Below are 143,727 nucleotides of genomic sequence, written 5' to 3'. Positions count from 1 at the left end.
GTATATTCATGTTTTTGGGTCCGGTTTGTTCACAGTATTGTTTCTCTCTGGGTGCCATCATCTGTGTGGATTTGTTTAATCCAGCATGAGCTCGGCTCTAAAGATGATACTGTCAGTCTGTCTGTCCAGCTCTTTGGTCTGGATGAATCAACAACTATCAGATAGATTGTGTTGAAATGTGTTTCAGCCCTTCATGTTCTCCACAGGATGAACTGTAATAACTTCTGACATCAACACTTTGTTTATGACCAAATACACACACACTGTCAACCGCTTATCCTGCGCATAGGCTGGAGCCAATCCCAGCTGACATCGGGTGAAAGGCGAGGTACACCCTGGACAGGTCGCCAATATAGAGAGGTCATGTCTCTAGTAAACAGGAAGTAGCAGGAGGATAACGGGGGAGATAACGGGAAGGCAGGGTCCTGTAATAATCTTTGTTCAGACAATAAAGCAAGCAGACATTGCATGTGGTGATTAAATTCAGGATGCAAGTCTAATTCAGTACAGGTACACAACGATTCCCCAGCTTCAGCTGTACGATGATGTTTACTGCTAATTAGCTAATGTTAGTATGCTAACAAGCTAAACTAAGATAGTGAACGAGCTAAACATCATCATGTTAGCATTGTTATTGTGGGTGTACTGACGTTAGCATTTACAACCCCAATTTCAATGAAGTTGGGACGTTGTGTAAAATGTAAATAAAACCAGAATACATTCATTTGCAAATCCTTTTCAACCTATATTCAATTTAATACACTACAAAGAAAATATATTTAACAACAATAACAATGTTCCTCAAAGTACAATTGCAAGGAATTTAGGGATTTCATCATGTACAGTCCATAATATCATTAAAAGATTCAGAGAATCTGGAGAAATCCTCCAGCTGAACTCAGAGTAAACAGTGATCCCTGTCATTGAGCACACGGAAAAGCAAATTCTGCCACAGTTTCAATGAATCTTGGCATTTGGTTGTGCAATCGTGTTTTTATCGTCATAAAAATACATCTATCTTAACTTTTAAGGACACTGACACCATGTTACACACCGTCATCTCATCACGCCTGCATTACTGCAACAGTTTTACCTGCTTGACCCAAAAATCTATTGATCAACTCCAGACTGTCCAGAGCCAGAACCAAGAAATGTGTTCACATCGCTCCTGTTTTAGCTTCATTAAACTAGCTCCCACAATGTAGAGGTCTGTTGTCGGTTTAAGAGACTGAAAACTAAAGGGGGGCCAGTGTTTGCAGTCAGGGCCCCGAGGCTCAGGAACAACCCGAGGAAATCAGGTCGGCTGAGCCAGTGAACTCTTATAATTTCCTTCTTAAAACATACTTCTATCCTTTTACTGATTTTACATGATTTTATTTTTATTTTCTTTACACTGCATTTTAATTATTTTCTCATTTTAATTCCTCAAAATAACTTCTTATACATCTTCTTAAACATATTTAAACCTGATGTTTTTTCACGACCTGTGTGTTTTATTTTCTGATCTTGTGAAAGTTAATTTGGACATGGATTTTGAAAAGTGCTCAATAAATATAGATTAAAATAAGAAGAAGCTTGTTAACATGTTAGCATGCTGCTGGAAGCACAGCAGGAGCTGATGTAAAATTCAAAGTTACTAGGACTCATCCTGAGGGGAACATGAACGTCTGAACCACACTTCACAATTTAACCAACTTCTGTGGAGAGACAGTATTCGACTCTCAGGGAGCTTCAAAAGTGCAACTAAAAGCTGCTTTTCAGACCTGGACTGGATTAATGATGAGGGTTTAAAGTCTGTTTTTAACTCAAGGAAACAGAAATCCAATGAACAGAATGAAAGAAAGAATGAGGATAGAACTCACCAGCTGACTGCGCATTGCTTCCTGTAGGCGAGACACAAATAACAGTACATTTAGTCACAGGAAACTTTATTTGATTGTGCTGTGATTATAATCTTCAGATTATCTTTAAATGTGTTTATTTTAATTGTCCCTCCTATTTAAAACTGCATCTGATTCCATGTAGATCTTCATATCCACTCAGACACATGCAATACCCATTTTTTCTGTGTACCCAGAACTTATAAAGAAGTTGGACGTAGATCGTTTTAATATAAAGGGCCATGGGACTGGAATAATCTTCCTCTTGCCTTGAGATCTATAACTTCTTGTCAGGGGTTGTGTGGTGAGGCAGGTTGGAGGACCCAAATGCAGGACACACGGCTGTCAGGGATAGTTCAAAGATTTATTAAACCAAACGCGAGCGCACTTACAAGCAGTGGCCGAGTCCAAAGGAGAATCCACAAGGGCAAGGGGAAAAACACAAATCCAAAATACAGGCAGACAAAGTTTCAGGCAGAAATCCAAAAACAGACAGAGCTTCTTCACGCAACAAAACACTGCAATGACCAGACAAAGAATAAACAGAAACACCAGGTATATACACACACACACTCACACACACAGGGACTAACAAGCAGGGCGGGAACAACACAGGTGACAGGGATCAAGGCAAACGAGGCAGGCAGAGAGACAGCAGGGAGAAACGTCTCGGGTTATGAACGAGACACTGCGTCGGTGACGACACTATGGGAACGCCTCTGGGCGTGGCAGGGCTGAAATCATGAATGAAAATACTCCAATCCTATTGGCGTTGCTTTGAACGGTAGTGTGTGACGGCGTAACTGGAGGCGTATATAAGCCCTTACGGCCATAGGTGAAGGTAAACCACGCACCTGATAGGCCAGGGAAATAGTCTGAACAATCCAGTTGCTGATCGTGTGTTTAGAAGCGGGGAGCCCAGCCTTGGGGGACCTGAAACACACCAGCAACTGGTCTGCTTTCCTCCACCGGGAGGACCTCAGAGTGTAAATACTCAGTGCTCTGACCGGGCAGAGCAGATGAAGTCTCCCGTCCTCCGCCGTCACATGAGGTGGGGGATGAAACGCCTGCAGCACCGTAGACCCTGCCAACCTGGACAGAACCTTAGGGACATAGCCCGGACAGGAGTGCAGGTTGGCTCTGACCCTCCCCGGGGCAAACTCCAGGCAGAGAAACTGAAAGTGCCTGGAGATCCCCCACCCTCCTCAGAGAGGTGATAGCGAGGAGAAAAGCCCTCGGGGCTGGTGGCCGGTGTTATGCGTAGGTCTCTGGCGGAACCCTGAAGCGGAGGTCCACCACGGAAAACCTGCCAAAAACCCGTGGCGTTTGAGCCCGAGCGCCTCCGGACTGCGGCCCCTCGGGGCGGGCAGAACAGCGCATGCTAGCTGGAGGCTAGCGCGACCCAAACGTTGATACAGCGGGATAACAGCGCCTGTTGCCACGAGGGAGGGGACCTCGGTCGCCTTCTCTCGGGGAGGGGCTCGGCAAGAGTGAAGAAAAGTCCTCAGATCCGTTGTCTCGGGGGGCTGTGGGCGAGAGCGCCGCCTCGAGTCCCGGGTGCGCTGAGGGGGACCTCGAGCAGCGACACTCTGCCTCTGGCTCTGGCGGTAGGAGCTGGACAACGGCTGGGACCGTCTCTCTGCAGCCGCCGCCATCTTGGACCCAGACCGGCGCAGGAGATACTGCTGGAAAGCCTCACCTTGCGTCCTGGCATGCTGGAACCTGCTGACTACGGCGTCCACCGCCTCGCCAAACAGGCCAGAGGTCGCGACCGGTGCATCGAGCAGGAAGGTCTTCTCCCTCTCCTGGTTGCCCGATAGATTGAGCCACAGTTGCCGCTAAACAAAACCGCCATTGTATGCAGGCTTGCACCAGCCCGGCCCGCCGCTGTGTACGCCTTGCCCACCAGAGCAGATGTCGCGCGATGAGTGCTTCCTACAGCGCGTGGCGCTGTAGGAAGCGCTCATCCAGCTTACTGGCAGCCTGTGTGTCTGGCATGGGCTGCGGCCAATCAAGCTAGAGCTTGCCCACTGCTCGTGTCACCACCTCCAAGAGCTCGTCATAGCTCGGCTATCCGGTACCCGGAAGTCTTCCTCCTCCAAAATGCTGATCACATCCAGCTCCTCAGAGCCGGACAGCTGCAGCCTCTCCGGGCTCACACCCCGAGCGGGAGAAGCCGAAAAACGGGCTCCCGAACGGGGAAGAGGGGAGTCGGAGCCAGCAGACGAGGAACGGGAAAAAGCCTCAGCAGTCCCGATGCCGTCGGTAATGTCGCGCTGGGAGCCCCATGAACGAAGCCGCCGCACCGCCTCAGCGACCGCCGGGCCCGAGCCACGGGGAGAGCGCATCCGGCCGTCTCCGGAGAAAAAAGCCACACAGGACCTCAGCACCCTCAGGGGCAGGGCCTCGCAATGGTCGCAAGCAGCCCCCTCGAGAGCTGCCTGGGCATGCAGCATCCCCAGACAGGAAACACACAGGACATGAGTGTCCCCAGCCATGATGTAGCACGGGCATGGAAAAACACACTGCCTGAATTGCTCACCAGCCATCTCTTCTGCTTCTCCTTCCAGGTAATCTTTCCGTACTGTGGTAGCTTTCTTCTGCATAGTCTCAAACATGCCAGAGTGCCTGCTGAATAGAAAAAAGCTAATGTGTCCGGTGTGCCGGCGTGCTTATATACGCCTCCAGTTACGCCGTCACACGCTACCGTTCTAGCAACGCCAATAAGATTGGAGTAGGTTCATTCATGATTTCAGCCCTGCCACACCCAGAGGCGTTCCCATAGTGTCGTCACCGACGCAGTTCGAGTTATCTCGAAGGGGAACAGAGAGACTAGCAGGCAGGCAGATTACTGAGGGGGGAAAAGACAAAACACAAGTTACTCAACACTAAACACCAGAGTAGTATAAATAAACTAATACAAGCAGACAGATCACAAATAAACCAACAAGGAACACAGACAGAAGCTGAGATTAAAGAGAACACGCAGCAGGCAAGGGCAACATCACGCAGAGGTACACAGACCAAAAGCAAACACAAAGACATGAACTGACACACAGAAGCAGGAGCTAAGATGCAAAGCAACCAAGAACACGAGACCAGGAACCGAACCTCAAAACAGGAAACATGACAACTGACTAACAGAATGGAGTAGGGAACAGAGACAGAACCGACTGGGAACAGGATAACAATAACCATGGAACAGAACAGAACAGCAAGTAAGGGAAATAGCCAAACACAACAGACTATATAACAGATACTGGACAAAGGACAACAGATAGAACTGAACCCAAAACTCAACAACTCGAAGACAGATACTGAACAGATCAAAATAACAAACACTGAAGTACACGGACCAGGAGTAAATACTAAGACATTAACACCGGACTGGGAACTAAGCCATAGAACCAAAACACAGACTACATAACAGATACCTAAGATGTCTATGAAGATTCTCAGTCATCCAGGTCATAGTTATCCAACAAAGGTTAAAATCAAGGGCAACTGGACTTGGTTGAAGATACTGGAAGACGTTTCATCCCTCATCCAAAGGACTTCTTCAGTTCTGACTGACTGGCAGGGAAACTCAGCTATTTAACCTCAGTGGGGTCGTTGGCCCGGGTCATCGATACCGCTGGTTCGTTAGTGTTCCTTGTTGCTGTGACGACAGTCGTTACCGTCGTACTGTACAACGGTGGATTCTACAGACAGAAGCATGGCTGTGCCATGGGCTCACCGGTATCACCGATTCGTTGCAAACATCTACATGGAAGAAGTGGAGAATAAAGCCCTCAACTCCTTCAGAGGAATAGAACCGAGCCACTGGTACAGATATATGGAACCTGGGCCAAAATTAAAAGCCAGGGCAAGCCTTCACAGAACACATCAACTCTGTGGACAGTAACATCAAGTTCACACGAGAAGATGTTCACAACAACAGTTTGGCCTTCCTGGACTGCGCTGTACACATTGAAGAGGACAGAAGCCTGCAGATTGGTGTTTACAGAAAACCCCCACACACAGAGCAATACCTACTCTTCGATTCACACCACCCACTGGAGCACAAGCTAGGGGTCATGAGAACACTGCACCACAGAGCGGAAAACATACCAACAAGCGCCCAAGCCAGAGAGAAGGAACAGAACCACCTGAAGGGGGCACTTACAGCCTGTGGATACCCTAAATGGACCTTTCTGAAAACCGCCACAAGATCCAAGAAGAACAAAACTACAGGGGAGGAGGAAAAGAAGGTCAAACGCAACAACATTGTGATTCCATACCTGTCTGGAGTATCAGAGAAACTCAGGAGGATTTTCAACAAACATAACATCCCTGTGTTTTTTAAACCCAAGAACACACTAAGACAGATGCTGGTCCGCCCCAAAGACCGCACACCCAAACACAAGAAAAGCAATCTAGTGTATGCGGTCCAATGCAGTGAGGAATGCACAGACCTGTATATTGGGGAGACTAAACAACCACTACACAAACGCATGGCTCAACACAGAAGGGCCAACTCCTCAGGTCAAGACTCTGCAGTCTACTTACATCTGAAGGACAGAGGACACTCGTTTGAGGACCACCAGGTGCACATTTTAGACAGAGAAGATGGATGGTTTGAAAGAGGTGTCAAGGAAGCATCTACACCAGGGTCGAGAAGCCGTCATTGAACAGGGGAGGGGGTCTACGCCACCACTTATCCCCCACTTACAATGCTGTCCTTTCATCACTTCCCAGGAAACTCAACAAACGTAACCTATTGGCCTCAGGTGAAGATACCAACGATGGTCGTTCAGTCTTGGCCACAGGTAGTCTGCACGACGGTAACGACTGTCGTCACAGCAACCAGAAACACTAACGAACCAGCGGTATCGATGACCCTGGCCAACGACTCTGGCCAACGACCCCACTGAGGTTAAATAGCTGAGTTTCCCTGCCAGTCAGTCAGAACTGAAGAAGTCCTTTGGATGAGGGACGAAACGTCTTCCAGTATCTTCACCCAAGTCCAGTTGCCCTTGATTTTAACTTTCGTTGGATAACAGATACCTAACTGATAAATGAATAAACTCTGAACTAAGCGGAACAGATGACAGGACTAACATGCATATACAAAACCAAACCCTCAGAATCAAAACCCCAAAAACACAGCACACAGGACAGGACCGTGACACTTCTTTTCACTTTTTCACATCATCCCTTTTTCTATACCTTAAAACAACTTGTTTATGCTTTTAACTTTTAAGGTAACTTCAATCCTCTGTTCATTTGTTTATCTGTTAAAATGTCATACTTTGTCATTTATTTATTTACTATTTTCTCTGTAATCTATTTAAATTGATAAATTTACTAGTGATATTATTATTACAACTTGTATTATTCAACTTTGAATAAAAAACGTAGGTTAGTGGGAGGGGTAGGTGTGAGTTGGTGAGCGAGTTTGTATGAATGAGTTTTGTAAGTGTATCTGTAATGTATGTTATGTAATGTTTCTGCTTATGATTTGTCTTTTGTATTCTGTATTTGTGTTTATAAAATTCAAATTCATCTAACAATCTAAGATGGTTTTCTTCTTTGCATTTTGCAAGTGTCTGAACTGGCTGTGAGTAGATAATTACACAGAAATATACTTTGATGCGACACCAGCGTGTGTGTACACTCTGCCACTGAGCCACTGTATTGCTGCACACAAGCAGACTGCTGCGTTTCACACGGGCGCTGAAGGCTTTGTGTGAAATACTGACGCTTTGTCACCAGCTGTGGTAGAAAGTTTTACTTTCGGTTCCGGTTACCTCCTTGTCTCATCCTAACATACAGTCCCAAATAGATCTGTCAGTCGTTCTGAAGGGGGTGCTACCATCTCAGCAGAGCAAAAATGTAATGCACAGCAAAGAATAGGGCAGGTAGACTTATATAACTAACATATTATGAATTCTCATACAGTCTCGTAATATTATGAGATTTTTGTTCTTGACACGTCAGAGAACACAGATCTGTGGGAGATATAGCTTTTTAGCATTATGAATGTGCAGAAAGTTTTTAACATGAGCAGAAAACCTACTGAAACACAGGAGCTATTAAAGTCCAGGAATTTATAAAGTAATTGCTGTGAATAGTTCCACATGCACATTTAAAGAGGTTACTTCCCCAAACAGAAGACACAAGACAATAGGAGGGAAGACTATTGTGAAGCCTTATTCTACTGCATTATATTCTGTTAATTTTTTTATTTGTCACCTGCTGCCTGAATTTTGGGTGGCCCTTTACGTAGCCTAAATAAAACCATTTCCACCATAAATTGGTGCAGAAAATTTCTCCAGAATGCAGGAAATGAAAGGTTTAATGCTCTTCTAGCTGTCACAAGAGACGCTAGCCTTAGCATCAGCTAACTAGCAAAATGACTAACAGACGCCTCAGAAATCATACTGAACAAACTTGGTTGGCTAATATGATAGTTCGGTGTTTAGTTCTCGCTAACGTTCGTCCGCCATCTTGACCAGTTTTTGAAAGCTACCACGGCCGCAGTCGCGCTGGCTTATGGGTAATAGGCAGCAGTTACGGGGGCAGTAATCAATGTTACATTTTTCAGAGAGCCATCAAGTAAAGCGTCTCAAAGCGTACTTGCTCATGATAAACAGCATTATTAGTGTTTGTTTGATTAAAGTGAAAGACGTTTTCTTAGTCAGCTAGCAATAAAGATAAGTAAGTTGAAAGCAGTGAAGAAATGAGTAGCAGTCAGTCAGATGATTTAAGTGTAGAGCAGCACAAGGGATTAGTCAATGTTTTTTGATTAAATACTTATTGCCATTCCAATCAGAAATAGTTAGTAATTCATCCCTAGATATCACAACAAGAAACTCCAGTTGTTTACTGATAATATTTCCTTCATGTTTGCTTTGGCACATTCAAAGTAAAGAGACAGAGGGAGAGTGAGGGATGCCGGCAGGGCAGTTAGAGCAGGTGACATACAGGTGAGGGAGAATGGGAGCAAACATTGAATGGTTAATATCAAATACTGACATCACAACAGTAATGTACAGAATCCTGTTGGCCTTCATATGTGTTTCAACATTCTTTGTAGTAAGTAGTTTACTGATAATATACTACTATACGTAGTAGATAATTACAGAGAAACGTAGATTTCTTTTCATTATTAGCACAAAATAGATCAGGTGATCAGCACTGACTCTCTTCTTAGAAAGTATTTAACAGCACTCACCTGCAACAGCTAAGATCATGAGCATGATGTCACAGCATAACAGTTTGACCTCCATGGTGCGATTCTTCTCTCTGTCTCTTGTAATCAACGGAGAAGTTAAACTGCCTGGAACAGAGAGGTGTGACTCTATTTGGTCTGGCTGGAAAATTGGTCAATTTCTAAAGCAAATCATTTCAGCAAGTTCATACAGATAACAAAGCCAGTGACCTGGACTCCAGGTATTCAAGACCAAAGAGTACGACATCGTTAAATGTGTAACACACCCAGATTTTATCCTGCTGGTCTGGGGATTGAACCGGCGACTTCCCGGTGTAGCAACAAGTGGCCCTCCGCCCGCAAGAAACCCCGCTCTCACGGGTCACCAACTTAGTGCATTATGAATTCAGATACCACTTAGGCAACCTCTGATAACAAGCTAGTTTTAAATACTTGGTACTGGCCTAACCGTCAGCATTGAATGTCTAACTCCAGATTCACCAAGTTTCCCAGTCAACCCTTTAATTCCTCTCTCACTTTAGATTCCAGAGGGTAGGGCACTGAACACTAGGGGAGTGCATCTTCACTGGTCTCACAATTCAATTAGGATTATCAGGTCAGATTCGATGCGATATCTCGATGCATCACGGTGCATCACCTCAAGGGTGGGAATTTCTAGGCACCTCATTGGTGCTACGATGTGATTGTAAAATGAACAGGATAAAGATGAATTTTTCTCACTGTGTGACTTCTTGGTATTTTTAAAGCACCAAGAAGTATTTTTAACATTGCATAGCATTATTACATTAATACAGTATTTTTACTGACCTCTGCTGCTGTTATTTTAATTTCTGATGCTTCTGTTATTAGTATAGAGTCAGATGTGTTGAACTACGCACTTTACAATGCTCCAGCCAAACCATGTTCACTATACCCTAATATATCTGTTCCTGTTTTTGTCTCGTCTAGTGTTGTTACATGTTTGTTTTATTCCCAAAAATATATTTATTATTATTTTTGTAACTGTATTGTGATCTTGTATTGAGCACCGTGAGCCTTGAGAAACGGCATTTGGTTCATTTGTGTACTCGATATGTCTTGGCCAAAAAAGCAGTCTGAAGAGCAGATGTTAGTGCGCGCTAACTGCCTTCACTTTTCCAGTAGTTGGAAAACAGACAGACTTTAATAAACTGACACGCTGTAACCTACACTGTAAATTTACTGCCAGACTGAAACATAGCGCTCATGTTTTCCTCTGCTCCGCTCGCTTTTCCTCTGCTCAACTACTGCCGCCTGTCACGTAGCTGTCCTTTGAAGAATGAGGAGAGGACGCTACCGTGCTGCACAGTATGTGGGTGAAAATCATCAACGTTAGTATTGATTTTATTGATCATGTGAAAGTTTAGAAGCAGCAGTCATTCAATCAGCAGCTGTCTGTCTGTGCTGAACAGGGAGAACCACACGTCTCCGTTGTGTTCACACCACAGACAGTCTGTAGCTGCATTTCCACCTTTTACGTTCCGTCAACATAAAGTTATAAATTAACCTCTAGATAATCGATTATTCATAATCGTCTAAGTCCGCATCGTGATGCATCTAAAAATCTATTATTTTCCACACCCCTACTGAACACATTAACCTGGAATGAGCTCCTTAAAGGACCAGTGTGCCATGTTTATCTGTAATGAGGTGTGTTAATGTAGGCAGTGTGGATGTTAAAGTATGTAAACAACTTACCAGTCCAGAAGAGGGGAAGAAAAACAAAGACAAGTTGGAAAAGCCTTCTAGTTTCCCTTGGGGCGTTCACCCAAAGAGAAAGAGAGAAACGTAGTTATTTTCAAGAAAAAATGCTACAAAGTTCTTCACTAAATTCCCTTTAATATCCTAAGCTCTACCTGGATCGTCCTCTTCTGCCTCACCTGTGAGCGTCTAAACTAAGTATTCAAAAAGGAAAATTAATTAACAGGATAGCAATCTCTTATTTCTAACCAACATCAACTCACATCAACAACTACTACTACTTCTCCCTCTCAGCAACAGAAAGAAAGAAATCACAGGGTGGACCCCACCCTTTTCTCAAACAATCATTGGCTATCAAAATTTGAACATCACATTGATTTGCTTTAACATTACTTTTCCTTTTTGGGTAGATTGTCCTTCTGTCTGGTAGTTGCAACACCCCTTTGCTTCAGTTCACAGTTTCTCCAAATAAGGCAATAGGAAATATCATACAGGTCTCTTAGAGATATCATGCAGATGTGTACAATGCATGTTAGTACAAACTTTCAAATCTCCAACTCATAGAGGCCAAATATAGAAGACCACACTTCTTAAACAAATGAACATTTCTTCTCTTTCATAATCTTAAATGCATGCACAAATGAAAATCCGTTTTAAATGCATCACACCAAATACAAGATACATTAAATTATCATTTCAACAGTCTTACTTTTCTCATTTCCTTCCTGTGGCGGTTGTGGTTGGGAGCCAACACCCGGCAGGCCACATCCGCCCGAAGCAACCTCCATGTGGCCCAGCACATAATTTAATATTGCCTATATGACAACAAAAGTAAACTACAGTGTATGAAAGTAGGTGAGCTATCTCATCTTTGTTGAGTTTCACATGCAGCCTCTCCGCTCCTCTGTGTGTCTACAGAGCGCCTCCACTCCGCACGGTAAACGCAATGTTTTAATCTGCTCAGTCTCTCATCCACCGCAGCTGTGTTTTGGTTTTACACAAGCACAGCGCTAGTTCAGATAATAGATCATTGTTACAAACAAGCTAAACTGAAAGCTGTCTGTCTTCAGTAACTGTTTAACTTAGTTTGCCACGTACATTAAAATATGACACATTATACTCAGCTGGTGGCTGAGACAGACCAGCCCTCCTCTCTACCAGCAGAACGAGGAGAAGGACAGCAGGGACTGAGTTGTTCATTCTCAAATGATGCTACCAAAAAAACCTTAATTCAAATAAAGCGTAAAAACCAGAGGTTTACAGACATTTATCATTAAAGGTTTTACAGAGAAACACCGTTATTTTTCAGATTTTTCCTGAATTATTAAGAAGGAACATCTTCAATAAAAGCACATGCTCAAGAGTTTAAAATCAGCTTTATTTTTGAAGACAAAGTAATTTCAGTTTTTATAGAATTACAGTACAAACCTTAAATAAAGTGCAACATTTAATATTAAACTACTGCAAAAAAAAAAGAGATTCTTTATATTGTCATAAAATATAAACTTTAAGATTAATGTGAAATATCCTCAACTGAAAACCTCCTGACAATAAGTTGATAGATCTATTCTCACTGTTTCAAAAAAAGGGGGGTTGGAAATAAGACAAATACAAATAAAGTACATTGATTCTAAAACAATTGTATTTAATGTATTCAGATGTAAATTTACAATATTAACAGTTTACCTGCCGCAGTTCTTCAGAGTCCCCAGGAGGAACTAAAAGCGTCACTTCTCAGTGTGTCTAGCTTGTCTGTTATGGTTTCTATGATGATGAGGTCATGATTTCACCTTAGAAACAGGTGGAGAAAGCAACGTGCTGTTGAGGGGGTTGTTGTTGTTTGTTTGTCTTTTGTTTTTTAGCTTATATTTTCCACTTCAGTTTTATATTGTTTTCCCCAATATTCTCCTGACTCCTGGGGGCTCTGTACGTAGTTCTGATAATATAACGTTACACTTTCTTAATCCATCTTAATTATACAGTGAAGTGCAGAGAATCTTACTTTCTCGGAGGCCAGTTGCTATTTGTGTTTTCTGGGGTTTATCTTTTGACATCGCCTTCCTTGGGGCCACAGGGGTGCAAACACTTGTCTAGTTCAACGAATCACCTTAAGCATTATTTGATGCTCAAAAGTTTCAGAGAGTTTGGCGTGACTAGCGCTGTTTTCGTTTACCAGTGCCCGCCATATGAGCGACAATACTGCAACGACAAGGTTGAGCCAATGCAGCATCTCAACCCCAATGTGAGTTTCTGAGATTTTGTCTACAGGACCTAATCGCCGACAGGGTAACAGTTGCACCTTGACGCACCGGCTGAATCATCTACCATAAGAGTCGTAACAGTATCTTGCCAGTGGTTTGTCCGGTCACCATCCCCATAAAATAAAACAGTCCCTTCACTCATGGTTTCAATAGTAAACCGATAATACCGATAATTACCGATAAAAAACATTATATTCTAACCAGAAACATTTAAAAAAATGCAAAGTACAAAGCATCTTTTGTATTTACATACAAATAGGAGGTTTTTCCAGTTATTTTTAACAAAACTCCATCGCAAAGCATCACGGGATGTCTGAAGGATGGCCTTTAACGCTGATAGGCTGTACTACATTGCGGGTGTGTGAGCCTCTGTCTCTTACATGCAGTAACATCTAGTTGCGAGATTGTGATGTAGAGGCAGCAGGGTCTACTGAGATTCAGTGTGGATTTACGTATGCTTTCTCTTAACTGTGGCTAAATTGTCTTATAGCGGACAATTAAACATTGATGAGTAACAAATGTTTCAAATGCATGCGTGGTTCTCTTTCCTTCTTGATTTACAGTTTTTATCGATTGTTTACACACATTTTCTGAAAGAATGCCTCATATTCCCAGAACTCTACACACAAATCAAAAAACACCCACACACAATGGGCAAAACCCCTCAATTCTCCTGCAAAATTAAACTTTACATTCAAAACAATGTTATTTCTTCTCAAAATGGTATTTTGTTTTCAAATGACACACAAACCATCATATGAATAGACATTCATAAGAACCAGTTGAACACTTATGTGCTCAATGTAAAACACTATGATGAATGGAAAACACTTCTCCATTCATAATAATGACTTAGGCCTTTTTGTTTAGTGTTACACTTACTACAGACAGTACATACATAAGTGTGTTGTAAAATATTTGAGACTATTGTTTTTATACTCAGAACACACAAATACAAGGTAACAAATATATTTTATTTGTCCCACAAAAACAATGTACACAGTGTACATCACATTCCCAACCAACACAAAGTTGCACATACACTACATACAAAAAAGAATTTACTGTACACAGTTACAGTAAAAACAAAAAAAACCTAAACACAAACTATGCTGCATCCTCTCTCTGTTGCGGTCTAGCCACAGCACCTCATCCACATCACAAGCAATGTTTTCCCTGGCCAAGCAGCGGGGGAAATATCGCCTAGCATGGCGATTCCAGCCATGAAAAGCATCAGCTGCTATATCTCCACATGCATCCTCCATAGCTTGGAGAAGAGGTATACGCGTTTGTGGATTTCGGTCATACACTTTCCATCTCCAGGCAGAAAAAAAAATTCCTCAATAGGATTGAGGAACGGAGAATATGGAGGGAGATAAACAACTAAAAAGTGTGGGTGGGCAGTGAACCAGTTACGAACCAGAGCAGCCCAGTGGAAACTTACGTTGTCCCAAATGACAACGTACCAGAGCTGCTCTGGGCCGTCTACCTGATCTGATCTGATGAGTGTGTTGTGTAGGGTGTCCAGGAATGTGATCAGATGGGCGGTGTTGTAGGGGCCAAGGGTAGCATGGTGATGGATGACGCCGTGGTGGGTAATCGCTGCACACATTGTGATGTTCCCTCCACGCTGGCCAAGGACTTCAACAATGGCGCGCAGGCCGATGACATTCCTTCCCCTCCTTCGTCTTTTTGTGAGGTTGAACCCAACCTCATCAATGAAGATGAACTGGTGCTCCACTGCAGCCACCTCTAGCTCAAGGACTCTCTGAAACACACATGACAATATTGAAAAATGTTTGTAGTCCAGCCCTTCACTTCCTTTACTTGTGACATCACAATGAAAACGCGTCATAAAGCTTGCCAAGCAGCTAGCGGGGTCAGGCACGCCCTCAAACCAAGCTAGTCTGAGCGGTGGCCCTTTACTCGACTGCTTCCAGGTACTTTTTTTCGTATCACCTCACCTCCATCAAGGTTCCAAGCGAGCTGAGGGAAACTAAAATGTAACGTGAAAACATGACAGACAGCTCAGAGAGAATCGTCACTATTCACTGCATCATCATTGCTGCACCAGACAGAGGCCAGCAACAGCAAGTTTTATATTTTACAGTTTTCGTATGCAATTTCATCAGTAAATCCACTTTTTTGGTGAGAAATCAGCTGTGTAGATTTCCAATATTTACAGTTTTACGAGAAGTGATGGCGGCAACCCGCGGGAGGAGCGTGTGAGGCCGGCCAGCCGCCCGCTCACAGAGCCCTCTGCTCCCGCCGTCACACAGACCGCTGCAGCAACAACGGCCGAGGAAAACACAGCTGGAAGGTTTTCATACCGCTTATCTGTCTTTGCATTCTGAGGAAGGTTGAAACGTTTTAACTTAAAAAAGAGAAAGCTGTGTGGATCACTGGTGTGTGCGTCGCATTGAACATTACGTTGCAGCAGTTGTGTGTGGCGTCGCTATGACGACAAGCTACGTACTATCTCTGGGTAATATCTGCAAAAGAAAACGGAGCAGGGCCGAGTAGAGTCGAGTCTAACGATTTGCGCTATGGTCGCATTTTTCGGCAAGGCAGCATAGATCGTCAGAACACCGGCAACAGTTCAACGTTTAGTCCTAAAAGACGACGCAACTCCGACTCTGTTTGGGCCTGTAAATCCACAATCACAACCTGTAAGTATGCTTTATTGGTTGTGAATTATATTTATAATACACATGGCAATGTAACTTCACAGACTGTTGAAGTGCAGAGTTGTTATAAACGTTGGCTAACACAGCTAAAGTTATAGCTATAATGCTAACGTTACACCTGATGTGAAAGCTGCTGAGCAAACATTCAAATTGTTTGGCCAGTTTTTATGTAAAATTGAAATGTTGTGATTTTTGTAGTGGTTTATGGTAAGATGTGGAACAATGATGTTGTGTGGTTGTGGACTTGTGGGTAACTTATACCATCTGCTAGGTTACGGTCTCAGTCTGAAGCGGCTTTGATTTGGATCACACTACCTTGTTTCTTACGACCCGCCCGTCTCTGCTTCTGATTGGCTAGTAGTCCTTACCTGGGAACTGCGCATGTGCAACTCCCAACAAAGATTTTGTACAAGTAAGATGCATCACTCTGTAGCTCAAGAGCAGAGCGTAACACACACAGGGTGAAAAGAGGAGCTGCAGCAATGTGCAGTATGAGAAAACTATGGTGTTTTAAAACCCCTAATTAACCTGATAATGAGCATAATACCACCTCTTTAACAGCTGTTTATGCAGTGTTTTACAGGAAGTCTGTTCAGCATGATAACCATCAGAATATGTAAAATACTAATAGGATTCCTTGTCCTTCCTCTTCCATATGGAAGGTTGTAGACCATGTTAGAATACATAGGATTAACCATTATTATTGACACACACACACACATTACGCAGCAGACATCAATATAGCATCCACGTTAACTTTAGGACTAAAATAAGTGTTTTTTTCTCTCCTCGCTGACAACCCGCATGTTACTTCAATCATTGTTCTTAAGATTTACAGGACCTCAGTCTATAAGAAGAATGAAACAAGGGCGCGAATCCCTGGTCAATAAGAAAATCATTCACACACATGATTGTCACCTCTCTGTGATCGCCATCTGTTTTGTTTTTTCACACATAGCCCGACCAGATTTACTAACTCCGGCGTTTGTTCTTTGTAACATTTAGTTCCTGTTAACATTATTGTATAGAATAGACCAAAGTATAGGAAGGAATAAAACAACATTTTCATCTCAAGTCAACAGCTGTCAGGCTATTGACCTGAGTTTGCCATTAGCCTACTATCTGAGGGATCTGAGTGTAACTCTGGGTCATACCCTTTTTTCCGTATCACTGCCTGATGGGTCCTGTAAGCTATGATGGGGGAAATAAAATAAGCTACTTGAGCACAAGTTTCTCGATGTGAGTGAATTCACAGTTTTACTCTGCGACACTTTTTTTCTACTAGCTGTGTAGGATCCTATATTAGCCTACTTCAATAAAATAAATGCTATTTTTCTCCTCTTTCAATCCGGCAGGTTACAGCAATCGACATCCTTAAGAGTCACACAAGACCGAAAAATAATCACACACGCATTTGAATCAGCTTGCTGCTGAGAAAGTTTAATTGTCATTATTATTTACTGTAAGACAGTTTAATCACAGTTAAGAAAGCATACATAAAGCCACACTGAATCTCGTCACCACACCCTCCTTCATCTATGGGACGGACCAAAGTCCTCTTATCACAACTAGGTGTTACTGCATGTCAGAGACTCAACGCAGTCATTCCAACACAAGAGGAAGCAAGATTCTCTGCATTATATGGTTTAAAATCGCGGGAGCGCTCAACGCTAACCTTTACCTACTACTGACTCCAGATATTAAAGAGCAAAGAGTAAATGAAGAAAAAGAAATGGAGAGTGAAATGTGCTGCCATCCACACAGTTTGATTCTGAGTGTAACATCTTGTGAATTCAAAAGGTTTCCTAGATTAACAGGGTGAGCTGTGGTGGAAGAATCTTGTTGTTAATAGTTTTACATGCTCACTGTGGTCAAACCTTTGTTACCGGCTTTGTTAATAATTACATTAGCTTAGTGTTTCAGGCATCAATTAACAGACATCAGTCATTATCAATAAAAATTTAATATACAACAATGAATCCTAATTAACAATTTAATTTAATATTTTAATGGCTTTTATGCTCACATGGTGCATTAAATATACTTCTGTTTAATAACTTATAAACAGGGGGGGGCTCCATAGAGGCACATTTTACACCCTGCTTCATTTCCTTTTAGTTAAATACAGAGGTGGAGGAAGTTTTCAGATCCTTTACTGAAGTAAAAGTACTAATTCCACACCTCAACAATTCTCTATTGCAAGTAAAATGCTGCATTAAATTATTAATCAGGTAAATGTACTTCCATCCACTGTAGCCTCGAGGAAAAGAAACCCTTGATAAAGATATCCAGGTATTTTCATAGATCGCTGAAGTAACCAGCTGCTTCAGATCAGCCCAACACAAAATGGTTCCTTGATGCTGGCATACTGAAGCTAAAAATTGGAGAGTTTTGAGTGTTTGAGGCTCTGTAATATCGTGCTCACTTCTACAATCATATTCGCCAACCTGAAAAGAAATAGCCTTATATAAAATTAAATATAAAAATATTTAGCCTAATATTGACTTTTTGTTTCACAGGATTACACAAACACAAGTCTCCTGATTCAAAGGTTCTGGCCCTAACTCAGTCTTTTCCGTTAAATAGCCTATATCTACCTTTACCGTCACAAACTGACGCTACAGGGTTGAAAGATGACGCTATAGGGATCCCCAGTGCGTTACCATGGGTCTATGTGACGAGTCAGGGAGTGAGAAAAGGTTGTAGTGATTCAACACCGCTCGGAGATGGGAAAAAAACGCCGCTTCTTTGTTTTCCATTATGGGTTTAAAACAGAAAAAACAAAACACAACTTGGTGTTTGTTTTTTTTCCAATTTGGTTTTGAAACGAAATAATGAACACAATAATAAAGCGTATGCATCAAAACCAAACCAACAGCTGTACAATATGATCCAGTTACACAACCCTGGAATAAATCCTACCTGTCGAACAGCAGCACACTGAACGGTGTTTCTACTATTTGACTGTTCTTGTTAATGTAAATGTATAATTTGAATGTAATTCATTTATTCTCTCCACAGTTGCAGGTGCTGAGTGCAAAAAAAACCTGAAGGCATTAATAAATACAGCAATAACACATTAATAAAAGAAAGAAGATGTTTTTACCGTCGTTTCTGTCACATCCCAAACTCCTGATTTTCACCATCAATGCAAATGTTTAAAATAAATACAGAAAATTCAAACTTACAGAAACAAACTGCAGAAAGACTCATTATTGTTTGTATATTTGATTGGTTTCAGACTAAAATCTGTTCAGTTTATTGACATTAATGGACTTTTAAGGGAGTCTGGAGTAGCTCTAAACGTTTTAGAGTTTAATTATAACCATGTTAATAAATTCAACAAATCTTTACAAAATTAAACTGATTTGTTAGAATTTTATTTAAATGATGAAGTGTATTTTTTTTTTTGCTCTGTTTCATTCTGGTGAATTAATCATTTAATTTAACTTTGTTGTTATATTAACTAATGTGTCAGCTACACGTTTCACAACTTTACAATTTATTTGTTTAATTAAACATGTACATTTAAAGGTGCTCACATATCTTTATGTGAATTATCACAACTTTTAAATGTTAAATAAAGGAAAGAAATGAACTGGGAGATTGAATATTGGCAAATTAGTTTAATTTAAAAGCCTTTTAAAATACATTTTGCAATTTCATTTTCAAATTTACACAGAATAAAGAAAATAGAGTGATTAACTGGTCAATTTAATGATCTTTTAAATGGGTCATTTTATTAACTGATTATTCTACAAAAGAGTTTAAATTATTTCATGTTTCCAGCAAAGTTAAAAGAAGCACAATGATTGGTCATAGATCTGTTTATCAAAAGTATAACCAGACATCTTCTAGTAATAAAAAACAAAACCAATTTAACTCCCTATAAAAGGACAGAGAAGTAGAAGTCAACAAGTAAGATGGACAGCAGCAGAGGAACCGAGAGGGAAACCATTCCAGAGGATGAACCCGTGAAGGTGACAAAGCCCGGGTGGTCGGTAGCGATCTGGCTGTTGATCCAGGATTTATACTGGGACACTCGGGTGTAGACTCCTGGGATTTTGGGATGACCACAAGTTTCCATATTCAAAACTCCAGCCTGGACCCACTTGGAGCCAGTTTTACTCACCAGCGGTCCGCCTGAATCCCCCTGCAGAGGTCAGACATGTCGAGTTACATGACAAGTAAAATTTAAAGGTACTTCACACCTCCATTTTCTGCTACTTTATACTTGACTCACTATGCAGAAGTCCTTTCCTCCCTCGTCCAGACCGGCGCACATCATGTTGCTTGTGATTTGACCAACGTAGAAAACATTACAATACTTGTTGGACACGATGGGAACACTCGCCTCCTGCAGCTTCTGTGGGAGAGGAAGTGGAACTGAAAAAGAAAAGAGAAATTAATGTTGAGTCTGTATTTTTCTTTTTGTCATTGTGTGTCTCACAGCCTGATGTCTCTCTTTTTGTCTTTTAATTCAAATGTACTGCTATATACACAAAAGTGCAATAACATGTGGTTTGCAAACACTTTAAACAAATAAGGTGCTTTTTACCAGCAGTATTCCCTTTACACAGCAGCAATAAAATATTTCCTGTAAATCTCAACTTAATCATTAATGTAATCAAATCAACTATTAAACCAAAGCTATTTGCCACTGCCAGGGAGTTACCTTTTATCTAGCTTGTTAAAACAATTTGCCATCATTTTTTCTAAACAGGTATCAGCAGAAACAAGCGGCAAGCGGCTCACCTGCTGCCGTGATAACGGATCGTGGGTGGAAAAATACGGAACAAAGATGACAGCGCAGTCTGCCGAAGCCTCTGCGGCTTGTTTGGGTGGCTGATTTGCAGGCTGATCAACATCCCGCCCCTCCTGTGACCCAAAGTTTGACTGTATGTGTATTCAGAGCCAGTGATGCAAAATAATAATAGTTTTTAAAAAACTGCGTTAACAGCGTGATAATAACGCATTAATGTGCCCTGCCCTAGTTTTATCTTTTATTTGCATTGATTATGTTGCTTATTTGTATAGCTATGTTTATCTTTATCTATTTTAATTGTTTTATTGTCTTCGTAATAAATTATTTAAAGTTGGCTCAAAGGGGAAAAAAACTGGTCTCTGATCTTTTATGTGGGCTTGCCTGTGCTAGTTGGAATCCCAGGGTTGGTAATAACTGTTATCAAATTAATTTCTGACCTCTTTGGGTGAAAGTCCCAAGGTGGCATCTGGCCATTGTCTCCGAAATAATCAATAATTGACCCAGAAACCAAAATACATTGATCAAATATGCAGGCAGTGGTGGAAAGTAACTATGTACATTTACTCAAGTAAAGGTTTTGAATGCAGTGCTTTTTCCTGTAACAGAGTTTTTTTACACTGTAGTATTACTAGGCTACTTCAACAAAAGCAAAACATCTTAGTACCTCACCCACTACTGGTGGTCCATTTATTTAGGGTTTTATTTGGGCTCATTAAATTACATCATCTTGTTGCCCATCTCCGCTGCAGTAGTTCTGGTTTATATAAATGTGTGGCCTCTTTTGATGTCATCATTTGTAAATCACAACAAACAAATGAATTAATTCATGCAATCATTCACAGCAACAACAACAATACATTTAAATTTGACAGAATAAATTCTCACTGTTTTCTTGGATGTTTCCCCATCCGGTGACCCAGCAGGTCGTCCCGGCGTCAAAGACGCTGCCGTCTGCCGCCAGACACACGGGTCTGATGTAGTCGTTGAAAGTAACAGGTGAGGACAGCTTCAGCAAGGCTATGTCGTTATTTGGGGTGTGTTTATAGTTTGGATGCTTGATGGTGTTGGACACAGTTCGGACCACCTCATTAGGATTCAAGGAAGCTTGCATGTTACGACCGAGGTACACGATGAGATTGTGTCGGGGTCTAAGTAAAAGAAAAGACACCATGATAAATATTTTCTCATTCATTATTCTTATTTGTATTCATTAGTCTTATTGGAGTTAATTGTTATGTGTCATTATAGCATCTTCATTATTCTTCGGTTTGGGCTGTTATTTGTCCCGGAGTAAGTCTTTAATTTCACAATGTCAGTGTAGAGACAGCAGCCCATTGGGTAATTTTCTATACTGACACTGGGCTGGCCCAATCACAGCCTTACTAGCCCCAACTCCCTTCCCCTGTGGCCTCTGTTTCTCAGGGAGGGAGGAGTCATTTACACTGGGGACATGTACCACCAATTTTTGAAATGGCTGATGTTGTCCCCATCAGTTTTTGAAACTATTTGTTAAAAATGTTCCAAAAAAAAGCACCAAAAAATGTTATTAACAAATGAAAATGCTTTGAGAAAGGTTTATATGCACAATAAGAAAACCTGCAATGAAATGGAAATGTAGAAGACACATCTACACTGTCCAAAAAAGAGTAACGTAAGCTACAAAACAAAAAATTTACTGATTACTGCATTATATTCAATTATATTTTTATATTTTGAGTTTCCCTCAATATAAATAAAGACATTTTCACCATAAATTGGTGCAGAAAATGTCTCCAAAATACAGGAAATTAAGTGTTTAATGCTCAAAATCTTCTGGAGGATAAACCCCCAGACCCCCAATCCTGTATTCATCAATAAATATTTTTTGTAAATAGTATTAAATTAGATTCTTATCTCGTTCTCATGACCCCAATCTCGTGCAATGTCACGTCTCATGGGCTAAGTGTTTCGTCACACTCCTAATCTGAGTCCTTAAATGTCCCCACCACTTTTCAACACAAAGTGAAGCCCTTGGTTAGGGCGAGTGCCATGCCATAGTGACAGTGATTAGGTCAATGATAATAACACAATCATAACACCATCATAAAGTGAGACTGTCACCTACTGCTGGTGGTCACTCACTGTCATATAGCGCTGCATAAGCTATTTGACATTGTATTGTAGCTAGCATAGTTTCCTAATGCAGACTTAACTTTGGCTAACTGTCCTAATGGCCGAGGTGAGGTCAGCATCGCGTTGGCTAATCCCACGCTGCTGTGAAAATGACTTGTAAGCTACCTGCACTTGGGTATGAGTTGTGTACTCCATGGCCACCTCTGATCACCATGGAGTCAGTAAATGAGCGAATGAGTACACTGATTCACCTGCACTGGTACACATATCCAGGTATAAATACCACTCAGCTGGTTTGGGGGAATATTACAGTAGGTACACATGTTATATGGAAGGATGGTGTATTGGTGTCTGACCAATTTTGGTGGGCCGTATGTCCCAGTTCAGCCCTCTTTGTTGCTATGCAAGCTCTCCAAAACAATAACAATATAACAGTTATTAATCCAAGTAACGCTGCATTACAGCGTTACTGGAACGCCACTTGTTTTGGCGTCCTTGAAGCGACTGCGACTGTGCGGCAGTTTGACAGCTGTAAGTATTGCTATTATTGTGTCATAGTCTAAGGCGCAAAGAACATTGTAGTCCGTTGTAAACTTTGTGGGACCAGCAAAAAGCTTTCTCACGTGTCAAAACAGCTAGCAGCAGTCAGAATCCACTGGTTGTTGATCAGGGAGCCTCCACAGAAATGAACCTCGTTGCTGTGCAGACTGACCATCCAGGGCCACGACCCTGCAGGAGCACTCTCACCTCCTACAATCCTGGTGTTGAGCGGTGCAGTGCCACAAACTGGAGGGAAACAGGCAGAATTCATGTAACTGCTGCAGCAGGTGTTGTTTTTGTAGCTGTATTGTGTAGTGGTACAGCCAGATTCCCTTTTTCTGTTAATTACAGAGGAGGCACCTTCAGCCATAAACACTGTCTGCTTCATCAAAGTGTTGCAGGCAAACTAATCCTCCTGAGGAGCAAAGTGACTTGCTTTACCATTCAAGACTATTAAAGCGTCAGCTCTAACACTTCCCAGGCACAAACTGATCATCACACGGAGGCCCCAGCCACACTTTTAAAACGAATACGATCTCTTTCCACACCAGCATTTTAGCTGCATATCAGAGTTGATCTCCGTCTACATTAAAACGGCTGAAAACGCACATCTAGTGGCCGTTCACAAAAAGGAAAAAACCTGGAACCTCCTCTTGACACTGCCAAACAAACCACATCAACTCACTTGCGTCACACTCTTTGTTTAAAAACTCTCAAGCAAAGTCTTCTACCCGGACACACACATCTCTGCAACCTTTTAAATTGTCTATTTTTATTAGCCTACTTCCCAAGAACGGGCTGTTCTTTGGAGACTAACTGAAAGGTCCAGTGTGTAATATTTAGGGGGATCTATTGACAGACATGCAACATATAATCCATAACTATGTTTTCAGTAGTAGTATACTTTATTGTCCTCGAAAGGAAATTTGTTTTGGACTACATGGTTGCTGCATGTACATAGAAATATACAATATACAAATATAAAAAGTATAAAAAGAGGAAAGACAATTAATTTACAAATTTAAAATTAATAAGATAGACTGTTATTCAACATACGTGTAGACACAGGAACAAAAGAATTTTTATACCGGTTTAGTTTGCACAGTGGAACTCTACATCTTCTGCCGGAGGGGAGCAATTCATACTGAGAGTGCAGAAAGTGAGTTTGGTCCCCCACAATTTTCTGCACCTGATTTAAAGTGCTATTCTCAAATAACTGTTGGAGATTCAAAGATTCCTCATTTCCAACTGTTTTAAGTGCTGTCAACACCAGATGTGACAATTTGGATTTTAGCTGTATAGATAGGTTCCCAAACCATACTGTAACACCATACTTAACAATACTTTCTAAAACAGCCTTGTAGAACAGCATCATCATTTTCTTATTCACCCCATAAAAACGTAATCTACGTAAAAAATATAGTCTCTGGTGCAGCCGTGTGCAAACCCACTCCGTGTGAGTTTTCCAAGTAAGTGAGCTGTCTATATAAACACCCAAATACTTGTAAGTCTGCGTTTGGGTGATGTTTTGATCATGTATGACCACTTGATGATGGTCCCCAATACCTTTTGGATCGAATATGATCTCCGCTGTTTTCTTTATATTTATTATTAAATCATTTTTATCACACCACTCAACAAACTGACTTATTTCTGGCAGGTATACATCTCTAATATTATCGTCTTCATCGAGAAGACTTAAGATGGCTGTATCGTTTAAAAATATAGTTTTTTGAATGCTTACTTGAACATTCATTTGTAAATAAAGTAAAAAGAATTGGAGAACTGACACAGCCTTGTGGGACACCTGTGCTAGTCTTTCTTTGTTGTGAAAGACAATTGTTTACTTTAACGCACTGAATTCTGTCAGTTAAAAAAGATGAGTACCACTTTATGATAGCTTGGTTTACACTCAACTGCTCCATCTTTGAGATTAACAAGGGTGTTTGAATGGTGTTAAAGGCCGAACTAAAATCGATAAAAAGTAAACGAGCATAGGCTTTGTGATTCTCTAAATGCTTCAGAATTAGGTGAATAATGCTAATAATAGCATCCTCAGTTCCCCTCCCCTGCCTATAGGCAAACTGTAAAGGATCTAGGTTGTTAGCAACCTCTACTTTTAACATTGACACAATACACTTTTCAAAACATTTCATAATCACAGACGTTAACGCGATCGGTCTAAAATCATTGTTTACTACGGGCCTGGCTATCTTCGGGGCCGGTATGATTACAGCCCTTTTCCAGAGGCTAGGAACAGTACCAGTGTCCAGAGATTGTTGAAATATAGGAAGCCATACTTGAGTTAGTTCATCAGCAAAATATTTTAAGATGTAGGCTGAAATTCCATCCGGGCCTGCCGATTTGTTAGGACAAATGTGTTTAAAGTAATGGTTGATCTGATTAGCATCAATCAGCAACCTTTCTCTAAGAACACCAGAAGTCTCTATATCGCTAAGGCTGTTTGCAGGAGTTTGGCTGCACTTCTCAAAACTTAGATAAAAATTATTGAGATCATTGGCTTTCTGTAGATCATCTGAAGTAGATACATATTTCTGTGAAGGCTGCATATTTGTTATGGATTTCATAGAGTCCCAAAGCTGTTTAGGGTTAGACATATTTAGCTTATTCTCCAAAAGTTCTTTTTGTTTATTCCTGGCCTCCCTCAATAGACCATTCAATTCCTTCTGTACTAATCTTACTGCAAGGCGATCTTGGTTATGAAAGGCTAGTTTCTTTTTATTAATACAGCTTTTAATTTTCTTAGTTATGTAGGGCTTATTGTTTGCATAAATGATCACCTCCTTTTTTGGTACTACATTATCCGTACAAAATTTAATATAATCTGTCGTTACCATTGTGGTTTCATCAATATCATCACTGTGGAAAACTTCCCAATCAGTACAAAGGAAACAACCTTTCAAGGATTCAACAGTGTCATTCGACCACACATTAACACTCTTAACCACAGGTTTGTGTCTTTTCAGCAGAGTCTTATATGTTGGGATTAAGTACACAATGTTGTGGTCAGAGTTAGACAGACGAGGAAAAGATCTGGAAGTGTATGCTTCTTTTATGTTCCCGTAGCATTTGTCTAAGATCCTATTAAGTCTTGTATTGTCTTTAACATACTGTTCATACCCAGAGAGGGCAGACTCCATTTTACAATGATTAAAGTCGCCGAGTATGAAGACAGGAGCTCCAGGTGTATGTTGAAGTTGAACCTGAATACAGTCTCTTATAATGCTCACGGCATTTGCTGCTTTGCCCGACGGAGGGACGTACACAACACAAATCAAAATGTTCCCAAACTCTCTGGGTAGGTAAAAGGGTAGCTGTACTGAAAAGGGTCTCAGACTTAAACTTATGTTTAAGTCTGAGACCCTTTTCAGTGGTGTATAAAGACCGTACATGAGGAACCGTTATGTTTTTATTACCATGTCTAAACCAGATATTATGACAATTTAACCAACTTCAGTGGAGAAACAAGAATCATTTCACTCTCTTTAAGATGCTGTAGAATATTCTCTCCTGAGCTGGATTATGTTTAAAGTTAACAGCTGTTTTAAACTCTTTGAATAAACGAAAGTATGAGAACTCACCATCTAACTGTGCGTTGCTTCCTGTGGGAGAGACAAAGAATAAAACATTTTGTTATTTACAGGAAATGTACATTTCAAAGCAAACATTTCTGAGAAATGTAAAATCTTAATCTGTAAAATAACTACTATATATTGCAAACTACAAAATAAAATACATAGAAATACTCAAGTAAGTAGCTCAAATTTGTATTAAAGTGCAGTAGTAGGGTAAACGGTAAGTGTCCCCTTTCAGTTAATTACTGAGAAATAGGCATTGCAAAGATTCAAACGTTTTCCTTTTTGAATTGTATTCATTCATTTTCGATGAGTAGCTATATAATCACTTTGTTCTGTTGTAATTATTTAACAAAACTCAATTAAACATTTATCAAAAATATTTGACCTCAAATCTAATAAACAATGACAAAACTTTAAATTCATATACGATATATACGATGGGGACTCGACTTGAGACTCGTCCTCAAAAGTCTTCAGTCTTGACTCGGACTCGCGGTGCGGGAACAATGTTTAGTCACGTCACATAAGTAATCTACAAAATGTTATTTAACTTAAAACACATCATCTTTAACTTTCTTCCACACGGGACTCAAACCTCAATCTCCTGAGTGAAAGTCTTGAGTTTACTCTCATCCTGGTGACTTCTGTCACCTTATTCCGCCCTGCCCACTTTTAATACTTCGTTCTTTTGCATTTTGTCATCCGACTTCCGCTAAAACTGATACGTCACGTCCGGTAGCTAGTTCACTAGTTAGAATGGTTAGAAGATTTTTTTTATTAAGCACTTTGTAAATTGTTTTTGAAAAGTGCTCTACAAATAAAATTATTATTATTATTATTACTATTATTATTATAGCCAGAAATAACCAAATGTAATCAAAAATGACCAGTAATGCCACAAATATTTTGAAATGGAAGCAGCCAGAAAACTACATAAGAAGATTAGTGTCCCATCCGTTGTCAGTGTAAACGTGGGTAATTAGACGATATGAAGAAGCGGCCAGAGGGAACTGAGAGGAACATATTTTACAAGCCTACTTGTAGGCTAAGGTACTGTACACACAGAGGGGGATTTTCATCAGCCCAGCCAGTACAGCAGCGTTAACCATTCAGCACAGGTACTAACGTTACTAGTTAGCACCCAGGGATCAATGGCAATGCTGGTTCGGGAAGGTCGTGTAGCCACTCAGCCTCAATATTATGAAAGGTAAGACTATCTAGATTATACAAACATTATTATTATCTTGCAACGTTCGTGTTGTTAACAGATGTATGTTATTATTATGTATAAACATATTGAAATATGTTTGTCAAAATGTGTCACTTTACTTAAAGCAAACGATGACGTGTTGTAAGGTATTATAATTAGTTCATATGGTATTATGTCCACCAGATAGATATTTTAACACTTTACTTAAAGCAAACAAAGACATCTCTAACTATCCAAAGATGCTATCCAACGAAGGTTAAAATCAAGGGCAACTGGACTTGGTTGAAGATTCTGGAAGACGTTTCGTCCCTCATCCAAAGGACTTCTTCAGTTCTGACTGACTGGCAGGGAAACTCAGCTATTTAACCTCAGTGGGGTCGTTTGCCAGGATCGTCGATACTTATATCGATACATTCGTCGATACATTGTAAAGGTTTATAAAAAGTATTTACTGACAGGTAACATCTGGTCACGTTGTAAAGCTTTATAAAAAGTATTTACTGACAGGTAACATCTGGTCTCAATGTAAAGGTTTATAAAAAGTATTTACTGACAGGTAACATCTGGTCTCAATGTAAAGGTTTATAAAAAGTATTTACTGACAGGTAACATCTGGTCACGTTGTAAAGCTTTATAAAAAGTATTTACTGACAGGTAACATCTGGTCACGTTGTAAAGCTTTATAAATAATAACTGACAAAGGTGGTTTTTCCTCAGTAGAGTTTTATGTAAAACACAGCCGGCACATTGTGTTCCTTTATCAGATGTTTGTGACTTAAGGTTGAGTGGTGATTTTGAAGTGTAGTTTTGGCCAGAGAGCTGTCCCATATTGTTTCTGCATCACAGTGTGTGTAGGCATGTGGATGTGGTCATCCTCACAGTTCTCCACTGCATCTGTGGAAATAATATATGGCAATCACAATTATATAGAACAGTGTGTGTAAGAGAGGTGTATTAAAACTAGACAGTAACGTTATACACACAATCTCTAATTAATTTGTTAATACTTAGGTCAGTATCAACATCTGAATGAGAGATGTAGCTAACTAAGCTGGCCGGCTAACATCTGCGATATATGTAAACAGGAATAATGTGAGCTATTATTAGACTGTTATGGAGGAGATCATAATATTTTCACACCTTAATGTCAAATATGAAATGGTAATGATGCAAAATTCTTTGTATTTAGTTACTTTAGTTACCTTCTCGTTACTGATCTTCATATGTATTTATAGAACGGACTTAACAAACGTAACTTTATGCAATTGAACACATATAACTGGCTTACCTGAATCTGACAACCTGTTCAGCACCAGACATGGTTTCTTTCCCAGAGCATCTTCGCCGAGGATCAGTCGGCTTTCCGTCTATGAAATGATATGAACTCACGGGCACAGTGTGCTTCAAGTTTAGCGCCTTCAGCCATAAGTTAGCCTCAAGTGCTCCTCATCTTTAGGTGGTAGGTGTTAAGTTGTAAAATGCATGACAACACTCGTAACTTTGTGTGTGCAATTGTTCTCGCCTCTTGAAACTAAACACATAATACTTAACATCTCTTCTTGGTTATCTAGGATGACAAAACAAATACAATGCCGAAAAATACTACTACTACTACTATCTATCTAAACTCAGTCTAACTTTACCTCACCCGTGTCAATAGTCAATCTTTTCTATCTAGGTTTTTTCATTATGAACACAAAACAAATCAGGTGAGCCACTCTGATTCTCTTCTGAGACAATATTTAACAGCACTCATCTGAGTGACTGAGACCACAAGCACGACGCCACAAACTAACAGCTTGACCTCCATGGTGCGAATCTTCCAACTGTGTAAATGGAATGAATGTAATCAGAGACGTGGCTCTGTTTGGTCTGACTCAAAAATTGGTCAATTTATAAGGCCAATAACTTCAGCTAGATCAAACAGGCAATAAAGCCATAAACCTGGACTGTAGGTTAGAAGAAATAGAAAGTGAAAAGGGCTGACATCCACACAGTTTGATCGATGAAAAACATGGTCTTTAAAAGAGATTTTTTTGAGATTTTACATGCTCACTGTGGTCAAACTGCCAAATATATATATATATATATATATATAGACAAAATAAATCAGCATTATTTTTGACATATGATATTTGAAAACTGGTTCCTTTGATGTTGCCTTACTCGTAGTCAAAGATTACCATGTGCTCAGGCAGAGACAGTAAGTGGGACCCAAATGCAGACTCTGGAAACACAAGTGCAGTAATCACGTTCAATCCCAAAACAAAGAGAAATACTGAAGTTTACATGCTGAGTCAGAAGTCCAGACAAAGGCAAGGAATCCCAAGCAAAACGTAAATCCAAACGGGTTAGAATAATCCAGAAAATGGCAAACACGGAGACAAACCAGAGAAACACTGATGATGGCACAACAAAGACTGAACATAACTGAGCAAATTAATTACAGCAGATTAATAACAGCGACAAATGAGCAGAGACGGAGCAAACAGGTGAGACACCAAAAATGGCGTTAAAACCCTGCAACAGCCCGTCGCACATGAGAGATGTAACCGTATTGGTTAGATTATAAACTCTCGGCAAATAAAAAAAAAATATTCGCCGATCAGTGACGCTGCGTTGGTGTTTGGCAGGTGAGCCATGTAGGTGGGCGGATTAAACAGTGACGATCTGAGTCAGACAAACACACTGAGCCAAGAGAGTTTTTGTGCAGCCATGCAGCTACCAGAACTACGGTGTTTCTGCCGTTGCTCTACATCATTAAACCACACTTATGCTGCGCGATCATGTGCAGCCGACGCTGGTGCCAACAGTAGCCCTGTAGTAGTATTTTATTGGTCCAAAACTGGCTTCAGTGCACTCCATTCAAACCTGCGGGGTTGCCTTTGTCCAGTAATATACTGTCTCTGCACCAGACACAAACAATCTTAAAATAAAACAGGAAGTAAAGCACGTGACAACACACAAGGACGAAGGTAACAGAATACAACAGAGAACATGAACGAGTTGATCTCCGTCTACATTAAAACGACTGGAAACGCACATCTATTGGCCGTTCAGGTACACTGGGCTCGCGCGTGCCGGCGTAAACATGAAGCAGATGGTCTCTTGCTGTTTACGAAAGAAAAAAGTAATACAGACGAAGAAGGTTTTTTTGTTGCATGCACCAATAAGGAGCTGGGACTGTTACTGAATGTAACATGGGAGTGTGGCGGCGGAACAGAGTCGTAAATATGGCGACGTGCACTGTACATGTGTAGGCAGATAAGTGTTATTTGCATGGTACATAATATTTTAATTAAAATACCATGTCAAAAAAGAAGCGTCGTGTTTCTGCTTTGCATGACTTCTAAGACCCAATCACAGAGCCGAGTGCGAGCGGCTGCGTTATCGTTTCTAAAGTCCCCCGTTTTGGCCCGTCTTCACTAAAACGCCCTCCGGAGTTTGAAACGCAAAACGGGGTCGGTAGCATTTCCAAACTTCTCCGTTTAAGGTCTTTGTTTTCGCCGTTGTAGTCTGGACGGGAGGTGCAAACGTAGCAAAAGGTCTCCGTTTTAATTTGAAAACGCAGTAGTGTGGACGGGGCCCAAGGCTGAAGAACACAGTAGCCAAAGTAGCCTTTCTTTTTTTTTATCTTATGTTCTTTGATCATTATGGCCTGCAGTTTTTGTTCTATTGCTTCTTCTTTATCTTCTCTTTTTCTAATGGAAGTATTTGAGCAGCAAAAACTGTAAAACCTAGAAACACCAAATTTTGCCGGTGGTTTGCAAAGTTCACCCACTGCTCAGGCACATACTATTAATGATACTCTCAAATCAACCTCAAGGTTTTCACAATTAAATCGAACATCTTGGCTTAGATTAAAAATGATTTCATCATTTTAACCTTTCCAGTCATCTGCATCTGGTCTTCTGCTCTAAAAATGTCAAATTCTGTGATTTTACTCTCAAATTTCTCAAAATCCTTTTTTCACCTCTTGTCAGAAACCACTGTGCCCAAAACTTCAAGATCAACCACAGACTTATAGAAATGTCGACTGTTTGAAATATCATCCGTTTCATTGCTGTGTGACTTGATAACTCTGTTTACAGCTGTAACTCATTTACAGTGAACTTTAACGGCTTTGTAGATATTTGGTTTCACTTTGACGTTAAGGTCTCTTTTTCTGTTAATCAGTGTTTAAAAGAAACAATAAGTTAGTTATCAATAAATGCTGTAAAACAATAAAACAAAACTTCAAAGAGGGTGAAAACTTTCACTTTTAACATTGCACAGTTTGCTCTTACGTGATAAAGAGAGCGCGGAATAGAAAAGGTCTGAGGCGTGATCACATCTGCGTCTTTATTAAGTACCAACAGCACAGAGAAAGGTTTAGCTGACAGATTTTACTTGTTTGGGAGAAATTTACTAATTAAATCAGCATTATTTTGTCTTTTATTTAGTCTGGTTTTACATGATGTATACAGCCCCCCTGACATGAAAACTAGAAGATATATTAATCACTTGTTACAGAACTGGATGAACATTTAAAAGTAGTTTCTTTCTGTCCTTCTCTTATGTTCTTTTATGATTAATCGATTGTTGATTTTGTTCTCATTCTTCTTCTCTGATGAAAGTGTTTGTGCAGCAAAAACAAAGAAACACCAACATTTGCAGTTATATTGCAAATTCCACCCACTACTCAACCTCAAGCTGGCGCTGTTATAATCAACTTGACAATTTAGCAATTATCTTGAAAATGGTTTGTCTTATACCTGAAATTATTTCATCATTTTCACCATTCGAGTCGTCTGCATCTGGTCTTCTGCTTCTATCCAAGACAATATTTACTTTATATTTTAGTGATTTGGGGCTGTCTAATTAAAAGATTTTGTTATTTATTAAAGTGAATGTAACACAAAGACGTTAAAAGGTGAACACAAACAGTTTATTCATTTAGTTTTGATTTAATCAGAAATAAATTAGAAACTGAGACATTTGAAAACAAAAGATTTATAAATAACTATCAGACGTAAATGTGATTTATGTCAGAACTGATTTCTCCAACCCTGATTTCATTAGAAATTATTAGTGACCAGTTTCGACAAACATCTTAGATCGACCAATTCAAGTCTATATCATACATTTAGAGTTTTACATCAATACAATATCACAACACATTTGTTAATTCATTTAAAAGGAAAAAGATTACCTCTACACCGCAACAGATGGGAGCTGTTCCCTAACAAGTCAGTATAAAAGGGTGTAATTAAAAGGTACTCACCTCTCTTTTCTGCTGCAGAAAAAATCTTCTGTCTCCCACCGCAACCACCAAAGTTCAGAAGGGTTTAATGAAAATATTGTTAATAGAAAAAAAGAACCCGCTTGATTCCAACTGAAGCTTTTATTGTTGAGGCGGGAAGCACAACACAGGAAATACAGTCTCTTTAAATTCTCTCAACACATCACGCAGTCTTACATAGTCTCATGTTTTGTAGGTGGAATCAATGGGCCCCTCTGGTAACATATAAAAAGAGGGCTTCATGGAGGTGAAGGGTATGAAAGGAGTCTTATATAACACACAATAAAACAGTATCAAAATCAAACAAATAACACCTGTACAATACGATCCAGTTACACAGCCCTGCAATTCATCCTACCTGTCGCATTGAACAACAACATATTGAAAGGTGTTTTTACTATTTTACTAACCTTGTTGTGTAAATTCATAATTTGAATGTTCTTCATTCATATATCCTCTCCTTAAAAAGTAAATCACAGTTGCAGGTGCTCAGTGCAAAACCTGAAGGCATTAATAATTACAGTACTGAATTAATTACAGATTAAAAAAGAGAAAAATGTCTTCACATCTCAACGTTCAAGTTTATAAACTTCTGATATTCACAGTCAGTTCAAATGTTTAATATTTGAGGTTGTTAATACAGAAAATTCAGACTTACAGAAATAAATCGGGTAAAAACAGAAGAAAGACTTTTACTGTCTTTAATGGACGGTGATGGGAGAATGGAGTACTTGTTGATAAATTCAAAACTTTTTAAAAACAGCTTTATCAAAATGATTTGTTAGAATTTAATTTAAATGAAGTGTAAAAAGATGATCAATAAATAAATCCATTTCATTTTGTTTTAAATAATGAATTACTAATTGAATTTAAAAATAGAATTTTAAAAAGGCTTTTAAATTTAACTTACTGATGTGTCAGCCAAACATATTACAACCTTACAATTAATTTGTTAAATAACATTAATTTTAACATGCTTACAGATATTTCTGTTTATCAATTAATAATAAAAATAGTCCAATCAAAAGTATAACTAGGCATCTTATTAAGGTTCAATGTGTACGTTTTAGTGGCACCTAGTGGTGAGGGCTCCAAATTGCAACCAGTGGCTCAATGTGCATTCACTTGCTCCTCAGACAAAATAAGTACTTAATAATAAATAAATGTATTAATTCTAATGGCAATTGTAAATTTAGCAGCTCTGTACTTTTCCTCCCTGAGGTTGAACATCATTTCAATTTAATTTCTAAATCCAACAACAACAAAAACAGAAAACTGTCAACATATCCTTTAAAATCTTTATACAATGTAGACTAGCACTTGCAAAGTTTTTATTATTTTTCTTAAATATTTGTTAACTGTTCTGGATACTTCTTTATGTCCAATGTACTCTTTATTCCTCCTTTTTGCAATAAAGATTTAAACTGAATAAAAAATCAGATTTTTCCAACACCACATGAATGCACCATCAGTCACCACACCCCGCTCCCTTTTCAAGCGAGCAGGAGAAGCTGCGGTGGCCAAACACTGAGCCTTTAAGTGACATCAACTAGACGTCCTATGAAAGGACAAAGAGGGAGAAGGGAACAGGTAAGATGGACAGCAGCAGAGGAGACGAGAGGGAAACCAGGTGAGCGGATGAAGTTGTTTCAGAGGTTGAACCGTTACCCGTGAAGACGACGAAGCCCGGCAGGTTGGTGGTGATCTGGCTGTTGATCCAGGACTGAAACTGGGACACTCGGGCGTAGACTGTTGGGAAGTTGGCCAGAGCACAGGGTTCTCCAAAATTCACCACTCCACCCTGGACCCAGATAGAGCCGGTTTTACTCACCAACGGGCCGCCTGAATCCCCCTGTAGAGGTCAGACAGGTCGGTTCTATCACCAGCAAATGGACTTGACATGCAGATTTCAATTTAGCCCCAAGGTATCATGGGAATAACGGTGTTCCAGACGGGGATAAAAACAATAGACAGCTTTATTGATTAGTGCAGCTTTTAACATTGATGGAGGAGTGTTTTGCAGACTCACGTAGCAGGAGTCCTTTCCTCCTTGTTTGAAACCGGCACACATCATGTTGCTTGTGATTAAACCGTAGGCCGCATTACAATCACGGTTGGACACGACGGGAACGCTCACCTGCTGCAGATGCCGTGGGTAAGGAAGTGAAACTGAAAAAGAAAAGAGACCTTAATGTTGAGTCTGCCTGGATTTTTCTTTTTGTCAACTGAGCCTTAGAGCTCCTTTGTTGTCCAGAAACTATTAAACCAATCAGTGAGCCTCACTGCTGCACTGGGTCACATGTTCCTTCATCACCATGAACACACACACTGTAGTTTATTCTGACTCAGCCCCACACACACCGTCCTGCTGCCCCAAACACTCGCTACAGCACCACATGTGGATTCATCCGCCGCTGAAAATAGTCCCCAACAAAGTCTGAATGAATGGACTTTACAACGATGAGTCTGTTTCATGGCTTATTCTGATTGGTCGTTTAAACGGAGACGTCAGCTCTCTTTGGGCTCTGAAGCTTAAACTCACCAACATTTAGATTTCACCACAATTCTCTCGCAATTGTTAACTTTGGTCTGGAACATCTGAAAATCACTGTACATCGTAAAGGCAGCGGTGGGATGTATTTTAAGTACTGTAAGACAGTTTTTAGATACTTACGTATTTTCATTTTGTGCTACTTTATACTAATACTAATACATAGGTAGAGTTCTGGCTGTCTGTAATGTTGAGGGATGGATCTAAATACTACAATACCCATAAGCCTCGGCTGCAGAATGGGATGGAGAAGAAGCCAGTCCGAGATATGAGTTAGAATCTGATCAAAACACTGTCCAAACATTTTAGGCAGGTTTGGAAAAATGCTGTAAAGTGAGAATGCTTTCAAAAATAGAAATGTTAATAGATTATTTTTTATCAATCAACAAAATGCAAAGTGAATGAACAGAAGAAGAAAAGCAATCTTACTTTACAGCATTTTTTTCATACCGATTCTAAACTTTTGCACGGCACTGCAAATGTGTGGTGTCCTGAGGTGCAGTTGTTTGTAAAACCCAACAATAAAAACTATTATTCCATACAATCATTCACAAATAACAATAGTCTACATTTAAAAATGACAGAACCAATTCTCACCGTCACTTTGGGTGTTCCCCCATCCGGTGACCCAGCAGGTCGTCCCGTTGTTAAAGACACTGCCGTCCGCCGCCAGACACACGGGTCTGATGTAGTCGGTGAAGGTAACAGGTGAGGACAGCTGCAGCAAGGCTATGTCGTTATTTAATGTTTTGTTATTATAGTTCGGATTTACAATGATCTGGGACACAGTCCGGGACACCTGGTTTAAATTTGGTAAGTCTTGGGAGTCACGGCCGAGGTAAACGACGAGACTGGGTGTGGGCCTGAGGAAACAGAGAAGAAAACAGGTTTACATATTCTACACTACTCTGTTAATAATGGTTAATAAAATAAATCACCATGACGAACAAGGATGGGACCCTACTGACCTCAACTGGGGAGGTAATTGGGCGGTGGAAGGAACACTTTGAGGATCTCCTAAATCCAACTCTCCTCTTTAGTAGAGGCAGAGCTCAAGGCTGATGGGGGATTCTCGTCAATTTCCCTGGTGGAGGTCACTGAGGTAGTCAAACATCTCCACAGTGGCAAAGCCCCAGGGACTGATGAGATCCGCCCAGAAATGCTAAAACCTTTGGGTGTGGAGGGGCTGTCTTGGATGACACGTCTCTTTAACATTGCGTGGAAGTCAGGTACAGTGCCCAAGGAGTGGCAAACTGGGGTGGTGGTTCCCCTGTTCAAAAAGGGGGACCAGAGAGTGTGTGCCAATTACAGGGGTATCACACTTCTCAGCCTCCCTGGTAAAGTCTACTCCAAGGTGCTGGAACGGAGGGTTTGGCCGATTGTCGAACCTCAGATTGTAGAGGAACAATGCGGTTTTTGTCCCGGTCATGGAACAACTGACCAGCTCTTTACTCTCACAAGGATCCTGGAGTGGGCTTGGGTGTATGCCTATCCAGTCTACATGTGCTTTGTAGATCTGGAGAAGGCGTATGACCGGGTCCCCCGGGAGATATGGACAGGATATCGAGGCGTAGTTGTGGCGAGGAGGGGCTGCGGTTCGGGGGGCTTGGGATCTCGTCACTGCTTTTTGCAGATGATGTAGTCCTGATGGCATCATCGGTCCATGACCTTCAGCTCTCACTGGATCGGTTCGCAGCTGAGTGCGAAGCGGTTGGGATGAGGATTAGCACCTCTGAATCTGTGGCCATGGTTCTCAGCAGGAAACCGGTGGAGTGCCAACTCCAGGTAGGGAATGAGTCCTTACCCCAAGTGAAGGAGTTCAAGTACCTCGGGGTCTTGTTCACGAGTGAGGGGAGACTGGAGCAGGAGATTGGCCGGAGAATCGGAGCAGCGGGGGCGGTAATGCACTCGCTTTACCGCACCGTTGTGGCAAAAAGAGAGCTGAACCGTAAGGCAAAGCTCTCGATCTACCGGTCGATTTTCGCTCCTACCCTCACCTATGAAGGCTGGGTCATGACCGAAATAACAAGATCGCGCGTACAAGCGGCCGAAATGGGTTTCCTCAGGCGGGTGGCTGGTGTCTCCCTTAGAGATAGGGTGAGAAGCCCGGCCATCTGCAAGGAGCTCAGAGTAGAGCTGCTGCTCCTTTGCGTTGAAAGGAGCCAGTTGAGGTGGTTTGGGCATCTGGTAAGGATGCCTTCCAGGCACGTCCAGCTGGGAGGAGGCCTCAGGGAAGACCCAGGACTAGGTGGAGAGATTATCTCTCGCCTCGGGATCCCCCAGTCAGAGCTGGTTAACGTGGCTCGGGAAGCGATGAAGATGGATGGATGGATGGATGGACCATGACGAACATTTTCTCTATTTAGATTTTTATTCATCAGTTTTATTAGAGTTCATTGTAATGTACGGAGTACATATAATGTCATTATAACATTTTTTTTTCAAAAGTTTTAAATAAACTTTTGAAAAAGTGCATTTTACTATATAAAGAACCATGTAATGACAAATAATCAGAAAATAATAGTAATGTTTTACTATAAAATGTTATTTTCCAATAAATACACATTATAATATAATAATGTAAGAATGTAATTTGGTGCTAAGTATAGGGGTATAATAGAGGAAAAAACTGCTAAATTCAAACACAAGTAAATATGAGTTCTTTATGAGTAATTTATTAGTGGACAGCCCCTTGAGATGCAGCATCTCGTTTTCAAGAGGGTCCAAAAACATAAATACATAATACAAGCACAAAACAAGACTAGTACACAAGTAATGCACAGAACAAATACACAGAAATATTATAGTTCATACAGCTTGTAGTTAATATAATAATTACATCACATTCAGTGAATTAAACAAGGTCAGTTCACTTTACAACACGGCACAATAAGAACCAATGACAACATAATAAAGTCAATGCCGGGTAGTACCAGATGGGTAGATTATTATTTATTTTTATTACTATTTATCGATAGACAGCACATAGTCAAACAAAGTGGACATACTTTCCAGGATCAGTAACATGGACACAGTGAATTAAGATGGTTAAATAGAGATAATGGATGATGATGGATCTCAAAGAAAGAGGGAGATTGTTTCAATCACAGGGTGCCTTATAATGAGAGTCTTTAGCAGCAGTGAATAATCTGGGTACAGTGAAAACAAGATGTTGCATATCTCTACGAGGATATGAAGAACTACAAGGAACCAAGAGATCTTTAAGATACGGAGGACATTTAAAGTAGGCACATTTAAAAATAAATTCAAACCAGTGAACCCTTTCTTGATTTAAGCTGCAGCCAATAACACAATGATGTGTTAGGATTTGGTTTTGTGCTGTTGTTTTTCCTGTGTTTATTCCGTCTTTCTCTGTTTGTGGTTTTGTGCAGCCTTGTTTATTATTTCAGTTTCGTTAGTTCTCTTAGCATCTGTCTTGTCTTGCATCTTAGTTTTTAGTCCTGTACTTTGGTTTTCTGTCTTAGTTCATAACTTGGTATTTATTCCTTGTTCAATGTTTGTATAATATTGATCTTGTCTGCTCCGCGTTCTGTTTATTATAGTGTTAGTCTGTTTCTGGTTTGATTGTAGTTAAATTGGAAGATTTAGTTTTCTGTCTACCTTGTGCTGATTTGTCTACCGTGTTTGGTGATTTATTATTTGGCCGTGTTTAGTCTTGTGTGCTTGTTTCCTGTCATGTTTAGTTTGTCTTTCAGTGTTCAGTTGTTTCTGCATTTTGGTCTGGTCCTGTCTGTTCCCCTCATTTGGTTTCACCTGCTTGCCTGTGTTTGTGCCTAATTAGCTCCTGATGTGATCCACCTGTTTTATGTTCCCGCCCTGCTTAGTACCTGGTTTTTAAAAGTTTGCTTGTGCTGTTCAGTTTTTGTGACGTCCTTGTCAATGCTGAATGTTCTGCCCTGTACCTGGGTTCCTGGTTTACCTTGCTCTTGTTTGGATCTCAGTCTTGGTTTTTGGTTTTGGCTGGATATTCATGTCCTTTGGATTACTCTTTTATTTGGAATGTTGCTTTGTGCTTTGGAAAGACTGTTGTAGTAAGTTTTGCTGAAAATAAATATTTTTATTGAACTGAATTCTCTGCCTGTGTCTGCGTTTGGGTCCACACCTAAGTCTGCACTCAGCTTCCCATGACATGATGAGTTTAAAAGGACACCTCAAGACAAATCTACACAGAGAATTAAAGACCACATTAAGTGTCGGACGGTAGTGTTCATGTAAATGATAGTAGCGTAGTCAATAATATGCAATATCCAACTGAGAGATTAATCTTTTCCCTTCTTTAAACGTGAAACAATTAACAGGCCGATAGAGTGAGCTTAGACAGCCATATGTCCTTGTTAGGAAGTGAGGTTTAAAGGTAAATTCAGGATCAATCCACGATCCAAGGTATTCAAATGAATCCATGTTCACCGTGGGAGACCCGTCTTCAAAATAAAGATTACAAAGATTACCATTTTACAGTTATTTTAGCTTCAGCTGATCCCATCTGCACTGACTGAGTTAAATACTTTTGATTACGCTAGAAATTTATTGTAATAAATGAATTGGAAACGTTAACACTGGAATGCTGGAAATTATTAGTAAATGAATCTGTAAAAACTAGATGAAAGAATCTTATGAGTTTAGTTTGAATAATGTATTGAATAATTTTACAATTTATGAATCACCTTTGTTTCTTAACATCATCGTTAATTGGTCCCTTCTTTTGCTTCCATATCTCCTATAATACGTAATTATTGTTGAGTTTTTTATTAAAATTATGACCAGGTTCTGTTAAATTCTTATTAAATTTTGCATTATGCACATGACTGTTTTTAAATAAGTGAGGATATTTTAAAGACAAATTTTAATAACCACGTGAAAAGCTAAATTTTGGGATTCATCTCAGAATTTTGATGAATTGTTTTTAAACTCATGTGACTGAATTGAAGATCACCTGTTGAAACAGTGAGCAGCAGTCAGGACCCACTGGTTGGTGATCAGGGAGCCTCCACAGAAAGGACCTCCGCTCCTGTGCAGACTGACCATCCAGGGCCACGACCCTGCAGGAGCATTCGTCCCTCCTACGATCCTGGTGTTGAGCGGCGCAGTGCCACAAACTGGAGGGAAACAGAATTCATGTAATGCTGCAGGCAGGTGCTGTTTTTGTTTTTGTTGCTGTATTGTTTCTTTCTGGGTGCTATTATTTGTCTGGATGCCTGTCGTTTGTGAAATATGTTTCTGATTAAATAAACTAAACGTCCACTGTGTTTGATTTAGTGGCATCCATATGGGGGTAAATCAATGTCAAGATCATTGTAAATGCACAGACTTGGACTCACAAATGTACAATACAATTTGTAAACACAAATAGAAACAAATAGATTTGAAATCCACAAACAAACTCTTCATGATCCACAAATAGAAATCAGTGACTTGTACTTGAAAAACCAAAATGTGAATGAATGGAAAATTATTTGTCTGTGTGTGAGAGTCATATATAATTTGTAGATTGTTTGGCACTTATTTTCAGAATATGTTAGCTGCTCTTGTTAACTCGAGCGGTCTGTGCAAACCAATTTCTTCCGCAGTCTCTCTTGTACTCAGGGGCAAAAAAATGGCCCAGGAATCTTTCCTCGGTCAGCCCACTCTCCGGGCAAAGCATTTGTCGATGACTCTGGGTCTTTAAAGACCTTTATTTCTGCGTTCTTGAGAATTGTATGCATGAAATGAGCCATTAAAATATATTTTTAAAACTAGAAACACCAATGTATGTCTCTGGCTTATTTCTATAAAATGTATTTGAAAAGATATGATCATTTCTATCTGCTCCAAAAACCAACACACAAACTCAAGCTTGTGACTCTATACTTCTTCATCGTGACAGAAACTTGCTCACTTTTTTTAGTGTCCTTAGGTTTTGAGATTCCTTAGAGCCGTCTTGTATGGTAATTTATGGTAGATTTTTGCCAATAGAGGGCACTCTTTACTAATGTAAGGAGCCCTTGACTCCCACAAAGTACACAGCCCACTGGACAAATGTACACTTAGAGCACTAATAGAATTGACGGGGTATCTTTAGGAAGTAGGTTACATTTCCCTTGCAAAATGCACATACACATGAAACACATTACGGTATATTGGGTCAGATGCCAGTGTGTGTTGAATGTGTGGCAGCTGGTGAGCATATGATAAATCTACAATCTTTCCAGACCGCATGGGACAGCGTTAACAGAAAAACATACACAGTGTGTAACAGTGACAGACGGACAGGAAGTAAAAAAGGTGCACTGAAACTTTGACTCACCATCTAGCTGTGACTGAGACTCTGAAAACACAAAACAAACAAAAAAACAACAAGTTTGTATTTACATTTGCTGACATGACTCATTTTATATTAAGTTATATTGTTTAGTACAACAGTAAGTGAACGCATCACAGTTTAAATGCACTTCAGATTTATTAAATTGAACATTGAACCTCGTCTCTGCCTCATCACACTGCAGACGTCCCCTTGACAAGGCACTTAACCCTCAAACTTGCAGGTCAGTCTGTTGTGATGGTGGGCAGAAGTTAAAACTTTCTTTCTTGTGTACGTTTGCAACACTTTATTACTATTTTATGTGAATTACAAAATAATTCTGCATCACATGAAAACAATACATTATATAAAAAGTAAAGAACATATATATGTGCGTGTGCATTCCTTTTTAACATTTCACTTTGATATCAATGGTGTTTTTAATCTTGAATGTGATGTGTGGACGGGCGGGCAGGATCGTACAGCAACATAACTGAATATTTAAATCTCCCGATACGCCGACAGGATCTTTCAGGATCTAATGTTAGTTCATCCAAAAGGTCTTTGAAGTTAGTTAAAGGAGGTATAAAAAGGGGAGAAACACATTTTAAAGGTAAATCATTTGTTTTTAAAGAGGTGGTATTCTGATCATTTTCAGGTTCATAATCTTATTTAGAGGTTGTACCAGAACAGGTTTACATGGTTTCATTTAAAAAAACAACCATATTTTCGTCATACTGCACATTGCTGCAGCTCCTCTTTTCACCCTGTGTTGAAGGCTTCGTTTTAGCTATGGAGTGATACATCTTGTCTCTAAATTATCTTTGTTGGGAGTTGCACATGCTCAGTTCCTAGTTAAGGACTACTAGCCAATCAGAAGCAGAGAAGGGCGGGTCAGCGAGAAGCCGGTATACAGCTGCGGTTCAGCTGCACGTGTTGCCGACCAGCTTAGCAACATGGACTGGAGCGAGAGTTTCAGAGTGGTGAGTTATGAATCTGTAACAAAAGCATCTTTCATCCATAAAGTTTTAACTGAGCTCTGTCTCTACATCACAGGAACAACTTCCCTACTGTGACGTCACAGGGATGAAAGGGAAGCGGCTGGACTACAAACAAGCTGTTTTCAGGCAGTTCAGAGCAGAGTTTTCTGTGGGACATGGGAACTCCCTTTGGGCTTTTTCCCTTTGCAAACCTATTACATGCACAATAAAGGAGAGGGACAAAGGCAAAAAGCACAATACCACCTCTTTAAACAACTGAACTTACTGAAACTTATCAGCTCTGGATCAACTTTAAGCTTGTTCTGCAAGTGGAAGATTACATGCTGGCTTCTCAATCAGAGGAACAAATCATAGGTGGGACCGGTGTATAGATAAAGCTTCAGAAAAGTTATTGTGTGGCGAAACTAAATCAGAATCACAGTCTTGCAATAAATATAGAAACTTTATGAGATTAAATAGGCTGCGATGAAGTTCAGAAGACTAAACAGGTCATGACAATGTTTTTTATGGGCTAATTTACCCCCATTATAGTGTACAGAAGCATTTATTGAGTGACAGATATATTCAGCTGAGGTTGTGCTGATTCTGGGGAAGTTGAAACTTGATTCTGTAAAAAACTTAAACTTTATAAGGCAAAACAAAAAGGTACGCAACAACGGAAAGGTCTCAGAGAGTTCATGCAAACAGCGACTGACAGGAAGGAAGGCATTTATTTCACTCAGCTGCTTCCTGAACTCCTTTACAATCAGCAGTTATTTCACTTTTATGCATCCAGACAAAGTTGTAATTTAGACTAAATGAAGCCAAGTGTTTTGTGCAAAACTATTTTTACTCCACTTCATTTATATGACGACTGTAGTTACTGCTCAATTTGCAGATTTATTTCTTTTTAAACATTCAATGAATAAAGTTGGTTGTTTTGCCATCTATAAAATCCTTTTCCATAAAAATCTGACACAATAACTTTTAGAGAATTTACTCAACCTGGACAAGAATATTCTTACTTTATTTCTCATCCTCTCCTAATTATGATGATTTTCATAAAGTGTATTCATGCATATTTTGATTCAGTGTGACAGGGTCCACCGAGCACTTTGGTTTTGTACATTTTATTGCTGCAATTTAGCAAAAAGTTTAATTTTAATGCAGGATTTCAACTTGCATGTGATATTTTCTTTATACGTACATACAGCGGTCATGAGATCTCAAACACGATCGGTTCAGGTGTGCGCGGTGAGGAGGGTTCTTACCTTGTGTCAGGAGAGTCAGCAGAGTCGCCACACAGATCACTTTGTAGAAAGCCATAACTGAAAGTCCATATCATCAGATCTGCACCTGCATAAATAACCTTCTTCTCGTCTCCCTGACTCTCTCTCCCTTCCTGTCTACTTCCAACACAGACACATCTGTTCAATGACACGCCCAACACCTCACCTATCACCTGTTTCACAGCATGTGACACACGACATGTCATCGTCTCAGAGCTCACACTACACTACCACTTACTACCCCGAGTACTGTTACTTAAGTACAACACTGCGGTACTTTACTGGACGATTTCCATTTCATGCTACCTTTAACTTCTACTCTAAATGTACTATTGAAATGTTTCACCTTTTTAATTTAATTCAACACCTGTAGTAAACATCATATGCAGGGAAACGCTAACATTAACTCATTAGAACTATATGTTAAAAGATTTTTTAACATCTCAGCGGGTAATTAAAACCGCTCTGAAGATCTTTCGGCTCCAGAAAACAGGAACAACACCGGCAGGCATAAAAATACATGACAGTCATGAATCTCACCTGGCAGCATTCCACATCTCTGTACAGTCTGGTTGAATTTGTAACCTGCGTGACCTCCTGTCGGATTAGACATGTGACATTTGTTGTGGCTACATGTGTTGACAAATAAGCACAGGTCTCAATTAGACGCCTGGTCTGTTTTTTATAGAATTTTTTGGATGTATAAAACCTTTTAAAGCCCACCGGGTGACCTGATCGATCTAAGCTGCTCAGATCGCACTTACAAATACAAATGCTTAAACTTTCATCAGTATGGACACGCTGCACCACACAATCATTTAGTTCATTTTAAAGAAACAATAAGCATCAAGTATAATTCATTCAGATACAGCGGCATGATGAAAATTAAAGGCCTGTCCTAAATGTACGCAGGGTGAGTTCAGTGATTTAACCAGGGCCCGTGTTTAAGAGTAAAAAAATCTTGGCTCATAGCTGTGATTAAAAGTCAGTTATCAAGCATCATGGTCCTAATTTGAGTGGAGTGTAGGACTAAATCTTAAGTGTCAGTCTTAGTGCTGATTGGACACTTTTCTGTGCAGCAAACAGGATTTTGGATGACGATGTAGCCAAGGACCAATCACTGAATAGATTTCCTTATTTAAGAATATTCTCAGATAAATTCACATTTAATGGTGAAACTCATAAGAGGAGTTTAAATTCAACAGACATTTGACAATTAAGCATTTTTAAGACAACACATAAAAGATTAAAAAGTCTGTCTTTATATGAGCACCATCAGTTGCATCTACTACTTGTTGGAAGCCAGCCGGCAAGAAGTATTTGTCTGAATTGTGATGTGTTGTTGTTGGGAAGTCGATGAAACGCGTGACAATAAGCGGAGCTCTAAGTGCTATAATTACTTCTATGACAACTCGTCTTATTGATGGTTATGACGGGCCAAAATCCTCTGCTGCCTTTTTTACTGTGGCAAAGAAACAAAGCGTCATCACAACCGTCAATTCAGTTGAAAACGCACTGCTGCGTAAAGTCAGCGGTGAGACGACGTCCCTCACCAACTCGCTGACAAAGATGATGCCTGCGCCGTCCGACCCCGTCTGATAAAGTGCGCGTCGTTAAATAACGCAGAAACATTCTTCCTCTCCTGAAATAATCGGGCATGTCTCTGTCTCCACAGTCCATCACAGCTCCTAACCACTTGAGAGACCTCTGCAGCTCTCTTAAATAACTGGGAGAGTAATTTGATAACTTGCTTTTATTCTTAAGTTTGAAAGTAGGAGTGAATTTCATGAATTCTCAGCACTTGAGACCAAACTGGCACTTTGAGAAGTTTGATAAATACCGGTCCTGAGCAATTAATTGAAGTTTTGTGGCACTTACTTTTACTTGGTAGTTTAGTAGGACTTTGAATAGACTTTGTAATGGAGTATTTTCACACTGTGGAATTCAAATCTCTGAGGCTTCACTGTGCAGGGAAGTGCTAAGGTTAACTATTAGAACTATTTGTTAAAAGATCTTTTCAACATCTCAACAGATCCAGAGAGGATCTCCACTCAACACCCACATCAGAATGCTGTTTGTGGATTTCAGCTCAGGATTCAACACAATCTCCCCATGAAGCTGATCAGCAAACTCAGCACTCTGGGTTTAAATAAAAAACTCTGCAGGCCAAACTCCCGTGCCAAGTTCTTGTCAGCTTTTACAGAGGAGCAACAGAAAGCCAGAAAACAGCGACAACAACGTCAGGCTTGAACAGACATGAATCTCACCTGGCAGCATTCTACATCTCTGTACAGTCTGTTTGAAATTGTAACCCGTCCGACCTCCTGTCACCTCACACGTCTCCTCATCTATCACAACTAACATGTTTTAGAGATAGTAGTCTTTGTTTTAATTTCTATTAAAATATCATGTTTGGTGTTATATTTGTCGGATTCATACAGCAGTGGAAGGAGAACACTTTTTTTTTAATCAATAACTAGTAATGTGTAAAAAATACTCTGTTACACGTAAAAATCCTGCATTCAAATACAGAAGTATTATCAGTTAAATATACTTACAGTTAGATTTAAAGTACTCATTAAGCTGAATCAACTCCTTAGATCTTTATATTATTAAATACATTATATTATTGGGTTATTATTGGTGATGTATTAAGGTGTAAGCAGCAGAAGAACCCTTGCACACGTTTTTAATAACGCCACAGCTGCTTCCATAGATTCGTCATGAAGATGACGGAAGTAAGAAGTAGGAAGGAAACATCCACCACTGTTTTGTGTCGCTAGTGACGCAGAGCAGCTGAATAATGCCGGTTCAGCTTTTGTACCTCGCAGCTGGACACTGAGGATTCCTGCTTCCTGCTCAGGGATGAACTGGTCTGACAGCCTCAGGATTACTGTGAACAAATGAACTTGATTTGGAACAAGATGAACCAGTAAACACTGTCATCATCCGTCACTTTCAGAAGAAGTATTTAGATCCTTTACTTAAAAGTAGAAGTACCATTAAGACAATAATACTCAAGTGAAAGTCTATTCAAAGTCCTACTGAAAAAGTAAATACGGTAAAAATTAATAATTAATATCCCAGGCTTTTATTTGTTTAAATCACTGAACTCACCCTGCTTATATTTGAGACTGCTTCTATTAATCCCTTCACCATGCCGGTAGATCTGAGGGATTTATACTTTAGTGCTCATTGTCTGTAAAATGAACTAAATGATTGCATTGTGTAAAATCTGCACTGGTGTGATTTTCTCTAGTAACACATGCCTTGTTACAAACTGGATCTGCCAGTTAGAGACTATAACCAGGGCTGCAAACCTTTCCATTAAGTTTGGAGTGAGATTCAATATCGGTGAAGTTGGTGCATTTTCTGAGTAGGCCGTCTGTGACATTACCCACCGCATTAACCCCCAAGTACAGATGAAAAGCCAAGTCAATAATCATTATAAACCTCGACCAGGCATGGTGGATACTTGCCAACCTCCAGACCAAAAGCCATCCTCACTCCCAAGTCGTCACATATGGACGGACGCATGGTCAAGACCCGTCGGTGTCGCTTTTTAACGCGCTGGGGAAAGCCCTGTAATGTCGGTTTTCAGCGCTAAGTGAAGGTAGGTGTAGGATATTTAACAGAAAAGTCAGAGTAAGGAAGTGGTTGAGGTGTCGAACACCACAGGAGTTTGAACAGAATATAAAAAGAAGACAGAAAATGGAATAACAAAAATTTAAAAAATAGCTCCTAAATTAGAATACAGCTGAAGCCAAAGGAACCAAAGATACATTCAAACTGATTGATTCAATGTTTAAACATTTCAGAATTTAATACAAATTTTAAAAAACCCAGAATGTATAAAATATCAGCACAAAGCTACTTTAGTCATTTTTACACGTACAACGTTTTATGGCATTAAAAAGAACAAGTTTGGTGTTGTTTTAAGTAAACTCCAGCATGACTTGATCCTACCACGCGCCAAATGTGGATTCATCCGCCGCTGAAAAGACCTCAAGACCAAGTAAACTGCAGCAAATTACTGAACCTTTTTTAAAAATTAAACTACATATTTATGAGCTTCAATAGGAGCCAATTGGAGCAGAGAGCCACAGACAGGAAGTCAGACAGTATTAAGAGATGGACTGACAAAATCCTGTCCTCAAAATGTTTCTCTAGTTTTACGTTATGTTTTAGCGTTTTAATTTAGAAATTAAAAAACACTGATATGTAAACTGAAAACTGGGGTTGTCTGAGGTCGGAGATTTTGCAATTCCATTTATAGTGTTATCTAAGCAACAAGGGTGCAAAACATGTGCACATCTTTCTTGTCCATGCACTCATAAACCAGAAATGCTCCCTTTGAAATATCTGTTTCATTAAAAAAGCACAATGTTTCGGGCCCAAACTGGCTCTTCATCAAGTACAGAGGTTTCAACAATTTAGCGCTTTGTGTAAGTAGTTTAAAGGGAGCGCCTTAATGTCTGACGCTTTAATATCTGCTTAAATATTAGACCATTGAGTGCAGTGTTTATGGTCACACTGAACTTTTACATCAGCCAATATAAGTTTCTAGAAATACCTTGATTTGTCAGGTATTTAAAATTCTATTTGCTAAAAACTTATTTCATCCATTAACTTAATGAATCTTTTCAGAAAACATGTTATTATATATCAGGATAAACAGTAGAGATATTGCGATACACAAACTTGGATAGAGGGTTTTACCCAGTAAACAATTTGAATTTAACGATAGTGAACAAAAAACAGCAGCAAGCTGTGATAAGTCCTTCAACCACGTGAAAGCCGGAGACCCTGTTCTGTTCGGTAAAGTTATAAAATTACGGTGGAGGCGGTGCCATCTGATGGCAGTAACAGAATCATTTTCAGTCTCCTTTGAAGGTTAAAAAGTCAAAAGAAAAAGTCGAAGAGGAGGATTTATATTGATGCTCTGCAAGAGCTCAAAGACCGGGTTCCCTGGAGGCCCTGTTTTACGGTTCTGACCGTGAGCCGCATCATCTCCGGTTCAAGTCTCTTCCCTCTTCTCCTGCTCTCTCTCCACCGTAAACTCCCTGATAAAAAGGCATACATTTTAAAAACTCCGGCATCAGTGCGCCAACATCCTCTTCTTCTACTTGATCCTGATCTCGAAGCAGAGACAGTTGCAGGAGTCACACTCAGGAGGCTGACAGGTGCAGGCACAGTCCCATTTGACACACTGTGGGAAAACCAATCAGACGAGTCAATAAAATTAGTTCAATAGTCTGAATAGAAGAAAATGTAGAGTATCCTGAGAGTTGGTCAGAAGCACTTGAGCCACGTTTGTGAGACACTGACAAGCTTGAACACAGAAATCCTGGTGACACAGTGTTTTCACAGACACACTTTAAACATTGGTTTTCATTTTAAAAGGTACTTTTCTACTCTTTCTACTTTTATAGGAGAGCCTTTACTGATTTTAGTTGATTTAATTGATTTATTTCTTTTAACTGTATTTAAATTTCTTAAGTGTGTTTTGCTTTTATCATGTACCTTGTTATGTATTATATTAGTGTTGCACTTGTGAAAGCACTTTGTAAAATGGTTTTGAAAAGTGCTCTATAAATAAAGATTATTATTTCCTGCAACTCTCTCTGCGGCCCAGAAAATCCCACATTGTTTGTCTTTATAATGCTAATCTTTATAATAATAAACAACTCGTGTGTAGTTTTGCGTCATTTCCCGTGTCCGTTTTGTGACAAAACAGGGTTGGAGGCCGGTCGTGTGGTGTGTGACCCCCCCTGTCGCTGATCAGTCACGCAGCGTGAACGCCACGACGACTTCAAGACTCCCGTCACAAGACCGCAAGTCGCATAGTCTGAACAGCACGCCGATCTGCAGACGTTGAAAGCCGTGTAGTCTGCACGAGCCTTTAGCTGATTTTTATAGCTGACTGAAAAGAAATTAAACCAGTATCTGCCTTAGTAATGGATCTGATGCTGTGGTTTGGAAAATGGTCAGAGATCTAAAGAACATGATCTGATGCGTGGTCAACGCGCTTAAACCTTTCCACGGAGGTGTTTGGAGGTTACTTACAGAAGGAGAAGGGCACGACTCGGCCTGGCACGAGCGCAGCGTTGGCAGGCGATGGTCACACATTTCAGCCAATCTGAAGCACTGCTCACATACAGAAATGTTCGGACAGCAATCTCCACACTCTGAAGAACACCGGTCCTTCAGGAGAGAGATATAAACTTCACATTTAATACATAAAAATACAGAAATATTACATAACATTTACTGTAGAGGTCGAGCGGGTCAGTATCTGTGACTGACGTAAAATTAATTAATGATATTGCTGAAGGCTGGAAATCAATTGACCAAAAATAAGAAATGCAAACTGAGCATATAACGTGAGCCTACAGCTGCAACATTATCCTCACTTTGATCATTTTACCAGACGAGTAACACACAGTGGGTTTAAGACATAGACTACGCATATTACCAAGTTGTGGTATAAGAGAGAAAATGCTTAAAAGCCAATGGTAACTTACATGGTGATCGATGTCCTTTATTTGTCATGGTCCGTGATTTCTTTTGTATTACTTTAGAAAATTCTGTATTGCAGGGATTTTGCTAAATGTGGTTGATGGATTTTATTGTTTCAGTTTGAGAACGAGCGCCGCTTTAAATGTTGCCGCCGCAAGGAATTGTGGGACGGCTTTATCTCCTTTCCTTTCGTAAAATATTGTCCGGTGTACCCTATGCTAAAGGAGATATGAAAGGAAGCATTGAGGCACCTTTACTCAGCTTTTAGAGAATTCGACCAGCTCTTATCATGGCTGCCACTGAAATACATTCAGGTCACTTCACTCAGTGAGGAACCTTCCTGAGCAAAAAAGACTTTTCGACCGCAGCCCATGTATCTAAGCAAAGCATGGTTTGTCTGGTGCTGTCTGCCTCAGTTTCTAACACCAGATGGTGCCAAAAAACAAGACTTTTCATGAGTGTTGATGTTCCTGATTATAAATAAACTGGAGGTCAGCATCTACTTTACACTTTCCTCTACATCTGTGCTTCTAAGTTTAGTAAAAGTTTCAGCAAACGCATTTTTTTTATTCTACATTTGACAAACTTCAGTAAGGGGAAAGGGCTCCTTGCTCTGTAGGTAACAGCGACTGTGCCAGCAGCACCAACCTTGAGGCAGGATCGGATCCACAGCCCAATCCCCAAGACCATCATGTAAAGACTCAGAGTAATCATCAGCACTGCTGGGAGAGGGATGGCGAGCCCCCAAACAGGCGACATCTGCGGAACAAGAGCAAGGAAATATATAACTACAGTACATCAAACAAGAGTAGAGCTGAGTAAACATTTCATGAACTGTGTCTGGATAAAACATAAAAAGTATTCTTGCTTACTTGCATCGTCTCTTTGTGAGAAGACACCGTTAACTGTGACAAAGCTCACATCGTATCTGGGAACAGACAGGGGGAAACTGATTTAGTTAAAAACTGACTATTATTTAGGCTTTTCAAAGGCCTTGTTTTTTTTCCTTCTTCTGTCAATACAATGAGTCCTGTATGTTAAAACGCTGTGTTCAGTATAGCCAATAGTGAAGAGAAACTAAGTGCTCAAGTACAGTACTGAAGGACAATATTAAGGTTCTGTAATAATATGTAATGTAGGTAAAATATGAAAATATCTGGACCAGTAACAACAATGAAATGCTGGTTAACATTAATTAACCTGAACACTCACAATCAGAACAAAAAGTACATTTTGCTGTTAATACTTTAGTAGCAGGCTACTTTTTACCTACATTTTGAATGAATAACTTTTACTTTAAATTGAGTAATGTTACACTCTATTATTGGTAGTTTGGGATTAATAAAATATATCTTCTTCTTCTTAATAACAGGATATATTTCAAATAGTTTATCCACCACGGATTAATTTATAGTGTTAGGTATTTATAAGTACTATATTGGTATCTGGTTGAGTTTAATGTTTTGGGTTTTCAGTGGTGGAAAAGTACTTCAGAAATACCAAAACACAAAAACACAACAAGTTACTGCTTCCAAAACTTAACTAGGTAAATGTACACGAGCTACACAAAAAGGTAGCTATTAGCAGTGGGTATTAAAAGTATCTGTAGTGAGGAATACTGTTAAATGCTCCTGACAAATAAAATATATCTACAATATTTAGTAAAAAGGAACAAAAGGATAACGTTACGGTAACACAGGCAGCTAACACTGCTAGCATCTTACCGGTCTGTGCGGTCCTGTGCGTTCATAAATGCGTCTGTCGTAATAAATTACTTATACATGCTGGTTTAGTTGAAGTAAGGTCACATTTTGTTGTTTTTATAGTAGAAAGATGGTAGAAAAGGAGCAGATTCTGCCGCCGGCAGCTTCAAACCAAACAGGATTAGCTAACGCGGTAGCTGCGTTGCCATGGTGTCAGACGGGTCCTTAGAAGGGACAGAACATACGTAAGTAAATGGCGAAGCGAAAAAAAATAAACGTCCTGCTGTTTAAGGCGACAAACATGAATTGAAAGACAAACCATTGGTGTCATGGGGGGTTTACTCATTTAACAATGTTGTATGGTTAAACTGATTTTGTTTTTATGGTTCACAGATATGATTTATGTTCCCCAAGTTCCAATCAAATACATAAACAAGCACGGTCTACTTGTTTATTTTAATGCCAGTCACTACAAGAAATGGGTTAAAAAATGGTCCTTTGCTGTATCACAATTATTTTATTTAAAATATTTTACCTGGGCATGACCTAAAACATATAAATATATCATATAATGGAAAGAACCATGTCAACAGGGTGCAAAATTATCACCAGCCATATGAGGGTAAAGCATGCTACTGGCTGATCTGTGACACTTAACCCCTAGTTTCTCCACAGGTGTGTGACCTCTGACCTAAATAGCAACTGTAAGTCTTTGGATAAAAGCACCAGCTACATGAAAAAGTACCTCAAGATGCTTTTCTAAATGTACCTAACAGATCTACCATTCACACCCAGCCTTTAAGATTTACTTCAAATCAGTGTTGATGTTCAAAAGGCTACTGCAAGACAAGTACCCAAACGTACAAATAAAAACAGGACATGCTTAACTACAGAATATTTATTGAACCAAATGTGGATATTGCAAAACAGGCTCTTAACTTCATCCACTGGAGCCCATTAGGACCAGGCCATGGCTTGTGTTTTTAAATTATTGCATGTTAGTATTGTAAAATCTGAGTTTCCATAGGCTGCATTACAGACCTCACTTAGCAAAGACAGACCACTGCTGAAGGCCCACTTAATTCAATGGACAGCTTCAAATAACACTTTAGTTTGTCATTAATCAAGAGCAAAAATGTAATTTGCATCCCCACCAGCAGCCTACCTTCTGCAAAATTTACCCACGACAGTTATGAAGTCCGACCTTTCTGTACACACCAGGCTCCGCCCCACCCACCATTTCCCATGACACCACTCCACTCAAACATATGGACACTCATTGTTTTATTGAAACACCTTTAAAGTACAAAACAAAAAAGTTACATGAAATGGTGCCTCCTTGCGGCACAACAACCTAAAAAGGAAAAATTAAAAAGGAAATAAACGAGGGGAGGGGAAAAGGAAGAAGGAAGTGTGTGTGGGAGGGTCATCACCACTCATCCCTGATGTTGCGCGGAGCTGCAGTGGTGGGGCTTTGTGAGTGTGAGCCTGCCCCCTGGTGTTGTAAGGGGGTGCGATGGTGTTACAGAGTCCCATGTTTGTCAGAGGTAATTCACGTGTTAGCTAGTAGGAGCTGGTGGGGCTGCAAGGGGGGAGAGGAAGAGCAACAGCAGCACATAGGAGAATTGGGTTGGGAAGGGACAGGCGGGGGCGTTTTAATGGCCTTCCAGGAGCAAAGGGGGAGAGGGCTGCTAGCAGCTTCTAGAAGCCGTGGACTTTGAGCTGCTCCTCCTTGGCCAGGTCAACCTGCAAAGAAGTGATATCAATTATTAAACACAACCTCTAACAACTACAGTCCACTATGAAGTCAGATAACATATAGACCTACCTCCATGATGAAGTGGCAGATATTCTTACGCTGGTCTCCCTGAAGCTGGATCACTTCACCATACTCTGGGTGCTCAATCACTGTCCCATTGCAGGCAAATTTCTGTTCGGGTGAAAGGTATATAAACATGTCAGTGTATAAAGGGCCAGAAGGACAAGCACAAAGCTGGCAGCATGCCATAAGACAAAATCTCCTTTTGGTTGAAAGCCCTCTTAAAAAGGCAGTACCTTCTTGAAAGCCTTGACTAGCTTCTTCTTATCATAGTCCGCAGCGATGCCCTGAACAGTGGTGAGGGTCTTCCTGCCGTTCCGCTGTTGGATTCTTATGTGAATGTAGTCCTCTGTCCCAGCTGGGAGGCGGTCATCACCCTTAGTTGCATCAGCAAAGGGGTCTGGAAAGAGAAAGCATTGTTAGAAAAACAAAAGCTCACATATCCTAAATTATCTTATAAATATAATTAAACGAATGCCTTATTTTGGCCTCATGGTGCTAAGACAACGCGGTGAGTCCGGCTCTTCATTCTCCTTGTGTTGTCATCTGGCAGATCTCTTTGTAAGGGTCATATTTCAGGCCAACTACGCAGACGCAGGAGCTAAATATACAGCGGCTAATAAACAGCTTAGTTAGCCGCTGCAAGGTGGTAACGTTACCTCTTTGCAGTCGAAAGACTAAAAATAAATAGAAACCAGCTGTCGTGACACGGCAAATTTTGTTTTTACTGCGTGGACTTGAGCTTTAACACAATATATGTAATAAAAATAAGCAATTACTTTTTTGGTGTAACCCCGACGTCTTTCTCAGAGCGAAGACAAGAATAAGCTAACTGGTTAGCATCAGAATATAACGTTAGGCCTAATGGCGGCCGTTTTAACGTTAGGCCCCGCTAGCCCACCAAAATCTGGAGTCCAGACCGTCTCTGTAACGTTTCACAGCAACTTAATCACACGTCGATGTCAGATGGATTAGTCTGAAGAAACGTTGCAAGCATCGTAATAAGTGAAATCCACAACAGCGCAGATAAAACGTCGACGCCAGTTAACGTTAGCAGCTTGACATTAGCTTCGCGAACACTCGCCCTTCCCCCACCGTCTCCGACGGTTAAAATAATAAATAAAATTACTTACCAAAAGTTTGGAGGTTCTGGATACCGGACATACGATAAGATTTGCTTTACTTTCGGATGATAACTTGGTTAGCGAGCGGTTCGTCGGCTGACTGGCTTTGTTTTATGTCGTTTCTAGGTTGTGCCTAGTTTTCACGGGAGGACGACGCTCTGCTTCGGCTGCTCTCACAAAATGGAGACGGTCAAGCTGAAAGGATGGAAAAACAAGGCTTTATAGCTCCGCCCCGACACATACGTCAGCGCGTTGTTGCCGTAAGAAAAGGAAGCCACGCCCCATATTTCTCAACTTTGCTGGAAAGGTTGACGTCACGTCATAATAACGTGGTTCAATTAGTAACAGGATCATTTCTCGTAAAACTCTTAATTTTATATAGAAAATATTACATTCACAAGTACAAATGGCCAAAGAAGAAACCACATTTTAACTTAGAAATCAAACATTATAATGAAACTAAAGAATAATAAAACAGTCACAATATGTAAATAGTTAAATGTTTTTCTGTTCTTTGTTACACGATAACCCTTTATTCTTTTTTATAGTTATCTCCTATTATATTGAGTTATTTTATGTACTTTTGTTTTTGTCTAAAGATGGTGTAAGAGATTAATTCAAGATCCAATAAAATAGGAAACAGGAAAATTTGGTTCCAAAAGAAATATAGGCTACAGCTTCCCCCCCCCAAGCTATTAGACACTCTAATTCATCCTCAGCACTGCTCCAGTGACGATAGTTTATTTCTGTTACCATTTTTCATAACTGAGTGGGGTGTAACCCTCCTTTTGCCCGATGCAAGCTGGGATTGGCTCCAGCCCCACGCGACCCTGTACGCACGATATGCGGTTGAAAATGGATGGATGGCTGTGGCTATGTAGCAGAAGGGAGTTACAAAACTCAATTTCACTCTACAGCTTGTTGTATTGTGACAAAAGAAAACCTACCTACGTACATACCTAAATATCATAGGCTATATATATTTTTAGAACTTTATAACAAAGCACAGTTTTCTTTTTTAGGCAATACAATGTTGTATCTAAAGCTATTCCTTAAGGATTGATCCAGCTTATAAATAAAACAAATTAATAGTAATCGACCATGTTTGTATCAAAATAAATGGTCAAGCTATTGAAATAGTGAAGTCCACTCAATTCCTCTTGGTATATATTGATGAGTTTATAAACTTTAAGGTTCAATTTGATGAACTGTTGGGGGGGAAATGGCCAAATAAGACTTTTTCTTCTATTCAAAGCACTCATAACTTCATACAAGTCTTTATTTGAGCCTCACCCACATTACTGTGATGTCATTTGGTGCAATATATTTCAAAGTTACCAAGTGAAACTACAGATTTTACAGAGGAAAGTTACACGTGTCGTTTTATCTTCCACAGATACAGTCATCTGAAGCTTACTTAATGTTAGTTTCTGTTTGAGCACTTAGGCTCAGTGTATAAATGTGAGTGAATGGTGAATGCAGATGTAGTGTAAAAGCGTTTTGAGTGGTCAAAAAGACTAGAAAGGCGCTATACAAATACGGAATATTTACATTTACTATAAAATCTTTGTCTGTTTCAGCTTTCAAAAAGAGCTGAAGACTAAACTTTAAATTATCCACATTGTGACATATATAATAATATACTTCATGTACATTTACCTGACTGTTGTGTTTTTACTGAACATTTCTATAAGCTGCTCCTTTTACCACCTTTAAATCACATTGTTTATCTAATTTTCTACAAGAATGACCTCATCTTTATTTTATTTTCATGTATTTTGATGTTGTAATTATTTCTTTCAAACACTATTTTGATACTTCAGTCAGGCTGAGGAGAGAGGCTGGGCTCTGTGTACTTTCAGCCCTTCAACTTCTCAGGCAGGGTTTCAGGGAAGTGAACGAGAATCAGTTTCAGACGTAACGACACTCCCTCCTGACCTGCAACAACCCTGTTCCTGCCGTTCCCCATCACCTGACTGCGTAACTCACCTGTTCCTACTTGCCTCATTAGCCATGCAGTATTTGTACATGCCCAAGTTAGTATTTGTTTGTCTATCTGCTTTATCTGAGTCTTTACACAAGGTCTATTTCTGTGTACTGGCTACTTGGATTTCACGGATTATCGACTCCAAAATTGTAGGTTTTAAAATGTATCAGCGAACTCGTGATGCACCGCACTCTGCGTACATGTATCATTGGAAAATTAGGAGATGAGAGACAGAAACTGGAGGGTTTTGTATCTTTTAACTTTTTGCAAGTTAAACTATTATAAAAAGGTATATCTACACAAAGACATTCACATACAGATACATATACTCTGACATACATGAATTTAAGCAAGTAAGTTCATTTATATAGAGAGAAGATGCAAATACAAGTACAAAGATGCATAAAGTGAAAACCGACAAAAAGACAAGATAAATAAAGTTCTACTCATGTGTTCAACCTGTTAAAAGTTTTTATTTGCATTATGCTCCTTTCTCTCTTATTTGTGAGGATACTATATTTATATTGTCATATTATTTGGTATGGTACTAGCCTTTGTTACCTTAAATACCCAATTGTGAGTGTAATGGTCTGGTAATTAAAATGTACATGTTCTGCATCATTTGGATAATTGTGTTCATAAATATCCTTCAATTTATAACAGATTTAGAGTGATTTATTTCAAATACATTATCTGTCTAGCCCAATCGATTCAATCGTCCTCTAAAACTATTAAAACAACAGAATTTTCTCAAAAATTAGACCACCAGGAGGGAGATGTACGGTTGCCTCCAAAACCGCTCCAACATAGCAGCAAAGAAATGTTCTCCATATAGGTGATTATTCTAATGAATGCTAATTATTGTAATTGCCCAGCATCTGCAAGTTAGCATCCAGCAGTATCTAACTGCTGGGGACCCACACGCTACATTTCTAACATAAAACCTTGGGGTATACTGAACAAGTAGACTAATATGGGCATCAAATGCCAGAAATATTGCTAACAATTAAAACAAAGCCAGTCATTGTAATCCAGACGTAACCCACAGTTTACAAATTCACAAGTTAAAAAGTGTAGTTTGGTGAGCTTCTCTACGTATAGATTTGTAGGTGTCTGAGGTGCTGCGTGTTATCAATACAGAGCGAAATGTGACACACGTTGGGTCAGCAGTCCTGCGGGAGCCCAGTACTCATGTTAACCATGCTGACCCGTCATTAGGCCCTGCAGCGGGCGTGCAGTCATAAACGTACTGCGTCACCTGACCTGCCTGTAAGCTGCTGTTTACTCACCAGAGCAAAGAGCAGATGCTCAGCAGCTTAACCTGCTTGGGCTGAGCTACGTTAGCTGGCCTTACTTAGGTGGTATCATATCACCCGCTCAGCAGTCCAGCTGATCTCCACTAGTTATATCAGAAAACCTCTCTGACCTACTTGAGCTTGAATCTTATGCTCACCTCAGCAGAAAGCAGTTCAGCTGGTCTTATCAAAACTGGTTAGCAACCCCTCTGTGGTATGAGGAACCTTTCATAAACCGGTTGACCTGTGTAATTAATAAGTTGTGTGAGTGTAAGACAGCGGAGTAAAAAATAAATGTCCTAAACTGAGAAACACGTTGATTATATACAGAGTGAACACAGCCTGGCCATAGAGAAGGGTCGCCACAGACAGAGCAGAGACTCAGAGGTGCACCTCATGTCCTCTGTGACGGAAAGGCAAGAGGACTTTGAACCCGGGTCTACAGGATACCAAACATGCAACTTGACTGCAATGCCAAAGACTCGTTGGTATGGCAGGCACAGCGTGTACTTAACCATAGTGACGCCGGTCCATCACATCCTCAATACAAAACTTGATGAGAAAAACACATGCACAAATACCAAATAATTGCAACAAAAATTGTGTCTTCAAACTGAGAACAATCAGTGGAAACTCAGACTTATATAAAAAAATTGTTTATAAAACAAATACTGTGATATTATCACATTATTATTGTTTGTTATTTTAATAATTGTTTTTTGTTTAACATATTTTTAATGTAAGATATATTTAGTTTGTTCCTCTTTTTTAAAAATTTTATTTTACTGTTTTTTTATTTGACTTTCTGATTTGGCTTCACCTAAACATAAAAAAAAATAAAAAGCATACATAAAGCATACAGATCTTAACAGCAGAGGAAAGTGGGTCATCACTGTGGAAACATCAATGTTTGATTAAGACTTGTCTGTATTGACCCAGGATACGTTTTAACGTTTGACCTTGCTGAAGAACCCTCTGTAACGACTCCTTTATGTGTCATATTAGATTTTCTCACTTCCATAAACACATTTCTTGAGATACTGTCTCTTTTTCTCAAAACTCTAAACACAAGTGCATAAATTCTCACCCAATTACCTCCAAAACTTTATATTTTCAGGTCAAAATGAAACACTCCACTGAAAACCATTTCATATTTGCCCCCAGACACACAACAGCACAATCTTACACACTGCTGAGATAAATTCAAAACACCACATAAACCGGTTCTGAGGAATGTTGCTTGTGGTTCTCACCTCAAAAACCTTTTCACATGATTTACACAACAAAAGACACAACTAATGTAAACATTTGCACATTTTTATTCCTTCATGTCCTAAACAGCACAACACACCAAACAACAAAAACATTATTGTGCTGCGGCATCACGTCTTTGGTCTGCGACAGGCCAGAGAATCTCCTCCTGTCAGCTGGATCCATTGTTCCAACACAGGGTGAACTGACCGTGGCCCTTCTTATCTACGGTTACTATTGACTCTTCTGATTGGTGTGTGATGACACTTTGTTTTCACCTGGGTAGTTGTTTGCTAATTGAGCTCAAATTTTTCAGAACATTGTTAACCAATTATGCTTTTAAGGAGTGATGGGGACAAAATCAGCCATTAAAAATAAAAATAAAAAGTGGTGTAAACGACACCTGACAGTTATTTTGAAGCGTGTAGTCGCCATGTACAACCTTGTATTGTACTACTGCCCTATTACTGTATTTCATCACCCGTCTGCACAAGAGCCATTCACACACACGTCCCCATCACTTTTTAAAAGCCTAATTTGTTAACACGGTTCTGGGGAAAAAAAATAAAAAAAAGCTTGCTCTAATAAAAGTTCAGTGACAAATAAAAACTGCTTTGATAAAAGGTTTATTTGCACACTAAGAAAACATGCAGTACAATTTAAATATAAAACAAATGTGCATTGTACAAATAAAGTTACAAAAGCTAACCAAAAACAATTACTGCATTATATTTCATTATCTTCTAATATTTTGAAAAGTCACCTGACTTTTGTGTTTCCTTTTACATAAATAGACATTCCACCAGAAATTGGTGCAGAAAATTTCACCAGAATGCAGAAAATAACGTGTTTAATGCTCAACATCTACCGGGGAAGGACCCTCAGACCACCCACTCATACATTTCTGCATTATTTATTCTGAAATGGTATTGAAATATCTGGTCTTGTTCTCGTGACCTGAATATTGAGCATCGTGAGCGAAAAGTGTAATCTGCACACCGCTAATGCGTCCCCACCACCTTTCAACACAAAGTGACGCCCTTGCTGTATGAATGTAAATACACACAAACAAAAAAACTAAACTGAGCAATAAAAAGAAGAGACATTTATAGACAAAACATCAAAATCTTTAATGAAGGGTGGGGGGTGGGGGGCATTGTACAAAGGGTGAGACTGTAGCAAGCGTACCACTGGTAGTCACAGGAGCAATCTGGAGAATACTGGACACATCCAAGCACTCAGCAGAGCAACGCGCCACCTTAACAGCTAACCAGCAATACTCAACTGCTACACAACTGCGCCTAGTGCACAAAAAAATAAAAAAATACAAGCAGGATTAGGATAAAAAATAATATTCATAAGGAACAAAAACACCAGAGTCCTGTAAAATTAAACATTCAAGCAGATGCCTTAAAATCCTCTGACTGTTACATCACGGGTCCATATGCAGGTACACTGAACATGTTTAGACACAGGAGTTAAAATGATCTGCTGTCCCCCGTCCAACAAAAAGACACCCTGAGCTGCGGGAATTATAAAGACTGCAAGGAGGCAGATAACATGACGTCTGAGGGATTACTTCAGTTTAACAAAATGTTCATTATGCGATAACGGTAATATGAGCAAAGTTGGTAAAAAGCTGGTGTGGATGTTTTTTTTTTGTTTTTTTAAATCTCATGCTGAACAAACAAAAAGCCCTGATGTGTCCAACTGTCCTGACTTTGTGTGTTAACGCCACAGGCCTGTATCATGAAGCGAGATTAAATCGGTTAGCCGGCAAACTTTGGCTTCAAATCACCAGGATACAGCGTGACATGGACAATAACACAAATAACCATAAAGCAGTACTGGTATCAACAAGACCTCAGTCAGTCTAATGATTTATTTATTAGCATCACAAGATAATCATCAGTCACTACTTTGATAATTGTTTAAGTCGTGTGCCATCGATTATTCAGGATCAATGTGAGGTTTAGCAAAGCCAAAGAAAGCCAGACCGCGTTCTCTCGCGTCTTGATGCAGGCCTTGTGGAGAAGAACTTAAAAAGGGGAGCAATCTAAACGTGAACATTACTTTATATATGTTTATTATCCCGTGTGATCGTTACAAAAAGCAGGTCAGAACAGATTGACCGGATTATTAAAATCATAAACATCTCATGAAGAACAAATAAAAATCACAGCACATCAGTGAAATGGAACAAAAAAAAAAAAAAAAAAAAGCCCTTCTGTGGCCAAATTAATTAAAACAAAGCAAAGCATGGAAGACACAATAATAACCTTTGACAGCAGGACACTGTTGCTCGCGTGGGATCCAGTCTGGAACATGATGTTCTGAAGTCTTCACCTGGAAACTGTCAAAAGAGGAACAGTTAGGATCTTTTCATTACTTGGTAAACGGGCTTTGCAAATCCCCCCCAGAACACATTATGTCGCCTCGGACTGATACCACTCAGCTGGCTTCAATTAAAACTGATTTTAATGTAACATTTAGATCCAAAGAAATTGATTATTAGAATTAACTCATATCCTAATTTCAACTTCTGGCTGTAATCACACCGGACACCACTTGTTTTTTTAAGCCATGCATTTTATTCGCTTTCAATCGGTATTATTTGTGCATTTTGTGCCTTCATTAGAAGGCAGAAAATTATAGTGGGGGTGCATGTGCAACAAAAGGTCCTCCACTGCAGAGAAGTTTTAACATTTATTCCATAAAACTTAATAGCCGCTAGGGCCGGACGATTTCACCAAAAATCTAAATCACGATTAATTGAACATTTCATCTGGATTACGATTATTGAACGCTACATATTTCACTGACAAGGTTTGTACTGTAAATATGTTAAATTGCGCTTTGCTAGCTTCCTCTCCTCTTTCATCAGGACATCTACGTGACGGGTGCCGTTATCAGAGCAGCGGAGTCAGCAAGCGAATGACAGAGCGAGCGGCAGGAAGTGACGCTGAAAGCGAGCGAGGAGTAAATGTTCAGTGTAGGTCACAGAGTTTCTCAGCTTTTCAAATCTTTTTCAGGTTGTAAAGTAAATAACTGTGATTTGGGGACAAATCAAAGACATCTTGGGCTATGGACACTTGTGATGGGCATTTTCAGTATTTTCTGAGAGACCAAACGATTAAACAAACATAAATCAGCAGATTAAATTGATAAAGATAAGAGTGCAGCCCGACTCACAAGCCCATGTTTCACTACAAGATTTAAATCAGGACACTGAATAACTGAGCCCTGTAGCTGCAATAATCATTGATCAGGAAGCAATTTAGATAATTCAAAAGATGACAAAGGCGGGGAATTTAAAACGACTTGAGCTTTGGTAAATAATTGATGTGTGCCAGACCACAATCAGTAAAACTACTGAATTGCTTCACGAGGCTGGCGCCTTTCCAGGAACTCCTATCGACATGTTACACACCGACTAACAGCATTAATTTACTCTTAAGGCCTATCTGATGACGGCCTTCACTAAATTCTTAAAAAAAAAAAAATGTTTTAATTGGAGACGTATTGAAAATGTGGTACAAAAATAGGAACAAACAAAGTGGGACTGACATGGGAGTAGAGTTGGACAAACCTCAGCGCCCCCCGTCCTGGAGGACAGCTTTATGTCCAGTGGGCGGACAGACAGACGTACCTCAACACCAAACCCCAACTCTGACTGCCTCCACCCTGCCGCACAGAAACCCTCACCAGCAGCAGGCGGCCCGTGGGCAGCTCACCACACACCTTCTAACTGCTCATACTGCCTCAGCTCTGCTCAAACTCCACTTTAGCAAACAGGATGCCGCAGCTTGGGAAGGAGAAAATTCCAGATTGGGTTTACCGTCAGAACTGTTCTCTTAAAAAAACACTTCTTAGTATTCAGTGAAAATTATGAGCTTGTATGACAGAAAATGAAACTATGCAAATCGTTCTCACTCCTGAGTCCTCACACATGGACGCACCGGGAAGCCCCTTAGAGTCATAGTGCATCACTGGTGTAGCGTGGTTTCAGTGATCGTTTCCAGTGTGAAAAAAACTCTATGCTTTTTTATCTTACCCCTAAACCTAACCAAAAACTTTGTGGCGCCTAAACCTAACCAAAAACTTTGTGGCGCCTAAACCTAACCAAAAACTTTGTGGCGCCTAAACCTTTTTCCCCAATGTTAACTAGAAGACCTTTTTAAAAAGTTGCATATTTATTGTTGCTAACTCGACCACGGAGCTCTACACATCCAAAACAACGCTAAAGGGGTACCCATGTTGTCAATAAGTGACGCCAAGGGGTCTTGACCAAGCGTCCACATGTGACGAGATGGGAGTGAGATTGTGTTGCAGTTCAAGTTTGCAGGGAGGGGAAAAGACTCCCACTGTGTATCTTTACAGGGGATAATAAAAAATAGATTTGTTAATGAGTAAACCAAGATTTTAGTTTTAAGAGCCAACTGGTCCAGCTCTAAAATAATCTTCATAATGATGAATACCTTCTGAATTGGCTGCTTAAGGGAGTAAACTTACCAGCTACAGCCAAATTTAAACTAGACCATGTCTCACCGTGGGACTAACAGAAACACAACAGACACTGGAAACAACAAAGTTCTTACTGCCTGTGCAACAGCAACAACTCACCTCCTGCTGACATGCTGAGCTCTACGGGGTTTCGCCTCCATTTTCTGCCGCCGTCTTCGGTGGGCTTTTAGACATCGACCGGGACCCTCTTTTGGAGGAAGGGGTGCGGCTTCTGGATCTGGACTTGGACTTGGATTTGGATTTAGACTTTGACTTGGATTTGGACTGGCCCCTGGATCTAGATCTGGAACGAGATGGGGACTTGGCAGCGGCCTTCTTGTTCCTGGGAGAATGAGACTTTGATCGGGAGTAGGACCGGGACCTGGATCTGCTGTAGCGGGACCGGCTTCGGGAACGAGAGCGGCTCCTGCTGCGGGATCGGCTGCGTCTTCTGTGTCTCGGACTGGGGGAAGAGCTGAATACATTCAGTGCGTTGAGTTATCATTGAAAATATCAAAAGCAGCAGCACTGAACTGAGGAAAATATGACCTGCAATAGCAGCCATGAATGGACTATTTTGAACCAGAAAAATAAATATAAATTATATATATTACACACACACACATTAAATGTGTTTTTGAATTAAAGGATTAAAGATACTATATCCTAAAGAATACCAACTAAAAAAGCTTCTGTTATTGAAAAAGTCTTATAGAAACAAGCAGCCGCGATCCAAAACAGGAAGAGGCTGAAACGTAACAAAATTACTGCAAGAAAAGTTCTCATTTAAAGTTATGGAACCTCGTGTTTTCCCGGTTAGGTCTGGTTAAGAACGGGGGAAATCTGAGATGTTAAAGTTGTGTTAACATACTCACACCACGCCGAAAAGCTTTGTTTGCTGTACTGGATCTGTGCAGGATCGTAAAAGCTACTTGTGTAATGTGTATTGCTCAATAGACCGAGGCCACCTAGAATAGGCAAATTTTTGAATGGAGTCTGGCGAGTGATCACGTCCGTTACGTTACAGCTAAAAAGGGCTATCCAGGTAGCTATAACGAGCTTATCTTACCTTCTGCTTCGGCGTCCATGGCCGCCATGCCTCCTTGTTGGCCCTCCTCGCCGCCCTCCACCACCGCCGCCGCCGCCGCTCCCGTGGTGGGAATCCGGGGGTCTTCCGTACCGGGCCATCTGGACCCGCAGCTCCCGCCCATCGAGGAGCGCGCCGTCCATGGCGTCCATCGCGTCCTCGGCGTCCCTTTTGTCGTGGAAGCGCACAAACGCGAATCCGCGGCTCTCCTTCGTGTAGCGGTCCCGGGGGATGTACACGTCCCCGACCCGGCCGTACTTCTCGAACACGCGTCTCAGGGTCTCGGGCGAGGTTCGGTACGTTAAGTTGTCCACTTTGAGGGAAGTCATGCCGTCGACGTCTGGCGGAGGCCTACCGTAATTCATGGCCATTCTCCCGCGAGGCCTTGCAGCCTTCCTGAAAACAGTTTATATCGCGGCTACGACGGAGCCTACCTGCCTTCACAAGTCCGCACACAAACGCGAGGGGGTAATTCAAACCGAATCGTCTTGCCTGTATGGGGTTTGAAAGGGCTGCACAATCGTAAAAGATGCGTGGCTGCTTCCCGCACAAACCCGCCTCGCCTGAAACGACTGCGACTGCTCCGAAAACCAGCGAGGTAAACTTCTTCCTCTTCTACGGGATTAGACGCTGCCCCGCTTCCTGTTTGCCGCACTGGCGCCGCCTGGTGGATTCACTATTTCTTCCTCCGCCGTTTGTTGTTCACGTTTTCTCTCATTTTTTCTTCTAAGGATGTAATATTACTATGACAACGGTAAGGCCAAGTCTCTAATTTCGTGATTAATGTGATTAATTAATTAATTATTTTCATTCATAAGCAGACATTCTTAGGATCTCATCCCCTCTATTTTTGGCCGAGTTTAAGTCACTTCACAAATCCCCTTTCCCTGAGAAACAATAAGAGAAGCAACAGATTTATAAAATGTATTTGATGAGCTTCTTTGATACCATAACACTATTACTTTATCCTTCATCTATTGTCACTGTAGAATGAATTTACCCCTTTTGTATCCTGAATTTGTTCATTTCTTCACTTTTTCTACAGTTGTAAGCTCTCCGATGAGGATCAGAGAGTTTGTTTATGTTCGTCCTTTTCGTGTATGTATTTATATGGTATGTACTGGCTCTCTGATATTGTGTTGTGTATCCTGTATTTGTCTGGCTGTTGTTGTAATGATGAATAAAGTTTGTAAATCAAAAATGCCAATAACACTTGACTATATCCTTTTAGGTTATCCAGTACTCTGTACGTATTCCATCAGATTATTCATTTTGTTCCAGCTATCCACAGTACACAGTACACAGATTAAAAAACAGTTTCTCCAGTTAATTTTTACTCAGTTTTCCCATAATAAGCTCAAGATAATAAAAGATTTCTTAAAGATAATTTCAGTATGGTTTTCAGGGTTATGAGTTTGATCCTCGCTTAAGACCAATGAATCTCTTAATAACAACTTTTCTGAAGAGGATAGTAAAAAACACACAAAAAAAGAAAAAAAATCCATTGAGAGCAGGATTTAAACACAAACCTTGGATTATGAGTGCAGTGCTCTACAACTAGGCCAGCCAGTGACACCTATCTGAAATTCTCCTAAAGAAATGCTCCTGCCGACCCGTGTATTTAGCTTTGGTTTGATATATCGAGATCACGAGAAAATTATGCCGTTATCACGAAAAAATGGAGTAAAACATTTTTTTTGAATCGATGGCCGCTTAGGGCTTCTGTAGAGATCAACCATGTGGCTGGATGACATATTGATGGACATACATTAAAATTCACAATAGTAATTTCCTCTGCCATAGATTTAAATTCATCTGCAAAGATTGTTTTGACCCTTCTTGCTGTTTCCATGGTGGATTTACTTTAACTGCGTTTTGACAATAAAAACACCAACACGCAAACAAAACAAAACGCTTTTTATTTTATTTACTGTGCGGGGAGGTATTATTTGGCACTGTTTCATTAGTTTGAATGCATGTATTAATAGTTTTTTTGTATTCAGGTGTTGGCTGTGGCCGAAAAGTCTTGTTTTTTGCTCAGGAAGGTTCCTCACTGAGTGAAGTGAACCGGAAGTATTTCAGTGGCAGCCATGATGGGAGCTGGTCGAATTCTCTAAAAGCTTAGTAAAGGTGCCTCAATGCTTCCTTTCATATCTCCTTTAGCATAGGGTAGACCGGACCATCCTTTATGAAAGGAAAGGAGATAAATACGTCCCACAATTCCTTGCGGTGGCAACATTTAAAGCGGTGCACGTTCTCAAACTCAAACAATAAAATCCATCAACCACATTTAGCAAAATCCCTGCAATACAGACGCACATTATGATTCTTGAATAAGACTCTCACAATTTCCTTCTTTCTTTTGGTTTGTCTTCTTTTGGCTTTGCTGTAATCTGATGCTGTTTCAACACCGTTTTAATAAAAATCACAGACAGTTAAGCCTTTTCTCTCCTTTGCCATAACTCTCTAAGATGCATATGTCTTGAACTGTCAACAATAACTGCAACATGCGAGCTGTGTTACTGGTCATGTAAAGTCTGGTCATGTAAAGTGATCAAAGTGAGGATAATGTTGCAGCGTGTAGGTTCGTGTTATGTATCACCAGCCTTCAGCACTATCATTACTTCAGTCACAAATGCTGACGCCCTTGCCTTACTGAAGGCTGGATGACCTCTAGAGTAGCCTAAATCTAATGTATTATTTCTTTGTCTTCCACACATTCATCTATTTGTGGCGACCTGCCCACATTATCAACGCTGACCGCCACGGCGTCCTGTCTTTGGTCTGACAGACCAGAGATTCTTGTTCTCCACACGCCTCCTCCTCCTCCCTCCTCATATTCCTCCTATCCCATCTCCTCCGTCAACTCCTACTGTTCCTCTTCCTTCACCTCTTCCTCCTCTCCACACTGCTCTTCCTCCTCCTCTCTGGTGTCCTACACCTCTTACTTCAGGTTTCTCTGGATCCATTGTTCCAAAACTGGATGAACTGACTCCGGCCCTTTTATCTATCTGTTGAAGCTTCTGATTGGTGTGTTGTCAGTTTTGACTGTTTGTGTTTCCACTTGGGTGTTTCCAACCTTTTTTGTAGTCCATCTTCAGAACATTGTAGTTTCGTCACTGCAGGTCACGTCAGTAACATCCGCCGTCGGATTCTCTGAGCCCCGAGATCCTCTTTTCCTAAGTCCTTCACATCTTTCCTTCACCTCATGATGTTTTCCATTGATGTCAAGGAAAGGTGGTTAGTGAAGGAGATTTTTTTTCTTACTTTTCGACCTCAGCCATTGTCTTATTTTGGACCGGAAGTAGCTTTACTTGTAGTGTTAGCTTAAAAAATATGAAACACTTATGCAATACACTATTTAGAATAAATATAGTGTTATTATCAAACTAACAAACGTATTTTAGAATGTGTTACTGCCTTTAAATGAAGTAAATTACCAAAAAATCTTTTTTTTAAAAGAGCCCGGAAGTAGAATGTAGTTCCCATGAACAGATTTAAACTAAACTGGATGGGTTTAATCAGATTCGCTGTCAGTGAGTTTCCGCTGAGCTGAGCGTTTGTAGATCGATGATTTATTGCTAGCTGGTCACAGTCAGCTGATTCATTCACATGACAACCCTGTCTAGTTTCGGTTAAGTCCTGTTTACCGGTGCTGTGAAAGTTAGTCCGGAGAATCTGTTTTACAAGACGGAAACCATCATGTTAAAGTTAGTTTAGGAACCGCACGGAGAAGATAAATGGCTAAAGAGACCCGACGTCCGTCAGAGAGCTAACTCTGTTACTGTAACACACCGAGACGGCACAAAGAGGGTTAGCTAAACTGCCTCAGCATCGTTGGTAAGTTGTTTTATTTTGCTTTTCAATCCTACAGTTGTTTTCTTAAGCTTGACGTTACACAAAAGGAAAGACACACATGTCTCTTGTCATTGTGTTGATCTTTTCCTCTTTCTTCGGTTTAATCCATCAGTTAAATGCCTCTTTGCTTATAGGAAGACTTCATATTTGCACATGTTTACGTCTTATGGCAATCCAAATCATCTAATTTATAATTCGGCATACAATTCATTAACCAAACAGCACTTATTTTAAGGCAGGCTAACTCTCTAGACCGTCATTTCTAGGCTGTCATCCACCAAAACATGCCTGGACTGGTAGCGGCGTGCGGTGGGAAACAGTTACAAAAAATATAATTTTATCTAAATAAAGTTGCTGTTGTGTAGATCTATTGTATGCCGAAGTGATAATGTATGATGTGAAAGCATAAATCTCGGGAAGGATTTGTGACTTGTCATAGTCTTTTAACTTTGTACGCGTTTGTGTTAAAACAACAAATTATTGAATTAAGTTTGGTTATAAAAAGAGGAAGCATAAGCTATTTTTCAATGAATGTTGCAGTGTGTGCATTAATGATGCTTGAATATCACACACACTTCTGATTTCCACTTCTCTTCTTCTATTCTCAGATGTGCTGTTCACTCCAGTAGATTTTTTTTGTATTAACTTCCTCAAGGAATTTACCAAAATCCTGCAAAATGACTCCAGAAGGGAAAAAGCTGGTTAACATCATTATCCTAGGCTTCGGCTTTATGTTCATGTTCACTGCTTTCCAAACATGCGGTAATATAGAGGTAGGTTGGATTTACTGAGGCACATTCCAGATTGATCGCATGTAACTTCAGATAATATACCGATCAGCCTCTTTCTTCATCTTTACAGCAAACAGTTATCAAGAGCTTCAACAGCACTGAGTTCCACGGTAGCGGGTACACAAGGTAAACTGTTTGTATCCTTTACAGCCTGTTTTCTATCTGATGCCCCAGTACACAATATATAGACTATGCAATTGTTAGCCTGAGCACATAATGCTGTAGATTCATTCATTGATGCGGACCCCGTGGCTCAGTCTGTAATCAAATCTGTTGCACTCCAAAGTCCTTGGAGGATAATTAAATCTTAGGTTAACTATTTTAGGAAAATGCTGTCCACATGTTGGCAAGAGTCTGAACCCAGACAGTGAGCCCCAAATGGCTGCCGATGGTCAGGCCTATTTAATCTTGCAAAGTTCACTCCAGTTTGCACCCGTCAGGGTTTCAGCAGGAAACATATTACAGGATCCTGCAACTCAAGCAAACGAAGTCTTAAAAAGAAACCCTCCCAAAAAATGCACCAGTTGTAGGAAGTTGTCCACGGGCTGGATAGTGTACACCAGTGGTTCTCAAAAGTTTATGCCCCCCAACCCGAGCAAAAGTGGATTTAATTTTTTAGACGATTCAGGTTAGCAAAATAACCTTGTTGGCATCGGAGCGTTTTTGTTTATTTTTCTTTCACCACATGAATCATATTCATCCTTCTTCCACGACCCCCCTGAAGTGGCCCTACGCCCCCGAAGTTTGAGAACCACTAGTGTACACATTGTCCATTACTGCACCCATTAACTGTCCCGCTATCTGTCTCTTGCAGCATGGCCATCATCTATGGCGTTTTCTCTGCATCCAACCTGATCGCCCCGTCAGTAGTAACGGTCATCGGACCGCAGCTGTCAATGTTTTTTAGTGGGCTTTTGTACAGGTAAACCAGCACTCACTAACACACCTCCTGCCCCATCTTTTTAACCCAAATTCAGGCTTCTAATGTCTCCTAATGTTGTCTTGTGCAGCGGCTACATTGCTATGTTCATTTACCCGTACACGTGGAGCTTCTACACTGCGTCTGTGTTGGTTGGAATAGGAGCAGCAGGTAAACAGACATTATCTAGTGGACTGATTTCTACCCAGGGAATACGTCTCCTCCACGTTTCCAATCTTTCCTCTTTGTGTTTTAGTCTTGTGGACTGCTCAGGGGAACGTTCTTGCCATCAACTCCACTGAAAACACAATTGGAAGAAATAGCGGCATATTTTGGGCACTGCTGCAGTTCAGGTGAAGCTTCTGTTTTGGGCCAACTTAATGGAGAACTGTGTTGTTTGGATTGTTTTTAACATCCCTCATCTCTCTGCAGCTTATTCTTTGGAAACATTTACATATACTTTGCCTGGCATGGACACACTCACATAACAGGTAGGAAGGAAGCTGTGCTTAAGAAAATCTCTCCCTCACACGTATGCGTCACAGAGTTCAGTTCCCATGCAGACTTCTCATGTGAAGTTTCATTTTAAGCATGTGACTCATGTTGTGTGTCTCAGACAAGGACCGTCAGACGGTGTTCATCTCCCTCACCGTGATCAGTCTGGTGGGTTGCTTCCTCTTCTTCTTGATCCGGAAGCCGGACCCTGAACCGGCTGCCTCTGAGGCGTCGGAGTCGCTGCTGCAGGCGGAGTCGTCCGAGAGCGGCTCCACAGCCAGGTGAGTGTTATCAGGGCTCCCATGAGTCCTGGAAAACCTGCAGTTAAGCCACTGTATTTCACTTATGAGTCTTGAACAGGTTCTGGAAAAATTCATCAAACAGTCCTGGAGAAAACATTGAGTTTTTAATGCGCAACTAAATTATTTCCATTTAAGGAACATCATACTAACATCAGTAAAGTAACAGATCTACGTGTAACATTATAGAGACTAATACGACCAGCAATACGACTTGTAAGATCTATTGGAGTGAATTGCGTCAATGGGGTAAATACCTAGGGGAAGAAGTAAGAGTTAACAAAATGGCGCCATCAAGACAAGTGAGTTGTAAGGTGATAGAGGAAGCAGAGCACAGGAAGTGCATGTTAGGGGTTAGAGGTGTTTTAAGAGGAAGTGTTCTCCGAAGAGCTTTATGAGAGCTTGTGTTTTGTTACATGAGAATATTAAGTATCATTAAAGGGGAAAGATTATGTTTGCAGCGCGACGTCCTTATGAGGCTCATACAGAGCAAAGCATGTACAAGAACTTCCTTATTTAACATCAATAAGCAGTAATTAGGAGGTTTTTGAAGGAAAACTCTTAGTTATTGGCCTAGTAGTTGTTGTAAGGCATTAATAAGTGCTTTATTATGACTGATGAAGAGGCAATATGCTACTAATATGCACACTAATAATCCAATCGGATCCATTTTTAATTATATAGCATATTTTAAAGTCCAGGTTTACAAAGTGCTGCGCAAGGAATAAAACTCAGATAAAAGCATAAAAAACACACAAACGAATGGTTCAGGAACAATTCAAAGGCAACAACAGAAGACCACACGGCCCTCTAAAAGGACGGTGGGGGCCATTTTGACCTGTGGAAGTAGCTCATTCCATAGTTCAGGGGCCTCGGCTGAAAAAGCCGATCAGTGGACCCTGAGATATAACGTGGACGGATTGTAGCCGCGGTCAGCAGTGGAGCAGTACAGGACAGGAGGCAGGTGACCTTCTGGCTGCAGATGCTGTCTTTTGTTGTCATTTTCCACATTTCTCTTTGAAACCGCTTTGATTCAGTTCAGGGACGAGCTGGAAGGTGAAAGGAAAATGTCCAGGGAGAAATGTGAGCCTGCCAAAAGGTCGAGGGACGGACAGAGTGCTTTTAAAGGTCCAACAATTCTGTACAATTGTACAGAATTTCAATATAAGATCCACAACTATGTTTTCAGTGGCGTATAAAGACGTCACATAATGAACGTTGTGTTTTTGTGAATGTTTTTATTACCTTAGAATGAGACATTTCTGTCTACATAGACCGCGGGTCCTCTTAAGGGGACGTCACCATGTTGCACCACCATGTTTCTACAGTAGCCCAAACGGACAAACTGCCATACAGAGCGCATTTCATCACTACGTTGAATATGTAGTAGTAGTCTGGTTTATTAGAAGTAAAAAAAAGAAGTCCATGTAGAGTGAACTAGATGTCTGCGTGTTGTTTATTTGCTCTGATAATGCGTATGTCGGCGCAAATGTTGATTCCACATTCCGAATTAAGAGCACATGAACACACGCAGAAGTCGGAAGAACGACTTCCCGGGAACTTGGCAAATGGGACCGCCGGAGGAGCACGTGAATGCACCGTGAGCCGCTGGTTGCAGTTAGCAACTCTCACCACCAGATGCCACTAAAACTTACACACATTTAAGATGATGCAGTAATATCAGTATCTTAATGTCTTTATGACTTTCGCCCCCTCTCTCTGCAGCCCACCTCGCCCTGGTCTCTGCTCGCAAGCTCTGGACGCTTTTGGTAAGTTTTTACTAAAACAACCTCCACTTGGAGAAAACAGAACTGGCTCACGTGTTAACACCCAACCTTTTGTTTGTTTTGCAGTTAAAGCCTGTAAAATATTTTTCACCAAAGAGATGCTGCTGCTGAGCGTCTCCATAGGATACACAGGTGGGTGAGGGGAGAATAAGTTAAGGTGTGTTGTTGCAGGTGGAAGTCAAACTAAAATGCACGCATCTGCTCTGTCAGGCTTGGAGCTCACTTTTTACAGCGGGGTTTACGGGACGTGCATCGGCGCCATGACCCGGTTTGGCCAAGATGCGAAGGGTTTAATCGGCATCTCCGGCATTTTCATCGGCATCGGCGAGATCCTGGGTGAGTCCTTTGTTCCTTCTCCTTATATATGATGCAGTCTGTCACGAGGCAGCAGCTCATTTATTTCCTCTCTCTCTCTCTCTGCTCTGTCATTGGCTAGGAGGGGGCGTGTTTGGGATGCTGAACAAGTGCAACCGGTTTGGGAGGAACCCGGTAGTGCTGCTGGGCCTCATCACTCACTTCGTCGCCTTTTACCTGATTTTCCTTAACATTGCCAGCGACGCTCCGATAGCCCCGGAGGCGGGAACAGACCTGCAGGCCTACATCACCCCCAGGTACAAAGACCACAGCCGGGGGGGTTTCACAAAGCAGGATTACCAGTTAGATCAGGATCCCTTGAGAAATTCAAGATTGTGTTACTATTGGAATCACTGAACAAATTGAAGTTTGGAGCACAGAAGTCTAAAACTAGACCAGAGAATCAGTTTTATAAAGAAGGTTTAAATAAGTCTGTTCCTCCAGGCTAGTCTTGTCCTGGTCTTGTCCTGGTCTTGTCCTGGTCTTGTCCTGGTCTTGTCCTGGTCTTGTCCTGGTCTTGTCCTGGTCTTGTCTTGGTCATGTCCTGGTCAGACTGGTCATGTCCTGGTCAGACTGGTCATGTCCTGGTCATGTCCTGGTCATGTCCTGGTCATGTCCTGGTCATGTCCTGGTCATGTCCTGGTCTTGTCCTGGTCTTGTCTTGGTCTTGTCTTGGTCATGTCCTGGTCTTGTCCTGGTCTTGTCCTGGTCATGTCCTGGTCTTGTCTTGGTCATGTCCTGGTCAGACTGGTCATGTCCTGGTCAGACTGGTCATGTCCTGGTCATGTCCTGGTCTTGTCTTGGTCATGTCCTGGTCTTGTCTTGGTCATGTCCTGGTCAGACTGGTCATGTCCTGGTCAGACTGGTCATGTCCTGGTCATGTCCTGGTCTTGTCTTGGTCATGTCCTGGTCAGACTGGTCATGTCCTGGTCAGACTGGTCATGTCCTGGTCTTGTCCTGGTCATGTCCTGGTCTTGTCTTGGTCATGTCCTGGTCAGACTGGTCATGTCCTGGTCAGACTGGTCATGTCCTGGTCTTGTCTTGGTCATGTCCTGGTCATGTCCTGGTCATGTCCTGGTCATGTCCTGGTCAGACTGGTCATGTCCTGGTCTTGTCCTGGTCTTGTCCTGGTCTTGTCCTGGTCAGACTGGTCATGTCCTGGTCTTGTCTTGGTCATGTCCTGGTCATGTCCTGGTCATGTCCTGGTCATGTCCTGGTCAGACTGGTCATGTCCTGGTCTTGTCCTGGTCTTGTCCTGGTCTTGTCCTGGTCTTGTCCTGGTCAGACTGGTCATGTCCTGGTCTTGTCCTGGTCTTGTCATGTGAGCCGTAAAAAGTAAAATTACCTACAGTCCTGTTTTGTAAATTGATTTGATCTTTGCTTGATGTCTCAGGTAAGTTTCAGATTCAGGAACGAGTAGCTCTTGAGCTTGACTTCCTCTGATGTTATGAGCGTCATGAAACTGTTTAATCCTGGTTTAGAGGTTTTCTGATGTCTGGAATCTGTTTGTTCAGACTGAGTCTGGACCCAGCTGACAGGACTTGGTTACGTAATGTGTTTTTACGCTTTGCGCTTTTGTGGCTCAGTGTCGAGGTGGCGATGCTGTGCAGCTTCTTGCTCGGTTTGGGCGACAGCTGCTTCAACACTCAGCTCCTCAGCATCATCGGCTTCACGTTCCACGACAACAGTGCCCCCGCCTTCGCTGCCTTCAAGTTCATACAGGTGAGTCCAAAGACCAATTTATACGTCTGGGTCAGATCTACGCCGCAGCCCGCGCAAAAAAACTACAGGTCACAGTGACGTTTTCTAATGAATTACTCTTTGTATAAAACCCCAAAAGAGTTTGCTGTTGTACCGGACGCCATTCACAAATGTTATGTGATGTACTTATTTTAGGGTAACGCTGAGCCTCTTGTTTCTCCCTGTCTGTTGTCAAATAAAACCATAATAGGGAAAATGTCTTTTACTCAGCCCTTCAAACCGGAACAGAAGGACCAGGTCCCTCTTTCAAAAAGACATCATTACTGTCTAATAAGCAATCCATTACTGGGAAAGATTTGTTTAAAATGTCAAGTATGTCAGAGCGGCATGTCTCAAAATGTTATCACGATAATAAAATTTATATCGGTCGATATTGATAATTATCAGGATAAATGTCAAATCATTATTTCTTTCAAGTTTAAAGTACGGCTGGACAATAAAACATAAACTTTTAATTATCGCAATATGATTTTTTTTCAAAAACAATATAACAAATGTTCAATAAATATTCAATAAATGTTTGATTTTATTCACTTGAATAATACACTAATTAGGACTTATTTTGTTTACTTTTACTCGTGCATATTTGTTGACAAAGATTTTATCATAATTGTTTTGAATGTTCTGCCTCAGATTTGTGAAGTGATCCACTGTTTGGCCTCAAGTATTAACTATAAAGACGAGTTTAAACCACAATTAACCATCTGGTTTCTTCAACTTTCCCTCAGTAGCAAAAATCAGCCTTTAAACTCAAAAGAATTAACGATTTGATACTTATCGTGATGATTATCGAAAGATATGAAACTTTTTATCGTGATAACATTTTTGCCCATATCGTCCTAGTTTAAAGTTTGATTTTTGCTCCTGAGTGAAATTTTAAGTGGATCACTTCACAAATCTGAGGCAGAACATTCAGAACTATTAAGATAAAATCTGTTTCCAACAACTATGCACGAGTAAAATTAAGTAAAATCTTTTTTTTTTTCAATCCCTTTTCCTCAACAAAATAAACATCTAAATAGAAAATTTTGCGCTAATTCGTTCATGATTCCACTGATTTAAATTAAACATTTATTGAACATTTGTTGTTTTGTTATTGAGGAAAATTATATTGTGATAATTATCGTTATTGATTTATTGTCCAGCCCTAATGTCAAGCAGAACAAAGATACTTGATCACAAACAAACTTCTAGATGTCTGTTTCTAACCATCGGTGCTACTTAGTAAAACATTATTTGCGAAGACAAAGAAGTGACTTTGACATTAACTCTTCTCTTTCTGTGGACTAGATCGTGAAACAACAATAAACTTATTTTGGAGCCGTCCCCGTACTGTTACTGTTTGGAAAGACTTTACCGCCAAATAAATCTGCTGTAAGATTTCTGTCCAAAGATGTGCTGTTTGACTTTTATGAAGTCTGCGTTTTACAACAAAAACAATCTTATATCATAAGTCTTTTTTATATAAACACAATTTCCCTTTCACAAAAGTAAATTCTGTAACAGCAAACCTCTATTAAAAGTTTTTATGAATGAAATGCAACAATACATGCAAACTATTCAGCACTCTTCAAACGAAGCCTTAAAGACGTTTTCCTCTAAACCTCTGATATATATATTTATTTATTTTGTCATTGTACTGGATTTGAATTAAAGAATATGAGCGGAAATTTTCCTCCTACACATTTCCGGCTCATCTTTCTTCTGCTACCTCAACCGGTTCAAAGGTCGTACATACCGTCTCCTCTGACGCCTGCTCTTGTTTCTGCATTTTAGTAATTTCACTAAAAGTATCTGCTGTTCGACATGCATCAGCTCCAACTCCCAACACCATCCGCTCAGTTTCAGTCGCTAATATTTGTAGCAGCCTACACCAACAAAGAAGAAGAAGAAACTCAACATGTGACACAAACGCACAAGTATAAATGCTCACGACGTGTAAATGGGCCTTTTATTGTGTAGATATTTGGAGTACAAATGTATTTTTTCGAGGACCAGTTTCCCCCCGATCTGTTGTAACGTGTTGTTGTTTCTCTGCAGTCCATCATGGCCGCTCTGGCCTTCTTCTACAGTAACTACCTGCTGCTGCACTGGCAGCTGCTCATCCTGGTCGTGGTGGGTTTTCTGGGCACCGTGACCTTCTTTGTGGCCGAGGGCCGGGCCGAGTCCAGCAAGCGAGAATCGGACTACGACAGCATCTGACGTGGCGTCTGGTGAGGATGAGGAGGGCGCAGCTGGAGCTGTTTCACCCTCCACAGCTGGGAAAAAACTCTGACACTGACACTGGGGGTATCTGCCGTCTGGGTCTGTACGAAGCCCGGCGGTGGCTGCGGGAACCAAACTTTAATCTCACTCTCAACATCTCTCTGTACTTATTCAAACAGCATGAGGAGGTACTGTGTTACACACAAGATATATCTCATTGTGGTTCATTGTTGACCCCACTTCTATTATTTTAAGCACATACATTTAAAATGTATCTGGAGAAATCATGAAAACGTGCTTCAAACAGACTTCACTGAGGTTGATAGAGGTTGGTTAATCAAATAAAAAGCGGGTCCCACTGATCGTGTCTGTGTGAAGAGATCCTGGACAATAACACTGACTTTATTGTAGGTTTTACCACAAAAACTAGCGAAATTCTGTATTTTTCTTCTCGTGAAAAGTCCCATGAAAAGACCAAAACAGCGGTGAACGATTCAGTTCCTGTGTGTGTCTCACAGCCTGATGTCTCTTCTCCCTCTGAGCCGAAGAGCTCCTTTGTTCTCTAGAAACTATTAAAACCCATCAGAGAGCCTCGCTGCTGCACTGGGTCACACGTTTCTTCACCACCGTGAACACACACTTAGTAGTAGTTTATACCGACTCGGTCCCACGCACACACCGACCTGCCGCCTCAAACACTCACTAGAGCTCCACATGTGGATTCATCCACCGCTGAAAGTAGTCCCCAACAAATGCACTATTTCCTTGTGTTTGTTTGATAGAAACTACAGCGAGCAGCTGCCCTTTTTTTTTTTTTCTTCAGTAGGAACCAATGGGCTTGGAACTAAGAGCCACAGACAGGAAGTCAGGCTGCTTGGTCTTTTCATGGGATTTGGTGACGGCATTAAAATACAATAATTCCAGCCTTGTCCTTTTAAAAGTCCCACTTCCACTCCATCTCTTGCACGAATAATGTTGCTGTTGCTCTTTATCTCACAACCTTAAACTTAACTTGTACAACAACAGATCTCAAGTCCTTTACGAGCCCAGCCCTCCTCGGATCTGCTCATCCGACAGTGACTTACATTTAAAAAAAACATTACACCAAACTGGGAACAAATCAGTTAAAAGGGAAACATTGCCACAAAACTGAACTCTTTTTCATTCGTTCATTCTGTTCTCATTCCTTCACACACTAACGTGCTCTGTCACCAGTCTAGTTGTAATAAGATCCAGATCGAGGGCGACCCGTGACTCTGCTTTCCAGGAAACTTTTCATGATTACAAGTGGGTGACTGCGTTTAGTTCAGATGAAATCACTTTGTGCCCCGAAGAAAAAGTCCTTTTCTCTTCATTACAACTTTTTCTCAGCTCCTAATAAGCGCTGGATGTTTCAAGGGTAAAAGAGGGACAACGAGATGAATGTTTAGTTTTACATTGGTGACAACAGAGAGTTTCAAGCTACTCTAGCAGCACGGCTGTATAGATGAGTGTCAGTCAAGTCGCTCCACCGCTTTGGTTCACATTTAACTATTTTTATTGGATGCACTGCGAGAAATTTGGTGCAGACATTCAATGGACTATAATCACTTTGCCGACCTTGCAAGTGGCTTAAAGTGGCCGAACAGTGATTTAGTTTTGCTAAAGCTGAGTCCCGAGAGTTAAATTAAAAACAAAAAAGGTCCAAAACAAGCATTTGTTTTTACAATTCCCATAATGCATCTTGACAACATCTTATGTTAAAGCCTCCCTGCATGGTTAATGAGTCTGTCTTTCAAACGCCACACAGCCACTTTGTAACATGGGCTTTCTGTTAAAGGTGCCCTGCGGACCTTTTCACCACTAGGAGTGCTGCAGAGCAGTGTTTTTAAGAGCGAGTCGACCATTTTGTTTGTATTAGTTGCTGTATGTGTGCGAGCATGCAGGTGCCAATAAATATGTAGCAATATGCCAACAAAAGCACTGAGGAAGAAGACTGCTAGCTCGTAAACATAGACGTAAACAACAATTAAACTCCACAGGGCACCTTTTTAAGGATTCAAGAGCCAAGCTGGGAAAGCCGTAAAGGACATTATATATCAGGCCTAAAGAAACTAACCATGACAAGTAAATGAATATAGAGAGCTTCGGCCCCATGGGACCTTATTTCGGAAAAATATGTTAGTAAATACGTTAGCTAGCTAGGTAGCCCAGCTATATTCCACACACAGATGTATCCCACTCGATGTGTTTAATCCAACGACTCCTGGTCCTTTAACCTACACAGGGAAGCTCTTTGGCGTTAGCGCAGTCATTAAGGGAAACGGTTACGACGTCACATACGCGACTTTTGGGTTTGTGGTCTTTGTTATTACGTATTTTCACAGTCTTATACTTAGTTTTACAACAAACTGCGGCTTTCTTGACTCAGAATTATATTTCAAACAAACATCATGCGTGTGATTCAGGACACTTCAAACTGGATCAAAACATTTGTTGTCTCTGGCCGTTGACTACCGTACATCATTTATTCCAAAATAAGGTCCAATGTGCGTCCATTATAATCAGTGGAGTGTCCCTTTAACTTGTTTACCTCTCTGCTTGCATATCCTCAAACAGCAAAACACCTTGACTCAGTTACCACAGTCAGTCCAGTTTTCACTGTAAAACAAACGGCGGACCTTAACTTTAACTTTTCTCACACTTTGGTTCCTTTACATCCGGCTGCTAGTGTAGCCGAAGACTCTCAGTCGTGTCCTTTTTCTTTTTAGTTTATCTGTGTTGTTGCACTTTGGTGAAGTTCCCCTCAAATCATTTCAAACGGATCTGATGCCAAACCAACACAGTGCTAAATACAGGCCTTATCAGACATGTTTGTTTACTGTGACAGTGGGAAAGGGTAACAAAGAACTATATCTTAGATGCTGTAGTCGTTTCCTTTTTGTTTAAAGTGTCAATTTATGAGTTGCAGGACATTATTCTGGTTAATTTATTGCTAAATGAAACACGAGAGGTTTGTGTTTGCTCAAGTTTTGTTTCTTGATGCAACTGCAATGGATGCAATCAATTTCAAGGATACTAAGGGAAAAATGCATGGGTGATATGAAGGTGATTTTATACTTGAATGTAGTAATTATGAATGGCACACAAACTTTTGCTTGCTTGTTTTTATTATCAATAAATATTATTTTGAACAGTAGTGTGCTGTGATTTTTAAATTAGATTACACACCTCTTGTGGGTGGTTAACATTGATATTGGTCTATTTTCTGAATATCTTTACCTCAGTATGACACAATTGTGTTTTAAAAGTTTACAACGCTGTAAATTGTACTTTTGATGTGCGAGAACTTCAATTCAATTAAAAGAACTTTATTTATCTGTTAGGAACTTCATTTGTGATGAGCATCAGGCGTGTAAGTTCCAGAAATACAGCACAATATATCACAGACATAAGTCACATATCTGCAATAAACGGTTGTAAGTAAATAAGTTAAACTTGTACAGCACAATAAATGTTTGATAAGTAGGCAATTAACATTAAAAAAGATTGTGTTAAAATAGATGAATAAAAAACGGGAGTGACTTCATATGATAATTTCCTTTAAGAAAATCTTTACAGACAGAGAACCTTTATAAAAATACACAAATATAATGTAAAATAGAGTTGAATAGTATTTAAATCTAATAAATATATAACACTATTTAGGCCACTCAGGTTGTCTGGGACAGGTCTGCTTTCTGTCCCCTGAGTTAAAACTAAACATGTGGAATCAGCCTTCAGTTTTTGTGCTCCATATATCTGGAGCAAACTTCCAGAAAACTGCAGGTCTGCTGCTTAAATCAAATTTAAGGCTTTACATGAATAACTTCACACACTGCACACTAATTTCTACTGTCCTATTTTTAAGTTCTATTCCAGCCGTCTAATAATTGTATTTCATTTTTTTTTCCTATAATGCTTTTATGTTTTATACAATACACTTTGATTTGCTTTGTTGTTGAACTGCTGTCCAAAAAGACTTGCCTTAAATATATTTTTCTGTAATCATTCTTAAAACAACCCGAATTACGATTTGTTTTCTGACTATTTGGCGTTATGAATAAAATAAATTACCAAACTAAATAATAATTTTATTGCCTGTATGATCATAAAAAATAGAAGGGAATTTTTTTGCACATCCGATAATTCTGCTCTTTCCGTAAACGCAGCACGGTCGCCGCTTGTTGCCTAGCGACCGGTAACGCCGCGAGTCTCCAACGTGGGAACGTATCGTGAAGGTAGAGTGAATACTAAACACGACATCCGGTCACTCGCTTAAAAATAAAAGCTGGCGAACACCAATTTGGAACATGTCATCAACAGGCCCGACACTTAACGTGGCACTAATTAGCGTAACTGTGTTAAGTAGTGAACAACTGTACTTTTTTTTATTTAAGTTAAGCACCGCGTTCCTCAGATTGTTTTTTGACAAAAACTTGACTTTGAAGGGTTACTAGCAGCATTTCCGGTAAATCTGTGTAATTGACGCGGCCGGTCCAGCCGAGGTTGCTGTTTTCTGTTGAACATGACATTCTACAACCAACCTCCGAGATTACCAGCGGTGGGATGCTGGACACGGTTATTAATGTTAAACACCCACAAATGTGACCTTTTAATCTATTTGTTTATACTTTTAAATAGTATATTTTATCTGTTAATGAAGACAGGGGTCGTCAAAAGCGGACTAAATAGCTAAACATGAGATTTTAAGTTTGACAACTAGCTACCGTTAGCGTAACTTTGACTAAGTAACGGCTGTTTTCCGCTCACAAACAAACATGTCGGAGGAGAACATCAGCTTGTACGAGCTGTTGAACTTATCCATCGGGACTCAGAGGGGAGCGGTCAACTTCGGCGCCCTACACGCCCTGCTCCACGCCGTCCTGAAGCAGTTGGACATCCGTGAGATGGAGACCCGATGGAGAGACACTCCTCCCGGCGTCGGGCACCCTGATGCTCCGGTGGTGCTGGTAGTGGGTGTCACCGAGCAGCGGCAGCAGCGCGCGGAGGAGGAGGAGCACCGTGTTCAGAGGGACATCTCCCCGGTGGAGAAGGATGTTAGGTCCGGCACCGAGCTGCAGGCGGAGCGGACAGCCTCCTCTTCATCCCCGACCCCGTCCTCCGGCCCCGCAGCGGACAGCCAGTGGAGGCTCCGCTCCCGCATCCAGACCTGCGAGGACGACGTGTCCAAGGTGAGAACAGCGACTCAGTTAATAATAGTTAAAATAAGAACTTAAACAAGGTTGAATATTAAAACATTTTTAACATTAAATTGCGAGTACAATCATAAGAAATAACGCAGATTTGCAGAAAAAGAAACACCCTGGTAAGGGGCCCAGATACTAAGCAAATAGCATCCAAAAGCTGGTAAAATATGCAAAGATCTGGTAGATAGAAAAAAATCCCACTTTGAACATTTGGCAGGTGGATAAAAAAGCACATTTTGCTCCCGGAAATAGTAGACATATATTTAAAGTACTAACATATCTTCTGGATAAATACTACAATTAAATAAAGCACATAACGTTACAATCTACAGTATAATTTCTAACCTACATACAGAAAAACCAAAGTATCTACCCAGTGTTCCCAAGATATTCATCACATCTGTCTGGCATTGGTTGAATAGGTAAAATACAATAAATAGAGACATTTAGCAAATGGAAAAAGTACAATTTAAACAGATTTCAGAAGACACTCATTTAAAAACTGGTTTAGAAGTCCTCTTCCATATATATATATATATATATATATATATATATATATATACATATACATATATATATCCTGTGGACTTCTGCAAACTACAACTGGTACATTCAAGTTTTTTTTTTACCCCTTATAAGATGTTTTTCCTCATGTTATGTATTTAAGGTGGAGTGAATCTGAATAAGGTCACAGAGTCTGTCGTTGAGCATCTGTGCTACATTATACAGGCGCTGTGAAAGATATTACATTCAGTAAGCTTCAGAAGACTGTCGCTGTGGACGATCAGTGGGAGTGTTTATCTTGGACTGTGAAACGACACGTATAACTTTCTTATGTGAAATCCGTAGTTTCACTACTTTGAAAAGTATTGCATTTGCACCCTATGACATTACCCTTTCATGAATGAATGATTTGTTTTTACTTTTAAACAAGCAGAAAACTATGCATATCACTGGAACTCAATGTAGGTCCTAAAATGTTTTTGTTTTAAATAAAACATACATAAAAAAGGCAGAACCCTTTGAAACCCTTTGGCGCATAATGTCCACTGGAGTGGACAGATGTATTTTCAGTACACGAAATATATAATTAAATCTGGCTAAAAGTATTTCTAACATCCTACATTTAGTTGAAAAATATTTTTTAATGGTCTTGTGTTCTGAGAATTAAAGGAATTGACAGTTATTGCTGAGGTGCTTGGTGTATCTCCACTTCTGTCCCCTAATTTGAATTATTGATGCAGTATATCAAAATGATGTCACACATAATAATCAAATGGATTTGTAGACTTTGGGGGTCCACCACGTGGTGTATGGGACACGGTAACTGAAATGGCTCAAAATGGCATCCAAATATCTGTCAGCTGTAGTGGACGTCACACATGAAGGGTCACAGTAATTTAGGTGCAGCTCATGAAAACTTGTGCTTTCAGTGGAAGAAAAAGCCTCAGTTTGAAAAATATGCCAGCATATTTGGACATTTTTTTAAAGTTCATGTATCAATATGAACTTGATTTTAGTTTAAGAACTCATTAATATGTCATATTCCACAAATGTCGCTATTTGTTTTCTTTAACTAAATTAAAAACTGTATTTTATTTAATTTTTTTACATATGTAACTTCTTATCAGATATATTATCAGTATTACACACAGCGGTAGAATGTAACTACAAATTTAGCGGTACTTGTACTTTACTTGAGTATTTTTCATTTTTTGCTGCTTTACTACATTTCGTTATGATTTACTTTACAGATTAAGAGTTTACTACTAAAATACGATGCAGTGTAATAGATTAAACCCCCAAACAGTAAATAACATAGTTAAAATTAGCTCCACCTCAACCAGCTGCAACAGTAAATGCTTTTTTTTAATCTAAAATTACATACATTTTTAAGTACTTCACTTATACTACTTTAAAGTTAAATAGTACATTTTCTGAATACTTCATCCACCACTGATCGTATACTGTATTATTATTATTTAATCAGATAGATGCGCATACCTTGGAAACATATACAGATATACACAATGGGTACCCTATTCTATTTTTGATAGTGTGTATATTTTATATTTGATTAGATTTAGAAGCAGCAGTTCCTTACTTAAAAAAAAAATAAACTGGAACCGTCACACGTTCTTCTTCAAAGATAAGCGATTAATCAATTTATTGTTGCGATTAATCAAAATTTGTCATCATCCTTCACAACACACACGAGAAGCTAGTCATTATTTTGACCAGCTTGTGCTTCACTGTTATCTAGCGTTGAAATGTGCAGCTGTGTTGCACTAGAGGCCACACCCCCGAGCAGTGATGTCACAGCAGGCGCTTTGCTTTTGTCAGACAATGAAAACACCCGCTGTGACATCACCGATCAGGCCGCCACCATCGGCGCAACAAGCTTCAAAATGTTACCCAGAGAGAGCAGGACGGCTGCTTTCTGAGTGTTGATTTGTTTTCCCTCCTCGTCCTGCTCACCTGGCTGTTTGTTTACATATTTTCTTTAAAGGATCAGACTGAAGGATCTCTGAGTCTGAGCCAGCCGTACGAACGCTCTTATTCTTCTCTTCCATCCCTGGCGGGCTGCGGCGAACGTTTCAGAGTGGCATTAAGCCGCTGATGAAAGAGCAGAGGACAAAAGGGGACGGGCGCTACCCTGACATCTCAAATGACCTCTGTTCAGGTTTCTGTCACGCCACTCCCAAACGAGGGGTAGGACGAGGCGAGGATGTTCAGCGTTACGCAGAACTGTCAGCTGTCATCTTAAAACAAGACAAAGAGTGAATTGCAGAGTTTGATCAGAGCGGGATGTGTTGAAGGCGTTTTAATGTGACACTGTCCAGACCTGCCATCACCTTTTCCTATCTCGCCCCTGATCTCATCCCCTTTCTGCCTCCCTCCGTCCCCCTCTCTGCCTGATAGGGGGTAATTAGTCCCCTGCGGAGATGACTCTGGTTGTCAGGGGATGAATAGCGCTCAGGTGAAAAGCAGGACATCAGGCAGGTGCAGGTGATGCTGCGTCTGAATCATTCATGTCCTCTGTGCGGGGATCGTTCGGGTCATCTGCCGTATCCGCTGACCTAACTGTGATGAGGCGGCCCGGCGTGCCCTCGTCCACCAGCGTCTTCCCTCCGAAGGCCCCGGTTGTTTGGCCCCGGCAGAATAACTGCAGTATACGCCGCCACATGTCAGGGGGTTCAGGCCGGTGACTCAGCTTCCAGTTAATGGCTGACCGTTCTACACGAGGCGGCGGCTTAAAGAGTAACCACGAAGAAGCTTAAGGCCACTTCCTTTTCTGTTGCTGCGTTGTCACTCCTGCCCGGGAGGTCATTTTTCTGGTCCTGTTTTGTTTGTTAGTAAGCAGAATATCTTGTGCCACGTCAGGGAGTTTTGTAAAGGATCCCTCGAGTTTTGGATCTTTAAATTTGTATTTTTGCAACAATAGTTTATTGCAGTAATTCCACTCGCCATCACTCAGCATAGTTTAGAGCTGACATGAGCAGCCAATTAGTCCTTTAGTTGTCTATTTCAATCATTTATGTCATTTCTTCTAGTAAAAATAGTAAATCTTCAATAAAATAGTAAGTCTTCAATAATAAATTGGAACTAAAACTTTAACTTGAGCTTTAGGAAACTGTGATGGGTGTTTTTCTACAGTAGTCTGACATTTATTGTTCAAAATATCAATCTGTTAACTGAGAAAATAATCAATAATGAAAATACTACCGCCTATATTCAGGACAGAGCCTTTAATTGCTTTCCCGTGCCGGTAAATCCTTTGGTGCTCATTGTCACTGTAAAATGAACTAAATGATTGAACTGTGGAGAATCTAAGTGATATCTGTGAGTCATGTCCATACTGACAAAAGTTTAAACATTTATATTTAAGATGAAACAGTATGAACATTTCACATCGTGATTATAGTGACCGAAATTATCACGGTTACCAAGTTTTATGTTGAAAACCACAAATAAAATGAACTTTTTGTCCGCGTGAATGTTGAAATAATAACAGCCAGTGTATATGAAAACCATATCAAATGTGGAGAGCTTCAGTTTACAAGCTGTTAGCAAGTCAGACAGACAAACCAAAGCTAAGGTTAACTCATCCTGCTTCACTTTAGTTTCAGCACAGCACATAAAAACCAAAATACTTCCACCGTGTTGTCATGGACCCAAACAAACCCACGTCGATGCTGCGCCTGCTTCTGGGAGACCGTCGCTGACTCTGGTTGATGCTGGACAGTATTTACAGAGAGTTTATCAAAGTGCAGGAAACGAACATGGTTATCATGATAATTAAAATCTGTACAGTAATACTAACCTTTGGGAATTTTACCCTGGTTTATCATTAAACCGGTAAAACCGCTCCATCCCTAATTTGTATTTGCATGCAGCTTAGCTCAAGCGGGCGATCAGGTGGGCTTCTATAAAACCAGACCAGGCCTCTCATTGAGACCTGTGTTTATTTGCAGCCACACCAGGCCAGTAAAAGGGACAGGCGTCTAATTGGGACTTGGCTTTAAATTGAAGTTTTATGGTGATTGCTGGTTGCAGCCCTACTGCTGTTCAGATTTTAAATAATAGCCTCTGTCCACTCAGGGCCCGTTTAGCCCGCGTGGAAAAAGGTAGAGACCGACACCTGAATGGTGTTGAGCGCAAGACTTCAATCAAGCCTCATGTTCTCTCAGTGGTGCAGTTATTAAAACAATCCATAAAGGGACAGTCTAACTAATAATGTGAGTCAGAATATTATCTGGAGGATAACCTGTGTACAGCGCTGTACTTTTGCACTGGAGCGAGTACACGTTACTGTCAGATAAGTGCATCTGACATTTTTATACACTGAATAACAGCACTGGGCCGCTATACATTATCCATAGTGTGTGTGTGACTGCACTTATTAACAAGCTGTTAGTCATTCTGGTGCACACTGTGACGCTCTGTGGGGTCGCTATGCATCATTTCACGCCCGGGCACATTTGACACAAGTTAAACACAACCTCACATGCAGCTCAGGAATTTCCTTTGTTTCTCACACACACACACACACACACACACACTCACGATATGTTACTAATTGTTCCAAATGTAATCGTTTACCCCGCCAACAAACCCTGACAGTCTCGCAGGAAATTTAAATAACCTGGTCAACAGATTACCAGCCTGAGAAAAGCACATGTGAGACGAGTGGAACAGCTTGATTTGTGCCATCTGTAATTGTGCTTCACCCTCAGCTTGTTGATGTCCCGTCTGCTTTCATGAGGGGGGCCAAAGGTCAGAGGGGCCGTCACAGGAGTCAGATTCCTGAGACATTTTCTATGTTGTTGGGGAACATCAAAGTTTCTAAATGACTTCTCAAATCAGTTTCCTCAGATCCCTCTGGGAGATCACAGTCCTTTAGGCCGTTCATTTCTGCAATAAGAAGCTTTTTGTGTTTTTAACTTTGTACATGTCGAAGAAAAAGTAATCGTGAAGAGTCTGTTGTCGTTGTAGGCCATGCAGCTCATACAGGAGCTCCACAACCAGAAAGACAGTCTGAAGGAGGAGATAAAGGAGCTGCGCCACCAGCAGAAGGTGAGACTGGAGACGGGATTACTGACAAAATAATCCTCTCTTTGTTCATGTGTGAAATGGTATAATTCAACTTTGGTGAAAGGAGAGTCATCTGGGGAACTACTTTGAGATTTAAGAATATTTCCATTTGAGGAGATCATCAGTCCCAAACAAACAAAACACAAATCCCAACAAATCCCTGTGAATTCAGCGCAACTTGTAATTTTGGCCCATCATTGCAACTTTTCGGCAAATCTAACCTATCATCGCCGTTTCCCGCAAAACGTTGTCGGCACACGGGAGCAAACTCACTTCTTTGTTTAGAAGACGCAGCAGACATGCGTGATCGCAACGGGCGAACTGTTCTGCTGAACGTGCAGTATTGTGATCGAGTATCCCTCACTGACCAAGTTTATGCCTGCGCTGTCCGACCGTCTAATTAACTGCGCGTCGACAAATAATTCAGAAACTCTTCTTCTCCTGAAATATTTGTGCATGTCTCCACAGCACCATCACAAGCCCCTACTGGCAGCTCCAAACCACTTGAGAGGCCTCTCGAGCCGTCTTAAATAACTGGGAGAGTAAGAGCAATTCTTAGCTTTGAGAAATTCGATAACTTTTTATTCTTAAGTTTAAAAGTAGGAGTAAATTTCATGAATTCTCAGCACTTAAGACTAAAATGGCACTTTGAGAAGCTTGATAAATACCAGCTCCTCTCATCTCTCGTCTGGATTACGGCAGCTGTAACTCTGACACTGTAAAAAGTGAGGGGGGCATGTCCTCCACATTCCCAGTGGAAATTACGCTCTTGCAGTGGGGTATTCCCTCTCTCCTGTGCCCAGATGACTGGTGTTGAAGCAGAGACTGTCACCGCCGTGGAGAAGTGCTGCCTCCGTGTGGACGCCCTGGAGGAAACTGTGGTGAGCAACACGATATCTGACTTCACACTGTAAAAACTGCCGGTTGGTTACAAAATAATAACACTCTTGGTTTTCTTTTCTCTTTTTCAAAAGTTGTTCCAAAAAACACAGATTTAAGTTTCACCTCCTCTGCTCTCGCTGTGACAGAGAACTCTGAGGGCCACATTTCCAAAGGATCCAGGTCCAGATCAGCTGAGTCAGTGTGTGACCTGGGACGTCATGCAGTCAACTCTGCTCAGCGAGAAAGAAGACCTTCAGGAGGTAGGATACGAGAGGGCTTTTAGGGGTGTCATGAAGGATCAGGGATCCAGCCTGCTCCGACTCTGACTCACGTCCACCCGGTGTCGTCCTGCAACAACTCTCCTCTCACCAGATTTCAGAGCGAGAACTGTCTCGAGCGAGACTTTGTGTTATCTTTAAACTATGTCTTTAAAAGTTGATGATAGTGAGAGAAACGGAGAAAGAATCTTTAGTCGTCGATCCAAAACGGTGGTCGTTGATTGAGAAAACCGCAACTGACGGCCGATTCTGAGCTTCAGCATCAGACATTTAGGACCATTGTCCCCATCACTATGCCTGCTGGGAGATACTACACAAGTTACCCCACCAAATAAATATAAAACACACTACTCATTTCTCTAATTGTTGCTAAGAAAGTAATCTTTCAAAACTGGAAATCCAAGAATTCTTGTCACATCACTCACTGGAATAATTTACTTACAGGATATGTTTAGCTGGAAAAACAGCTTACAAAACAAGTAATATATCAGCTTTAAATGTAACCTGGTATACATTCAAATCTACCCCAAGATTAAGGCCACGTGCATATCCACAAACCTCTGCTAGAACATCCGTTTCCTAAACAATACAACTCAATACCCAACACAAATCTTCTCCTCCTTTTCTGTTTCTCTCCCTTCCGTCATTATTTTCCCTCTCTCTTATTTTATACTCATGTTATATAACTATTATCATACTGATATACCACTAAAAGACTCTAGCTAAATATGTTTGTTTTGTTTTTTGTTACAGGGGTGTATATGTTAAACATACAGCTGATGGCAGCCATAACAATAATAATAGCAGCGGGATTAGATGAGCCTGCAGGGGCTAAACTAAAGGACAAAACTAAACAGATAAACAGAAACACAAAGAAAACTGCTTGAATACCCTTTTAAATTATTATGAATAACATTATTATTAATATTATTAATATCATATTATATTTCTATATAGACTAATTGCCCCTGCTGTTATTGTTCTTATTGTTAGTATTAGTATCTGTTGATATTGTCATAGTTTTAGTATATAGTATAATTAACACTATTATCAATTACAATGATACTGGTACTATTTACTAATGTCATTTATCAAGTATCAACTATTTAGTATCTTATATAATAATCATAAAGTATCATGAAAATACCTTTTTGGAGATAATGTTGATGGTGTTAAAGGTTGCAAAGCAATGTAGATATGTTAATATTATTGTTACCAATGTGTTACCAATATTAATATTATTGTAATTATATATAAAACTTTCCCAATGGGGCCACCAGCGTACATCACACAACATACAGTACAAACAGAAGGGACGACCAGTATGTACAAACAAGACAACAAAAAAACAAACAACTTTATGTTATCTTAAATGTATTAATTTATTATAAACTAGTATATCAGTGTTATTGGTGATTCTAACAATATATTTACTAGCATAAATGATCCTGTCATCATTAAGGATACTCTCCCTGATACTACATTACAATTACAATTTTTTTCACCACATACTTTCGTGTCTGTTATTTCACGTGTTGCATCATCTAAAAAAAGGAAAAAAAAGAGGAAATTCAGGACCAATTTCTCACCATGTGCTGCTGACTGGGCAATAACGCCCAAAAATGTTACCACGATAAAAGTTACTTTCATGCGACATCGATAATTATCAGGATAAATGAAAAATCATTATTTCTTTCAGGTTTAAAGGCTGAGTGAAAGTTGAAGAAACCAGATGGTTAATTGTGGTTTTTAAACTATTTTATGTTTTTATAAATTAATATCTTAACAGAAAAATCACACGCTGATTTGTTCGTGAATCAAATGAATTCCATCAAATATTTATTAAACATTCGTTTTATATTGCGATAATTATCATTTTATTGTTTTTTTGCCCGGCCCTAATTACAACCCGCGTTAAACCAACCAATCAGAATACGACATGAAAGGATGCAGTATAAACTTGCCAGAGCGCCATTTCATAAGAGTGGTTTTTAGATGAAATTTATCAAAATGAACACATACATAAAACTATAATGATGGAGGAAAATAAATTCAGCCTGACTGACACAACAGTTTTCTCACAGCAATCAACATTCACAGTAGGATTCTTCTAAAGTTGCTGTTAATCATATTCTGGTAACCCTAAAATCAGTCTTCATGTTTATGTGGACAACAGGACAAACATCCAGACCTCCCCGTAAGTTCAGGGTGGTGAACATTTAAACAAACAGTTACATTAACCTGACAGTTTCCTGAAATAACCCAGGAACCTGCAGATTGTCTCCGCCTCCTGTATCCTGCCTCTTCCTTCTCACAGGAGCTTGTGAATTCAGGGCTTGTTGGTCCAGCCCCAGTGCTCAAACCCACAAACACACCTGTCAACAGCGACCTCCCCGCTGTCCACGCCGCACCTCCTCATACCAGCACGCCCTCCTCCTCCTCCCACCCTGTCGAGGACACTGGCAGGCCAGCAGCTCCTAGTTCTCCTCCTCGTCCTCCAGCGATTCCTGGACACATTTCCCCTCTCCGGGAAGTGACGGACTCCCGGCCGGACACAGAAGCTCCCTCAGTCCCGTCTCCTAAAGCACCGCAGACTCATCCTAAAGCTGCCGCTGTTACGCCGCTGTCTCGCCATGCCAGCGGCTCGGAGCGCTACCCAGAGACGGTGGAGGCCCTGAGGAATATCGGCAAACTGAAGGAGAGGTTCAACAAGCTGGAAGCTCGTGTTGCGGCGCTGGAAGAAGTGAAGCTGGACCAGTCACAGCTGACACACCTGAGAGAGCTCGTCACTAAGGGTAACTTTATATCAGCTGATCTAACCTGACTGTGCTCTTTTAGTTATCTACTTAAAGGCCCTGAACAGTTTCAGCAAAGTCAGACCAGTGTTCTTGTTATTTGTTTTGCCTGTGCCTCTGGTCACTAGTTTGACTGATATCTTCTCTGCAACTGCAAGGAAGCAATTAAGTCCAACTACTGCCTTAATAATTAGCGTTACTATTTATTCCTTTTACGGCTGCTGGAGATTTTAGCAGATTAAGCCTGAATCTGTTGCTTCCCAGACTTGTATTAACTGCTAATGTCATATTGTACATTTAGGATCACGGGAGGCGTCGAATAACCTGCTGGATCAACTGAACCAGCAGAGAGCTTTAATAGACAGCCTGATGAGTGGCCGGGAAAAGGTGGGTGAGAAAAACACATCTCTTTCTAAAAACCCAACACCAGCGCCAAGACCAACTCTTCAGTATCACATATTGTCTTTTCTGGTTCTGATGGTGTGATGTGTCTGTCCAAAGCTGGACAATTTGGAGGACATGTTTATGAACCTAGCGAGCCACGGCAGTGAAACAGAGGCAGCTCCGGGGAGTGCAGATTCAGACAGCTTTGCCTCTCGCGTGCTCAGACAGCAAATATCCTACCTCAGGTAAAGACACGCAGGGAGAGGGACCAGGATCTAGATTATACGCCTGCAGTAACTTTAATGTTGCGCTTTGAGAGATAGTGATCATCAGTTAGACACCGGGTTTCTCCAAACTTGTTTTTTCTGTGAGTCCACAATCACTGTGTGTTGCTTCGGCCCTCTGTGGGTGTGTAGATCAGGTCTGTGCTTTCACGTTCGTACCATCATGTCCAGGAAGTCTGTGCAGAAGCTGGAGGACGACCTGAAGCAGCTGAAGGCTGAACAGGCTTTAACTGTTAAGGAGACAACAACAACAGACCCACACCTACAAGATCAGGTCAGACAGGAAGTCATGTTCCTGAGGGACAGGTAGGGGGAGCAAACTAAGGTCCATCAACCAACGAGGACACACAGTCCTTAATGTGAAGGCCCACCTACTATTATCTCACTGCAGCACTGCCAGGCCTGTAGTTCTGAACCTGCAGGTTTAACTGAAAAATTTAATATTTTTTTTTATTCAATATACAAAATAAAGCATTTGATGTTTCCGAGCCGTAAACTGCATTTCTGTTTGAGCATTTATCATCCATAAATGTTCCACGTTAGTTAATTAAAAGTGGTAGATAGCTCCGTTAAGTTCTAAATGCAAAATGTAAATCACAAAGCAGCAGCTAAAAAACATAAGCTGCTCTAACGGTACCTGTCTGCAGATGGCAGCATCGACCTTCAACCTGCCGGTTTAAACTGCCACTGCTGTGATTTTCCTTTAGACGTGTGGTGGTTTGTGATAAAGACCAAACTGGCCCGCCCCTGTGCAGAATCTGCAGCCTGCTGAATTAGTTTGAGTTACAAGCCACCATATCAGATTTTCTGTTTTCAATTAAAGCCCAGTATCAGCCCTGCATACTGTATATCAGTCTAATCTTTGCCCTGTTACTGCCCTCTGACCCCAGCTGGACGACCTGCGAGGCATGTTGGAGGACATGATGTTGTCCTTGACCTCTCAGCTGTCCAGCAGCCTCCAGGACGAGGCAGGGCAGGACGAGGCAGGGCAGGACGAGGCAGGGCAGGACGAGGCAGGGCAGGACGAGGCAGGGCAGGACGAGGCAGGGCAGGACCAGAGCGATAGCCAGGGCCTTGGTCAGAGAACAGAGAGATCAGCTTTCACCACCAGCACAGTAAACATTGGCAGGAAGCTCAGCTGTCTGTTCCAACACTATGAGCAGCTGCAGGACACAGTGAACATCCTTCTCCAGCAGCACACAGGAGGCAGAGCAGGGGCACTGAAGGACATAGAGGCAAGCTAAATCAGTACAAGGAGACAGTTTAGTTAACCAGAGGGCAGGTGTGTGTTGATTCAGAGCTGATTCGCCCAGTTTAAAGTCAAGAACAGGTCTACTGAGCTCTGGACTGTAGGCAGATACATTTCACCACTATTAGTAAGTAAAAACACTGCTAGCTCCATCCAGCCATGTCCCACACCTGTTGGAGGCTAGAGCCTATCCCAGCATGCACTAGGTCAGGTCACCAGTCTACTGAACTCACATGTTTGAGTCCTGTAACACGGTCAGACTGGCGAGCAGCAGAACCAGAGAAACTGTGTTTTTTTTCCCGTCGTTTTGGAAGATGAAATTGATGTTTGGTATCTTTTAGGTAATTTGAAATATAAGCATATATGTAAAGGTTAAATGCCTGACGGGAACTGGGGACTCCCCCTCAGACGCTAACTGGGAGGGACCAGGTGTTTAAACTCTGTAGGATCAGCCACACCTTGAGAGTCGTTGATGTCCCATCTGAGATCCAGAGGGTGTTCCTGTTTCACTTTGACTAAGCAGATATACAGTATTTATATTAGTGATGCATATCATCGTCCAAAAACATTCCCAATATCGGCCTATTATTTATGAGATCAATAATTATCGTGCATTCCTAATATACAATATCTATATATTAAATGTGAATATCTTTTGATTTCTTTCCTCCTCTATGACATTAAACTGAATTTCTTTGAGTTGTGGACAACTCTAAATAATGAATCGATTAATCAAGAAAAGATTCAACAGATTAATTTGCAGCCCTGACGTTTGAAGGCACTGGTTTTTTTGGGGGTGGGGGGGTGGGGGGGGTTGGTTAAGATGCTGCAGTGTGTGCACATGAGACCTACAGCTTATTATAATAATAATAATAATGAATTTGTCTCTCAACCAAAGCCACGTTTCCACCAAAAGACCTGCAACTTTGAAGTTCCCGGATCTCTTTTCAAGGAACCAGAGCTGCGTTTCCACCAAAGGAACTATAGCCCAGAACTAAGAACCTTTGGAGGAACATGATAATAATAATAATAATAATAATCCTTATTTGTAGAGCACTTTTCAAAAACAAGTTACAAAGTGCTTTAACAAGTGTAAAGACAATAATACAAAAAACAATACAAGATAAAAGCATGAAAAACACTGAAAAGACTAAAATACACGTTTAAGATAAATATAAATTAGTAAAATAGAATAAAATAAAAGGGATAAAATAAAGTCAAATAAGATCGGGAAAGGCTCTCCTATAAAAGTATGTTTTAAGAAGGGACTTAAAAGAGTTCACTGACTCAGCCGACCTGATTTCCTCGGGCAGGCTGTTCCAGAGCCTCGGGGCCCTGACAGCAAACGCTCTGTCCCCTTTAGTTTTCAGTCGAGACTCTGGAACAGACAACAGACCTCTGCCCGAGGATCTCGAGGTACGTGCTGGTGCGTATGGGACTAAAAGGTCAGAAATATAACAAGGCGAGAGGCCATGAAGAGCTTTAAAAGTGATCAATAAATTTTAAAGTCAATTCTAAAACATACTGGGAGCCAGTGTAATGACGCTAAAATAGGAGTAATGTGGTCATATTTCTTTGTTCTGGTTAAAAGCCTGGCAGCTGACATGACAGAAAGTAGTGTTTGTAATGTGTAACTGTGTGTGTGGGAGGATGTGCGTGTAAACATGAAAGATATGTCATTAGCCGATGCAACACTTCATCCAGCTTTCACTAACATATATGTTAACACGGCTGTGTGTGTATGACGGTGCGTGAATCAGGACGTGCAGCTGGTGAACGACGTGCAGAAGGCGATCCTGCAGCTTCAAGCAGAGTGTGGGAAACTGCATGAAACCACCAGGTGTCTGCTGGAGGACAACAGGCAGAAACAGAGCCACATAGAGGTAGACGTCTTTACTTTACTACATGTTACTGCCAGAGGATGTGGCAAAACGTGAAATACGGCCAACTAGTGTAATGATCCCTGTTAAGATAATAAATCAAAATAAAAAGTGCTGATTTTATTCTGATTGTATTTTATCTTGTGTTTTATTACATGCATTCTGTAATTTATGGTTTATTTAAATTTCAGTGCATTTTGTAAAGTGTATAGGGACCATGTCTTTTGGTGATTTTGCACTTCAAATAAAACTTGACTTGACTGAAATCATCACACACTGTTAGTTAGTTTAAACAAGAAAATATGAACAAACTCGACCGGTTAAAATGAAGCAATGTTTGGGTCCTGAAAAGTTAAATTAGCTGGTCATTTAAAAGAAAAAAAGACTAGAGGAAAGCTTCACATTAGTCCCAGGAGCCAAGTGCAAACAGCGACCAGACGAACTATGAACCGTCAAAGACCGAACAGAAATGAGGGCAAAATATATACAGATACAAACTAGCAGTGAGGGAGGAAACCAAGCTGGACACCACTAACCGACACAGAGAACTTCAAAATAAAACAGGAAACAGACAGAGACACCTACCCAACCTTGACAGTAAAGTCTACTGAAATAAGCTTAACTTTGTTTTTCTGTTGCCTGAGATATTACTGTTCCCTCAGGAACTGTACAAGACGACGGAGGAGCTGGAGGAGAAGAAGGCCGACAAGCACATGGTTGAGAATGAAATCGTAAGTGTGTTGATTTTGACAGCTTATATTAATACCCATTCTGCACAAAAATGACTCGCATGCATGAACATAGCTTCTGTGTTGCACTGCCAGACACAATGTTATTGATACACGTCTCCTCCGTCAGGGTCTGTGAAAGTACTTCTGTCGTCGGTACAACGTCTGCCAAGTGGATATAAATGTAAATGTAAAAATCTGCACGCTGTTTCTGTAAAACTGACTATTCACAGGGTTTTCTTTCTTTATTGTTATTATCATCACTAGAACACGGACAGAAGCTGTAAAAAGCCGATCGTTGCTTTGCTGCACAGATTTCGCCTCTTTGTATCCTAAACTTGTCGTTGTCTCTCAACACACCCGAAGAAAGCAGATAAATCGGCCCTGGAGAGCAAAGTGAGCCGTCTGCAGTTTGACTCGGTGACGGAGCAGCTCAACGCCATGTTCCACGAGCTGCTGAACAAGGTGACCGGCCAGGAGCAGGACTGGCACAAGGTCGTCGACAAACTCTCCACCGAGATGGAGTGTAAGGTAAACACCGTCCAGGCGGGAGCTTCGAGATAAATATGACCTGAAATTTAATGCAAATCCTCTGTAAGAAGGGACAGCAAAGTTTGTACTTCTTTGAATGTGTTGTTACTGTTTCTGTGATTGCTTTGGAACCTGATCATCAGGGACAAAAAACACCTGAGCTATATCATGAAGTATATATCCGGACACGTTTTATTACCAAGTAGGTTTTCACAGTTTGCCTGGTGTTTATTACAATAAACACACTAAGGAGGAAATAAATAGAAAGGCACAGTACTGCAACAATCAAGCACATAAATATTGAATAGAAAGAATACGGGATACAATAAAAAATACTATATTACTATAACAACAAAAACAATTATAATATGTAATATTTATTCTTGATGAAACGTCTGCAGGTTTTTATTTATGTAGCATGTAGGGATTTCCATCATCTTCAGCCGCTTATCCGTGCAGGGTCACGGGGCATTTAGGGATTCATTCATTCATTCATTCATTCATTCATTCTAGGAGATACATTTGGATTCTGTGAACAAAGCCTTTTTATCCTTTAGCAGCCAACTTTGTGATTTTTGGATGCTTACAAGTTACTGGTCCACTTTGTTTGGTAAATGCAAACAAGTCGTGGTTTGATCTGTGGTAAGAGCGTCTGATGCAGAGCGTCTTCCTCCATTATTAAATGATTTAATACCTGCTGTCTTACCAGACATTCATGTGTGTGGCCTGTAAAGTCTGCTGAAAATTTTTCTTTATTCAAATGTTTGGGGTATTTTCTGTTACGGAGCTCCATGAGGTACAATATCCAGGTGGAAACTTGGAGGGATTTGTTGTCTTTTTACCCCCCCGACTGTATGGCCAATGATTGAACAACATTTCCACCACATGGCTTTTGTTTTGGACTATCTGGATTCTCCTGGTTCGATTCAGGATCCGGACCTGTAGGCGTGAACCCGTGTGTTGTATGTACAGTTGTTTTTGTTTGTGATGATCTGTGACCTGATGTCTGACCTCTGACCTCGCCGTAGATGAACAGGATCGAGTTAGACTCTGTGAAGAGGCAGCTGGAGGGTCGCTGGAGGAACATCCACGAGAAGCTGCAGGCGCAGGGAGCTCCGGAGCACGAGGACGCTGCTGGTTTAAGAAAGTAAGCGTCAGCGTGGCACTCACTCCTTTAGTCTGAAACTTTGGCGGTTTTAGTGATAATTAGTTGCTAGCAGCATACTATTATATTTTCTTCTGAGTAGTCCATCCTGCCACATCCGTCTCACCCCTTCTTGTGGGGCATGTTAAAACAGCTGTTTAAAATCATCTGTGGGGAGAAGTGACGTTTCTTTGTGTTTATTTCCAGGCAGCTCGTGGACAGATTTCACTGCCTCTCCTGTGACCGACCTGTTGTCAAGTACACCCCCGGACCGTAAGTCGATACTAACGAATATATTATTAGATTTACACACCGGGAACGTATCGAGGGGAAGATATTTGCTTGTATTGTATAATAATCCCCCAGATTACAAAATAAACTGACCGTGTCACTTAGCTGCTCTCTAAACTCATCCACTCTTTGGGCATTAAAAGGCATCCGGTGAAGCTGCCTTCCTCTCCTGGATTCCCCTCTCACAAGTCCATCCGGCCGTTCACCGTTTACGCCCTGGAGCAGTTTCGACAGCACTACAGGAGGTGAGATCAGCTGTTTCTCTCACTTTACCTGCTGTGTCCTCTGTTGACCGGCAGGTGGCGCAATCGTCCAAACAAACAGGACCACAGACATCATTTCTGTGGAGGAGGTTTTGTCATCCTTCAATCCAGAACGTAGTCTCAGACCATTTGTTAGAGTCTCGGTATCTGATCCATTGTAAGCTGGTTTTGCCGTCTCAGCCTGAAACCAGGGACCAACCGCTACAACTTTGAGGTAGCTAAACCCGGCAGGAGAAGGGAGCAGCTTCAGAAGAGCCACGCCGTGATGTGCAGGCAGATAGAGAGCGTGCAGAGGCGACTGAAACGCCGCGACAGGGCCGGCGGCTGCGACGCCACGAGCGACAGCCTGATCCAGAACCAGCCGGGAGTGCTGCAGTGAGTCAGGGCCAGAGGCAGGAGGAGAGGCAGCGCTCACTCTGTTACATGTTTAAGTTTAAAAGCCCCATTTGGACGGGATTTATGTCTCACGGTGAGGTGGGGCGATTTCAGTATTACCTGTAATATTTAAAACCCCAGTTATGAACAAGCTTGTCCTCCTGTTATTTAAGTTGTTAATACACACAGACAGACCAACCTGATAGATCACACAGTTACATCAAGATAAAGATGAATGTTATGAGACCAAGACAATGCAAGTTCATCAGTGTAATCTTACGTGTGATTGGACAGCAGGTTCTGTTACTGACATTTAGTTTTGCACAGACTTTCAGCTGCGTCTAAGATTTAAAGATCTTAATTTTAGGCCTTAAAAAATCTCAAATACATTAAGTTATGACGTACTAGGTTTTAAATATGTTTTGGTAGGTCTTAAGCCACTTTTTGTAGTTCTTTCTCTGTAGTTGTAGTTGCTGTAATGAAACTACAAATGAAAACCAACTTGAAACACACTATTGTGTACACACAGTTCTGTGAATCTGGCCTTCAATTTCACTCATAATTGTCTAAATTTCACTCGTTTGAAACCTGCAGAAACCCTGTTTGCAGCTGTCTGTGTAAATTTATTAAACTACAGCTAAATAATTAACGGTAAATAAGACTGATATTAAAAATACTTCTCCTCCAGCTGGTAGGTTTTCCCGCAGCATGTTTCTGTTACAAAACCAGCTCCTGTAATCAGTTTAAATGCCCGATGAAAAACTTATTACGACAGAGGAGGGGAAATATTTTTATCAGCCACCTGCTCCTGTAATATTTAATATAATTATCCTGTCCGAATGGGGCTTAAAACAAGACGACACTTTAATAATGCCTGTAGGCAAAAAACTGTTGTTGCAGCAGCAAATAAGACTCAGGGAAATTAATCAGGACGTGTAAAAGAAAAAGTAAATAAGGTGAAATATAAAGGCTTGAGAAGCAGCAAGTTTCTGTGATTTCAGCTTCTTAAATATGCATATTATTCTGTCTCTTTGCTCCTCTATGACAGTAAAGTGAGCATCTTTGGGTTGTGGACAAAACGAGACGCTTGAGGACGCCATCTTGGGCTTTGGGAAACACTGACATCTTTCACCATTTCATGACATTTTATGTAACCAAACAACTAATCAATTAGTCGAGAAAATAATCGTTAGTTGCAGCCTTAGTGGTAACAGACTTTAAAAAAAGAGGAGCTGCAGACAGACCGTTTCTCTGTTCTCATGTCTGGCCGAGCAGCGAGCGAGGCTCTGAGACGACGGCGGACGGCAGTCACCTGGCCATGACGCGGAGCTGCGGGGGGAGTCACACGGTCACCTACGCCAGCCAGCGACGCGCCGGCATGCAGTACATGAAGCACTACACCCAGACCGAGGGGGACGGTTTGATTCCGGTATGTACCCGTCTTTTATTCTGATGTAAAGCTCCAACAAACAGTACTGTGTGACGTAAGAAGGATTCAACCTACATATTGGATTTATGATCATTAGCACCTGTTTGGTTTAACTAATCGTAAACATGATGACAAGCCTGAAAAATCTCTGACTTTGTGCAAGTGAACCTACAAGAATTGAGGCTGTTCTGAAGGCACGTGGTGGTCACGACAAATATTAATGTGATTTAGATTTTTCTTCTGCTCACTCACTTTGTATTTTGTTAATTAATAATAAACATAATCTATTAATCTATTTTTACTTTACAGCATCTTTTCACAACCTGCCTAAAACTTTTGCACATTACAACGAGAATCAGAGTGATTGTATTTATCCGCTGTGGTCTTTCAATATTTTAAAATAATATAATATAATCTGTCTGGGACGCACAGTTATTGCTACTTTAACTTAAGTAAAAGATGCGAGAACTTCTTGGTTTATGCCAAACAAATTCATTGACCCAGCCTGAATCTACAGCGTGACTGTTTTTAAAGAAGAATATTTCTGTTTTTTAAAGAATCGACGGATCTATCAGCTGTCTCCTCACCATTAACTGCTCCCTCTGTGTGTTTGTGTGGGTAGTCGGAGGAGGTTGATATCGTCGGACTGGACGGGCACATTTACAAAGGTCGCCTGAACGCAGCTGCCATGAGAAACACAGACACTAAACTACCTATCATCCCTACCAAAGACGGTAAAGTTAATCTACGTCCACAGCACCCAATAAGAAGAGAAATGTGTTGAAACTCGATGTAAAGTCACAGCATTATGCAAGTGGAACACTTCCTCGTGAAGTCTGTGTAAATACTGTTTTGTTTTGTTGTCTTTATTTTATTCTCACGTGCCTTTTGTGTTTCAGGATTGTTATTATTATTATTATTAGCGTGTTATTTTATGAGCTGCCAGCAGCTTTAGGCCAAATGTGTCTGTGGCTCTTTCAGCCTTGAAGCCTGGATGGTTTATGTGGAACATGAGGAAGAGATTTCTCACCTGCTGAAGCGCTCAGAGTCTCTGAAAATGATTTATGAGAACAAATGTCGTTCGGTGTGTTTCAGCTGAGAGCTGGAAATGTCGTGGTGAGAGGGAGTCTGCTCTGATGGCCGCAGGCATGTGCAAAACTAAAGACAAGGCCAAGTGCTCCCTGCCCCACAAACCCGCCGGTTCCCCGGAGATGGGACACAGCGCTCCGGCTCATCACCCCCCCAGTGCCAAGAGCGTCCAGTGCAGCCGCTCAGGTGAGTCTCACACAGGTGTGACCCAGTTCTCCCTGGGTTTCCTTTCAGGCTACATCCACACTACTATGTTTTTGTTTAAAAGAAGAAAGTATTACTACAGACGCAGAACCGCAGATGTTTTTTGTTGTTTTTTTGGAACAGTTCCTGAAATTAACATATGAGTGCAAAGGAAAACAGACGCTAAACACATCCGGCAAAATGCACAGTACACCTGTGTAAATGTTATTTACACAGTACAAACTACTTTAATAAAATACCAAAACTAAAACTCTGTCAGTAGCATTATGTTTCTGCTCTGCATGACTGAAGACTGAAACTTGAACGTCATTGTTTTTAAAGTTTTCCCCTGTCCGCACCAAAACGCTACCGCAGAGTTTAAAACCAAAACGTGGTCAGCAGCGCTTTTCAAACTTTACTGTTCTAGGTCTTCGGATTCACCGTTTTAGTCCGGACGGCAGGCGGAAACGTAGGAGAAGGTCTCCGATTTAAAAAGAAAACGCAGGAGCGTGGATGTAGCCTCACAGTCTAACTACATCTCTGTGGTGCTCTGGTCCAGTTTCCTGGCAGGATCCTGTGTTGTGTTAAATATGGTGGAAATGTGATACCTGTCTGAACATGTCACTGAGCTTAAAGAATATCTTCTGTTTGTTTCAGCCTGGACCTTATTTTCCCATGTTTTTGTATCTATGTGACTGAGCAGTGAAACAGGCCTGCAAACTTAATCCTTGCGCCCCGTCAAAGTACGTCCACTAAAGTGCTTGTCGTTGCCGCTGACAGGTTTAGAGTGAGATCCTTTTTGTTTGGCCCCAAACTGTCCCTGTATCGTTATCGTCAAAACCATCAGGCTGCCTTGACAAAAATGGTAATTTGACCTCTCTGGTCTGCCGCTGCCTCGATCGGTTAGTTTGTGTTATATTCTTTAAAGCACCAAAATCACACAAGAACACAAAAACAACAAAGTCTCATAATACCACAAACAAACTAACCGACGAAGCAGCGGTAGACCAGCTGTTCTGCGAGGTAAAATAACAATTTTTATTCAGGGACGACAGCGATATAGTCGCTGTTTCTGTTCAAGCAGAAGTGATCTTGGTTTTTAACACCCTGGATAGCTGGAATCATGAAGCTTGACATGAGATAAAATGGGAAAATTAGGTTGCTATGGCAGTAAAAAGTGATGTAACCCCTCCTCCTCCTCCTCCTCCAGCCTCCAGCAGTTCGGGTCGGGACTGGCCCGTGTCGGCTCTGGGCTGCACGTCTCAGAGCTCCCTCACTCCGGCTTCAGCTGCTGCAGACACAGAGCGTCAGGCCAACGAACCGCTCAACCTGTAGGGGGCGACACCAAGCCCCCCCAGTGTTTTTCATACTTAATTAACTTCTGCAGAGAGAAGGTAACCTGCTTCCACCTCTTTGTAGTTTAATTTTATGCACTACATGTCCTGTAAATCACCAGCACTGCGACGGCTCTTTGGATTTTATTTTTATTTTTGTAATGTTGCGTTTTTGTGATCAGCCACTTTATTATTAATAATAACGATAATAATTAATAAACTTGAGTGTACATTACAAACTTCCTGTTGCTCCAGAGGATTCTTCCAATCAATCAGACAGAAGGATTTATAAATTACAAGTAATGGCTTTATTAAATGAGAAGTCTCATGTTGTTCTCATGTGCAGAGCTAAACCAACAACATGTCAGTCCGTCCTTCAAGACTTCCTGTCTGTGGCTCTTAGCTCCGAGCCCATTGGTTCATCATGAAGACGTAAATCTTAAACAAAACGTCACAGGTGTATAGTTAATGTTTTAAAAAGGCTCAGTAATTTCCTACAGTAACAGCTGCTCGCTGTAGTTTCTATCAGACAAACAGGAAATAGTGCATCTGTTGGGGACTATTTTCAGCGGTGGATGAATCCACATGTGGTGCTGTAGTGGGTATTTGAGGCAGCAGGACGGTGTGTGTGGGACTGAGTCAGAATAAACTTCAGCGCGTGTGTGTTCATAAACTATATTTGAACTGTGTACTTCACTTCAGGCTACTGTCTGCTGGTTAACAACAAAATCACGCCCTCAAACACTGGTGGAGAAACACACTGAGCTGCAGCACACAGTGACAAGACGTCCGCCCGCTCCTCCCACCTCCCTACCAAACGTTAGAGACTGTCAGTGGACATGAAGCTGTTACTATGATGTAGAGACACAGTTAAAATGTTACTTATGAAAGATGAATGTGATACAGATTAATAATAATAGTCTTTCTCTAGGTTGTGAAGCTGGTTCTGGTTGTTCTGCCTGTTTTTCAGGATCAGACTCAGGCTCAATTATGTGCGCCTGAAACGAAGCCGTGGTTACCGGATGAAACGTCTTTTATATAGATATATATATAGTTCAGAGAGTACTTGAAGTAGTATTTCATTACTTTAGGCTTTTAGGTTTTTTAAGTTGACTACGTAACAACTGTCCAGGGACTTTAGATGAAAAACAGTCCTTTGCTCTGGCGCATTTACATCAATGTTTTATTAATGAGCACTGTCCCTGCTGTATTAAACTGAATAAATTAAAATCACACTACCTTGCTTGTCAGGATCTGCCATACTCTGCTTCTGATTGGCTAGTAGTCCTTAAGTAGTCAGGGCTGGACTGGGACATCAGCCCTGGCATTTTTGGCCGAGGCAGCCCACGAAAATCAGTCGTGGAGACATTTTCTGCACCAATTTATGGTGGAAAAGTCTTTATTTTTATAAAGGGAAGCTCAAAATTCAGGTGGCAGGTGACAAAAATATATAATAAAATATAATGCAGTAATCAGTAATGACCCTCCCTCCATGCTTCCCGCTTCACTTCTTCTCTCTGTTTCACTGTCTCACACCGCCTCCTCTGCCTGGCAGGGGCCACCAAAGCTCTTCTCCTCCTTCAGGTGCCTGCACTGCGCAGGGTACTGCAGCTGATGCTGAGGCTCCTGCAGCCCCGGCAGCAAACACGTCGGTTGTCGCGTATTTGGCGGCCTCCGTCTAAAAAAAAGGGGATTTTTAGACCCGTAACGCAAGAAACGGAGAGCAGATGGGGTTGAGGCTAGTAAGAGATGTGATTGGGCCCCTGCTTCCTGGTCTCTGTTCCTCTAAACGGGACCATAATTTACTAAATGAACATCATGCTGTGATGAAGAAGACTTGAAACTAGCGACTGAGACCATGAACTCATCAGGAAAGTGTTTACTGAGGGAATAAATCAGCTGACAAGTAGAAACATTTTCTCATAGACTTCTATACAATCCGCTGGAGTCGCCCCCTGCTGGCTGCTGGAGAGGACGCAGGTTTTTTTTTTTCAGTCATTGGGTTCGACCCCTAAATAAAATTAGGAACCTGAAAATGACCAAAATATCAACTCTTTAAACCGTAATTAAAAACACATCCTAAAAGCTCAACTTAAATTCTTACGAATGCTTATTACTGATCTAAATATCATTAAACTGTTGCTGTAACGCCACCTAGAGCTGTGTTGTAAAGCCACGTGCAGCAGAGAAGACACACTTGGCTGCTCCGGTCCAAACCAAACAACATATAAAGTTTAAATATTTAAATATATAGTTAGTCAGAGTGATAAACTCTCCAATGTGTTTCCGTCAACTGTCAGCCTTGTGTGGCAGGAGGCCGAGGACCTGGGTGTTGCATCATGAGAGGAAACGCATCACTACTACTAGCAAGTGTTCATCCTGTTCAAAGAAACATCAGACTGAGAGCAGGAAGACACATTGATGAGTAAAGAGGAAAGCAGGAGTTGGTGAACTCATTCTGAACTTCGTATCATTTCCTGTCGTTGAAGAATTTAGCTTCTTGACAAGTGACTTTTTAGGTTATTTGAACTATTTAACTATATAAAGTAGTTTTAACAACTTATGTACACTCGTTTTTATGTAGTTAGCTAGACTTAACTACGTTAGCCAGTTCTGATCTACGTTATATACTGTTAGCTGGCTTAGTCCAGTGTTTCCCAACCTAGTAAATCTGGGGGTTGTGAGATGATTAATGGGAGGAAAGAAGAAAAGTTCTGATACACAAATCTGATTGTTTTTGGACTTTTCTGTAATCTTTGATTACTTTCACCACTGAATATTGTCTCCAGTCATGTCTGTGGCTCTTTAAAGCTTTATGATTCACTGCGGTTTGTTTTATAAACTTTTTTTAACAGCAGCTCATCCAGTTTGTTGAGTTGTGTCATTCAACGTATCTTTACAGTTTTTGTTTAATGTCATGTTGGGACACTTGGGTGTATCACACATCAACTGATGAGAAACACAGACACGAGCTCAGTTTGACACTCTGTGCCAACCACATCCTTCCTCAATCTTCATTCTCACTCATGCAAAGACGAGTAACCTCAGAAGAGAAGTGTAGTTCGGGAACCACAAGCTTTTATGCTTTCTCAACCGTCCTTTGGCTCTTACAGTAAAACCAAAACAAGTGTGATGAAACGCTGTCGGCAAAGACACACCCACTCCAAGTAGTAGATCATACCTTGTTTTATTAAACATATAAATACAAATTTCAACAGAGGAAATGAACACAAAGTACTTCTTTATAAAAAAAAAAAAAAAAAAAAGAGCCATGGATTAGAACAGAGGATTTCTGAGAGAAAAACCACCATCATCCATTTGGTGAGAGCAAAACAAACGTTGAACCCAGTTTCTAAGATCTTCAGGCTGGTTGAAACACATCAGCTGTGTTTTATTGTCTGAAGTATGGTCTGAAAACAGAAGTGGAGACGTGGGGTTCAAATCTCCATAATCACCCTCCACCGCTGCATGGATTTCCATCGCAGAGCTAAGCCAGTAATCCACTCTGCAGGAACCTCGTACAAAAGGTTCCCCTGTTGGCCCGAAACCCCCCCCCCACCAAAAAACTTGCGGCTCGTTCATTATACACTGCCGCAAACACCAAAAACAAAACATTCAGGAGTTCAGCACATTTCAGAAATTTGCCTCAACTTGTCCACAAACCGCTGTTTGATTTAAAGGAAAAATCCGCCCCTCAGGTCAAAACGCCTCCCGGCCTGCCTGATTCCAGGGGCCACGCCGTTCTGTTCTGTACGTTTGAGCCCGTTTACTGCAAACCATTTACACTCTGCATCACAGCAGAACGTTTTTCTCTGTTTTAGTTTGGTATTAAGTGTCTATTGACTTCCATTCATTTCACTAAAAGGTATGAAAAAAAAACAAAAAAAACTTGCTGACCTTTAACAAATACATGAGTCGTGTTGTGATACATGTGTTTGAAACAAAATGTACTCGAAGTATGAAATGTAAAAAGTACTCACAGGTTTTATATTATTGGATTTGTAGTATTGCTGACATGTAAACAACATGTTTAACTTTAAATACTGTTGGTTTAATTAAACGATAATGAATCATATTTTTTGCATAAAAAATACAATATTTCAAGTGTATCAAGTAAATAAAAGTACTTGAGCAGATGTACTTGGATACTTTCTACAGCTGGAGGTGACTAAGGTAAAGTGAAGATGGGTCAAAAATGAATCTTAAATGACTTTAATAGTTTATTTATCCACAATATAAAGTCATTTGTGTGTCAAACATTTGATGGATTCGTGAGAATTTGCCACTTTCCTTGTCTTACATGGTAGTAAACAATATTTGTCAGTTGGTTGAAAAAAGAAAACCGACAAATTTTGACGGCACGGCGAGAACGAGATGTTTAACAGAACACGCGGTTATCAGATGAACCAAGAAACAGGCAGATTATTTGATAATGAAACCAAATCGCTGGCTGCAGCCTTCGAGGTTTTGAGGCGGTCTAGACTTCTCAAATCAGTCATCACTTAAACTGCATCGCCTCTCTCTGATGGATCAATGACTACAGGAAGCTTCAATAGCGTCTGTAAACTAAAACTAAAATAAATTCTGCCTACAACAAATATGTAAAAGTGTAAAGTTTACACATTATTGAACACTTACTATTATTAGTATTACTCAGAGGGGTAAAGTAAACATGTCTGTATGACGACTGTGGGGCCATTTAGTCATAATATTCTGCCTCTGGTGACACCAAATCACAAATGTAGACAGCGTCAACGAGAATGTGAAAGATTAACAGAACAAACGAGCTCAGGGATGTAAAACCGCAGTCGGGGTGGATTTTTCCTTTACGTCACAGACGATTCGACTCATGTCTGTTAAAACATAATCTTGCATCAGGTTGTTAATTGGATTTTGGACTGTTTTCATCGAAGGTGAAGAAATAACAGCTCTAGTGATAGTGAAGCCCCGCCTCCCCGCGACAAGACTGTGGTCACACCTGCGCTAAAAGTGAGCAGGTGTGAGAATAAAACGGCTGCACAATAAAAAACAGGGGGGGATCACACAGAAACAGAGGAAATGGTTGATTGTCTGTGTGAATCTGTGAAGAACAAAATCTGTGTTAATAAAAAAGTGTTTCCTTTCTTTCTGCATCCCGTCGGCCTCCTCTCCCGCGTGACGTGAAGGTGGCTTTTTGTTTTCCCACTTTTGAAACTCAAGACTAATCTACTGGTGACTTTACTTGCGTGCGTGTTTGTGATGTACGTGGCGTCCAAACGATCATCTGGGGCTGAATTGAGATCAAAACAAAAAACACACAGATTCCAATCGAGCTCCGCTGCAAATTCTCCCCCAGCAGTTTGCACTTGTTCGAACCGTCTGATCCTGCCTGTGAATACATTCAGAGCACATGTGGGGCCTCTCCCATTCAGACAGACAGAGGTAGGAGTGGTTGAGCGTCTGAAAGGTTGTGTGGAAAATCACTGAGTAACCCCCCCCCCCCCCCGCCACAGCGCCGCCCATCTGCGTCAAAATATTCCTTAAATCAGATTAATGTGCATCTCATCGGAGCAACTGAAATCTGTTGGCTGAGGTTTTTATTTACAGAACTGCCACTCGCTATCAAAACAGGAAATCAATCCGTGAGGTTTCTGCCTGGACTCACGGCAGCAATCACGAAAGAACAGAAAAAAAATAAAATAAAACTATGCTCCTGCTGAGTCAGCAGACAACAAGTCGCCGACGTTTTAAATGTCCCAGCTCTTCAAATAATCTTAGTTATTGCAAAACTTTTCCGTTCAACCAAAGTCATCCCTCAGATTTTTACTTTACAATTCTTTTTTCTTCGTTCACCAGTCGAGCCCAGTTCGACCCTCTCGTGAATTTAAAGTCACACCGAGGGCGACGCTTCCCACTGTTGTGGAGGTTTGTCCAGAATCCTCAAAACACACATTGCAAATTGCAAAGTGTGTTTTTTTTTCTCTCCAGGAGGTCAGAAACGACAGCTGTCAGCGCCCCTTTTTATACGTCAGGACATATAAAATACTACAACGTAATGTCAATAAATTCAAAATAACAGCGTGCCCTGTGGGTCACTTCAAACGTTTTAGTAACAAATAAAGAAATTATTTAACGTGGTTGTTTATTCAGAGTATTTTTAGCTCGAGATTGTACTGAGTTAGGACTGCAGCTAAAATTCCTGATTAATCGATTAGATGTTTGGTCTATAAAATGTCAGAAAAATGTTGATCAAAGTCCAACTAATCGATTATTTGATTAATTGTTGCAGCTCTAGTGGCAACACAGGAAGTGACGTCATGACTTTGGCTCTCTATCAAACTGAAAATGAACTTCTTAACTTTGTGTGACGTCGTACAAACTGAGCGCTGACACGCGTCATCGTTATTTACCGTCTTTGTTTGGTTCAGCAAACGGCGGCAGAGGACCACAAACTGATGGAAATCTGTCTTTACGGAGCGGCAGACTGGAAAAACCTTCACAACTCATCTCACCAGGTGTTTCTGACGCTCAGGTGCGTGATGACATCATCGTCACACAGCTGCAGCATCTCCGATTCAGTTTCAGTGGCCGTGAGTGAAACTCCACGTTAACACACGTCTATATAATCGTCTCCACACTGGACACAAACGCCGTCCCGCACCAACATACAAAAACACATTTTCTGAGGGCCTTTAAATCCTCGACCTCTCGGGATCTGAGCGCCGCTCCTTCGTTTATCTGCTGGTCGTCGTTCCTGACTTCCTGTCTGATTGTTTCTGAGGCCTGTGAAAGAGGAGTTTCTAAAATAAAAACAATGCTCAGGCGGCTCCTGTCCTCAGCGGGGACTCTGTCGGGCCCCGGGCGTGCCGGCGCTGGCGATGAAAAGAAGTTTTTTTTGGAGCTCAGAGACCGAGCGAAGTTTCTCATGTCGAGCCTCCTCGGCTGGATGATGAGGAAGAGCAGAGCCAAAACCGCTCGCCTTCGCTTTAGAAAAACAAGAGAGGGAAACAGCAGCGTCTTTGTCTCCTCTCGTCCCACACCTCCCAACCCCCCACCCTCCTGCTGCTGAAACAGAATCACGTGGCTGCACTTGAACCAAGCGCCCCCACCCCCCACTCCCACGCGCCCCGCCGCTCTCGCCTTCATCTCTGGCCGTGGAGCGCTGAAACGACGGGGGGCTGCTGGGAGCCGCTGGGCTGAGAGACGGGGGGCCACATGGGAGTCTGTTGCATGTGGTGGTGGTGGTGGTAGTGGTGGTGGTGCATGTGGTGGCCGGTGGGCGACGACGGGGGCAGCCAGGCCGGCTGGTGGCTGGGCGGCGAGGAGGCCCAGAAGGAGCCGAAACCCGACGTGGAGGAGGGCGCCGGGGGCGAGCAGGCCATGGACACCTGGGAGGGGCCGGTGCCGGAGCCGCACTCGGACGCCCGAAGCTTGGAGAACATGGTCATGGCCTCTGGGAAGTTCGGCGGCGTGGCGGGAGTGTTTCTGGGGGTGCACATCTGGGAGGGAGGGAGAGGAAGGAAGTTAACAGGCGTTTGTTTCGTACTTTCTTTAAATGAACACAGAAAAACGCGACTCTCCTGGATGATGTAACCATCAGAGAGAACAACGAGCTGGGATTATTTCAGCTTCTGCGTCAGTTTGCCCCGGAGAGGGAGCCAATCAGAGGGCGTGAAAATTTAGAACTGTTCGACTTTGTGAACAAAACTCGTCGATATGGTTACTGAATCTTTACTGGACGATTTACTTTAAGACGCCTTCTCAACTTCTCAAACAGTGGAGGACAGTAAGTTATGTTCAAATTAGAGGTACTTGTACTTTGCTTGAGTATTTTCTTTTCAGGGAGATATTGTACTTTTTACTTCACTACATTTATCTGACAGCTTTATTTACACAAAAGAGATTTGAAGTTTATAAATTAAAGTTCCCAACAGTTTGTACAGCTGCTACATTCGTTGATTGACAGAAATTTATTTTGCAACTCTTTTGATGATTCAGGGTTCACAAATGTGAAGATTTGCTGATTTGAGCACAACATTTCTCACTATTTTCAGAATTTTTACAATCGATTAAAGGAGAAAATAATCAGCAGGTTAATCCATAATAAAAATAATCATTAGCTGCAGTCTGATACAAAATAGTTCAACCAACTACAGTAAATTCCTGCTTTTACATTAATGCATTGGGAATATTAATAATAATCTAATATATAAAAGTTTCTGCATTGAGTACTTTACACACTTTTAATACTTTAAGTACACTTTTCTGATTATACTTTCCAGAGTATTTTTACAGTGTGGTATTAGTACTTTTCCCTTAAGTAAAGGATCTCAGCACTTCATCCACAACACTGTTCTCAGTTATATTTAAAAATGCAGTTATTAGGGAGAAACGATTATCCCACTGTTGATTGTCGACACGTCTGCAGCAGAAAGTCAGGCAGGTTTATTCGCATGTTTCAGGTCGCCGAAAGGTGACGGAGCTCGTTTTTAACTTCAGCTGCGTCCAGACCGGCGGGTGGTACGCAGATCAAAGAATACTTGATTTATTCAGATATTCCCCGAGATGAAGGTCTGAACTCTGCCACGAATTAAAGTACTGAGAAGTGTTAAAGTTTGGTGTTAAATACTTGTGTGTGTCTTTATTGATGCTTGTATGTTGTTCCTCAAATGTAAGTCGCTTTGCCAAATGAGTAAATGGAGTAAAAACTCCAGTGACTTCAACACTGATGAACTGAGCGGGTCCTAACATGCTAAACCCAGCCCAAATCAATCCTTTATTTATTTACATTAAGTGTGTCGGGTCTAAACGTGTTGAAATCCGACACGCTGCCGAACGTCTCCGGTGAAAACATCATTTAAAGTTTCGTTCTCACGGCGACACAAACACAGATCAGGCAGCAGCAGCCAGAAATAGAGGAAATGGAGGAGGGGTCCTCTCAGCTGTGCGGCAGGAGGCCGGAGGGAGCGCCGGTATATTTAGAGCCGACACACAAGATGTTTCTGTGACACCAAAACAACAATAACTCAGTCACAACTGGCCTGCAGACACTCTCCTCTCCTCCAGAGTCCATTACCTAAAGTGCTGTTTCTCTATTTAATATTTTATTGCCGCCTCGTCTCAGCACTTTTAGTCTGATGAGTTTTCTCTCGCTTGTTATGCTGGATGTGTGCATTTTCCCAGCGTGACGTCAACACAGCTCATCTCAAGCTCGCACAAAGCGAAACACATCTTCAGAAAACACTGATTCACAAGTTCCCCGTGAATATTTCATTCCTGTCAAAGTAAAAAAAAAAACTCTTTCGTTCCTTATAAATTAAGCGATGTCTGTGTGAGATGGTGATTAAAAGTGAATTTCATGTCTCAAACTGCTTCATTTAAACCATTTATGGGGCGCCTGAAAGGAAAAAACTGTCTAGTGTTTCACAAGAAGAAGAATTATTAGACAAACAGACTTTTGTGTAGAGGAAATGTCTGTTTTTACATCTAATCTTAAATAACATTGTCCTTTTAACTACTTTTATGCAGTAGAACATAAACTCCATGTAAAATTAAACTTCAACCAACAGCCCGGGCTTTTATTTGCTTAAATCACTGAACTCACCCCGGCCTATATTTGGGACGGGCCTTTAATTCTTTTACCATGCTGGTAAATCTGAATGAATTAGACTGTGGTGCTCATCGTTTCTGTAAAATGAACCAAACGATTAAATTGTGGACAATATAACGATGCGTGTCTGTTTTAAACATTTATATTTGTATAGAGGTTTCATACATCCTCCAAACTGCACATAAAAGCAGAATTTGGGGGCTCAAATGAAACAAATCTGGCAGATTGAGATTAGCTCGCTCAGTAGTTTTGGGGGTAAATTAGGTAGGAAGGTTTATTGTCACAATTTAAGGAGTTGTAGGGTGAAATTGTGTTTTGGAATTCCCTTCTGCTACATAGCAGACAACATACATTAATACAGAATCAATTATAAAATGGTGAACAGAAATAAAACTATCATCACTGGAGTTTAAGAGTCTGATAGCTTGGTGGAAAAAGCTGCTCAGCGGTCTGGTGGTGCGGCAGCTGAAACTTTAACTGAAACTGAATACGCTTTACTCACTGAAACTGTGATTTATTTGAATTATTCTCTTTTCATTCTCATCAGGATGCAGTTTGAAAGACTGAACGTTTTTTTCCCCCCACTGCAACACATCCGCCAACGTGTCCCTGACCAAGACACCCAACTCCTAGCTGCTCCAGAGGCGTGCGACCTCTGACTCTGCATAGCGGTTGAAGGTTGGATGTAATTTTAGTCGGAGGTTTCCAAACACAGACCATCGTTATTATTCCTGCTTCAAACATGGAGTGACGTTAAGGAATAAAGCCACACGCCGTCTGAAGCATCAGCGCAAACACATGACTCCCGGGGGACCGCAGCGTTCCGCCCGTGTTCAGGCTGGATCTCTGTGTACGGTATAAACAACAGCTCCCATGACTCTCCGTCACGCCGCCCGGGAACAGCGTGTACCACACACAACACATGTGACCCTCATGCATTAACGCCCAACAGACAACAAGCCACAGAACCGGTTCTCTATCAGACATTCAATATTTATTCATGCTGGTTTCTGTTTTTAATATTTTATTCTTCACATTATCTGCTGCATTTTTACAAAATAAAAGTTTTCACTGTTTATTTATTTTTGCTTTATTTGCATGTTGACTTGTGTTTTTTATATATTGATTGTTGTAAACCCGTGTGATTCTTATTTTATCTGTACTAGTTTATGTTTTACGCTGACGGAGAAGCACTTTGTGACTGAAATAAAGCTATAATAATTCTTAAATATTTGTTCTGTGCTGCAAACATCACAGTTTTGTCGTTTCATGTCTATCTGTGTTACATCAGGACACAAAGCAGCTCGACTCCAGACGGACTTTTTCACAATAAACCTCTGGTTTTCAGAGACGCCCTTCTGCGCTGACAGCAGAAAGTGTTTATCTTTACTATTACTGCAACACTCGCTGCTTTCTCCTCCATGCTCGTGGCCCTTGGGAGCGTCCTGCAGCCATGTTGGGACGCCGTGAGTGTAGGAAGAGAAAGCGGAGCGGGTCGACACTCGGCCATCTGGCAGCTGAAGCTCGCCCTTGTTGCTTCATTCCTTCTCTTCAGCTCTGTGCAACCCTGTACTCTTCCACACCAGAGCCTCGGGCGGGATGATGTCACCGCGCTGCACCCAAAATAATAACAAACCCGGGCCGCCGCCGCCGCTGCCTCTTCCTCGCTCTCTCAAGCCGCAGCACGCTGTTTCCAGCAACACACGGGCACGTACCAACAACCAGAGCAGCGGCAGGAAAGCTGCTTCAGACTGAAAACAAAACGCGGCCGCAGATGGCGGCACGCCGTTCCTGCATGATCGGGATAAGACAAATCCCCAGGATGCAGTGCGGTGGGTTAGTGGGAGAACATTCAGACGTGTTAAGAAACGGCGTTGCACAAGCAGCGCTGGGCCAAGGACGTCTCCCTGCGCACGCTGACGCAAGTCTGCACAGCAACAGAATCACTCTTTCATTCAACCGCAGTTCAAGTGATTCCTCCTCATAAGCCGATAATTACTGAGTCACAGGGCGGCAGTTAAACAGCACAAAGACTCAAAGCAACCAGAGACGGACTCGGTGACGCAGGTTCAATCCAAACCAAGTGAGACGTGTGCAGACCAGAAACCGTTCGTGACTTCAGGTTCCCGAGCTAAAAGTGAAAGAACACAGACTCCTCATCAGCACGGACGTCTGTCAGAGTCCAGAGCTCCCTCCGTGTGGTCACATGGGTGGTGTAAACATTAAACCAAGTGCACTGTGGGTAGTTCAGAGGACCTGGGAATTGAGAGTATTCAACCAAAACAGAGCCGGCTCGACTGCCTGTTTCCAAACTTCAACCGTCAGCGGCTGAACTCCAGAAGTTAACGCGTGTTATCCAGGTTTCTTAAACACTCGCTAAAAATAAGGCGACTCGCTCATTTCACGCCGCCAGTAGACGAGTTGGCGTTTTAGTAGAAAGCAGCATGGAGCCGAGGAGCCCAAGTGACTCAGATCTGATGTGTTTTATAACAGTGTGAACAGCCCAGGTCACATAGACTCTCTTTGTTTGCTACTGCACAAAGCGTGCGGCGTCTGACATCGTTTTATTCTTCTGCACACGCGGGTCACATTCAGGCCGTGGTCGGGTCGCACTTCAGTCTGATCTGGACCACATTTAAAACTATTAAAATCAGATCTGGACAATAAATCGGAGCATGAAAGCCTCCAGCGTGAACCGAGACAAAGTTCCTGCGTGTAGCCCGTAAAGATAAGGCGTTCCTGGTCAACAGCGCCGCGCTGGGCGAGCGACAGGTGTTTTTACGGTGTTCGTGCGAAACAGGGCCTGAGGTACGTTTCCTCTCGTTTGGTGGATGTCTCAGAGGTGTTACCCCAGTCAGCAGCGACGTGGATTTAAACCCTGCCGTATTTAAAAAGACAGTAAAGTGCAGAGCGTATTAAACACACCGCCGTTTCTGTTTAAATAAACTCTGCGTTTTGTCAGGGATGAACTCGCCTCTGATGAATGAGTCCTGCAGGTCGGAGCTGGAGCGCATTAGTACCCGTTCACACTGAAGATTAAAGCCAGATGTCAGCGGGTGTTGGTGGGTTTGTGTCCAGTGGGGAAAAAACCTCTTAATATCATTGTTTTTAGATTTAATTTAAACTGGACATGCTTTTTAAAGTGTGTCTGAACAGCAGAACTGTGAGTCGGTCCTGCAGGCCAGCGGGTTCATCAATCGCACCGTCCAGAAAGACAGAATCCGCCTTAAGTCTCATCTCTTTTCTTTTTTAAGGGCACCGAATGCACTTACCATCTGGTGGTGGTGACTGGGGATGTTGGCCTCCTGGAAGAAGGAGCTTAAGGCCGTCTGCAGAGAGAGAGAGAGAGAGAGACTTTTTATTTATTAAAAACTGCACAACATACAGAAGTAGAGAAGAGAGACCACAGAGAGGCAGGACTGACCCTCCCCCCACCGCGCCGCCGCCATCAGCCTACGGGTCAGTTAACACAACTGGTCACATGAGCTAAAGGGTTAAAACTATTATCTGCACGCCGGGATCTAAAACAGGGTTAGCAGACCACAGAGAGGCCGTTTCAGATCAGCCTCCAGCTGCCTCACGCAGCGTGTCAGAGTCTAACAGGAAGACTAACTCTGCAGAGTTAAACTGGGACTTCCTCTCAAATTTTGCAAATATTACAACAAAGTTTCCGGCTGAAAAAGTACAAACAAATTTCAAAAGAAACGTTCATTCAGCTATAATACAGAAACCGTTTCTCTCCCAGGAATCGAAACCATTAGTCGACCGACTGGTTCAGAAAATGTCAGAAACATTAAAGAACAATTTCTAGATCGTTTCATATCAAAGAAGACAAAACAGCAAATATTCACATATATTCACAATCCCGTGTTTGTACTAGGGATGAAACGGTTACCAGTTTAATGATGAACAACACTAAAATTCCCGCGCTTTGAAAAACCTCTCTGTAAATCCAGTCCAGCAACAGTCCTCCAGAAGCAGGCGCAGCACGCTGGTCTGGTCATAATTTGCTTTTTCTAAGAGCGCTGAGGGAAACTTGATGGAATAAACCACCATCGCTGTCTTCTTAATGTTCACTGCATTTACTTTTTAAATTAATTTTCAAATTAATTTAAAAAGCAACGATAAGAGCTGAAACAATTACCTGAATTGAGATTAAATTAGTTGGCAACTATTTGACTTATTGTTTTATTTGCCTCTGTAAAACATCACTGCTTCAGCTTCTTCATCATGAACGCTTGCTGAAGTCTCCTGTGATAATAAACTGAATTAAAGCTGAAACAATTAACTGCTCGAACCAAAAAAAACAAACCCCTCAACTACTATTTTGATAATTGATTAATCATTGATTAAGCTGTTCAAACGTTTATAATAACAGTGAGTGGAATTTTCACCTTGGACGTTTGCCACGATTTTCCAACATTTTCTATAGAAACGAGTAATCAATTAACTGTGAAAACAATCTGCAAAGTAATTATTAATGAAAATTATCATTAAGTCTGGACAGAGAGTCTCCTGCTGGAGGGCGGACGGGTGGAAAACTGAGACGCTAGAAAATGTAAACAGCAGTTTTCACGGCTGCCTCCCTGTGCAAACAAGGAAATGAGTCGGCTTCTTGTTTTTGTTCCTCTTTGTTGTGAACACAGTCGAGGCCGGCGTGAACAGAACCGCACAGAAACAACAGAGCCAGCCCGAACACGCCTCACACTGCAGGCGATTCAAGTCAACGCTGGGAACGACTCGGCCTGATGTCACTCCTCAGATACGAGTCCTGTTTTCTCTCTAATGTGGAAGTGAAACTGTTGCTTTTTAACCGGAGGAACAAGAAGACGTCAGGGGACACAAATAATAATAATAAACCACAACTGTACTTGTGAATGAAATGTGTGCACAGACGAAAGCCTCACTACTGTTATTAGTGCAGCACGGAGACCGTGATGTTAACAAATCACTTTAATATGAGGACTTTTTGTTCTTACTTGGCGTTTTCGTTCACTGAAAAATGATCTCGTGTCATTTTATCTGGCCAACAACACAAAGCGGTAGTTGTTTACAGTTAGGTTCATATGTTCACCACGCGGTCATATTATAGTTATTGAATTATCTTGCGTTCTGCACGTTGTATTTTAGGTTTCGTCTGGGACAGAGGACGTGCAGCGAGCCCGCTGATCTGCCACTTAACATCATGCTGAGCCAAACACAACTCAGGTTATTACCCAGACTCCTCTGAGACTCTTCTAAACATCTGGATCAAAACAATAATGAGTCTGAAGTAACAGAAATTTAGTAGTCGATACGATACCACAAAAACAATAAATCCCGCCATGTACTTCAAAATACACTCCTTTATTAAAAACATTAAACGAACAACTAGTAGCTGTGAACGCTGTGAGAGGACGTCCAGGACAGATGAGAGCTGGTTTGATGTCAATACCATCATTACATGAACATATTTAATTAATAAATCAATTAATTACTTACTTCTCTTTACAATCTCTCAGGTGTGAAATGTTTAAGGGTGGTTTGAATCTATATTGGCAGTGGTTTGAGATTTTTATGTTGAATAACAACAGTTACTGATGATTGAAACGGATCGAGCTGCACTTACTAACTCAGCAACAGACGTTCTTTTCTTAGCGCTGAAAAACTGCACCATCATCTTTGGTGATTTTCAGGTGATCAAACCGTGAAACGTCTGCCTGAATCAGCTCTCCAACAGATCCCAGAGCTGTGAGAAAAATTTGACACAGAGCTGTTGAAGGAAACAACCGCAAAACTAACTTCACTCCGGTTTCCACACACGCCTCTTTTCATTTCGACGAGTCGAGGCGGCGCGGTCGCTGCAGCTGCACATGTCGCCATCTTCCACGTGTTGGATCTCCGGTACTGTCAGTACCTAGGAAAACGAGCACCGACTTGGTACCAAAGTATCGGTTCTCAGGACAGCAAACTCCAAACAAAGATGGCGGCTGTGAATCACACATCTCTTTGCTCAATTTTTAAACAACTAAAGAATTCATTTTAGTAGTTATATTTTGTATGTAATGATGTTTCGTTCAAATATTTTATTCTTTCATACACATATACACACAGAGCAAGAACACATCATTTCCAGCTACTCAGATGGGGTTGGGTATCGAGAACCGGTTCCAAGTTGGAACCACTACCAAATTTCCTGGAACCGTGGATTTGATCAGCGAGTTTGGATTCTGCTTATCGGTTCCTAACTTCCTGCATATTTCAGCTCCTGACTGAACTGCAGTGAGCAATTTACAGTCCATAAAAGTGTCTCTTATCTGGCAGGAGCCGCTACGCCGACCTGACGGCACCTCATTTGTTACGACAACAAAGCACGAAGAAGAGAGTCCTTCTGTTTCCAGTCCTGGACCGTGGCGGACCGCGGCAAACGCTCCAAAGCTAACAATAGCAACATCTCCGGTATAATACACAGGCGAGCTGACGTTCACCTTTTATACTGAAGGGAAACGAATGATGTCTACAAATGACTCAATGTGTATTTTTCTTAGAGCAGAGTCCCCGGAGACGCCCCTCCAGGACAGAAACTCCCTTCACTTTAGCCATGAAGGGGAAGAGGAGCGAGGAGGAAGAGGATAAAGGTCACAGAGCGCTGACGAGATCTGTGGTGAAGGAACCAGAACCGAGACTCAATAAGCAGAATCAGAACTGATCAAATTGAAACGGTACCCGTCCTCATACTCGGATCAGGAAACAAGTCAAATCTCTTTTCCGTCCTGCAGCAGGAAATGTTGTTAAACTGGACCAAACCACGTTTTTAAGCAGAACTGAAAGTATCAGACAGGGAGTGTGAGCTTGTTTTACTGCTCAGCGTAGCCTCCATTTCCCCTTCACTGGAGGCCTCTTTCTTGACAACACTTGAATGAGCGCAGGGGCTCCCCCCCCCCGCCCCCGCAGTCTGGTTGTTTGACAACAGCAGCGGCAGTGCAGGAATGCCTGCCGTACAACGTGACACACATATCAAAGCGTGAAAGTGCTTTGCAGCTATTGTGTAAAGAGCCACTGGGTCCACGCCGTTCTTTGTCTCCTCTCGGGTTTGTTTTTCTGGCCCAGGTTCGTTTGAGAGTCACTCACTAATGTCAGTTCCCGCTGCCGTAAACACAAACACCTCCAGCTGACCACCGGCGTTTACCGAGGTTCCTTCACCGGAGGGAGGAAGGTTATATTTCACAGAGAGAAAACTGAAGGTGGTTAATGTAACACGACCAGAGCTTCATGTTAATGTAGCAGGAGGATTTTAAAGTGGCTCAGCATGGTGTTTAGTTTTTTTTAAAATGGATGTTCTGCTTAAAGCAATGAAGAAAGCCTGTTTCATTATTCTTTTTATTTGGTTTCTTGGCGTCTCAGTGCCTGGTTTTAAGGTCTGTTATTGTCCTGCATCTTCTGTCTGTTGTTTTATTTAATCCCAGTACCCATTCCCTACAGCAGTGGTTCTCAATGTGGGGTCCGGGGACCCCCCAAGGGTCCTTGAGGGGGTTCTAGGACGATAAATCATTTATTTTCACTATAATTCCATCCATAAGACAATGACAGGATGTCTGACTATGTGTTTCATTCACTTTGAGTAATAAAACATCAGAAGCAAAAACTCGATGTGTCATTTTAGGGGTCCTTGAGGTGAAAAAGGTTTAACAAATCTACAGGAGGCCGTTGCTGTAAATAGGAATCTGTTTACAATCGACTTGCCTAGTAAAATAAAGGTAAGATAATAAAAAGAAAAAACCAAGTTAAATAACTGTAAATGATTAAACATATTTTATGACAGCAAGTTAGCTTAGCAAACATTAGCTTAGCAGTTCTGTAAAAATGAAAGTCCTCCAAACATTTTGTAATTTGCATGGTTTTGTTTCCTCACTGAATTGCTAATAGCAAAACATGCTAATTAGATGCTAAAAAGAACCCGGGGTTAACCAGTGTTGCTATATTTGTTAAAGCAGTGGTTCTCAAAGTAGGGTCTGGGGAACCCCAGGTGTCCTTGAGGAGGTTCCAGGGGGTCCCCAGCAAAAAAGGGGAATCTTGTATTTTCACATATAATTCCAAGTAACATAAGGTGGGATATTTTGGTCATGTGTGTCATGCACTGTCTGTAATAATAAAGCGAAAATGCTATCAGATGGGGGAACCTGGGACAAACTCAAACGGGGTTGTCTAATTTGTGTCCAATTAGGGGTCCGTGACGTTAAAAAGTTTGTGAACCAATGTGTTAAAGTAATAATGGCTGTTATAAAACAGACTGAAACAAACAACCAATCGATTAATGGAGAAAATAATCACCAGACCTTCAGTTATAACGGTCTCTTTTCTTGTCTTAATGCAGTCAACAGTTTTCAATCAACAACAATACAACTAAAAACACACAGCATCGTCCTGCCATCTCTTTTTAAATACATCATCCTCTAATCTCGCCTTCGCTTAAATCATTCCTGGTGATGTCACGCTCGAGGAAGTTGAAGGAATCAAAGTCCAGCTCATATAACGTCTTTAGAAACGCCCTCAGTACCATGTGTGAGTGCTCAGGTCAAAGTTTACGGAAGGTGAAGGCATCTGTAACGTCTGCATTTATGTTGTTGTGGCTCTGGAGTGATGGGGCCTCGTGGTCACAGCCTGAACAACCGAAATAAAGAGTAGCCTGTTTACAACATGACAGAGAGGAACACAAAACCATTATTCTCCAGCCTCACATCAGAGCCGAAACCACCGGCTGAATAACAGAGATCACGACTGACTGAAAGTCAATTAATTGTATGTAATTTAACACAAAAAAACTCAAAACAATATCCAGATCCAGCTTCTCTACATGTGAGGAATTTCTGCTTTTCTGTTTCATGTGGAAAGCCTAAAGCCCGTTTTATACTTGACTCCCACGCATTTCCTCCAAACTCACAGGAAGTGCTCCGTGCTTTGAAGTCAATTTCACATGCGGCCTATCCGCGCAACAGAACCCACGTGACGTGACTCGTTTCACTATCAGAGTTTGATCCATTCAGTCGATAACATTTAAAAAGTCTACAAGAGCTGCACATTTATCATTTTACCCCCATTCAAGTTAGCGTAAGGCTAAACTGGAAGTTAGCCTGCCCGGCAAGCAGAAGTTAACACAGCGGGAGCTATAACGCTACCGCCAACTGAAGTATAAATGCATGGCTACGTGCGTTAACATCACCGGCGCTTACATCACAGAAGCTTAAAAAAACCGTCACAGAAGCTAATGTCACTGGCACTAACGTCACAGAAGCTAATGTCACAGAAGCTTAAAAAAACCCGTCACCAAAGCTAATGTCACTGGCACTAAAGCCATGGAAGCTAACGTCACAGAAGCTAATGTCACACTAATGTCACTGGCACTAACACCACGGAAGCTAACGTCACAGAAACTAATGTCACTGGCACTAACGCCACGGAAGCTAACGTCACAGAAACTAATGTCACTGGCACTAACACCACGGAAGCTAACGTCACAGAAGCTAACATCACTGGCACTAACATCACAGAAGCTAACGTCACAGAAGCTTACGTCACAGAAGCTAACATCACTGGCACTAACGCCACGGAAGCTAATGTCACTGGCACTAACGCCACGGAAGCTAATGTCACTGGCACTAACGCCACGGAAGCTAATGTCAATGGTACTAACGCCACGGAAGCTAACGTCATGGACGCTAACATCAAAGAACTTCCATGTGTAGATGATGTGATGAAAGGACCAGGAGTCGTTGGATTAAACAGGTGAACATAGCTAAGTTACCTAGCCAGTAGCAAGTAAACAATGAGCATTAGCTTAGCATTATAGCGCTAACATGTTGGTGACATATATTGTGTGAGACAAGATATGTAGTTCATTGACAATTTAACACAAAACTAAATGTTACTTTACTATTTTACAACAAACTGCGACCTTCTTGACTTAAATTATGTTTTAAACTGACAGTGGAGGGACATCAACTCTCTATATCTTTGGGCTTTTCAGTAAAAAATTCAGATATTTGAAGGCGCCACTTGAAGACCATCAATTATTCAACATATTGATTAACTTACTGTTTCAGCTCCATTTGTCACCTGAAAGGCCATTAATGAAACCAAAATAAACCATCTACAGCCCAGAGTAAGTCAGACACCTCAGTCCATCACTCAGCTCCTGAGCAAGTTAAAACCAACAAGCCAATCAAGCTATCCAAACACTGAGCCAAGCCCTCTGGTGACCCATCTGGCCCGGCTGCAGCCCAACAGATCGCCGGTCTAAGGAGAACCATCTGGAACCCTGAGGTCAGAGATCCTTCAGCTGTCCAACAGGCCAGACGGCCGCAAACAGACAGAATGACGATGTTGTGATTTTGTGTTTGATGTAATTAGTCTAAATACTTCGACAGGAGGCCATCTTGATTTATTGATTCATCACTTGGGTCTTTTAAATGTCTGGTCTGAAAACAGTGACATGTGTCCATCACAGTTTCACAGATATTCAAGTTTATAATCACATAAAAACAAGACAAAAGATAATAATAAAGATGAATGTAAATGTTGTAAATGATTAGCATTAGTGTATTTTCATTAGCATGAACGTGTCATAATACTAGTACTGGTTTTCATAGTGTGCTGTTGCATGACATGTAAAATGGAAGATGTTTTGATTGTATAGTTGTCGCTCCACATCTGTACTGTCGCTCTTGCTGTCCCGCTGCCTTTCTTGGCCCGGCCGCCTTGAACAAGAGATTTTTCCGCTGGTTAACACTAATTATTACACTAATTATTCTGCTGTGGTTTATATTTTTACACTTGTCATAGTAACTTATCTAATGTTGTGTTTTGCGCCACCGCTTTAAGCTCGCACGCTCACACACAGTGGCGTCGACGACGAACACTTTTCTTCAGTACGGTAACGTTAACTAAAGGTTTGAACAGCGTAGAGTGTTTCCATTCGTTTGTGAGAACACAGTCAAGCTAGCGGCACCTACATTTCCAGTGCACGCGTATTCGAGCCTTTACGGTAAATGAAAGGTCACAGAGCCGACAGGCATGTTAGAGACTTTATTCTGTCATTTTCTCTTTTTACAAAGAGAAGTGTTGCAGTCTTGGTGAAGACATGAGACCAGTTTTCAAAATAAGATGTTAACATAATGTATTTATAATATGGAAATAAGATTAATTGGATTTTATTCAGAGAAAGTATAAAACATGTTACACATATCCATTAAATAATTAATAATTATTCATTTAGCTGACGCTTTTATCCAAAGCGACTTACAATTGCAATATATGTCAGAGGTCGCACGCCTCTGGAGCAACTAGGGGTTAAGTGTCTTACCCTTGGACACATTGGTTGGATGCCACAAAGGGAACTGAACCCAGAGGCATGTGTCTCCTACACTGCACCATCGCTAACCCCATAAAGAGTAAAGAAACAAACAAAAAAACCCACTAAACTGTTAGGAAATTAAATTATTCCTTGATTTTGTGTTGCTGGAAAACCATTATGTGTTGACATGTTTGCTGTTCTACCACAATTTATATCTAGAGAATGTGTTTAAGACCGCAAAGTTCTTCATAGATCTAGCCTCTTAATTTTGCTGTCAAAGTGCACCAAATTAATGCATTTTACTTTAAAAATGTACCACAGACTCACAAAAATCCCGTGGGAAAAAATTGTAAATCAAGGTTGAATAAAGAAATAAATAAAAATTTAATTAAATTTTTTAAAAAAGTAGAAAAATCCTCATGCTGGAGAAGCTGGAAACAGATTAATCATCTAATCAGTTTTAATAACAACAACACAGGAAGGCGAACAGCTGGACGGGTGATGCATCTTAATTAAGTCTATAAATACATAACTGAACAGGACCAGGATCAATGTCAGACCACTTAGCTCCAAGTACATCGACTCCGACCTCAAATCTCCTCTTGTAAGATTATCCAAAAACTAAAAACAGTCCTTCCATTCATGCAGGAAACGTGATTATGGGAGTGTTTCCACCCTGCGTGCTTCAGACGTGACGATCTGAGCTAAACAAACAAGCCAAACCTGTAGTTTATAATGTGTTGAGTAAATGGACGCGGGTGTTATTGTTATGTGGACACGAGGACACGTTATCAGCCGGGGCCTCGCCTCACAAGATGGCATCAGATGATTTCGAGATAAACGTGTTTGTTTGTTTGTTTGTTGTTGTTTTTTTTCACGATGACAAACTATAAAACAATGCTTGACCGAGCGTGGTGTTTTTATGTTACACAAAAGGCTGTTCTGTCCTGTCCTCTAGTTAGGCTAACAACAACTAGCTCAGCGTTGACACACTTGAATCCTCTCGAGAATGTAAACAAAAAAAAAACGGAGCATTGAGAGCAGCACCACGTCCGCAGCTAGCTTAGCTTAGCTACAGGAGCGCGTGGTGGCGGCGCAGGACGCTAAACGCACTAAATAAACCACCAACGGGGATTAATTTAAAACGTTAAAGCTCGTATATACAGCCAGGGGGGCGGTGACTAACAAGTAACCCAGAGGAGGACGTTGTTGAGACGGGATAAATGTCGCGCTCACCTCAAACTGCCAGTGGGCCGCTTGTAGGAGCTGCTTCGCCTGATCCGCGGCGCAGCCAGCCGTCAAAACAAACTGGTTGATCATGACTTGGTGTCTCAGCTCGTCCATGTTCACCGACATGACCGCTTCCCGCGCGACCAGCAGCTTCTCCTCAAAGTCAAAAACAACAAAATAAATGTACAGTGTTCACTTCGACGGACACCGCTGGAGCTTCAGACCCAGTCCACCCTGCCTGCCTCCGCAGCCTCCAGCAGCAACAACAATGTTTTCATGTCACCACCAACAACAAAGCGGAGGGCGCTCCTGATTGGCCGGCTGCGGAGCGAGAGAGCACTCAGAGCCGGCGCTGATTGGCTGTCGCGAAAGAAGCGTTTAAATGTAACGGTGCGCTTGGTTTAACTCACAGAGACGCCGCCTACGAGAGGTGGAGTCAAGCAGAGTCACACACACACACACACACACACACACATACAGCATAAATATTATATGCATAATTTTTAAAAGGTCCTATCCTATGGAGGCCCATTTCTGACACAGTGATGAAAAAAGATCCTCTAAGTCATTATAATAAGAAACTTTCTCAAAATAATGACCTACTGTCTCTAATGACTTAGCATCTCTAAATAATGACTTAGCATCTCTAAATAATGACTTACTTTCGCAAATAAAAGAGAGAAGCGTTTAAATGTTATGGTGCGCTTGGTTTATCACTCACAGAGACGCCGCCTACGAGTGGTGGAGTCAAGCAGAGTCACACACACATACAGCATAAATATTATATGTATAATTTTTAAAAGTTCCTATCCTATGGAGGCCCATTTCTGCCACAGTGATGAAAAAAGATCCTCTAAGTCATTATAATAAGAAACTTTCTCAAAATAATGACCTGCTGTCTCTAAATAATGACTTACTTTCGCAAATAAAAGAGAGAAGCGTTTAAATGTTATGGTGCGCTTGGTTTATCTCTCAGAGACGCCGCCTACGAGTGGTGGAGTCAAGCAGAGTCACACACATACAGCATAAATATTACATGTATAACTTTTAAAAGGTCCTATCCTATGGAGGCCCATTTCTGCCACAGTGATGAAAAAAGATCTTCTAAGTCATTATTATGAGAAACTTTCTCAAAATAATGACCTACTGTCTCTAATGATTTAGCATCTCTAAATAATGACTTACCTTTGCAAATAAAAGAGAGAAGTGTTTAAATGTTATGGTGCGCTTGGTTTATCTCTCAGAGACGCCGCCTACGAGTGGTGGAGTCAAGCAGAGTCACACACACATACAGTATAAATATTATATGTATAACTTTTAAAAGGTCCTATCCTATGGAGGCCCATTTCTGCCACAGTGATGAAAAAAGATCCTCTAAGTCATTATAATAAGAAACTTTCTCAAAATAATGACCTTCTGTCTCTAAATAATGACTTACTTTCTCAAATAAAAGAGAGAAGCGTTTAAATCTTATGGTGCGCTTGGTTTATCTCTCAGAGACGCCGCCTACGAGTGGTGGAGTCAAGCACAGTCACACACATACAGCATAAATATTATATGCATAATTTTTAAAAGTTCCTATTCTATGGAGGCCCATTTCTGCCACAGTGATGAAAAAAGATCCTCTAAGTCATTATTATGAGAAACTTTATCAAAATAATGACCTACTGTCTCTAAATAATGACTTACTTTCGCAAATAAAAGAGAGAAGCGTTTAAATGTTATGGTGCGCTTGGTTTATCTCTCAGAGACGCCGCCTACGAGTGGTGGAGTCAAGCAGAGTCACACACACATACAGCATAAATATTACATGTATAACTTTTAAAAGGTCCTATCCTATGGAGGCCCATTTCTGCCACAGTGATGAAAAAAGATCCTCTAAGTCATTATTATGAGAAACTTTATCAAAATAATGACCTACTGTCTCTAAATAATGACTTACTTTCGCAAATAAAAGAGAGAAGCGTTTAAATGTTATGGTGCGCTTGGTTTATCTCTCAGAGACGCCGCCTACGAGTGGTGGAGTCAAGCAGAGTCACACACACATACAGCATAAATATTACATGTATAACTTTTAAAAGGTCCTATCCTATGGAGGCCCATTTCTGCCACAGTGATGAAAAAAGATCTTCTAAGTCATTATTATGAGAAACTTTCTCAAAATAATGACCTACTGTCTCTAATGATTTAGCATCTCTAAATAATGACTTACCTTTGCAAATAAAAGAGAGAAGTGTTTAAATGTTATGGTGCGCTTGGTTTATCTCTCAGAGACGCCGCCTACGAGTGGTGGAGTCAAGCAGAGTCACACACACATACAGTATAAATATTATATGTATAACTTTTAAAAAGGTCCTATCCTATGGAGGCCCATTTCTGCCAAAGTGATGAAAAAGATCCTCTAAGTCATTATAATAAGAAACTTTCTCAAAATAATGACCTTCTGTCTCTAAATAATGACTTACTTTCTCAAATAAAAGAGAGAAGCGTTTAAATCTTATGGTGCGCTTGGTTTATCTCTCAGAGACGCCGCCTACGAGTGGTGGAGTCAAGCAGAGTCACACACACATACAGCATAAATATTATATGTATAATTTTTAAAAGGTCCTATCCTATGGAGGCCCATTTCTGCCAAAGTGATGAAAAAAGATCTTCTAAGTCATTATTATGAGAAACTTTCTCAAAATAATGACCTTCTGTCTCTAAATAATGACTTACCTTTGCAAATAAAAGAGAGAAGCGTTTAAATGTTATGGTGCGCTTGGTTTATCTCTCAGAGACGCCGCCTACGAGTGGTGGAGTCAAGCAGAGTCACACACACATACAGCATAAATATTATATGCATAATTTTTAAAAGGTCCTATCCTATCGAGGCCCATTTCTGCCACAGTGATGAAAAAAGATCTTCTAAGTCATTATTATGAGAAACTTTCTCAAAATAATGACCTACTGTCTCTAATGATTTAGCATCTCTAAATATTAACTTAGCATCTCTAAATAAAAGAGAGAAGAGTTTAAATGTTATGGTGCGCTTGGTTTATCTCTCAGAGACGCCGCCTACGAGTGGTGGAGTCAAGCAGAGTCACAAACACAAACAGCATAAATATTATATGCATAATTTTTAAAAGGTCCTATCCTATGGAGGCCCATTTCTGCCACAGTGATGAAAAAAGATCCTTTAAGTCATTATTATGAGAAACTTTATCAAAATAATGACCTACTGTCTCTAAATAATGACTTACTTTCTCAAATAAAAGAGAGAAGCGTTTAAATGTTATGGTGCGCTTGGTTTATCACTCAGAGACACCCCCGATGAGTGGAATCGAGCAGAGTCACACCACATATAGCCCATATATTATAAATATAATTATAAAGAGATCCTATATCTATGGAAGCCCATTTCTGCCACTAAATATTGAGATTGTATCTCTAAATATTAACCTAGCATCTCTAAATGATGACTTATAGTATTTCAAAATAATGAGTTAGTATCTCTAGATGACAACTTAGCATCTCTAACTTATCATCTCAACATAATGACTTACTATCTCAAAAAAAGAGAGAATCCTTTAAATGTAATGGTGCGCTTGATTTATCTCTCAGAGGCGCTGCCAATGAGTGGAGTCAAGCAGTCACGAAATAATGACTTAGCCTCTCAAAATGCTAAGTTAATATCCAAAAATTGTGACATGGCTTCTCAAAATAATGACTTAACATCTCAAAATAATGAGTTAGAAGCATTTAAATGTAATGGTGGGCTTGGTTTATCTCTCAGAGATGCCGCTGATGAGCGGAGTCAAGCAGAGTCATGGAGCCAATTGGCTTTTAGTTTGGCAGGTACATTAACTAAGCACACACACGTAGCCTATATATTTAACATATATGTATAATTTTTTGTAGATATTATTTCTATGGAAGCCCATTTCTCCCACTGTGATGAAAAAAAAAGATCCTGTAAGTCAACATAATGACACCACTAGAATCTCAAAATAATGGCTTAAGCCCCGTCCACAATACTGCGTTTGGGTTTTAAAATGGAGACCTTTTGCTATGTTTGTTTATCCCATCCAGACTAAAACAGCGAAAACGAAGACCTAAAATGGAGAAGTTTGGAAACGCTGCCGGCCCCCGTTTTTCGTGAAAGGCCACTAGATGTGCGTTTGGTCATTTTAATATAGACGGAGATCTCTGATCTCTGAACTCTGATACGTAGCTAAAACGCTGGTGTGGACAGAGATCGTATTCGTTTTAAAACTCCGTTTTTAAACTAAAACAGAGTGGTGTAGATGGGGCCTTAGCATCCCTAAATAATAGCTTATAGTCATAGAGATATTAAGTCATTATTTTGACATGATAAGTCAAAGTTTCATCACGGCGGAAATTGGCTTCCATACACTTATCGTTAAGGACGTTGTGAGAAAAAAATAAACTGAAAAAACTTTGTTTATTTGATATACCTCATTCATAAAACCACGTAATATTGTGATATATGACCATATAACAACTTATTAAATAATAGACTATATTCAGTATGTTTACATACAATATATGGACCCACACATTTTACATTTTAACATACTAAGCAGTACTAATTCCACAGTATAACGCCAGCAGAGCAGGGACTGATCAATTGATTAATTTAGTATCACATTATTTAAGTGTATGAATGTGTTTTTAATTCAGTTATGTTCAACTTTACTTTCATATGAATAAATATGAAAGTATGTCAGTACAGCATCTGATGCCACTTTCTATCAAGTAGAACTTTAACAACGGAACAATTAGCACACAAATATATTAATATATAAATATCCACCAAGCGTTAGAGTATATTTTATTTTCAGGTAACAAAAACAGAATTCATTGATGAATTTAGAAAAGGGCTCATAAAGGCCCCCTATTAAAAATGAATTTAAAAAATAATGTAAATGAAACAGATTAGCATTACACGGAGAATGGCATATAAAAACTAATAACAGTCAAATGTACTAAAATAAACACGAGACACTTAGATGGAAAAGCATCCTTTTTATTGCTTCACTGTTCTCATTAGCTCTGGTTTGGTTAAAGAATATAATGAGAGCGTCTGTGCTCTGAAGCTCTCTTTCAGAATCACCATTTTAATCTACAGGAGTGCAGTGGTGTTGGTCCTGAGGACCGGCTGGACCAGAACCTGACAGAACAACAACTAATCTCCTTATCATGTGAGTGCAGCTCCTGCAGGCTGTCCATCTCCCGTTCTGCCACCGGCCTGAATTATTCAGCTGCAGTGTAGCTGAAAGCACATGTGGCAGAGGAAGCCTATCTATTATGTATTTTGTTTGAGGGTGTTTGGTGCTGCTGGACAACAGAAAAGCTCCTGAAGGAAAGACTGAAACCAAATGATTACGTTTAACCCCTTAAGCCATAGTTTCCCTGTATATCTTCAAAGTTAAATCCTATTCCACACCTGTTCGTTAATGCATCTACAGACATGTACACGAGTGATGCATGATGTGGATTTTTTCCTCACCGATCCACCGATAATTTATTCACATTTTGTAAATTAAAGAGAACTTAATAACCTGTCATTATTACACACCTGATGTTAAGAAAAGCTAAGATGTCACATACGACAAGATTTATAATTAAATATTCCATAACTCAAGACTGACTCTCTAAATAAAGTATGGCTTTAAAATGTTTTGCATAATAAATCAAACGTACTGACATAAGTGACAAAAATAAAATACATCCCTCAGTAAGTGGCTCTATCCAAGCGCAGCTATATGATGTCATGAGTGCGACGACAGCAGCTACGCACGTTAAAGCATTGTTTGATTCTTATTGGTTAAATTGTCAGTCAAAATTTTATTTTCCGATATGATTCTAATAATGAAAATATGCCCAGTATCGGCCAATAATTTATTGGATCAATAATTATCGTGCATCCCTAATATACACACATGCATATACACATACACGTGTTTGATCTGCTCTGATGTTTTTTTTATTTACCTTTTTTACCTTTTTACCTAAAATGTAAAAGCCTTTGCCATTGATTCTTCTGAATAAATTTATAAACGCAGCACTTTTGTTTTTGCCCCCATTCATCATGAGCTGAACTCAAAGATCTAAGACTTTCTCTACGTACACAAAAGGCCTATTTCTCTCAAATATTGTTTACAAATCTGTCAAAATCTGTGTTAGTGAGCACTTCTCCTTTGCTGAGAAAATATATCCAGCTAACAGGTGTGCCTTAGGCTGGCCACAATAAAAGGCCTTAGGCTGGCCACAATAAAAGGCCTTAGGCTGGCCACAATAAAAGGCCACTCCAAAATGTGCAGTTCCACAACGCCACAGATGTTGCAAGTTTTGAGGGAGCGTGCAGTTGGCATGCTGACTGCAGGAATGTCCACCAGAGCTGTTGCTCATGAATTGAATGTTCATTTCTCCACCATAAGCCGTCTCCAAAGGCGTTTAAGAGAATTTGGCGGTACATCCAACCGGCCTCACAACCGCAGACCACGTGTAACCACACCAGCCCAGGACCTCCACATCCAGCATCTTCACCTCCAAGATGGTCTGAGACCAGCCACCCGCACAGCTGCTGCAACAATCGGTCTGCATAACCAAAGAATTTCTGCATAAACTGTCAGGAACCGTCTCAGGGAAGCTCATCTGCATGCTCGTAGTCCTCAACGGGGTCTCGACCTGACTGCAGTTTGTCGCCTTAACCGACTTGAGTCGGCAAATGCTCACATTGGAAACTTTGGAGAGGTGTTCTCTTCACGGATGAATCCCAGTTTTCACTGTACAGGGCAGATGGCAGACAGTGACACCGGATACTGACTGGTCTCTGGTCTCCCCTGGACCCCCCAATACAGTGAAACTTCACATTTTCAAGTGGCCTTTTATTGTGGCCAGCCCTTTAAGGCACACCTGTGCAATACCCATGCTGTCTGATCACCTCAGCTCATGAACAAAAGTGTCGCGTTTATAATTTTGTTCAGTGTGTGTGACGATGCTCATTTGCATTGTCTCTGCTTGTCAGCAGTTTGGAAAACTCATTTTTTGCCCCACAATATTTACTCTGACAAATGTTTTCACAGGTTTTGGATCTTTGAACCTCACCACAGACAGTGAAATAGAGTGCTTTTGTGGTTCAAACATTTCAAGCAAAAATCTGGAATATGAGGAAGTCTGACAGAAGTTATGTACATTCTCATTTATATTGAAATAATTTAAACCTTGTATTTATTGATTTATTGTCTGTTTTGTGGCTTTTAAACAAGCATCCTTCCAATCTATCCCATCAATATCTTCTTGTGGATCAATTTCCCAGTCATTTAATTTATCTAGTGTTGATTCAGTCCTAGATTCTACTAATATGCGGTAATATTTAGATACATGACCTGTAACTATTTAAAGAAGTGTTTTTTAGGGATTTGTGTGTTTTACCTTCGCTGACTAAAGACACACTGTATTATGCTCAGTAAAGAGAGATTTCATGAGTTAGATTAGAAAATTTGCACTTACAATATTGTTATCGTGCACTTATGATGATAAATAAGGTCTTATATAAACAAATAAAATAGTTATTTTATTTCTAAAACTTCTTCTGTTACAATGAACCAAACTGTACATGGTTCTGGAGAAGTGCTTTGGTCTGACAGTGACATGCATTTTCAGCGAGTTCCAGTTATTTATTGTTGGTATCGTGTTTACAATGAGTGAAACATTCAAACCCAAGACTTTCATCAAATGGAAATATTCCAAGACTTCATTTACACCTGGTGCTAGCATGCAGTGGTGGATGAAGTACTCTAAAGTAAAGGTAACTAGTACAACACTGTAAAAATACACTGTTACAAGTAAAAGTCCTGCATTGAAAATTTAAAGCATGTAATTAAGTAAAAGTATATAAGTATAATCAGGAAAATATAAGTATTAAAGTAAAAGTATTTCTGTGTTATGACATATCTGTGATATTATTATTACTCATGCATTAATATAAAGGCAGGATTTTACTGTTGTAATTGTTGAGCTGGAGCTTATTTTTAACTATTTTGTATGTGCAACAAATGATATTTTCATTATGGATTATTTTCAGGGCTTTTTAGCCTTTATTTGGAAAGGACAGAGCTGTGTAGGAAATTAGGAAGTGAGTGGAAGACATGCCTCAAAAGGTACAAGGCAGGAATCAAACCTGGGACCGTGGCTACAAGGACTAAGCCTTGCACATGGGGTGGTCCCTCCACCAACTGAGCCACCAGCACTCTGTTGCCAGTCAATTAATTAATTAATGTCAAACTAATTATCGTGTATACTGCTGTATACTTGTAAAATGTTGGGTAGTTTAAATTATAACAAATCATATTTAATAAACTCTTTATATGTTTTGTGTGTAAAAATCTTAATTTGTAAAGTAACTGAAGCAAAAAGTAAAATGTAATGAAGTAAAAAGTACAATATTTCTCTCTGAGATGTGGTGGAGTACAAGTAGAAAGTGGCATGAAAAGAAAATACTCACGTAAAGTACCTCAAATTTATACTTCAGTACAGTACTTGAGAAAATGTACTTAAATACCGTCCACCACTAAAATGGTATCTTTGTGTTTACACAAAAAAGCAGCAACATCCTGCTTTATATTAATGATGAGGAATACATTACATTACATTTACTTATTTAGCAGACACTTTAATCCAAAGTGACTTGTACGTAACAACATACAAGCATCAACAAAGCATCTATACAGTAAGAGATCTACGAGCCGCAGTAAATACAAGTAAGGGCTAAGAGCCCGTGCGGCATCAATGGGGTAAATACCAAGGGAAAGAGTTAACGAAATAGTGCAATCAATACAAGACAATTGTAAGGAGACGGAAGAAGAAGAGTTATAAGAGGAAGTGATGAGTTTTCAAGAGCTTCTTAAAGTTAGAGATAATAATCTTTTGAGAGAATATTTAGTAGTACAACAGGCAGATTGATTATACTCACATACTTTAGATGAAGTAACACAGCATTGTATTATAGTCTTATTGTAAGTTTTGTATAGTTGTACATTTTTTGACCTCCTTACTTTTTATATATTTATATTTATATTCATGTGTACTGAAAGCACCAATTTATACCAAGGCAAATTTCTTGTATGTGAAAATGTACCTGGCAATAAATCTGATTCTGATTCTGTAAAGGATCTGAATACTTGGATGGAATTGGTGGATGAGGGATGGATGGATGGATGGATGGATGGATGGATGGATGGATGGATGGATGGAGTCGCATCCACGTTATGGACGCCAACACGTGGTTTAGAAAACAAACAGGAGATTCTGGGGAGTCCTCCGTGTCCAGTATGTGGAGACAGGCTGATGTTAATCATTCACTACGGAGCTTTAAGTTTTTTTACTGCACGTTCTTGTTTTGGAGGCGAATATCCTCGAGGTGATGCTTCAACCAATCAGAGAGCTGATTCACAGACATCAGCAGGTCAATGTGAATGACTGAACAACAACTCCAGGAAATGGAAATGAACGAAAACAAACATCAACAAGTAAAAATTCTCTACATTAAAGACTGTACTGTGTATGAAAATGTAACTGCAGTAAAAGTATGTGAGTATAATCAGAAAAATATTCTTAAAGTACAATAAAATGCCCCTGTACTGTTGTACTACTATTATATCTCCTCTCCTCAGATTATTATTCCTTATCATTAATAATGCAGGATTTTATTACTCTAGTTGTTGGAGCTCATTCTGAACTATTAAAATAACTTTACACGATCAAATAAGAACATGTGCAATATGATTAAGTAGGCTACATTTATTCAAGTACTGTACTTAAGTACAGTTTTTACTCGACATTTATTTACTTTAATCTTTAGTTACTTTACAGATTTATATTATTAATACAACATTTATTCAACAAAGCATATATATATATATATATATATACACACACAGTAATTAAAATGAGCACCTTAATGCATCAATAATTAGAATCCAAAAATATATTTGATTGCAGGATTTCTACACTGGTGTAATGACCGGAGTACTTCTTCCACCACTATAACTTACACTCTCTGTCATTAAATGGTATCTGACGCCCTCATCTGTCCAACAACAAGCATTACTTCAGAAGAAAAGCAGGACACGTCTGCTGGATTAAGATTTGAAAGAGTTCTAGTCCTTCATAAGACTGACAGGTGATTCACAAGAGAGCATGTTAATTAAAAAACAAATGTAAAATGTCTAATTCCTATTTTAACCTTGAGGGCTTAAGGTGAGACACAACAGCCAAATAGGCTTTTCCCCCAACTTTACTCATATCACAATGAATATTCATATACTAGCATGCAGATTAGGTATTTATTAGGTACAAATACATTTTCAGCAATAAGAGTCATAATAAGGATTTATTTAATATGATGATCTAACTGCTTTGAAGGGCGAGGAAAATGACTTGGGGTACAGGAAATGGAATAATTTTGAGAAACCCGTTGGTAAAGAGCAGTTAAAGCAATTACAAAACACCTCAAATGATGAATGATTCAATATGGAGAGTTTTAAAAAGACAGGTTAAAAATTTTATATGTTAAATGTTGACAAAGATGAAATTAACGCAATCTGCTGTTGGCGGACTTGTTAAAAATTGACAACTAATAATATTATATATATTCTTCAAGATTGATTTGTACATTTTATAGAATAGAACAGAATAGAATATACTTTATTGTCCCCTAGGGGAAATTTGTCATGGACGATTACAGACAATTAATATATAATAATAAATTTATAATCAACTTTGCAGTACAATGCATGTGGAATTTGTTCTCTGCATTTAGCCCGATTAGGGAGCCGCCACTGTGCATCGCTCAGGGAAACTTCAGGCAAACTCACTGTGTTTTGAAAAAGTAATCTGAATAATTACGTTGAAACAATACAGAATTTATTTGCTTGAATTAAATATTCAACCCATCGATGGTTTGTTAGCAGGGCAGGACTGGTAATGCTGGGTGGGCTGACACACTTTTGGGGCCGGTGTAACCTAAATTATGTATTTATATAACTGTTTTTAAAAAATGGGCCAATGATCGGCCCATAAAGCGCAGACAACAGCCCATTGGGTAATTTTCTATACCGACACTGGACTGGCCCAATCACACCTCTTATTAGCCCCGACCACTTTTTGAAAGCATTTGTTAAAAATGCTCTGATAATAGCTTGCACCAAGAAATGTTAATAACAATAATAAATGTTAATTAACAAATAAAAATGCAATGACAAAGCCTGCAATGCAATGTAAATATAGAAGAAAACTGTTTTGTCCAGAAAAAGTAAATTAAGCTAAAAACAATAATGAGCTACTGATTACTGCATTATAATCTATTATATTTTTATGTTGTAACAGGCCCCATGATCAATGTAAGGAAATCAGAATAAAGGCACGATCCTGATGAAGGCTAGATGGCTGAATTTGGTGAAAAAAGCAGAGTGATGAAGAGTTCACACTTTCAAAGTAAGAAATACTTTTAATCACCAGTTTGAGTCAATTTTAAATGAGTGTCTTACAAATATTAGTTACAGTAATTTGCATGATTTTTAATATCTAGTGTTGAGCCTCTGACTATACAAGCCTGCAGGATATTTTACATTAATTATAATGATTTAATGCTTTAAATGTCTGTATGGCATCGGTCTGCATTTGATATCTGTCTGTCTGTCTGTGTTTGTGTGTGTCCTCCTCTCTCTCTGTCTGTCAGTCAGTCAAGTCCACCAGCTGAATTTTTTCTCTATAAATCCTCTGAGATCTGAGTCGAGGCTGACTCTCCCTGACCCTCCGCTCTGTGAAGTTGCTCAGGTTGGCTGCTCCTGCTCTGACCTCTGACCTCTGCTGGAGATGGGATGGGGCCTGGGGTGGGAGGGACATGAAGGAGTGCCTCTTGTCGGGAGCGTTGACCTTACAGGGTTTGAACAATGAGAGGTGACAACAGGCCAATGTAGGCTGATCTGAAACAAGGATGTCAGGAGTAAAATAAAGACCAGGACACGGTTCTGTTCCCTCAGTCTGGTTTGACTGGTTTGATTGTGCTTCTGTATTTTCAGCCTTCACAGACATTCGACTGTATGGAGAACCTCCAGTCTGGCCATCTTGAGCTTGTTTGCATTTCTTTCTTTTTTTAATCTATGTCTATTTAATTGGTGGAAAGTAGTTAACTTAATACATTTATTCAAGGACTGCACTACAATTTGGAAGCACTTGTGCTTTACTTGAGTATTAAAATTTTTTGCTGCTTTGTATCAATCTATCTATGGTACTTTTTACTCCATTATATTAATCTAACACTATTTATTTTTCAGATTAAAATCCTGTGGAAATTATCCTAAACGCACCTGCCGACCCTGTATTCAGTTATGGTTTGTTATCTCAAGATCACGAGATAATTATCCTGTTATCCCAGGAAAACGGAGAAGAAAATATAAGTTAAAATAGTTTAAAATAAGTTTAAAATAGTTAGTTGCATGTTAAAACTAGCTAACTGTATAGTTAAAACCAGTTAAGTGTATATAGTAGTTAAAAGTGTGTCTGCTGTCACAAAGTGTATATAAAGTATTTTTAGAACTAGTGAACTGTAGTTAGTAACTCTAGTTAAATGTAAATGCTCCGTACTTCTAGTCTTTTCGACCACTCAAAGCGCTTTTACACTACATCTGCATTCACCATTCATGCACATTCATACACTGAGCCTAAGTGCTCAAACGGAAACTAGCATTCACACACATTCATATGCTGGTGGAACAGCCGCCAGGGGTAAATCGGGGTTCAGTATCTTGCCCAAGGACACTTCGACACGCAACCAGGGGGAGCCAGGGATCAGGGACAACCCGCTCTACTGTAGAGCCTAGTTGAAACTAGTTAAGTGTAGCCTATATAGTTTAAAACTAGCTAACTGTAGAGTCTAGTTAAAACTAGTTAAGTGTGTATAAAGTATTTTTAAAACTAGCTAACTGTATATAGTACCCTAGTTAAACTAGTTATGTGTAGCCTATATAGTTTAAAACTAGCTAACTGTAGAGTCTAGTTAAAACTAGTTAAGTGTGTATAAAGTATTTTTAAAACTAGCTAACTGTATATAGTACCCTAGTTAAAACTAGTTATGTGTAGCCTATATAGTTTTAAACTAGCTAACTATAGTAGTTAAAACTTGTTAAGTTTACATAGAAGTGAAATTTCACCTTTATTTAACCAGAAAGAAAACTCAACTCAGCCTCCATGTCTTTTAAAAGTAGGTACTACTAGTAGTACTTTGAAAGCAATCAGTGAAACCGGCTCCTGAAGGTTCAGGACATTTTGCAGCTGATTCCAAGCACATACTTAAATGCCCCTTTTTCCAATTCAATCCGGACTTGAGGGACAGATAACAGTAATAAGTCAAGATCTTCCTGTGCCTTTCTTTTTGATGTAGGTTTGTATGTATGCGGGAAGCAGACCACGAATAGCCTTGTAAATAAGAATGTGCCAAGGATTAAGTGCAATGCAGAATATAGTGAAGTGCAGGCTATATAAAGTTTTTCAAAACTAGCTAACTTATCAAGCAGGTAAAACTAGATCTACAACAGTAAAACACTGCTCTGACATTGATGATCCTATATATCAGATCAGATATCTGTCACAGGAGACACGTGACACAACCAGTAGGCTGCTTTTACGGGTAAGACTTTAATTCATTCTGACAGTGACACTGTGAAACACCGTGGCTCCATCTCTGAATATATTTAATTGGTTACAAACTAAAAGTTGGACCCAGAGTTTGGACTTACAGGGGAGACAGCGTGTGTGAAGGAATGTACTTTTGTTCATAAGACAGAAAGAAAGAGAAAGGCGAAACAAAAAGGTTTGGCCCCTCGAACGTGCTATTAGTGTGGCTGAGTGGTTTCCTGAGGCCCCTCACAAAGGCAACTGTAAAGCAATAAAAAGGCTTCCTCAGCTCTTGAGTCCTGACGTCTCTTCAAAGTTGGACGTGGAGTGCCGCCTGCCGCTCACTGTAACTGCTGCCTTTAAAGGGTGAAACACTCCTCAGTGCCTTATCGCCACTGCTGCTCGCATACTGCCGTGAAAGACACCAACAAAGGGATGAAACAAATCAATTTATAGGTAAAAAGACTGACTGAATATGGAAAGTTCTGGAGAAATATATCTCAAAATAAATGTGAATCCAAATAAACCTGCAAACACAACACGAATGTGGCCTTTTGTGTGCAGAGGAAAGTGTGTATAAAACAATGATCAATCAAAATAAAAAGTGTACATAGGGAAGATTTTTTATTTTTATAGATAAAGAGCCACAACTTCCACACTGATTGAACATAAAAGGTCACAAGGTTAAGGTCAAACTTTAACAATGTGTTGTAAATTAAAAGACAATGTAAACTCTTAAGCTGAAACAAATAACTAAAGGTTTCAAATAAATGTAGTGGAGTAATAAGTATAGGCCTACAGTATTTCCCTCAGTGGTCTGAAAGTATAAGTTTAAATAGAAATAGTCAAATAAGGGACAAGTACCTCACCTACAGGGCTTCTTGAGTAAATGTAGTACCATGGGGAACAATAACGAAGTACATTTATCAAGTGCTGCACTTAAATACAAGTAAGAGGTTTTGTAATTGAGTATTTTCTTTTAATGCCACTTTCTACTTCTACTCCACCCCATCTCAGAGGGAAATGTTGTACTTTTTACTTCACTACATTTATCTGACAGCTTCAGTTACAAATTATTTTAAAAAGTAAGATTTATGAAGAGTTTATAAAATAGGATGTCTTGTTATAAATCAAAATACCCAGCAGTTTATACAAGTACAGCTGGTACATTTGTTGATTGACAGAAATTTAATTGGCAACTATTTTGATGATCGTTTACACATAAACATTTTATGGTTCACAAATGTGAAGATTTTGCTGCTTTTTCTTTTTGCTCTCTTTCTTCTTCTTTAGCATTGTGAAGGTGTCAAATAATCAGCAGAATTATTCCATAATAAAGATAATTATTAATTGCAGTCTGATACAAAATCTAAACCAACTAAAACAGTAAAATTTTGCTTTTACATGAATGCATGAGGAATAATAATCTAATGATATAAATAGTAAAAAAGTCACAGGGAACAATTTTCATTCTGAATACTTTTACTTTTAATACTTTCCAGATAATACATACTTAACTCAATGCAGTACTTTTACTTTTAACAGAGTATTTATCCAGTGAGCGAGCCTCTTAGTACTTTTACTTAAGTAAAGGATCTGAATACTTCATCCACTACTGTTAGTTACTTTCCTGCACTGCATATTCATATTCTTCACTACAACTAAAAGTAAAGTTATAGGCCAAGATCAGAGTCACTCTTTGTTCTCAATTTAATTAAACTTTTAGAGGTTTAATTCCTGTAGAATTAAAGTAATCCTTAGTTTGCTCAAGTAAAAAAAAATAGTTCACGGAGGTCCCGCGGTGTGTCCCCGGGCCTCAGCTTGAGAACCTGCACGGCACCAGCCACAGTTGACTTGAGAGTGATTAAAAATGAAGCGCTATAGAAACCAGCAGGCCAATAGAGGACCGGGAAGCTGTTTACAAGAGGGGGGTGTACCGTTTCTATGGTTGCTGGACAAACCTCCTGCACCAGGTATTAAACTGCCTCCCCGACGGATCCTGCAGCCCGCTGACACCCGTTACAAAGACCTCCGCAGAGGAGGAGAAGAAGCGCACAACGCAGCGCCAAATCCACAGGAATTTCTCCTCTTTTCTTTCTTTCAAGCTGACAACAGGTGCACTTCAAATAGGCTGGGGCTGAACAATCAATACGTGCTGCGCGTTTTGGGATTTAAAACGCAACATAACAGCAAAAAGGTGAGTTTTGAACTTTATTCTAAGATTAATTTATCCCCTGAATGTGTTACACTACAGCTGAAGTGTCTGAATCAAAAGTCCACAAATATTTAAATTTATTTAACTCTTAACAAATACATTTAATTATTTATAAATGCTAAATACACAATATACTTACAAGCAAATTAATGTATATACTGGCAGTAAAGTATTACCTGTAAAATAATAAGGTGTTTGGTAAATTAAATCCTGTCCTTGGAGCCTGAATACAAAAATGTGCGGATTTTACGCGTAAACCGTCCTAAATGTGTCCTCAAAGGTGACAGTAGGCCTACACATTCCACCTATAGTTTAATAACACAGTTTAGTTTGAAGATTTTTTTAACTTTTACCATGTAGTAGATTTGTGTGGGTTAAACGTTAACGGCACCTGTAGCCGTCGGTGGGCACGATGCGCTCTTTTCTGCGCTGAGCGTCAAGTGCGCAACAGAGTTTTCTGGAAACCTCTGAGACACGGACAGAGAGAGAGAGAGAGAGAAAAGGCTGCTGCTCATCAACAAGTTAGGGGTTTCAGAATATTCCTCACTTTTGCAGCACGTTTCAGACAGTAAGGTGAGAGAATAGCAGCAGGATTCAAATGGGAATTGGAATCTGAAAGACTTTACGCGCACGGACGCGCGCGCGCCCGCACACACACACACACACACACACACACACACACACACACACACACACAGAGGCTCTGTTTTCAAATAGGGCCATCATTGTCCTTCCTTTTCGCACTTGTGTTGACGTTGGTTGTATATTTTCGGTCCTGTCAGGCGGTGGCAGGGGGAGGAGGAGGAGAAGGAGCTGGGAGACGGAGAGGAGAGAGCCATGCTGTCTCTGAGCTGTGCAGACCCCTGGCCTGAAGGCTCGGTGGCGCTGGAGGAGGAGGTAATGACCGCCGCTGCCCAAGCTGAGGAGCGGGACAGCATCAACAACAACAACAACAGCAACAGCAGCATCAACAACAGCTCCATCAACCTGGACGACAGCCTGACCAGCCTGCAGTGGTTGCAGGAGTTCTCCATCCTCGGTGCCAACGTTCCGCAACAGACCCACCACCAGCAGCACCTGTTCGGCCAACAGCCGCTGGGCTCCGACGCACCGGCCTCCCCTCTGGCCGGGGACCCCGCCTCCATGGGCATGCCCCTGACACCGGGGAAGCCCATCGCGGCGGCCTACAGCAGGATGCAGTCCCTCCCCAGCATCGTGGCTCACGGTCACTGCCCCGACGAGGTGGACTACAAGACCAACGCGCGCATCAAGCCGCCGTACTCGTACGCGACGCTCATCTGCATGGCCATGCAGGCCAGCAAGAAGAGCAAGATCACTCTGTCCTGCATCTACAAGTGGATCACTGACAACTTCTGCTACTACAGACACGCCGATCCCACCTGGCAGGTAAAGGACACACAGTGAATTACACAATCCACTCTTTAAAAAGGAAGCGTCACTTCTAACACTCCCTGTATGAAAATGAGTTTCTCTCAGGTCTGCTTTCTGCACTGGGGTCAAACCACAGCTGGGCACATGATTTCTTTTCTATTTAAAGAACAGTAAAAAAAAAAAAATCCATTACAGAGGGACAGAA

The 143,727-nt window shown here is 40.8% G+C and overlaps 9 protein-coding genes across 20 annotated transcripts in view; 3 read left to right on the top strand and 6 right to left on the bottom strand.

The window, feature by feature from the left end:
• The window catches only part of LOC119896571 (chymotrypsinogen B-like), a 13,974-nt gene extending 2,849 nt beyond the window's left edge, over positions 1–11,125 (bottom strand). Inside the window, exons 1-4 of one of the 3 annotated variants that reach the window (XM_038710054.1) lie at positions 10,968–11,125; positions 10,810–10,865; positions 9,097–9,201; positions 1,863–1,883 (exon numbers count right to left, since the gene is read on the bottom strand). In XM_038710054.1, coding sequence (XP_038565982.1) covers positions 1,863–1,883; positions 9,097–9,151 — 76 coding nt within the window. In that variant the 5' untranslated portion in view covers positions 9,152–9,201; positions 10,810–10,865; positions 10,968–11,125. The other 2 variants (XM_038710056.1, XM_038710055.1) reach the window with 2 other exon arrangements.
• An 8,521-nt stretch (positions 11,126–19,646) lies between these two features.
• On the bottom strand, positions 19,647–23,448 carry LOC119918072 (prostasin-like). Its single transcript, XM_038738599.1, has 4 exons — positions 23,261–23,448; positions 21,411–21,673; positions 20,004–20,146; positions 19,647–19,913 (listed from the first exon to the last, which is right to left on the bottom strand). Exons 1-4 carry the CDS (start codon positions 23,446–23,448, stop codon positions 19,647–19,649), a joined length of 861 nt encoding a protein of 286 aa, XP_038594527.1.
• Positions 23,449–33,350: 9,902 nt separating this feature from the next.
• On the bottom strand, positions 33,351–44,527 carry LOC119896562 (serine protease 27-like). Of its 2 annotated transcripts, XM_038710041.1 has the most exons (7): positions 44,368–44,527; positions 42,123–42,143; positions 40,773–40,935; positions 36,416–36,681; positions 35,297–35,436; positions 34,936–35,119; positions 33,351–34,825 (listed from the first exon to the last, which is right to left on the bottom strand). In XM_038710041.1, exons 1-7 carry the CDS (start codon positions 44,420–44,422, stop codon positions 34,803–34,805), a joined length of 852 nt encoding a protein of 283 aa, XP_038565969.1. In that variant the 5' UTR covers positions 44,423–44,527; the 3' UTR covers positions 33,351–34,802. The 2 variants fall into 2 exon arrangements, with proteins under 2 accessions (XP_038565969.1, XP_038565967.1); XM_038710039.1 differs by having other exon boundaries at positions 33,351–35,119; positions 44,368–44,525.
• A 9,347-nt stretch (positions 44,528–53,874) lies between these two features.
• eif1 (eukaryotic translation initiation factor 1) lies at positions 53,875–55,745 on the bottom strand. Its single transcript, XM_038710067.1, has 4 exons — positions 55,560–55,745; positions 54,663–54,826; positions 54,436–54,537; positions 53,875–54,353 (listed from the first exon to the last, which is right to left on the bottom strand). Exons 1-4 carry the CDS (start codon positions 55,588–55,590, stop codon positions 54,309–54,311), a joined length of 342 nt encoding a protein of 113 aa, XP_038565995.1. The 5' UTR covers positions 55,591–55,745; the 3' UTR covers positions 53,875–54,308.
• Positions 55,746–60,693: 4,948 nt separating this feature from the next.
• Positions 60,694–66,256, bottom strand: srsf2b (serine and arginine rich splicing factor 2b). Of its 8 annotated transcripts, none has more exons than XR_005443244.1 (5): positions 65,656–66,255; positions 64,707–65,061; positions 63,673–63,888; positions 62,363–62,436; positions 60,694–61,384 (listed from the first exon to the last, which is right to left on the bottom strand). XR_005443244.1 is itself a non-coding variant. In XM_038710064.1 (3 exons), exons 1-2 carry the CDS (start codon positions 66,042–66,044, stop codon positions 64,728–64,730), a joined length of 711 nt encoding a protein of 236 aa, XP_038565992.1. In that variant the 5' UTR covers positions 66,045–66,256; the 3' UTR covers positions 60,694–62,436; positions 64,707–64,727. The 8 variants fall into 8 exon arrangements, 2 of the variants coding, with proteins under 2 accessions (XP_038565992.1, XP_038565991.1); XR_005443245.1 differs by having other exon boundaries at positions 63,733–63,888; XR_005443242.1 differs by having other exon boundaries at positions 62,363–63,888.
• A 3,015-nt stretch (positions 66,257–69,271) lies between these two features.
• Positions 69,272–81,320, top strand: mfsd11 (major facilitator superfamily domain containing 11). Its single transcript, XM_038710026.1, has 14 exons — positions 69,272–69,513; positions 70,140–70,304; positions 70,393–70,448; positions 71,137–71,244; positions 71,333–71,412; positions 71,498–71,594; positions 71,674–71,732; positions 71,858–72,017; positions 73,761–73,804; positions 73,889–73,954; positions 74,033–74,158; positions 74,259–74,433; positions 75,763–75,898; positions 77,978–81,320. Exons 2-14 carry the CDS (start codon positions 70,209–70,211, stop codon positions 78,137–78,139), a joined length of 1,365 nt encoding a protein of 454 aa, XP_038565954.1. The 5' UTR covers positions 69,272–69,513; positions 70,140–70,208; the 3' UTR covers positions 78,140–81,320.
• A 1,621-nt stretch (positions 81,321–82,941) lies between these two features.
• Positions 82,942–104,326, top strand: LOC119918062 (glutamine-rich protein 2). The gene is made up of 20 exons (XM_038738590.1): positions 82,942–83,355; positions 88,867–88,947; positions 89,769–89,846; positions 89,994–90,107; positions 92,443–92,920; positions 93,222–93,307; positions 93,422–93,549; positions 93,760–93,862; positions 94,479–94,823; positions 96,598–96,720; positions 97,380–97,448; positions 97,812–97,976; positions 99,005–99,123; positions 99,328–99,393; positions 99,555–99,656; positions 99,855–100,049; positions 101,325–101,478; positions 102,101–102,212; positions 102,574–102,753; positions 103,961–104,326. Exons 1-20 carry the CDS (start codon positions 82,942–82,944, stop codon positions 104,083–104,085), a joined length of 3,237 nt encoding a protein of 1,078 aa, XP_038594518.1. The 3' UTR covers positions 104,086–104,326.
• A 3,965-nt stretch (positions 104,327–108,291) lies between these two features.
• Positions 108,292–126,514, bottom strand: ubald2 (UBA-like domain containing 2). Its single transcript, XM_038710065.1, has 3 exons — positions 126,239–126,514; positions 116,946–117,002; positions 108,292–111,562 (listed from the first exon to the last, which is right to left on the bottom strand). The coding sequence occupies exons 1-3, from the start codon at positions 126,356–126,358 to the stop codon at positions 111,206–111,208; spliced, it is 534 nt and encodes a 177-aa protein (XP_038565993.1). The 5' UTR covers positions 126,359–126,514; the 3' UTR covers positions 108,292–111,205.
• A 14,313-nt stretch (positions 126,515–140,827) lies between these two features.
• Positions 140,828–143,727, top strand: part of foxj1a (forkhead box J1a) — a 7,956-nt gene continuing 5,056 nt past the window's right edge. Inside the window, exons 1-2 of one of the 2 annotated variants that reach the window (XM_038710024.1) lie at positions 140,828–142,112; positions 142,913–143,537. In XM_038710024.1, the coding sequence (XP_038565952.1) occupies positions 142,968–143,537 (570 nt within the window). In that variant the 5' untranslated portion in view covers positions 140,828–142,112; positions 142,913–142,967. Of the gene's footprint in view, positions 142,113–142,356; positions 143,538–143,727 lie in introns of those variants that run through there. The other variant, XM_038710023.1, reaches the window with a different exon arrangement.

This window comes from Micropterus salmoides, unplaced genomic scaffold, assembly GCF_014851395.1.
Source record: "Micropterus salmoides isolate LMB-PRFRI ecotype aquatic unplaced genomic scaffold, ASM1485139v1 Ms_hic_scaffold_10, whole genome shotgun sequence".
Taxonomy (NCBI): domain Eukaryota; kingdom Metazoa; phylum Chordata; class Actinopteri; order Centrarchiformes; family Centrarchidae; genus Micropterus; species Micropterus salmoides.
This window is presented reverse-complemented; position numbering and strand designations above follow the sequence as displayed.

Excerpts from the sequence above, each read along its gene's own strand:
- LOC119896562 (XM_038710039.1), bottom strand. The coding sequence starts at position 44,422 with ATGGCTTTCTACAAAGTGATCTGTGTGGCGACTCTGCTGACTCTCCTG. Across the intron at positions 42,144-44,367 it reads GCTGACTCTCCTGACACAAG|AGTCTCAGTCACAGCTAGAT; the intron begins GTAAGAACCCTC and ends TTGTGTTTTCAG. Across the intron at positions 35,120-35,296 it reads GAGGAAAGGACTCCTGCTAC|GGGGATTCAGGCGGCCCGTT; the intron begins GTGAGTCTGCAA and ends TGACCTCTACAG.
- srsf2b (XM_038710063.1), bottom strand. The coding sequence starts at position 66,044 with ATGGCCATGAATTACGGTAGGCCTCCGCCAGACGTCGACGGCATGACT. Across the intron at positions 65,062-65,655 it reads CATGGACGCCGAAGCAGAAG|CTCTTCCCCCAGTCCGAGAC; the intron begins GTAAGATAAGCT and ends GAATGTATTCAG.
- LOC119918072 (XM_038738599.1), bottom strand. The coding sequence starts at position 23,448 with ATGAATTCTGCCTGTTTCCCTCCAGTTTGTGGCACTGCACCGCTCAAC. Across the intron at positions 21,674-23,260 it reads GCTGCTAGCTGTTTTGACAC|ACCCCGACACAATCTCATCG; the intron begins GTGAGAAAGCTT and ends TCTTTTACTTAG. Across the intron at positions 20,147-21,410 it reads GGGAAACATCCAAGAAAACA|TTCCACTTCCTCTCCCACAG; the intron begins GTGAGAATTTAT and ends TTTCTTTTTCAG.
- eif1 (XM_038710067.1), bottom strand. The coding sequence starts at position 55,590 with ATGTCCGGTATCCAGAACCTCCAAACTTTTG. Across the intron at positions 54,827-55,559 it reads CCAGAACCTCCAAACTTTTG|ACCCCTTTGCTGATGCAACT; the intron begins GTAAGTAATTTT and ends TTCTCTTTCCAG. Across the intron at positions 54,354-54,435 it reads TCTGCCACTTCATCATGGAG|GTTGACCTGGCCAAGGAGGA; the intron begins GTAGGTCTATAT and ends ACTTCTTTGCAG.
- LOC119918062 (XM_038738590.1), top strand. The coding sequence starts at position 82,942 with ATGTCGGAGGAGAACATCAGCTTGTACGAGCTGTTGAACTTATCCATC. Across the intron at positions 97,449-97,811 it reads ACATGGTTGAGAATGAAATC|AAAGCAGATAAATCGGCCCT; the intron begins GTAAGTGTGTTG and ends ACACACCCGAAG. Across the intron at positions 99,124-99,327 it reads GACGCTGCTGGTTTAAGAAA|GCAGCTCGTGGACAGATTTC; the intron begins GTAAGCGTCAGC and ends GTTTATTTCCAG.
- mfsd11 (XM_038710026.1), top strand. The coding sequence starts at position 70,209 with ATGACTCCAGAAGGGAAAAAGCTGGTTAACATCATTATCCTAGGCTTC. Across the intron at positions 70,305-70,392 it reads AAACATGCGGTAATATAGAG|CAAACAGTTATCAAGAGCTT; the intron begins GTAGGTTGGATT and ends TCATCTTTACAG. Across the intron at positions 72,018-73,760 it reads GAGAGCGGCTCCACAGCCAG|CCCACCTCGCCCTGGTCTCT; the intron begins GTGAGTGTTATC and ends CTCTCTCTGCAG.
- ubald2 (XM_038710065.1), bottom strand. The coding sequence starts at position 126,358 with ATGTCGGTGAACATGGACGAGCTGAGACACCAAGTCATGATCAACCAG. Across the intron at positions 117,003-126,238 it reads CGGCCCACTGGCAGTTTGAG|ACGGCCTTAAGCTCCTTCTT; the intron begins GTGAGCGCGACA and ends CTCTCTCTGCAG. Across the intron at positions 111,563-116,945 it reads CCAGTCACCACCACCAGATG|ATGTGCACCCCCAGAAACAC; the intron begins GTAAGTGCATTC and ends CCTCCCTCCCAG.